Here is a 141,786-nt window from a genome sequence, read left to right on the forward strand (position 1 = left end):
TCCAGGATTTGGTATGCAGGACACTGTCATAAATTAGGTTACTGCTGCTCCATAATTTAGTTTTTAACCATATTGTTATATGTTGACAAAGTTGAAATGTTCACCGTACATAAATTTGAGAGGATGCTAACTGTTTGCCTTTATAATTTTTGAAATTGAATTAAAGTGGCAATAAATTTCTTGCATCTGTTTTTTTATACAGTTTTGTCAACTCATCTGTGTAATTTATTACTGAATTTTAATACAATTATTTTATCATAATGCAGAATTTTAAAAAATGTACAGAGTAATTTAGTTTGACACTTTTTTGGACACAAAAGAAAGTGACATACAAACTTGCAAGATGCTCAAAAGTTTGAAATTTTTATTTATGAATCAGGGTTTAACCTACCAAAATTATATTGTATGAAAGCAAAAAAAAAATGTACCGAGTAATTTAGTTTGACACTTTTTTTGGACAAAAAAGAAAATGACATACAAACTTGCAAGATGCTCAAAAGTTTGAATTTTTTATTTCTGAGTCAGGGTTTAACCTATCTAAATTATATTGTATGAAAGCAAAAAAAAAAAGGAGCTGACAACAATGATTTTATCAAAATTAAATTATCAAAAAAAAAAAAAATCCATTTTTTAAATTGTTTTTTGGCTTATTTTTTGTTACTTAACAAAACGCAGAATATTTTATCTGTATCAATTTAAAATAACAAAAAGGAATTTGATTAAATAAAATAATGATAACGTATTATAATCGTTAGGTAAATAAGCAAAAAGTATTAATTTAATCTTTTTGGAATTACTGATTCCTACCAATTTTCACAGAACTTACAAAATCAAATTGTGTACCAAGTTGTGTGTGTATCTTGACTTCTGCCAAACTCCAGAGACTGACTGACCAAACCCATGGCTATTTCCCTTTTACCATACTTTTTTTTTTTGTGACCTTTAGAAAACTATAGATTAAAATTTTTTATGGTTATATCCAGTTGATCAACAAACATGTATGAATTAATAAAAGTATTTGTATTGGATTTTTAAAAAAAAATTAAAGAAAGCAATATTAAATTGGGTAAAATTGCAAAAGCATTGCGAAAAGCATTAACTAAGGGTGAATTTTTCAAATGACAAAAAAAAAAAGGCGCTTAACTCTTTCAAAGCTAGAAAATACATTAATTTAACGGTTACTTCCCTTAGACCGCAAAGTTATTTTCTTCGAAATAAAAATTTACTTTTCTAAAAGGGTGCTTAACTCTGTCTAAACTAAAGAGTAAATATTTTATCCCTTTGACCATCAAATTTGATATAAATTTAACTGTTACTTTCTACAATGTTGCTTAACTCTGTCAAAACTATACAGAAAATATTTTCTCACGGTTTTATCCCTTTGACCACTTCAACATGTATTTTAAAAGTAATTTTTTTTATTAACTAAAGGATGACAAACCCTTTCATAACTTATAAAATAATATTTTGTTTGTATGTATCACATCTCATTTAAAAATAATTATAACATTTAAAGATACTGATGGTGAAAAAACTGCTGCTGTTTAGTTTATTCTTGATTGGACAAAGGCTATGGAAGCAAATTCATAAAGAAAACCAGACTGAAATCGGTTGACACGTATACTTAATTGTGTTGGAGGGAATCCGCTCCAACATTAAAATTAAGAAAGAATGAAGAAGAAGAAAATGATTTTAAAATTGTAAGTATTACATTTTAGAGAATTTTCAGAAGAAAAAAAAAAAGAGGTTTTTATTAAGGGTAAAAAATCATGGAATAAAATTATTTTACGTAAATTTCCTTTACATGGCAAACATTTTTTGATGTCCTACTACAGTGTACTGTCCATGTCCTACTACAGTGTACTGTTCATGTCCTACTACAGTATACTGTTCATGTCCTACTACAGTAGACTGGCTATGCTGTTAAACACCCGACGTCTATTGATACCACCTCATGTCCCTGGCAGCCTTTTACTGGATCACAAGCACAGCCTTTGCCTGTACGTATAACGCATACAGGGGACACTAATCGGGGTAACTTGGTCTCCAGGCCAAAGCTCAGAAAACAATCAATAATCAATCTTCGGCAAAATACAGATCTTTATAAACAGCTGCCTCCGACAAAATACAGATCTTTATAAACAGCTGTATCCGACAAAATACAGATCTTTATAAACAGCTGCCTCCGACAAAATACAGATTTTTATAAACAGCTGTATCCGACAAAATACAGATCTTTATAAACAGCTGCCTCCGACAAAATACAGATCTTTATAAACAGCTGTATCCGACAAAATACAGATCTTTATAAACAGCTGTATCCGACAAAATACAGATCTTTATAAACAGCTGCCTCCGACAAATACAGATCTTTATAAACAGCTGCCTCCGACGAAATACAGATCTTTAAGAACAGCTGCCTCCGACAAAATACAGATCTTTATATACAGCTGCCTCCGACAAAATACAGATCTTTATAAACAGCTCTATCCGACAAAATACAGATCTTTATAAACAGCTGCCTCCGACAAATACAGATCTTTATAAACAGCTGCCTCCGACAAAATACAGATCTTTATAAACAGCTGCCTCCGACAATATACAGATCTTTATAAACAGCTGCCTCTGACAAAATACAGATCTTTATAAACAGCTCTATCCGACAAAATACAGATCTTTATAAACAGCTGCCTCCGACAAAATACAGATCTTTATAAACAGCTGCCTCCGACAAAATACAGATCTTTATAAACAGCTGCCTCCGACAATATACAGATCTTTATAAACAGCTGCCTCTGACAAAATACAGATCTTTATATACAGCTGCCTCCGACAAAATACAGATCTTTATAAACAGCTCTATCCGACAAAATACAGATCTTTATAAACAGCTGCCTCCGACAAATACAGATCTTTATAAACAGCTGCCTCCGACAAAATACAGATCTTTAAGAACAGCTGCCTCCGACAAAATACAGATCTTTATAAACAGCTGTATCAGACAAAATACAGATCTTTATAAACAGCTGCCTCCGACAAAATACAGATCTTTATAAACAGCTGCCTCCGACAAAATACAGATCTTTATAAACAGCTGCCTCCGACAAAATACAGATCTTTATAAACAGCTGCCTCCGACAATATACAGATCTTTATAAACAGCTGTATCCGACAAAATACAGATCTTTATAAACAGCTGTATCAGTCAAAATACAGATCTTTTATAAGCAGCTGCCTCCGACAAATACAGATCTTTATAAACAGCTGCCTCCGACGAAATACAGATCTTTAAGAACAGCTGCCTCCGACAAAATACAGATCTTTATAAACAGCTGTATCAGACAAAATACAGATCTTTATAAGCAGCTGCCTCCGACAAATACAGATCTTTATAAACAGCTGCCTCCGACAAAATAAAGATCTTTATAAACAGCTGCCTCTGACAAAATACAGATCTTTATATACAGCTGCCTCCGACAAAATACAGATCTTTATAAACAGCTCTATCCGACAAAATACAGATCTTTATAAACAGCTGCCTCCGACAAATACAGATCTTTATAAACAGCTGCCTCCGACAAAATACAGATCTTTAAGAACAGCTGCCTCCGACAAAATACAGATCTTTATAAACAGCTGTATCAGACAAAATACAGATCTTTATAAGCAGCTGCCTCCGACAAATACAGATCTTTATAAACAGCTGCCTCCGACAAAATAAAGATCTTTATAAACAGCTGCCTCTGACAAAATACAGATCTTTATATACAGCTGCCTCCGACAAAATACAGATCTTTATAAACAGCTCTATCCGACAAAATACAGATCTTTATAAACAGCTGCCTCCGACAAATACAGATCTTTATAAACAGCTGCCTCCGACAAAATACAGATCTTTATAAACAGCTGTATCCGACAAAATACAGATCTTTATAAACAGCTGCCTCCGACAAAATACAGATCTTTATAAACAGCTGTATCCGACAAAATACAGATCTTTATAAACAGCTGCCTCCGACAAAATGCAGATCTTTATAAACAGCTGCATCCGACAAAATACAGATCTTTATAAACAGCTGCCTCCGACAAAATACAGATCTTTATAAACAGCTGCCTCCGACAAAATACAGATCTTTATAAACAGCTGCCTCCGACAAAATACAGATCTTTATAAACAGCTGCCTCCGACAAAATACAGATCTTTATAAACAGCTGCCTCCGACAAAATACAGATCTTTATAAACAGCTGCCTCCGACAAAATACAGATCTTTATAAACAGCTGCCTCCGACAAAATGCAGATCTTTATAAACAGCTGCATCCGACAAAATACAGATCTTTATAAACAGCTGCCTCCGACAAAATACAGATCTTTATAAACAGCTGCCTCCGACAAAATACAGATCTTTATAAACAGCTGCCTCCGACAAAATACAGATATTCATTAGAAAAAGGACTAAGTAAGCTAATTGTCCTATTTCTATCACACCCCTACACACAGGAAAGCAAGCGCGCGCGCACACACACACAGACACACACACGCATACACATATAACCTAGCGAATAAGAGGTAAAGTTATTTACGACATGTAATAACATTCACTAAACCATTAAACAATTAAACCATTAAACTTAACATTAACTTTTGGATGTCTTTCGGATCCAAATATTTCAAGTGCATTTTGCAAGTTGGGTTCAAGCGTTGTGCTTATGTGCAATAACGAAACTCAGATTCGTAACTTTGTTTTAGTAACGTGTTCACGGTTATCTCCCATATAGTTAGATGTTTTATAAATCTTTTTTGTGTGCTGTACCACTATCTATGCATTTTACATTATCGAACAAATACAGTAATTATATTTTCACATCAGATTAAAGTAACGATATTGAGCTTTACGTAGACCCATCTCAGTACATCATATACGGAATAATTGGGACTTATTTTAATCGGGCAAAAGTTATAAATCCAAATTTATCAAAATATTGGCGTCTTACGCGTCATCGAGTCGGAAAAACTGAGTTATGTAATTATGTCCGGATGTCAGTGAGTGTGGATGTATACATGATAACTTGAGTACAGTTACAGCTAGGTTGATGACAGTTCATATATAAGTATAATGTGAAATTTGTTGTTCTGTATCAATTTTTCAGCGATTACCGTTAACCGGAAGTGGAACTTTATTTTAGGGTTTTCAAAAGCCATAAAATTGAGTACTGTTTCAAATATACGAAATTTCACATAAAGTAACAGATCGAATTCTCTGAACTTCTGTCAAATTTTGAGTTATTTCCGTTGACCGGAACTAGTACTTTACGCCAGTTTCTTCAAGGTATCGGTTTGGGGAAAGGGGGGGGGGCAGAGCCTCCTAGATGAAAGTCAACCGCCCCCGACCGAAATGGAATTTATATAGAAAATATATACTTTTAACAGTGTCTGCGCCCGCCCCTCCCCCCGGAAATTTTACTCCCCCCACTCCCCCCCCCCCCCGAAAATTTCAAGTGTCCCCACGTCCCGGAGAAAAAAGTGTGAAAGAAACACTGCTTTACGCTATTTCCGATTTCTAAAAACAAACAAAAACAAAAAAAAAGGCATATGATTTATTAAGTACTAAAATTCTGTACACATTGATTGCTCTTCACTTGATGCGCAATTCTGTTCTTCTACGCGATTCTATTCTATTTTTAAAAGTTTAAGTAATTAAAAATTAGTTAAAAATCTGGTCCATATTCCGAGTTGCCACCCCCCCCCCTCCCGGCAATTTTAGGGGAGATCACTGTCGCTTTATTAACTCTTGTTTGCTCACAAAACTATGCCATCGGTCGTTTTTAAACATATTTTTTTCTTTCTAGCTCTCTTCGCCCAACATAATTGTAAATTTGGAAAAATTCTTCAACATTAAACTGATTTTTATAATAGAATAATTATTCTTATTTTTAAATTAGCAGTTCTTATAAGTGACAGGAATACGTGAAGCGCCATACATTCGTACCTGCACTTAGAACCGGTGAAATTATTTTTCTACCAGGTTTGGCACGTAAACATTTCTGGATCTAAAAAAAATACTGTAATATATTTGTATAGCTGTATGTGACTCCCCATCTGTTGCCCAATCGATGATCGGGCAAATCAATTGTATGTAGTCTACTCATAGAAACGTTTGTATGATGTCGGCTGGTTTATATATATATATATATATATATATATATATATATATATATATATATATATATATATATATATATATATATATATATATATATATATATATATATATATATAGCGACCCTTCCCGGCGTCCAGGGACAAACTTTCGATTTGCACCCCCCACTTAAACTTTCGATTTCCACCACCTCTCAACCTATCAATTTTTTTCCAACCCATTTTGCCCCCCCCCCCTCGCTACGCCTCTTTATATATATATATAAACCTATATATATATATATATATATATATATATATATATATATATATATATATATATACATACATACATACATTTAAACGAACAATCATAAAAACACAGAGGTAAATCACTCGACTAATTAATTAACAACCATGCTGGGCATGTGTCGATGTTGCCGCGTGTCATTGTCGCTTGTTGTTAATTACTCTGTCGTGGCTGTGCTAACTACCATCACTAATTGATCGCAAACTGTAGCGTTAAATCCTACTGGTGCACATAAACTTGAATAGGGAAAAATCTAAAACAGCAGGGGAGTGTGGGGGGGGGGGGGCGAGAAAGGATGTGTGTAGGCTACCACATGACGCGAGCAGAACTATTTATAGCAGCTGTTCTTCGTGAGACTCATCAAGGGGAGTTATTCGCTTATAGAGGTAAAACTATTTTGTTGTTTATTGTTGAAGTCGGGCTCCTAATATAACCATAGTACTACTATATTGTTGTAGGGAAAATTAAAGTTTAGCCAAACGAACATTTCCATAATAGTGCCGTCCAGGCAAAAATAACAACAACATAAAAAATGTAAAGCTATAATAAAAAAATTACAGTGACGTCATCGATCCATGTAAGGCCATAATTACAGTGACGTCATAAATATATATGTAAGGCTATATTTACTGTGACGTCATATATCAATTTAAGGCTATAGATACAGTGATGTCATAGATAAATGTAAGGCTATAGTTACAGTGACGTCATAAATATATATGTAAGGCTATAGTTACAGTGACGTCATAAAAATATATGTAAGGCTAAATTTACTGTGACGTCATATATCAATTTAAGGCTATAGTTACAGTGACGTCATTGCTAAATGTAAGGCTATAGTTACAGTAACGTCATAGATAAATATATTTCTATGTTAATAATGACATCTAAGCTAAATGTATGTATGGCTACCATAAAAGCGACGTTTTAGAAAAATGTAGGTCTACATGAATATTGACACCTTATTTCCATTTATGACTACATAAACAGTGGAGGAATGTAGATAAAATAAGGCCCACATTAACATTGATGTTGTCATTGTATAGACTTTATGGTTTATCGAAAGGGCAGACTAGAATAAAGGGTCCAAAGTTTAAAAAACACAAACAAAAGTTCTCCAGGGAAACATTTTGTAACTTTATAGGTCCACATCAATCCAGTGTTTCTTCCAGGCTTTTTTTCTCCGGGGGGGGGGGGGGGGGGGGCTCGGGGGGGGGGCGGTCAACATTTTCGGAGAGGCGGTCAACATTTTCGGTGGGGGGGGGCGGACACTGGTAAAGTATGTATTTTCTATATCAATTCCATATCGTTCGGGAGGCGGTAGACTTTCTTCGGGGGGGGGGGGGGGGGGGGGACCCGAAGAGATGCCTGAAGAAACTCTGCATCAATCGCTTCGGTCTAATTGTTTCTCTTTGGCTCCGAGCCTTTTTATTCTACTCTCACTTGTTTTTTTATTCAAGTATCCCTTTATCATTATTGTCCTTCCTCCCAAATTATTCTTGAACTTTTCTGTTCCTCAACATCCTTCTTAATTATTCTTGTTTTATTTATTTCCTCCCATTCCTTCTTAATTATTCTAATATAGTTCTATTCTTCCATCTCCTCTCTAATTATTTGATTTTAGATAAATTTGAATGTTTTCACCAGTGTCCGCCGCCCCCCTCCCCCTCCCCGTCGCAAAATTTAGTTCATCCCCCCCCACCCCCCGAAAATTTAAAGTACCCCTCCTCCCCCCACTGCGGAGAAAATGTCTGAAAGAAACACTGGTCGCATTTGTAATAGTACATATTAAAGGTAGACCCCTACTTCTATAACCTAGACGTGTTTCCTAATTTTGGGACCTAAACCTCGACCATTCAGATTGTGTTTCTTTCAGACTTTTTATCTCCGGGAGGGAGGGGGGGGGGGGGGGAATCATATAAAAAATTTTTTGGGGGAGGGCGGACTAAATTCTCCGGGAAAGGGGGGCGGTGTTTCTTCCAGACTTTTTTTCTCCACTGGGGCATTTGAAATCTTCGGGGGGGGGGGGGGGGCGGACACTGTTAAAAGTATATATTTTCTATATAAATTTCATTTCGTTCGGGGGGGGGGGGGGGGGCTCCCGCAAGAGATGCCTGGAAGGAAACTCTGAAGGGTGGGGGGGGGGGGTAGTCTGACCCTGGTAAAAGTATATATTTTCTATATAAATTGTATTTCGTTAGGCAGACTTTATTCGGCGGCGGGGGGCTCTGTTCCCCCCCCCCCCCCCATAGAGATGTCACAAGAGATGCCGAAAAGATTAGACAAATAAATTAGGCTGTAATGTTAGTGTCTGTGTTATCTAGTACCGATGACGTCATTGTGTATTTTTTTTTCGGCATTGGATTTTTAATTCTGTTTACTCTAGAATCACTGGCGTCATTTTATCGTGTGTGCTTTTTCGGCTATAGAATTGCTCATATTTTGTTTCGTTTTGAAAATTTCTTATAGGCCTATGTTCCATGTGACGTCACGTTTTTCGTTTGACTGTGAAAGTTTCCCGACAGACAGACTGACTGACAGAATAACGTAACTATTATAGTTTTGTTCCTCTACTTCCTCCCTACTTATTTTTACATTGTTCATTGTACATTGTTCATTTCACCCATTTCCTCCCTATTATTCTTATATTGTTATATTCTTCCCATTCATCCCTCACATTGTTCTGCACACCCCCCCCCCCCTCCTTCTCCATGTGCCAGTCCGTTCTTGTTTTGGTTTGTTTACTTTTAATGCTCTTTTGTTTTATCGGTTAACTTATTTGGAGGCTTTTATAAAACCATGTGAACTAAATAAATATTGTAACAGCATCGCCCCAAACATTTGCCTCCCACCCCTCCCCATCTCCATACAATAAATATTTTTATTACGACACTTCAAATGACATTTGAACAGATTGTTTATGTAGAGAAGTAAACTTTTACTATTTTGAAGCCAGTGATAAAATGCCTTGAAATCCCATTAAAGCTAAAAACATTTTTTACGATCAGACGGTTATATTAGAAACAACACTCCAGTGAACAGAACGGCTTGCGTGTATCTCACCCTCACCCCACCCCCACCCCCACCCCCTTATTTTATCACGTCACTTGATTGATAGGGCACAGATGCAGAGCTACCCGGTTGGTCTACACAGACACATTTTATAGAGCTCATTTGTAACATCATACAAGAAGTTTTTTTTTTATATACGTCATTAATTCAGACATTTATGGCTTAAGTGGAAGGTGCAGTCATTTCTTACCTATACAGAAATTTATTACCACCGTCATATACGCAGACATTTTTTTCAAGTTTTGTACCAAAATAATCTACTCAGAAATGTATTACCAACAGACATTTATTATAAACGCAATCAATGCAGACATTCTTGTTTTAGTTATCCATTTATTATTGTAAATCTACTCGAATAAATAAAGGGCGACAAAATAAGGGAGACAAATACTGGAGTAGAGGTATAAATGTGTTGTTAACAAGTATATAGGAAGTAGATATTGAAAGAGATAACATGAATAGCTACACATATTTTAATTCGTGCCTCACATGAACAGTAAAATGTTTGGCTTCAGGCAACCATCACAATGTGGGCTTCAAACAACCATCACAATGTGGGCTTCAAACAACCAGCAATATGTGGGCTTCACTCAACCTATTATATGTTGGCATCACACAACCATTTATCTGTGAGCTTCACACAACCATCACAATGTGGGATTCATACATCCATTAATATTTGGGCTTCACACAACCAGTGGTATGTGGGCTTCACACGACCATCAATATGTGGGCTTCACACAACCAGAGGTATGTAGGCTTCACACAACCAATCAATTTGTGGGCTTCACACAACCACCACAATGTGGGCTTCACATGACCATTTATATATGGGCTTCACACAGCCATTAATATGTGGGCTTCACATTACCATTACTATGTAGATTTCACACAACCAGTGGTATGTAGGCTTCACACGATCATCAATATGTTGGCTACACAACATTGTAACAAAAGCTTTTATCTTTATTTTGATCATTAATATTCATTCTGTCATTAAAGGTTGTAATTACCTCACAGATGTCGCCTGACTAAAGGATTACTTTGCTGTCGTTGACGTGGGTAGGGAGCGTAGTCCTATATGCTAGTGTGTTGAGAGATTGATATATAGATACCTCTTTGTTATAATGTTTTATGTAACCATTTATAACGGAAAAAATTGTTTATGGAAATTACCCTTCTAAAAGTGTCGTCTACTTGTGCTATACATTGAGCAGTATGCTTTAAAAAATATTCGGCAACATATCATCATTGTAGGATATAGAGTTCTCCACACTGTAAAGCGACATGTTGCGTATGCTGTGCATGATATTTAAAACACTGAAACAGTTTTCTTGTTACCGACAACTCTGTGATTCAGTTTTTTAAATCCCCATTTAATCACTTGTGTTATGTTACCCTCTGGTCAACATATCAGATTATTTTATAAATTACGATCCGTCTAATTAAAGACAACTTTTATATTTAAACTGAGCATGACTTCCGGGGACTCATCAAATGACATTGTGAGCTAAAGCAAATGTCCATGTGGGCAGCAGAAACGGCCCCTAATCTAAGCACAATACACAATACACAATGCAAATTTGTTTAGATAAAACGTAATTTCTTTTTTGATCCCACCCATGACAGATACTATGACTGATGCCACCTATGGCAGATACTATGACTGAGGCCACCTATGGCAGATACTATGACTGATGTCACCTATGGAAGATACTATGACTGAGGCCACCTATGTCAGATACTATGACTGATGCCACCTATGGCAGATACTATGACTGAGGCCACCTATGGCAGATACTATGACTGATGTCACCTATGGCAGATACTATGACTGAGGCCACCTATGGCAGATACTATGACTGATACCACCTATAGCAGATACTATGACTGATGTCACCTATAGCAGATACTATGACTGATGCCACCTATAGCAGATACTATGACTGATGCCACCTATAGCAGATACTATGACTGATGTCACCTATGGCAGATACTATGACTGATGCCACCTATAGCAGATACTATGGCTGATGCCACCTATAGCAGATACTATGACTGATGCCACCTATAGCAGATACTATGACTGATGCCACCTATGGCAGATACTATGACTGATGCCACCTATAGCAGATACTATGACTGATGCCACCTATGGCAGATACTATGACTGATGCCACCTATGGCAGATACTATGACTGAGGCCACCTATAGCAGATACTATGACTGAGGCCACCTATAGCAGATACTATGACTGAGGCCACCTATGTCAGATACTATGACTGAGGCCACCTATAGCAGATACTATGACTGAGGCCACCTATAGCAGATACTATGACTGAGGCCACCTATGGCAGATACTATGACTGATGTCACCTATGGCAGACACTATGACTGATGTCACCTATGGCAGATACTATGACTGAGGCCACCTATGGCAGATACTATGACTGATACCACCTATAGCAGATACTATGACTGATGTCACCTATAGCAGATACTATGACTGATGCCACCTATAGCAGATACTATGACTGATGCCACCTATAGCAGATACTATGACTGATGTCACCTATGGCAGATACTATGACTGATGCCACCTATAGCAGATACTATGGCTGATGCCACCTATAGCAGATACTATGACTGATGCCACCTATAGCAGATACTATGACTGATGCCACCTATGGCAGATACTATGACTGATGCCACCTATAGCAGATACTATGACTGATGCCACCTATGGCAGATACTATGACTGATGCCACCTATGGCAGATACTATGACTGAGGCCACCTATAGCAGATACTATGACTGAGGCCACCTATAGCAGATACTATGACTGAGGCCACCTATGGCAGATACTATGACTGATGTCACCTATGGCAGACACTATGACTGATGCCACCTATGGCAGATACTATGACTGATGCCACCTGTGTCAGATACTATGACTGAGGCCACCTATGTCAGATACTATGACTAATGCCACCTGTGGCAGATAAAATGGCTGATGCCACCTATGGCAGATACTATAAAATGACTGATGCCACGTTTGTATATAATAACGAAACCCATTTGATGTAAAGTTCTGCAGAGATAGTCATGGGACTGTTTAAGCCGCTGACCTAGTTTTACAACACGCTCTGTCACCTTACACTTAACAAACACCCGCCTTGTCTTATTTATATACGATAAATTCTTGATTTTAATTGAACCGGCCCATGGAGGAGCACGTAGACACACAATCCAACTCTCTACGCTATAGAAAAAAGATAGAAAAACAACCTTTTAAGCTTCAAGTGAAAGTCGAAATAAAATGGCAGCTTCTCTTTTAGCCTTGTTGAATGAAAGTTTTTAACGACGTCCACATTATGATAATGACCAAACAGTGCAAACATTCAGTGAAAGGAAAAATTTTATCCAGGGATTCTTGCATTGCTAAAGCTAACAATCACTGGGTAGGTGCGCTGCAGAAGTTGATACTGGTACGGTATCGTACTTTGAATTACTACCCAGATTCTGCGACTATGTGAAAAATACGGGTAGCTCAAACTATGGCAGATTAATGGCTAGTCCGAAATGTCTAATTGTCTATAACTTTTGAAGTCTAATTAGGCCTATATTTTATTAAACGGTAGTCTAATTACAAAGTTCTAAACGAAAAAGTTTTTTTTGTCCGTCTCGTTAGCTGATCTATCAGAGTTTCTTCCAGTTCGCCCCCCCCCCCCCCGAAAAAATTCTACCGCCCCCTCCCCCGAACGAAATGAAATTTATATAATTTTTATAGAAAATATATACTTTTAACAGTGTCCGCCCCCGCGAAAAAAGTCTACCGCCCCCCCCCCCCCCGAAAATTTCAAGTGCCCCCCCCCCGGAGAAAAAAGTCTGGAAGAAACACTGTGATCTATTACGTCCTATTGGCATAAACAGTTCTAACATGTCCGCCAGCATACATAAATCATGATAGGAGCCAATTTAACAGAAACAACTAATTAATGAATTAAACGTATAGGCCTACAATATTTTTCTGTCATTTTAATAAAACATGAATGAAGGTTGTCTGCCCTGTAGATCTGCTGTAGTTCAAACCTTAGACAAACACACTCTCTCTACGTTTTCGACACCAGCCCTCCTTTAAGAGTTAATGACTGGTGAAAGATTCCTAAGATACCGCTAGAGGGTTAGTCGGTCACAAACAACCGGAAGTAACAGTATCAGGCAGCAAAGTGGACAAGACGGTGGGCGTGGCAAAGAAAAGCTGTGCGGCCACAGACTAGTGTGCGATTTTTTTATTGTAACTTCTATTTGGGATTTCAGTTGTTAGATTTGTAAGCAACACGTTTTTATTATTTTACCAAAATATTTATAAACTTAAATAACACACATATGTTTATATATACATATATATATATATATATATATATATATATATATATATATTATATATATATATATATATATATATATATATATATAAATATATGTATATATATATATATATATATATATATATATATATATATATATATATATATATATATATATATATATATATATTTAAATAATATATATATGCATGTATAAATGTACGTATATATATATATATATATATATATATATATATATATATATATATATATATATATATATATATATGTATATATATATATATATATATATATATATATATATATATATATATATATATATATATATATATATATATATATATATTTAAATAATATATATATGCATGTATAAATGTACGTATATATATATATATATATATATATATATATATATATATATATATATATATATATTTATATATATATATATATATATATATATATATATATATATATATATATATATATATATATATATATATATATGTGTGTGTGTGTGTGTGTGTGTGTCTTCATAATATGTATTTATTGTTGAGGCTATATGCGTGTTTATTTTCGTTTTGTTTGCCAAACTAAGCAACACGGTGCTAGTGTGTGGCTGGTTGTACACTGGCTGTACAGGTAACAACAAGGTGTCTACGTGTTTCTGACACATTGAAATAACTACACAACTCCACACAAAACCTACGTACACTCGAGTCTTGTACAGCTGTACCTTCACACCCACGATCAACAGCTTAGCTGCATTAGCACGATAACAAAACAATGGGGACGTGTGCAATTTACTTTGTGGGAAATTAAACTGGGACTCGTGACATGATATTATGTCCAGTTATTTCTTTTTAACTAATTTAATTAAAACATATCTATCATATATCTCATTGTTGCCATCATTATATTGATTTTTTCTTCAGCGTAAATGTAAGTGTGCGTGTACATGTACGCGTACGTGTACGAGTGTATTTGTGGCTATTACTATTCCGTAAGAAACAAGCTCTGCATATTTCCATTTCTTTTACCAAAGTGTCCCAGAAACCTAGAGCACATCTGCCCTATTTTTTATTCATTTACTGTTTACGTAAAAGCAGTATCTCCAGTCAACAAGTTATGGTCTGTTAACTGTCATGCGTGACTGCTGTTCATTTGAAAGCAGTTTGATCAGAGTTGATAGTTACCTTTAGGACTGGTAATATACATAGATTCAGAATTTAAAAAACAAATATAGTAATAGAGATCTTCTTAATAATGTTTAAAAGCACTAGCAATACTTTTTTGTGTTAAGGAAAAGAATATGTCATGTTAAAGTTAAAGAAAAAAGTGTATTTCTAAACACCGTTACTGCTGGGGTTTTAGAATGAAATTTATGGTACATTTAGTGTGCTGGGGTGTTAGTTATAGAATTTGTCTGTAATGAGGAAAGTGGCGGAGTTAGACAGTCAGGTGGGCGTGGCAGATATACTTGTGTGTAAAAGTTGATGGTAGAGTCAGTCATTATGTAGTCTGGAGTTGAATGTGTGAGACATAGACAAACTGAGCTCTTCACAGTAAGTTAAAGCCACATTTTATTTTTAACATCTCGATCATAACACTGACCCAAGTTAAGCTTGTTAATATAAATATTACGATAACCATAATTTTCACACAAGCTTTAATATTAACTTGTTTTAATAACACGTCTTCCAGCTAACGAGTATCTACCGATAAATATTTAACCATTTAATTTTTAACACAGTTGTTAATTATTTATTTCAGGCAGTACAGGTAAAATTGGATGACCGGAATGCTTGTTTTGTTGTTTGTGACGGTTGGCCTCGTTCACTGGGGTCGAGGACAACCCGGCAATACGGATGTGGAGGATTTCCTAACACGGTATAACGACGAAGCTCAAAAAGTGTATTTTGCTGACGTGTCCGCTGAATGGAACTTCAACACCAACATAACAGATTACAATCAAGAGAAGATGGTAAGTCACACGAAACTTCAACACCAACATAACAGATTACAATCAAGAGAAGATGGTAAGTCGCACGAAACTTCAACACCAACATAACAGATTACAATCAAGAGAAGATGGTAAGTCGCACGAAACTTAGTCACCAACATAACAGATTACAATCAAGAGAAGATGATAAGTCGCACGAAACTTCAACACCAACATAACAGATTACAATCAAGAGAAGATGGTAAGTCGCACGAAACTTCAACACCAACATAACAGATTACAATCAAGAGAAGATGATAAGTCACACGAAACTTCAACACCAACATAAAAGTTTATAAGAACTATTTAAAATTAGCGGTAATTCCCCTGTTACAACCACTACGCACACGCAAATCATGCATGTTAGGTTCGCTTTAAAAATAACCAACAGTGTTTCATTCAGATAAGTATAGCTATACAAACACACATAGACCCACACAGACACAGACAAACAGACACACAGACACACACAGACACACACATATATATATAAATAAATAAATAATATATATATATATATATATATATATATATATATATATATATATATATATATGTATATATATGATCATATTTGCTATTTTAGGATCCAAAAGAAACAGAACAGTGATAACAGTTTATACTTAAGAACCGATTGTAATGTTTGTGCTTAATTACATTTTTAATATTCTTGATTTCTTCTAGCTGGAGCAGAAACTTCTAACGGCTAAATTTTCCCAGGAAGCCTATAATAACGCGTCACAGTTTAACCTGACCAACATGACTCCCATTCAAAGACGCCAGTTTATCAAAATTATGGACATTGGTACCTCAGCACAAAGAAATCAGACAAAACTGGCTAGGGTAAGTTTGTGAAATTATGGATTTATAATCATCCTAAAGTTCTCAAACAGCTTATTTTCTTATACTCACAGAACTTTAACAAATAGTTTAATGCGTGCTTATTTTCTTACAGCTACAAAAAGTTTTGAGTGACATGGAATCTATTTATAGTACCGCAACTGTGTGTGTGAAACCTGAAAAATGCGTCCACCTTGATCCAGGTGGGGTTTTAGAATATTTGCTAATAACTGGTACAACATTTACTCCTGCTTCCCTACCCATAGATACATTCGACCAAATCTATAACCTCTCTTCAGTAAATATGTATCTCACACAATAGCGTAGCGAGGGTGGGGGGGGGGGGGGCAGGGGGGGGACATATGTCCCCGGGCGCCGACCTTAGGGGGCGCCAAAATGGGTTGGAAAAATAAATTGAAAGGTTGAGGGGGGTGCAAATAGAAAGTTTGGGGGGGGGGGTGCAAATCGAAATCTCAAGGGGGGTGGGGTGCAAATCGAAAAGTTTGTCCCCGGGCGCCGGGAAGGGTCGCTACACCATACAAGAAACTACCCACTTGCATGTTAAAGTCACCCATCTCTTCACCACATGATACATTACAGATAGCTTACACTGCACATTTACAGCAACACTACACTGCAAGAGGATTACTATGCCGTATATAATAATCCTAAGCAATCTAATAATTCAATTCTATTTGTTGAATTTGACACCCTACAATAAAAAAAGAATTAGCATTCCTAATACTGAAGTAATCCTTATTTCATGTATCCCACATGTATGCGAGTTAAGTGAACAAATGAAAGGCATGTTACACAATGTCTAGGTATTATCAAATTATCGAACTGATAATGCTACTAAATATGAGCTATATATACATATACATATACATATATATATATATATATATATATATATATATATATATATATATATATATATATATATATATATATATATATATGTATATGATTAAGGAAAATTAGTTCTTTACTCATCTCAGTAACAATTAAAATTGTAAAATATTACTTGTTTTAAAATTTCATCTTCTTAGAACTATCTGAGATTTTGGCTTCGTCGAGAGATTACAATGAGCTGTTGATCGCATGGCAGGGATGGAGGGACGTTTCTGGTGCTAAGATGAAAGACTTGTTTTCGGAATACGTGGCACTGAGTAACGAGGCAGTAAAATATCTAGGTAGGATTAAGAATCTAAAAGGAAAATAAATTATTACATTTCTGTACCATAACATTACTGTTCAACGAATGGGATTTCTACTTTAATAAATGTTTCAACAAAAAATTATCTCCTTACAGGTCACGCGGACACTGGCGCCTACTGGAGATCCTGGTATGATGACGCTAGTTTCAAGGACGATGTTCGAGCTTTGTTCGATCAGGTCCGGCCACTGTACGAACACCTGCACGCTTATGCTAGACGTAAACTTAAGGCGATCTACGGGGAGGACAAGTTTCCTGCTTCAGGACACATCCCAGCACATCTGCTAGGTAAGGTCAAGGCACTTTACTATGGTGGCGGCCGGGATATCACAGCAGACACAACTACTAGGTAAGGGCACGACACTTTACTGTGGTGGTGGGAGGGGGGGTGGAAGACAGCAAAATTGCAAAGTTAGGATACGACACTTATCATTTGGGGTAAGGGGATATCACAGTACAACTGCTAGGTAAGTGGACAACACTTAGGGACATGACGCAGCGCATTATACCTAACCTTTGGGGGGTGGGGATATCGCAGCACAAGTGCTAGGTAAGCGCAAGACACTAGGGGCTACGACACAGCACCACTGCTAGGTAAGGGTAAGAAACTTCCGTGAAAGGGGACATCCATACATCTCAGATAGATAGACGTTAGTAACTCGTTAGATGATGAAAAGTTAAGGCTTATCGCAGCATTCCTGTTTGGTATAGGATTGGCGGGATAACACATATGCAACACTTTTTCCATGCCCGTAACATTGAACCCTACTTCCTGCATTAAAGTGGCCTTTAAATTTATTTTGACAGTTTAAATATTATCATGCTGTTTTCGTTAAACTTTTAAAACCTATGTATAACTAACCAGGTAACATGTGGGCTCAGCAGTGGAATAATATCTATGATGTACTGGTACCTTTTAGTGACAAACCTACGTTGGATGTAACGGATGAAATGGTCAGACAGGTAAACGGCAGAGTTTATTGTACAGCTAAACCCACGTTGTTAACATTTTTAGCCAAGTACATTTATTATTTTTTAGTCAATAAATCAGTCAATTAATCACCCCTTAAACCCAGAGTTAGAACGAACACCACATTTAATTGTTTCATAATTTTCCGATAACGTTTTCGCCTTCGCCTTTGTTAATATTTTTATTTATTTTACATCTGGGATGTATTCATCACATGATCTTTTGGCTCTATAGAACTACACAGCTCTGAAGATATTCCAGACCGCTGATGATTTCTTCAGATCACTCGGCATGATTCCAATGCCCGAAGAGTTCTGGAACAAATCCCTCATAGAAAGACCTAAAGATGGCCGTGAGGTCGTATGCCACGCTTCTGCTTGGGATTTTTATAACGCTAAAGATTTTAGGTGAGTTTTAGTATTAACTTCTTATTTCGTTAGCCATTCTGATTTTAAAATATATCTCTGAGTAGGGATTATATAAAATATCATTTCAAATTTTAACGTCCAATTTTACTTCTGCATATATCTTTTTTAATTTCTTTCTTGGCAAACCGTTTTCCGGTGGATTTTTGTTCAAAGTCAGAGTGGTAAAAAAGCGCTGATCGCATAAAATTTCCACACGAAAAAAATGAATATTTTGTTGACACCACGCAAATTGAAAATTCGTGAGATTTGAGAAACATAAGCACGAATTAACACTAAAAGCACATGAACAACATGGACAATGTGATCAATTATTACCCGAACACAATATTTTAGAAAATCCCCCGGGGCGGAGAGGAGGGAGGCTGTAGTGCACTACTTAAAACTTTGGGCTGGGGGAGGGGGAACTTAAATTACCCGGATGTGGGACTGGTTAATTAAAGTAGCCTATACATTTTAAAAATAAATTATATATTTAAATAGGTGGGTGTTAAGGGGGTGGGACGCAATTCCTGAAGAGAAATTCTTGAGTTGAATTTACTTCCATAAGTTTGTAAATTTATTAATGTTTATCATCTAGAATCGCTTTATAAACTTCAATTTGTATTTAAAATCTTTAAGACAATTAGGGGTTTTATCTTCCTCGTAATGCAATAATATTTTTTTTTATCACTGCAAAACTTCCTGAACGATTGAGTAGTATAAAGATGTGCGCGACTGCTAAGCGGAACCATTTATTAACGGCGCACCACGAAATGGGACACAGTGAATACCATCTCCTATACAAACATTTACCCGTACAATTCAGGAGAGGGGCCAACCCCGGTGTGTTATTTGCCTTCGTGCATGTTTTTATTTGCATTACTGCTAATATTTTTTGAAAAGGATGAAACATCATTTCCTATTGCTTTACTGTTTTGTTCATGGTGTAAGGGGCGTGCTTTGATTACTTATTGTAATTACAAAAAAGGTAACTTTTTGTATGTAAATTATTGTTGTTACTGCTGATTAAATAAATATACATCGATGATTTATAACATCAATACACGGAAAGTAACCAATGTAATACCATATTACAGTGGCGTAGCGAGGTTGGGTGTCACCCGGTGCGGCACTTAATGGTGTCACCCCCTAGAGGCGTAGCGACCCTTCCCGGGGACAATTTTCGATTTGCACCGCCCTCAAACTTTCAATTTGCATCCCCCCTGTCAAGTTTTCGATTTGCACCCCCCCCCCTCAAACTTTCGATTTGCACCCCCTCCCTCAAGTTTTTCTCTATATATTTTGCTATTTTTTGCCTTGGTGTCATCCTCCTAAATGTTGTCACCCGGGGCGGTCCGCACTTCCCGCCCCCCCTCTCGCTACGCCTCTGCCATATTAGCTACTTACATTTTAAAGAAATTGTGCGTTCCTCCTTTGCATTTTTAACATTAAAATCCTTTTGTTTAAATCGCGAAGAGCATATAGATAGACGAAAAGTATAATAAACGCCGGCTAAAATTTATAATATGAAATCATATTTTAACCAAGTTTAAAATATTATTCTTGGAAATCGAAACACATCCTTATGGTTTATAAGAGTTAAGCATAATCTAACGGATGAAACGATTTAATGCATGCTTTTTTTGTGTCTAGAATTAAACAGTGTACAGTGATAAATGCCGAAGACTTGGAGGTTACCCATCACGAAATGGGACACATTCAGTACTTTCTACAGTACAAGAATCAGACAGTTGAATTCAGAGATGGTGCAAATCCCGGTGTGTTATTTCATCCTAATTTTGAATTTTGAATCAAAATTCTAACATTTCTGTAAAAAACATTCGTCTCTTATTGCAACCAGTATATCTTACGTATTTCGCAGCTAACATATTAATAGCTATAAAAAGAAAAGCTTATCTTAGATAATCCGCATAGTAAAGGGGATGTTGGCAGAAAATCTGTCAATCTATATCAATGTTAACTTATCCCTTTCTATATACTCAATCTTATTTTGCTAATATATGTCCTTTAGTTATTTTGCTTTATTACACAATTGTTTTTGCTTCATATATATCATTCATGTATTTTTTCATATAAAATCATACATCACTCTTCATTCAATTTGTATATTAATTGTTGTATAAAAATCTTCAACACAATAACTTATCGATTATGCAATACTCAGAATCATAAGAAAAATAGTCCCACCTGCTAAACGTTGGACTAATGATGGCCAAATGTGTGTATAGCCATCTCTAGATCAATCGTTTTTAGAAGTTTCTCTTTAGTCATCAGGCAGTTTGGGACGTTCTCTAATTAGTCCTCCAATCTCGTCTCCTGGTATAGAATCTTACAGTGCACAATGATTTACCAGGAAGATCTCCAAATAGCTCATCACGAGATGGGGCATATACAGTACAACTTGCAGGTGAAAGGGCTGCCTCACAAATTTAGAGAAGGGGCTAACCCCGGTTGGTTGAGCATGTCATTTCAGATCCTTAATAAAGGAATGTCTAAACGAACACAGAGCACCATTTATTTTAAATTTCCAAACTTTCACCATTGCGTTGTGTCTAGTATAAAAATATGTGGAAAAAAAAGATGAACAGTAACTTTAAGCATTTTATTATTATTATTTTTTTCATAATGCTTTTTAAGAGGACAAAGTTTTAAAATCTTTTCTCCTAAAAAAAGCTCATTACGTCTCTAAAAATGCTGTTTTCCATATATTTTTTTTTTGTATTTGAATGTTTTCTCAATAATCTTTACGTGTGCAGGAATTTGTATTCAGTAAGTATAAATACAACTATACTGCCTTTATAGTAGTGATACAACTCACTTAAAGCATCGTAATTGTTTTTAAAAGTAATTTTAAAACGAGTTGTTTGATCATATATTAATGTTAAACACTCACACATATTTTGTAAGACATGTTTGCACTATTCTTTTGCAAAATAATACACTTAACTTATCTAATAAAGATTAAAGTATAGTTATATACTAAAAATATTTAAATCCAATATCTACAGAAGTATTCAACATATTGTTTAAATTTATTTTTTCATAATCCTCAATCTAAAATTAATAAGTATGTTGAGGTTTTTAATTATTCTCTTTAAACATAATTGAAATTAAGTAAAATTTATATAAGTCCCTACATGGCTTTTCATGAAAACTTAAATTTTAAATTTTTGTAACTATTAGATTTTTATTAAATCTTTTCGTGTCCGTGTCGACGTGACTTTGCATGGTTTCAGTGTTTGTCCCCGCAGGTTTCCATGAGGCTGTAGGGGACACAATATCCCTGTCAGTCCAAACACAGGAGCACATGAAATCTATCAACTTGATTAAGGAGGTGGGCAGTGACATCAGTAAGTGGCATCATTAGAGGCGTAAGATTTTGAAAAATTTAGACGCCTCGCATTACTCGTTAGATTTCTTTTACTTTTTACTAAAAGAGCCTTTTCCATAATAATGAAGTAATATTAGAAGCAGGTAAAACCTCACTCTCGGCATTTTTTCACATCCCATGTATTGTTGAGAAAAATTGTCATTATCTTTATTTTGATAGAATGAGAACACAGAAATTTTGTGGCATCGATTCATTCTGTCCCGTCTTTAACGACTAACAATCTCCCTCTACCAGAATCCGACATCAACTTTCTACTGAACATGGCCCTACAAAAGATCGCTTTTCTACCGTTTGGTTATCTTATCGACCAGTGGAGGTGGGAGGTTTTTAGTGGTGACACGACTAAAGATAACTACAACAACCGATGGTGGGAGTACAGGTGAGCAGCGGGCTAAAACCAACGTAACATAAAAAACGTGTTCGTAATAGTTTAATAATAATTCAATAATAATGGATAAACATTATATATATATATATATATATATATATATGTATGTAAAATATGTTTATATTTCTTAAAGGTGTCGATACCAGGGTCTATCTCCACCAGTACCAAGAAACAGCTCACACTTTGACCCTGGTGCTAAATACCATATACCTGCCAGTGTACCCTATATAAGGTTTGTCGATTACGCTCACTATCAGTATAATATATACATATATATATATATATATATATATATATATATATATATATATATATATATATATATATATATATATATATATATATATATATATATATAAGATCAAACATGACAAAAGCCTAATTCAGATTCTCTCAGGTAACTTTTCGGGTGTGTGAGGGAGGGGGTAAGGTGTGCTAAACCTCAAGCATGCAGAATTGTTTCTTTCAGACTTTGTTTCTCCGGGGGTAGGGGGGGGGGGCACTTGAAATCTTCCCGAGGGCGGATTAAATTCTCCGGTGGAGGGGAGACAGGCACTGGTATATATTTTCGAAATGAATTCGTAAACAAATGCTTAAGGCATATACTTAAAATAAGATGGCCGGACAGAATATCAAACAAAGACCTGTGGCGAACTTTAAAGCAACAGCCAATAGAGACAGATATCAAGGCCCGTAAATGGGGATGGATCAGACACATATTAAGAAAAGAAAAAGAAAACATCGCAAAACACACTTTGGACTGGAATCCCCAGGGAAAAAGGAGGGTGGGCCGGCCAAGATAGACATGGAGAAGAACGGTTGAAGAAGAGGCGAAAACAGCTGGGCTCACATGGGCACAGATCAAGGGAGCAGTCCAAAACTGAGTCCGATGGAGATGTGTGGTTGCAGCCATTTGCTCCCCAGGGGCCACAAAGGAATGATGATGATATAAATTCAATTTCGTTCGAACGGTGATAGGATGGGGGGGGGGGGAGGAATCATTACCTGATATCTTTTGTTCGTAAGATCGTTTGTCCTTGAGATCTTTTGTCCTGGGAACGTTTGTCCTGAGATCATTTCTTATGGAACCATATATATAAATATATATATATATATATATATATATATATATATATATATATATATATATATATATATATATATATATATATATATATATATATATATGTATATATATATATATATATATATATGTATATATATAAGGCCCTTTATGATGGTATTCAATATGATTTTTAAAAATTTCTACAGGTATTTTGTTAGTTTCATTATACAGTTCCAGTTCCACAAAGCACTGTGTGACGTTTCTGGGTACACAGGTCCATTACACAGGTGTGATATTTACAACAACACTGATGCAGGTGCAAAACTAAGGTAAGATATTTAATTATTCCCATGTTGCAGAAATAAAAAAAATAGCCCATGGAATTTTCAATTATTTATTACGTTTCAGATTGTAATTGATTATGCTGATTCTTTAATTACACTATCATTGCATTCACAAAAGTATAGAAATTATATTCGATTAACCACTTTTAGTGTACAACTTCTGTTTTTAGTGAAATGTTGAGACTCGGGTCGTCAAAACCTTGGCCAGAAGCCATGCATGTTCTAACTGGCCAATACAAGATGGACGCCCAGCCTCTGATTGACTACTTTAAACCATTAATGGATTATTTGGTTAAAGAAAACGGCAACGACTACGGGTGGGATCCACACTGCCCTACACCAGATTCTTCAGGTCAAAACAATCATCAGATGGGACGCTTTGTTTTGAATTATTTTTTCATTTTGTTTGTGCCTATTATTTCTTTCAGTTTTATTTGGTTGCTTTAGAATGTTCTTTTACGTTATTTTTCTTTCCTCTTTTTTTTTTTTTGGATACGTTCGTTTTATACTTTTTTTTTTACCTTTTTTTTTATCAGAATACATTCTGACTGTACAGCCAATTACATTGTCTAGACATGACTGTACAGTTTTTTTACATATTCTGTCTAGATATAACTGTGAGTTTCTTTAATTTTTTTTTCAAATGACTGTGCAGTTTCTTACATTGACAATCTCGACATGACTTCACAGTTTCTAAAATTACCTTGACATGACTGTACAGTTTCTTACATGGTCTAGACATGACTATAAGAGTTTATTATTTTTCCGGTCTATACATGACTGTCTCGTACGGACTGCAGTAACTGAAATTGATCGTCTCGACTTGATGGTACATTTTCTTACATTGCTGTCTCGACATGACTGTACAGTTGCTTAAACTGTCTTGACATGACTGTGCACTTTCTTACATTGACTGTCTCGACATGACTGTACAGTTGCTTAAACTGTCTTGACATGACTGTACAGTTGATTAAACTGTCTTGACATGACTGTGCACTTTCTTTCATTGACTGTCTCGACATGACTGTGCAGTTACTTAAACTGTCTTGACATGACTGTACAGTTGCTTAAACTGTCTTGACATGACTGTACAGTTATTTACATTGACTGTTTCGAAATGACTGTACAGCTTCTTACATTGTTTAGACATGAAACGATTGTCCAACGTCTTGCAAAAACTGATTAGACACAACCAGTGAAATATTAGTTGGCAATGTTAATTTACATGGCTTCATTATCAGGACTATTATGATTTTATTTTTTGGTATTCTTGTTTGTTACTGAGGATAGGATTGTTCTTCCATTCCTTTTTAGTTTGGGTGCTTTCGGATTTTTGTTACCACCCTAATTCTGTTTTAGAACCAGTATATATATATATATGTATATATATATATATATATATATATATATATATATATATATATATATATATATATATATATATTTATAGCCTATGTAGAGTATGTAGTATGTAGTATATATATATATATATATATATATATATATATATATATATATATATATATATATATATATATATATTGGTGACTGTCTATGAACATGAAGGCAAACTATGCATTAAAATTCATTTAACAGATCTTACATATTATCGTTTAGTCGTACAAATATAAGGTAATTCTATTATTATATTAAAAATAAGTTCAATTAAACACTTTCAGAAGCATTACTGAATTCGCAGCATGTTATTTAGAGTTCTGTACTTAAACGGATAAAATGTAATGTATGATTTATTACTTAAGGTGGCTGTTAACAGTTCAACCAAAGAGAATTAAGGCTGAATACACAGATATTCCAATATTTGAAAATCATGGTCAATAAACCATATATTAAAATAAAATGTGTTGTTTGATTTTTTTAAGAATTGTTGGTATTAAATACATGTTATTTAGACGAAATAAATGAATCTTTTAAAATAATTCTTACTAAATTAATAATGTAACTGACAGCATCATATATATATATATATATATATATATATATATATATATATATATATATATATATATACATATACATATATATATATATGTGCAATTAATTATGATATATATATATCATCAAAATATGCATGCTTGCACTTGTACATGTTCATGTATGTCTGTCATTGTCTATGTTTATGTCTAGACTTTATTTCCATGTCTATGGCTAATTTTGGTGACCATGTTACTTATTGATTGCAGCACTACTAATTAGTTAACGCCAGTAGGGAACAGATGTTTCAGAGTTTACGTGAGACTTCGTCGGTTTGTTGATTACTTGGTCAACACCAGTCTTAATTATTTTACCTTACATTATGCTACTGAAAGATAAAACACAATTACACGAAAAATCACATATGTTGCTTCTGATAGTAAAAAGTACATTGGCAATGTAATCGCTCATTTATTCGAAGCTTTGTAGACTAAGAAGATAAGCGTTATGAAGTATCCATAAAGGGAAATAATACATTAATCATATTTCTATCAAAACATCGTATCATACCGCTGAGAAACAAACAAAAATGTAGTGATTTAAAAAAAAACCACTTGTTCTACTAAGCTACGTAAGTCACACAAGTCATGGTCACGTAAATTAAAGTTTATCTAATGGGGGCGAGGATCTCCTTCAAATAGTTGGAGCATCGCTTTAGAGTTGATTAATGCTGCATTGTCTGAAGCTGGAAGTTGCAAGGATATACCTGATCAAGAATGTAAAGAAGTTAAAACATTTTTTTCTTAAATAATATTTTAGAATTTTGTTTACACATCGCATTAGTTTTTAAAATCAATTAGATAAAGAAGAGTATTTATAAAACTATTATGGTTCGAGTTTGATTAATTATTAATTTGCATTTTTAAATATTGTGCTCAATTTTCAGAAAAAAACATATCAATCCTCTTTGCTTAATATAGCCGTTAAAATTTTCGTTCCTGTAGGGTTTGCCAAATAGCTCTCTAAAACTAGACTATAGTTTGTGGATTTTGTTCTCAAAGCAAAAACTGTATTTGAATTCCTGGCTCCTACACATGTAATCAGAATGCTTTGGCATTTTAAATCTTTACCCAGCCCATTCTATAAACCTCTTATACCGCCTAATTTTTTGCATTACGTTGTACCAACAGTGCACTTAGTATATACATGGTTTTGCTTGCAAATGTTGGGTTGAGGTAACTTGAACATTTTCATTATGAGGCATGACAAATACTGACCCAATAATCAAGATTAATGTAATAGTAGTTTAACCAAAACTTGGGCTTGATCGTAACTTTGTCGGCGACACCATTTATATAGTAGTTATATATATCTCCACTTCTTTACAGTTTACACTGGGTAAACATCATGATGGTGGTATTGATTCTGTCGATTGGCCTCATTCGCTGGGGCCAAGTGCAAACCAGCAATGTGGATGTAGAGGATTTTCTAAAGATCTTTAACGAAGAAGCTCAGAAAGTGTATTTTGCCGATGTGTCCGTGGAATGGAACTTTATTACCAACATAACAGTTTACAACCAGAATGCGATGGTATGTTAGGAAGAAATAAAATGGTAGAGAAATGGAAATATAAAGTTGATACTAAGGAGCCTCTGAGTTTGAGTTTGTTTCCAATTTCATTCCAGCGATTGTATCTTTTTATACTTACCTTAAACATTTTTGGGAGCAATCTAAAAACGAAGAATGAATATTGATTATATTAAATTTTGAATTTGCATTTTGTTCCATCTAGCTTGACCAGAAACTGAAAACCGCCAAATTCGCACAAGAGGCCTACAATAACGCGTCACAGTTTAACCTGACCAACACGACTCCCATTCAAAGACGCCAGCTTATCAAAATAATGGACATTGGTACATCAGCACAAAGAAATCAAACAAAACTGGCTAGGGTGAGTTTGTGAAAGACCATACAATTTCGCAACAAATGAAGAATTCAATACAATTGGTTAAATTTGTGTTACTATTATTACAGCTACAAAAAGTGATAAGCGATATGGAATCTATTTACAGCACCGCCACCTTGTGTTTGAAACCTGACAAATGTGTTCATCTTGACCCAGGTGGGATTAGAGTCAATTTTGCACTATAAAATAATGATGGTAGTTTTGAAATGTTCAACATTACTTAACACAAACTTAACTTGTTGTATAATGTTATTTAGGAAATTGATAGCGTTAAATACAAGCAATGATAGTTCAATGTGTAGGTAAAAATTAAAATATGATCTTTATTTCTTGTCTTGTGTTTCTCGGTTTGTTTTGTTCACAAATTCACAGCTAATACAATACACAATTAATGCATTTAAAATACTATTTTAACTTTAAATATTCGTAGGATAAATTCGTAGGATTCACTACGCTCTTAAAATAATTCCCATCAGGTTTCAAGCTAATATAAAACTTCAATAACATTTTTTGATTCTGTTATCAGATTTGATAATTTTTTCGAGTTAATTTTATTCTAATATAGATATAGAATATAAATTAGACTGTTTAAAGTAACATACTATTCATCTCTCTGTGGCCAAGATCGATGTTTGAAAATCGGGCTTTTTCGAAAAGTTACTCTTATAAATATTAAATTGTACAAGGGTACATTTCTATAATAAATGCTTACTAATATTAGCGGTTCGTTTCTTTAAAAAAATTCTTTTCAGAGCTTACAGAAATCATGGCTATGTCGACAAATTACAATGAACTTTTAAAAGCCTGGCAGGGATGGAGGGATGCTTCTGGTGCTAAGATGAAAGACCTGTTTTCGGAATACGTTGCACTTAGTAATGACGCCATAAAAAGTCTAGGTATGGAGTGCTAATATACTTATATTATAATATACTTATATACTATATTATGTTTTATTTGTATGGTATAATCTTCTTTAAATATGGCGTGGGTTTGGGCGTAGGCATAAGCTTACGATAATATGTTTACGGATACTTATGCTTACGCATTCACATTGTGGACGTGACATTACGTATTTATGGCTTGTACACAAAATGAAGAGCTTTTTACAAGCTTTTATTTAACTTGCTTCCTCTGTCGACAGTCTGTCCTCAGTCTGTCTAGATCGAAACGCCCTAGCGAAATTACACAAACTTCAAACTGACAGATACGGTTCATAGTTGGAACGTGGGTGAAGACATGAAGACAATGCATCGTGACATTAAATTTAACTTAATTATATGCCTAAATAATTTTTTATGACCAAATTAGTAGGCAGTTCTATCCACACGCGTCATCACGGCAAAAGCGCGTCATCACGTACAATATGCGCGCAATGGTTTTTAGTCATGTAACTCTATTGTCGGGTCAGCAGTCTAGTTCTTTACCACTAGACTACTCCATCCCCTAATACTTTATGTAATAAAAAGCTTGTAAAAAATTCTGTAAATATATATATCACTTTAAATAAAAACGTCGGCCGCCATAATAATAAGTATTTAAACAAGCGACCCACGCTTTTCTTTATAGTGATATAAATAGTAGTATTTAAAGAAAGTAATTTTTTTCATATTTAAAGTAACCGCAGATTTATTATATTTTATAAATGATTTTATATTTAATAAAAATTGTATTATTTTCTTCTTTTTAGTGCATTTATAAAAGCTTGTAATTATAAACGTTTTTATGTATTTATTATTCCGTTTATAATTTTTATAAAAGGTCACGCGGACACTGGCGCCTACTGGAGATCTTGGTATGATGACGCTAGTTTCAAGGACGATGTTCGAGCTTTGTTCGATCAGGTCCGGCCACTGTACGAACACCTGCACGCTTATGCTAGACGTAAACTTAAGGCGATCTACGGGGAGGACAAGTTTCCTGCTTCAGGACACATCCCAGCACATCTTCTAGGTAAGGGCACGGCACTTTACTATGGTGGGGGCCGGGATATCACAGCAGACACAACTACTAGGTAAGGGCACGGCACTTAACTTTGGATGTTGGGCATATCCCAGCTCCCTAGTATCGGCTAGTTATTTCTCGGAATGTATGGATGACATTACTAAAAGTAAATTAAGTTAATTAAAACGATTCTTTTGAATAATTATTTTAAATAAAAACAGAATACTGTGCTTTAACAAAATTCATTAGCATAAAGCTTTATATTAGAGGGCTGTCGTTTATATTTGTAGAGATTTTGTATCTATATATTTCCTGTTGCAGGTAATATGTGGGCACAGAAGTGGAATAATATTTATAATATACTTGTACCATTCCGTGACAAACCTACCATGGATGTAACCGATGAAATGATAAGGCAGGTGGGCATCATTGCTTACACAGCTAAGCAAAAACAATACATTGCACAGTTTAAACTATTTCAAAAAGATATTTCTGAGATGTAAACATGATATGTTTCGGACCAACAGAACTACACAGCTCTGAAGATATTCCAGACCGCTGACGATTTCTTCAGATCACTCGGCATGATTCCAGTGCCCGCAACGTTCTGGAACGAATCCCTCATAGAAAAACCTAAAGACGGCCGTGACGTTGTTTGCCATCCGTCTGCTTGGGATTTTTTCAACACTCAAGATTTTCGGTGAGTTTTTGTATTTGTATAGTCTATTTTGTATTATGGTAATGGCATCTGCACAAAAAAAGGCTCAAAATGAAGTATAATATTTTAAAATATGTTGCAGTGTTATTTTAGTTTGTAAATTTTGATTATTGTTTGTTTCTTTAGGAAAATAATACATATAATTACAGCAATTTATATATAATACATTGCAGATCAACACTGACATTTGAGATGCGGTATAACAAGCATTTAATTAGAATAAACATGTACAGCACAAAAAATAAAACTGTATTAAAGTATTATCAGTACTGGAGCTATATATTATTACTTTTGCGTTCTAACCGTGTTAGAATTAAAGCACGGCGATTAATTGAGGTTAATATTTTTAAGTGTGTTCTAAATTGATGAAATGCAGACCTGTTGTTGAGAAGAGTTAATATAGGGGTCATCCATAAATGACGTCACGCTTTTTTGACGATTTTTACCTCCCCCCCCCCTCCCCTCCGTCACACGTCGTCACAAAAAGCCAGAACCCCCCCCCCCCCCGCCTAAAATGACGTCACACCTCAACCTACAACCCCCTCCTCAAAATTGCAGTTGAATTTTTTTTAAACATCGATATTTTTCTAAAATCTTGTCTAAACTATTAAAATTTATTAAAACAGTTATCTAAAACGCGAAATAACTTCTAAAATTCGTTTTCTAACATTGCTTTTTTATAATGCAAAAGTGTGACGTCGCAACATCTGAACCCCCCCCCCCCCCCTCCACTCATCACACATCGTCACAAAATTACGGACCCCCCTCCCCCTTACGAGTGTGACGTCATTTATGGATGACCCCATAGGGAAATGTAACAAACACATCTAAAATTGAAATAGTTTGTTTAATTGGAGAAATCTTTTTAGAACTGTTTACCTATTAACCTGATTTTATGCCTAGAATCAAGCAGTGTACAGTGGTAAACCACGAAGACCTGGATGTTGCCCATCACGAAATGGGACACATTCAATACTATATGCAGTACAAGAATCAGCCCCATAAATTCAGAGCTGGCGCTAATCCAGGTAAGTGTTTCTTCAATCATTTTACTTAATTTGCAGTTGTAAATTCTATGTAATACCGCAAAGGCACAATTTAATGTGTTTACTTTTTAAAAGTAGATTTACGTATGACAGACAAAAATCAATTCTTCTTTAAAGTAGCAACATACAACATTGCAGGTTTTCATGAGGCGATTGGCGACACTATATCGTTGTCTGTTCAGACACAGGAACATATGAAGTCTATCAGTCTGATCACCAATTTAAGTAACGAAAATAGTAAGTAGGGAAATATCTGTTTCAGGAAACTCCTTTTTTTGCATAGAAGCAAGTAAAAAGTAATATATTCCCTCTACCAGAGTCCGACATCAACTTTCTACTGAACATGGCACTGCAGAAGATCGCTTTTCTACCGTTTGGTTATCTTATTGACCAGTGGAGGTGGGAGGTTTTTAGTGGGGAGACGACTAAAGACAACTACAACACCCGATGGTGGGAATACAGGTAACTTAGATTAGCTCATCAACAGATATGTGATGCGAGGCAAAGTTTCTTGGCTACATATCTGTCACATAAAGATATGCAGATCATGGTATAAGCATACATATTTTCATATGCATATATATATAAATATATATATATATAAATAAATAAATAAATAAATAAATAAATATATATATATATATATATATATATATATATATATATATATAAGGTGTCGATACCAGGGTGTGTCTCCACCAGTTCCAAGAAACAGCTCACACTTTGACCCTGGAGCCAAATATCATATACCTACCAATATTCCCTATATGCGGTATGTCGATTATTCTGAATTTTCGGCTAAACAATAAATAAATTTAATAATTAAACAAACAAACAAACAAAAAACAAACAAACAAATAAACAAACAAACAAACAAATATATTTACAGGTGTGTGTATGTATGTATATTATTATACATAAATAAATTAAAATTAAAATTTTCCTAGGTATTTTATTAGCTACGTTATACAGTTCCAGTTCCACAAAGCACTCTGTGACACTTCTGGTTACACAGGTCCATTACACAGGTGTGATATTTACAACAACACTGATGCAGGTGCAAAACTAAGGTAAAAACTCAAATAGTTATTCAAGTGCTAGGGTTCGGCGTGATCGAGTCGATAAAGCCTAGGGTCGCTAAACCGAAAAGTCTTGAGTTCAAACCCTCGGGCAGAAGAGGCTCGTTAGCTGTAGAGACAACTTCAAAATTAAATAACTGCTGCCTTGTAGTTTGTTCTTGTTTGGACAAAGGCTAATTCAAAAAGAAAAGCAGGATGAAATCTGAGCCAATGGCCTCAATGGCGCATAACCAGTTGAAACGTATACTTAATTGTATTGTAGAGGATCCCTTTGAACCCTAAATTTAAGAACGAAGTAAAAAAAAGAAGAATCAAGTGTGAATTGTAATAAAATAATGGCGTGGTACTGGTAGTCATTTGATGTAAACAATACAAACTAGAACTGAGCCTGGTGTCAGGTTTTAGCCATAATGTTTCCCCCCCCCCCCCCCCTTTACAAACACCTTTACAACCCCTCTCCCCCTCCTTTTTTTTTTTTTACTAAAGTGAAATGTTGAGTCTCGGGTCGTCAAAACCTTGGCCAGAAGCCATGCATGTTCTAACTGGCCAATACAAGATGGACGCCCAGCCTCTGATTGACTACTTTAAACCATTAATGGATTATTTGGTTAAAGAAAACGGAAACGACTATGGATGGGATCCACACTGCCCTACTTTATCAAAAGATTCAACGCCACCACAGTTTTCAGGTCAAATAAGTAATCAAATGGGGAGCTATGTTTTGAATTTGATGCTTTCTTTTATTTGTTTTAGTTTTAATACGTTTTATTTTGCAAATTAGACGCTGCCCTATTTGTTTTATTTTGTGCTAAACCAGGTCTGATCAGAATTATGATCACGCAATCTATGATGCATTTATTTATCGATTTTTATTTCAGTCGGTTTAATCGATTACAAAGGAATAATTATGCATAATTATATAGTTTTAATATACTCATTATATTATGATATATGATATGAGATATGATAAAAAAAACAAATAATTATTCAGATATAAATTTTATTTAACTTATTGCATTTTTAAACCAAAAATAAAGATTGCTGTTTTTTTTTAATTTGCATTTCTAAATATGTAGCGTTTTCAGTTGGATGTATGTTTTATTTTTGTAATAAAAGTATCGTTTATTAAAAAGTATGTTCTACAAATATAAATGCTATATTAAAATAGTGGCTTCAAAATTGATTAAATATTTAGGTTGCTGCTTATTGTTACTTAAATTATATAAATTCAAAAATTATCCTATAACAAACTGTTCTATGGATTTCCACGGACAAGTGTAAAAATAATATATATATATATATATATATATATATATATATATATATATATATATATATATATATATATATATATATATGTACACAAAAACCATGCTCGTAACTGCTGCGACAACGCTGCACATAACTGTTGCAACAGTCCTGCACGTAACTGCTACCACAAATCATTCACGTAACTACTGCCACACTTCATGCACTTATCTGACTCCCCCTCTCCTGTACTAAACTACTGCAACCAATGGACTGAATTGCTAAACTTCTCACAATCATGATACTATTACCATCTTTCCACTTAGGATTCTTTAAATAACACAAAAATCAGTAGTTAATTTAAAAATGTAAAGATCTAAAATGCAAGACAAATAATTTAGTCAAGAGAATTTTTTTACTGTAGGCTATTATTCAGAGTGTTCGATCTATTAGATGAAAAGCGCGCTTTTACACCAACTTCGCTTTCATTAACTTTCTTTATACTGGATGTTTTAACATTAATTTGTGTTTAAAACCATATTTAATTCTGATAGCAGACATTATTTTTGCACGTAACTCCTGCAACACCCCTGCACGTAACTGCTTCCACACATCATGCACTTATCTGACCCCTCACTTAACTACTGCAACCCATGTACTAAATTGCTTCTCACCATCATTATCCTATTACCATTTTACCCACTTAGGATTCGAACCTGTAGCAGTTAGAAATACAAGCCGATATGTAGTCACCTCTGCTATTCCGTTTCGTTCAAGCTTAAAATATTTAAATATGATAAGTTATTATCTCGGACACATCAACATTTGAACTTTTTGTTTATTGTGTATGCATTGTGTTAAATATAAAATTAATTGAACTGTAGCAAAATATTTATTCTAAAATGCACAATAAATGAGATAAATAATATTACATCAATTGCACACATAGTAAACATATTCAAACGGCTATAGATCTTAAATAGTAACAAATATAAATAAACTTAGCACATCATATAATGTGTCAACATGTGTTAGTGCTTTCTTATAATATACTATTGCGTATTACGACTGTCATATACTGTGTTAACATATGTTACGGCTGTCATGTAATGTGTTAACATGACTGTGTTAGAGCTGTCATATAATATGTCGACATGTGTTAGGACTGTCATATGATGTGTTAACATATGTTAGGACTGTCATATACTGTGTTAACATCTATTAACACTGTCAAATGATGTATTAACATCTGTTAGTGCTGTCATTTAATGTACTGTTACGTGTTACGACTACGACGGTCATATACTGTTAACATGTGTTTCGGCTGTCATGTAATGTTTACATGTCAAATCGAGTGCAAAAAAATTGAAATTGTTAAGACAGTCATAGCGTGGTTTAATATGTGATAATACATTCATAAAATGTGTTAACATGTGTTAGAGGTTTCATATAATCTGTAAACATGTGTTTAGGCTGTCGTTAGGGCTGTCATATAATGTCTTTTATGGTGTGGTATATTGCTGATATGGTTGTGATTGAAACTATTATAATCGGGTACTGATGATGTGGTATTAAGCTGATGTGGTTGTGATTCCATGATTATGATAATGTGGTTCCGTTCTTATGATGATATGGTGCAATATGTAATAGTGAAAACTCAGTGCGTGTCCAAAATCGAGGATAAATTCAGTGACATCTCAGGTCATTTGTCAAATTGACCCAATAATCTGGGAACAGTGACACGTTGAAGTTATGAAGACAAGGTAATCTGTAGGTCAGGTTCCAGTGGTAAAATATAGACGAGTGAAGCTGGTCTTAGGATGATGTGGTACCCGATGGTATTTTGAGGCTTACAATGATGTGATACATTTCTTATGATGATGTGGTATATGGCTGATGTGGTTGTGATTCAATATGATGATGCTTATGATGATGAGGTGCAATTCTTAAGTTGATGCGATACAATGTTGGTGATGATGTTTACAATTGTTGGTGATGATGTGGCACAGATTCTGATGATTATGTGTTACAATTCTTATGATAACGTTGTACAATAATTATGATGTTGTACAATGTTTATAATAATGTGGTACGATTCTAATGGTGGCGTGGTATACTGTTTTTGATGATGTAATTAAGGGCTTACAATAATAAAATGATACGATGCTTATGATTAATGCTCCATATCAAACTCGTGTTGATGGGACTTGAGGCAACTATTTTGGGAAGAGTCTATTATCGGTGGAAGGTAGAAAGATTATTTGAAGTGTGGACAGAACAGGTCAAACCATTGTCATGAAAAGGGATGACAGGGCTAAAATATGGCTGTATCAGAAACACAACTCACAAACACATCACAACCTAATCTGTTACGTAACACTTTCGCCTGTCATAACCCGATTATGTAACTTGTGGTCATATTACATCATTCAAATCCCCAACATATGGCTGTATTAGAAACACAACTCACAAACACATCACAACCTAATCTGTTACATAACACTTTCGCCTGTCATAGCCTGGTTACGTAGCTTGCTGTCATATTACATCATTCAAATCCCCGATGGTTGAGTTAAGTTTAAACGTTAACCCCAGAATCCTCTACCTAGTTGCGTAATAGTGAAATTTCAGTGCGTGTCCGAATTCGAGGTAATTCAGTGACATCTCAGGTCAAATGTCAGATTGACCCAATAGTCCAGGTACAGAGACAAGTTAAATTTGTGGCGACAAGGTCATCTGGAGGTCAGGTTCCAGTGGTAGAAATGTGCATGAGTGAAGCTGGTCTTATGATGATGTTGTGGTCAATACGTATGTTGAAGTGCAATTCTTAGTAGATGTGGTACGATTCTTATAATGATGTGTTACCATTCGGATGTTGTGTGGTATGTAACAGTATGTGATGTGGTTCAGAGTTGCTAATTAGGTAATGATGTTGTAATTCTTAAAATGGTGTGGTAAAGTACGGGTGTGGATGTGGTAAAGGACTGATGTGGTTCAGAGCTATTGAGCAGTGTTTACAAAACTTTACATGGAATGTTCAAGGGCCATCCATGATGTACTGTAAAGTTATAACATAATTAGAGGCTTTCAATATTGGTCTCATTACAACTATGTCACGTTACAACTATGTCACGTTACAACTCTGTCACGTTTCAGCTCTGTCACACAACAACTTTCTATAACAGGTGCACGTGTGTTGATCAGCGTGAATTGAGGATCATCCGACACAATTCTATACGGTTGTTGACGTATTGAACAATTCCAAACAAACAAGTGGAAGACAACGGAGTATCTTAAGTTGTGAGTGTAGGCACAGGTCACCTTAGAATCTTGTGACGTCAGAATAATGATCCATTTCAAGGTCGTGTTGTTGTGGCTTGGGGCAACGAGTTTTGGAAGAGTCTATTATCGGACAATGGTAGGAAGTTTATTTGAAGAGTAGACAAAGCAGGTCAAACCATTGTCATGAAAAGGGATGACAGGTCTAAAATATGGCTGTATTAGAAACACAACTCACAAAGTAAGCTGTTACGTAATTGGTTTGACTGTCATAACCCGATTATGTAACTTGTGGTCATATTACATCATTCAAATCTCCAACATATGGCTGTATTAGAAACACAACTCACAAACTCATCACAGACTAAGATGTTACGTAACACCTTCACCTGTCATAGCCTGGTTACGTAACTTACGGTCATCATTCAAATCCCCGATAGTTGAGTTAAGTTCAAACGTTCACCCCAGAATTATCTACCTAATTGCGTAATAGTGAAAACTCAGTGCGTGTCCGAAATTGGGGTTTAATTAAGTGACATCTCAGGTCAAATGTCAGACTGACCCAATAGTCCTGGCACAGTGACAAGTTAAAGTTGTGGCGACAAGGTCATTTGAAGCTCAAGTATTAGTGAAAGAACTGTGCTTGAGGTCACATGATGATGTGGTACAACACATATGGTGATGTGGTACAACACATATGGTGATGTGGTACAATGAATATGATGATGTGGTGCATAAATATAATCTGTAGGTCGTGTCACTGATAGGGCCATACATGTCGGATACAGGGCTGTATGTGATGTGGGTACAGGGTTGTATATGATGTGGTACAGGGCTGTATATGATGTGATACGAGATGATGTGGTACAGGGCTATATATGATGTGATACGAGATGATGTGGTACAGGGATGTATGATGTGGTACAGGGTTGTGCGTGGTACAGAGCTGTATATGATGTGGTACAGTGATGTATAATGTTATACAGAGCTGTATCTAATGTGGTACAGGACCGTATATGATGTGGTGCAGGGCTGTAAATGATGTGATACATGTCTGTATATTATGTTTCACATGGCTGTATATGATGTGGTACAGGGCTGTATGATGTGGTATAAGGTTGCATGTGGTACAGGGCTGTATATGATGTAGTACAGGGCTTTATGATGTGGTACAGGGCTGTATGTAATGTAATACAGGGCTGTATATATTGTTGTAAATGGTCTTATGACATGTTCTGGGGCTGTACATGACTTATTACAGGTTGAATAGGATAAAACATCGACAGCGGTGAACAAACCATTACAAAATAAGGGGGTGGCAGGCAGAGGCGTAGCGAGGGGGGTGCGGACCGCACCGGGTGACACCATTTAGGGGGGTGACACCAAGGCAAAAAATAGCAAGTTGAAAGTTTAAAGGGGGGGGGGTGCAAATCGAAAGTTTGAGGGGGGGGTGAAAATCGAAAATTTGAAAGTTTGTCCCCGGGAAGAGTCGCTACGCCTCTGGGTGGTGACACCATTAAGGCCCGCACCGGGTGACACCCGACCTCGCTACGCCACTGGTGGCAGGTCAAATCATTGTAATGAAAAGGGATGACAGGACTTAAATATGGCTATATAATGTGTAACATGTTTAAAGACTTATATAATATCTAAACATGTGTTAAGGCCGTCATATAATCTATATATATAATTCTCTTCTTCTCCCTACCTCCCACCCCTACATGGTTTTAGTGAGCTGTGTTCACTCTAAATGTTTACAAGCAGAGCCAACGATTTTAAACGTAGGGGGGGGGGGGAGGGGGGGGGGGAAGGAAGGGGGGGGGGGGTTATGGTCCTTAACGAGCTACTTATAGTGTTTTAAAGAAATATTTTCAGTGTCAGCGTTGGTACTGTCGAATTCACAAATTATGAATTATTGAAAATTAGAAACAACTAAATAGCGGCGTATGTTATGCCGCGGGCCGGCTCGTGTCATATAATTCCTATGTTAGGAATGTTGTATAATGTGCTATTATGCTCTAGGGCTGTCATATAATGTGTTATCATTAACTAAATTTAAACAGGTTGCCCGATGTTTGTCTGGGTATGAGTGTATGTTAGTGTTGGTGTTCGTGTGAGGATGAATGTAAGCAGTGGCGTCGCTAGGTCGGGCGCCACCCGGTGGGGCACTTGATGGTGTCGACCCCCTCCCCCCCCCCTTAAATTTATCTGTAAATTTTGCAGTTGGTGTCACCCCCCCCCTTTCCTATCGGTAAAAGCTTTGAAGTATTCACATTAAATACATTTAACACTAATGATGTTTATCTATAGTCGGTTGTAAATACAGCTGGGTGTAGCATTGTTTTTTCTATAATTTGCATGTTTACGTCATGGTGTTACATCCCCCCTCCCTTGTTGGGATCGTAGAGTTGTATTTACAATACTTTTTAACTCTAATAAACCATTTATTGAACTGGTAAAAAAAAATTATTCTATAAATCTTGAAATTTTGTGTTTTGGTCCGCACCCCCCGCCCCCGCCTCGCGACGCCCCCGAGTATAAGTGTGAGTGAAAATGTAGGTTTGAGTTCGTTAGTTTGAGTTTGAGAGTAAGCGTAAGTGTAAGTGCTAGTGAACGTTTTTCGTTTAGTGTTTAAGCTAAAGCAATACAAGGTCAAGTTATGCTTTTGGTTTTATGTCAGGTTTTAAAAACTACTCATCGAGGTCAAAACTGCGAAAACTTGGGTCTAAACGTATGTATTTAATCCTAGAAAGTTCACGGCGCTCCGAGATGGCTGTTTTCATGTCATGTCAAGAGTGTGGAGAACTTGGGTCAAATCATATTCATCTAAGCCAAGACAGGTCACCGTGGTCCGAGATTGTTGTTGTTTGTTTTGAAAACTACTCATCTGGGTCAAGACTGTGGTTAACTTGGGTCAAATCATATTCATCTAAGCCAAGACAGGTCACCGTGGTCCGAGATTGTTGTTGTTTGTTTTGAAAACTACTCATCTGGGTCAAGACTGTGGTTAACATGGGTCAAATCCTATTCATTTAAGCCAAGACAGGTCACCGTGGTCCGAGATTGTTGTTGGTTTCATGTCATGTATTAAAACAACTCACCGGGGTCAAAACTGTGGTAAACTGGGGTCAAATCCTGGCCATTTAAGCTACGATAGGTCAAAGTGGCCGAAGATTGTTACAATTTGTCATCGTGTTCTTACATAATACAATTTCACTTGGAATAAACCGTACCAAAAGAGAACATATGGCTGGTTGTTAAGAATGTATTTTCTCAAAGTTTAATCAAAGTTTGAAGGGTGTGGAAGGGCCAAATTTGAGGTTTTGGAGAGTGTGCAATGGTGATTAGTCAAACTGTGGAAGTACGAGATGAGGGGAGCACTGAGGTGACACCTGTTGAAGGAAAGTGTGGAGAGGTGGTATAGTCAAGTGTGAGCTGGCTAAATAAAAGGTGTGACTGAGTGAGGGAAGAGTGTGGAAGGAAAACTTGGCACGAATTGTATCAAATGATAGTGTTAGCGTAAATGTTTGTTATCGTGTTAGTTTTAGTTTCAGTGCGAGTCTGAGTGCGAGTAAGAGTGCCAGTGTGTTAGTGTTTATGTAAGCGTTAGTAAGAGCATTATAATGGCATTTATAATGTTAATAAAAATGTGAGTGTGAGTCTGAGCATGTGAGTGTCAGTGTCAGTGTCAGTGTCAAGGTCGGTGTCGATGCCAGTTTTAGTGTTAGTGTCAATTTCAATGTTAGTGTGAGTTTTTCAGTGTGAGTGAAAATGGTAGTGTAAGTGAGAGTGTGAAGTGTTATTTTTTTAAATACTATTTTGAGTGTAAGTGGTTGTGTATGAAGGATATGGTGTGGGTAATGAATGAGTTTGAATGTTAGTGTTCGCGTGCGAATGTAAATGCGAATGTGAAAGTGGATGTTAGTGTGAGCATGGTAGTGTTGGTGTGAGTGTGAGTATGGTCGTAAGTTTCAGCGTAAGAGTAGGTGTTAGTGCTAGTGTTAGTTTTAATGTGTTTGAGTGTGAGTGTAATTTTTAAATATGAGTGTAAAGTTTAGTTTGAGTTTGAGTGTGAGTGTGAGTTTGAATGTGAATGCTAGTGTGAGTGTTAGTGTTGGTGTTAGTCATAGCTTTAGTGTTACTGTAAGTTCTAGTGTTAGTGTTTTGTTTTGATGTATTAATCCCTCTAATCCGCTTATTAGCAATTTGCATATGGATGCCAGATTAATTTTAATTTGTTTTTTTTCGTTTTAACCCAACATGAACGGATTAAAAGTTATTTTCCCTTATTTCCAATAGGTTTACGTGCACTTAATGCAAGGTCAAGTAATGTTGTTGGTTTGATGTCAGGTTTTGAAAACTACTCATCGAGTTCAAGACTGCGGAGAACTTGGTTCAAATCTTATTTATTGAATCCGAGAAAGGTCACAGCGGTCCAAGATTGTTGTCGTTGGTTTCACGGTCATTTATTCAAAACTACTCATTTGGGTCAAGACTGTGGTGAACTTGGGTCCAATCCTATTCAGTTAAGCCGAGATAGGTCACCGCGTTCCAAGCTTGTTGTTGTCGGTTTCATGTCATGAATTAAAACAACTCACCGGGGTCAAAACTGTGGTAAACTAGGGTCAAATCCTGGTCATTTAAGCTACGATAGGTCAAAGTGGCCAAAGATTGTTACAATTTGTCATCGTGCTCTTACATAAATCAATTCACTTGGGCAAAGACTATTGTCAAAAAGTTGATTAGGTAAACTAAATCGTACAAAAAGACCACATATGGATGGTTGGTAAGAATGTATTTTCTCAAAGTTTTGAAGAGTGACGTGTATGCAAAATGTTAAAGTACAAAGTGAAGTATTAGGGAGCACTGAGTTGTTGGAGGAAAGTGTGTTAATGTTAGTGTTTGCCAGTGTTAGTTTTCTTGTTGGCGTGGTATTGGTATTTGTAATGTTTATGTAAGTGTAAGTGAGAGTGGTAATGTTAGTGTAATGGTGAGGGTGAGGGATAGGGTGAGGGTAAAATGAATATGAGCAAGAGTTTGTTTCTGAAGGTTGAGATTGAGATTCGGGGTGAGTGTGATCAATAACGCCCCCATATCTTTATTCTCTAATAACAATAAACAACTGTTATTTGGCATGATTTAAACAATCATGATTTTATATAATTCTATTATTTGATTTAAGTTGTCTAATTTAAAAATAAGTAAATCAAAAATAAATAGTCATTCGATATATCTTTCTTTGAGCTACCTTAAAATATAATTTTAGCAGGTTTTACTTCGCCCAACGATAAAAACATTTGTGGTAACTTATCGATTGAAAAAAAAAATATATTACATTTGCAATTAAAGGGAAATAACTGTTAAAATATTTTATTCACTAGTTTTAAAAGAGTTAAGCCGCTTTCTTCCGAAGATTGACTGGAAAGACAGACAGCTGAATAATTTTAGTTATATTATATATATATATAGGTATATACATACATATTTAAAAAAAGCTTATTTAATAAATAAATTAGCTTTTTAAAGATATTTAAAAAATAACCAATCGACAAACTTTCTCCATCTTTGTAAAGTTATGTCCACTCTTAAACATCTGAATTGTTTTTCTCTTCCAAAAATAAAACTCGTCAGATGATTGAGATGAAATTTTAAAAATGACTTTCTTTTTTAGTTTTTTTTTTAGGTCCGCACCCCTCCTCCCCTTACGCCCCTGATTCGATATACCTTTCAAAAACAAATTTAAAAATAGAATCCCTTTGTGCAACTTCTCAATTTAAAAAAAAAAAATTGCATTTGAGATTGAAAGGGAAATAACTGTTAAAATATTTTATTCACTGGCTTTAAAAGAGTTAAGCAGCTTTCTTTTGAAGATTGACTGGAAAGACAGACAGTTGAATTATTTTAGTTAAGGATATATATATATTTATATATTTAGTGATATACATATTGATCAGAAATAAAAGTTTATTTAAATAAATAAATTAGCTTTTTATAATTTTAAAGATATTTAAAAAATAACCAATCGACAAACTTGCTCCATAATGGTCATAGGGAAATAACAATTAAATCACTTTATTCCACAGCTTTTGTAAAGTTATATCCCCTATTAAAAATCTGAATTTATTTTGTCTTCCAAAAATAAAATAGGCCTAATATATTATTCAGATGATTGAGATGAAATTTTAAAAAGACTTTCTTAAAATAAATCAATAGTAATTTTATAAACATTTGTGGTTAAAAATAAAGGTAAATAAATGGATATCGCCTTAAAAATAATTAGTTATAAAGTTTCGTTATGTTAAAATTTACTGTGTTAATTAGCTAATTATGATCGATAACATCACATTCGAGTATTCTAGTGAGTGTGTGTTTTTTTTTTACAGTTCACTCAAATTAATTGCAGCTTGACTAACTTATTTCTGCCACACTGTAAAGGGGATGAAGAAAAGAACCTACTTAGCATTTAGCTAAACTAGTGACAAAATGAATGTAGTAGAGCTCCTACTCTTATCCTCTCTACCCCCCATTGTTGCAATCTTCAGTGAGCTCAAAAAATATAAAATGTCAACTGACTAAATTCTCAGAATGGCTTCATATTATAGAATGGATTAATAGCATTTTAAATAATTTTACTGGAGAAAATTGATTTGAGATATGAACAATTTAAAATTTTAGCAATGTAACTGAAGAAATTATATTGAATTAAGGTTGCTTTTTATGGTTTTTCTTCACTTTCATTTGATTTCACAAGGCTGAACCTCTCCTAACATTGAACAAAAATATACAAAATTAGTATACATTTTAACAAAACTTATAAAAGAATAAAAAGCAATAGAATGTTTTTTTCTTTTATTACATTTCAAAACAATTATTAACAATTATAAACTAAAAGAAGGAACAGCAGTGTCTTAAGGCCAATACATTCTGTATTTAAAAGACTGGATGTTAGAGACAATATGACTAAAGTGAAACTAGTGGAAATATTACCTAAGTAAAGAAGCAATTGCTGAACAGTAATTTTTATAAGGTCAGACATACATTCTTAACAAACTTAATAGAGCAGCTGTGTTTAAGCTAGATGCATAAATTACATTTTAAATCAGACTTATATTAAGCTAGTATATAACTAAATGAGCACAAATATTGTGAGTGAATTTTATGACACATTAACAATATTAATCATCAACATTAATGGAATTGGCCGTGTCCTAATGGTTGGCAATTGTCATAAACAATGACTAGGTAGACATCAACACACTAGAAGGGTAATCACAATGTACTCAAAGTGGACTGGTTCATCAGTAGATCACACTCTTTTCTAAAATACAAATGACATAAATGTTAAGCATAAAATGTGAAAATTTTAGATATTGTCTTCAACACATTAATGTGCACACTAAAATTATTTTATCCATTGAACAATAGAAATTTAAAATTACTCATCAATAGCAAAAATATCAGACACTACAAATTAAACATTATGTACCTGTACAATGCTTTGAACTCTAGACGGGCAGGTGGTGAAGGTGTTTGGGGTAAAGGCCATCAACAGCATTTTTCCAGAGAAATTATTTCTTCTTTTAACTGTAATAAATTTGCAAACAAATTACTCTGGAAAAATGCATTAAAGGATTTTCTGACAGTGATGAAAAACTCTTTACCATTAGAAACTGATTTTTTCTCTTTGAGTCTTCAAAAGGCTTTTAAAATGTAAATATGTAGAAACAACAAATACATTAGATTGTAAAGAAAAAATAAAAAAAACCTACTTGAATACAGTATAATGTTCCTATAACAAAGTGGTCAGGACAAAGAAGAGTTCCTACACAGCAACTCCTTATTGGTTCAGCTTTACGGGATTGCATGGTCAGGTAAGATCTCAAGTACGGTTTCCTGGTTCATAACTGTAGTCCAACCCCTGCGATAAAAAAAAAGTCACAGAGAATAAGATTGCAAGACATTGTGCTGGCCACAAAATCTTTTCATATGCCAAGGTTATAGAAACAGATGAACTCTACTTCAACATGGACTCTACTTCCTTGCACTATGGCCATCAACAGCATTTCTCCAGAGAAATTATTTCTTCTTTTAACTGTAATAAATTTGCAAACAAATTACTCAGGAAAAATGCATTTAAGGATTTTCTGATAGTGATGAAAAACTCTTTACCATTAGAAACTGATTTTTTCTCTTTAAGTCTTCAAAAGGCTTTTAAAATGTAAATATGTAGAAACAACAAATACATTAGATTGTAAAGAAAAAATAAAGGAAACCTACTTGAATACAGTATAATGTTCCTATAACAAAGTGGTCAGGACAAAGAAGAGTTCTTACACAGCAACTCCTTATTGGTTCAGCTTTACGGGATTGCATGGTCAGGTATGGTCTCAAGTACGGTTTCCTGGCTCATAACTGTAGTCCAACCCCTGCGATAAAAAAAAAGTCACAGAGAATAAGATTGCAAGAAATTGTGCTGGCCACACAATCTTTTCATATGCCAAGGTTATAAAAACAGATGAACTCTACTTCAACATGGACTCTACTTGCTTGCACTATGGAGTTCTTGAGGTAACAATATATAAATTTACTGAAAATAAAAACAATAAAATTGTCTAGAACATATAAATAAAATTTAAGAATTGACAATAAAAGACCATAAAATGTCTTAAAATGACCTAAGCTAAACTAAAGCTAGAAAATAAGCAGCCTTGAGCTTTGCAAGGCTTTAAACAATAGCCTACATATTATTTTGGGTTAATATATTCTGTCCCTTTCAGCATTGAGAGGGAAGAAAAATGCTCTCTGCACCAAATTTAATAATAGGGTAGATGGAGAAAAAAAATGTCTAAATGTTATTTAGTGAATTCTTTTATATGAGTAAGCATTCTAGTAGAAAGCCTATTATGCAGTTCTTTTTGTTATGTTTAATCATTTAGGGGAGTTGTCTTTTTATAAGTAAATTGTCAGCTATTTTAGACATTGTTCTTAGTTGTATGGCCATGCTATTTTATGCTTTTTAACCTCAATGGGGTCGATAGGGAATTTATATTATTAAATCCATGGAGCAGCCACCAGACCCATATAAATAACTTCTACAAAACCAGAGTTTGTGATGGAATTTAATTTGCAGCAGAAGATTTTAAAAAATAATTTATTACTTTGAAACAGCTGTGATACTATAATCAAGAAAGCCTCCACACTAAATATTAATAAGTCTCTGAGCAAAGTCGCCTCCTGATATTTCATCATTTTTCGCTGTAAATATTCTTATTTGACAAGTGGAGAGATTTTTTGTTCAAACAAAAATTTTTGAACTATCAACTTTTATTACTAATGCATACATTTTTAAAAGCCATAAAACAAATATTAAATTTAAACAATATGTCAGTGTTTGTATAAGTACTTTATTATGCCTTATTATGAAATAATTTTCAAAGTTTATCCTCACAAGCAATTTAAGACTAGAAAAAGGAAAAGCTCATGGTATTTAACTCAATGGGCCACAGTGTATTGGAGGAAACCAATTCAAATATTACATTTAAGAATGAAGAAAGAAAGCAGTGTTTGACTGGCCACAATATGATGAATGTGCGATGAATTCAAAACAAAACTTTCTAAATTGAGCAAGTATTTTAAAAAGATAACTGAAGAATTAGTTAGGGAGGTGGACTGAAATTCCATCAAACAGAACAAATTGTTGCCCGTTACAGTTTTATGAAAGAATTGTGCATTTCGTGGTTCTTGAAATGTAATTTACACAAGAAGTTAAAACAATTAGATTCAAATTTGAGACCACTTAATGGCTAGAAAAATAAATTTTAATTACTATCTGTCATGTGAATATATGCAGCATTAGTTACATTTTCTTAACCCTTTATAGATCTATAGACTAGCCTGATCATTGTATATCAGAATGTAGTCTATGATTGTCATACTAGACTGACCACTGCAAGTTAATGTTTTCTCTAGGGTTCACCAATCAGCCTGTACACTTGAAACAGAAAGGCAGCATTTGATTAATTCATTGTAAAATTAAAAACCTAAAACTGTTATCTGCTCTATCATTATCATAAGACATAATAAAACTTTCTTAATCATTTAATAAATGTTTTAGACTAGCCTGACCATTGCAAGTCAGAGTGTAGTCTTCAACTTAGTTTTCAGCTAATCCCTCTCAAACACACCTGTTACCTGTAGATACATACCTCAATAAAACACTTAAATTAATAAAACTTTCTTAACCATTTATGAACATGTTTAAGACTAGCCTGACCATTGCAAGTCAGAGTGTAGTCTTCAACTAATCCCTCTCAAACACACCTGTGACCTGTAGATACATTCCTCAATAAAACACTTAAATTAATACAAAATTCTTAACCATTTATGAACATGTTTAAGACTAGCCTGACCATTGCAAGTCAGAGTGTAGTCTTCCACTACAGAGACAGATCATTTGATTGCAGAAACTAATCCCTCTCAGACACACTCTACAGGTATAATACTTTACAGACTTTCTTAATAATAGACTGTAGTAGTTGCCTAAACTGGGTACAGAATGTGACAGTGACCCTACTGGTGAGAAAGGTTTTGACAATATCTTTTCTATTTACTTGCACATTCAAAATAGGATTAAGGAAAATATAACTCATTCAAAAATGCAGTTTCATGAGGAAACAGATGTTATTTTTTAAATGGCAACTGAAACTTATATTCAATATTCTTCACCATGGGCTGTGGTCCACCAACTAATAGTTTTAAAGATGGAATTTCTAGAAAAGGAATTATTTTAAACACCATGTAGGCCTATGAAGCTCTGAAGTTGATTGAGATCTCAAAGGCATCAAATAGGAGGAAGAGAATAATAAATTGACATAAAAAGGATTTGCAGCTTACTGATTCACACGCTGGAGAACCTTTTAATTGTGGATTGAGAGTGAATGCACTGAGCCAATCATATCCTCTTCATAGGAGGCCAATATGCAAATACATATTGTGAAAGGCAAAACATTAAAGACAACTGGGTATTTAAGTACTAAAAGACACCACAAAAAGCTTTAAAAGGAAGTATTTGACTAGTAAGAAAATGGTTTGATTTACACCAAATGACAATAATTTATGCTTAACTGATAGAAAGTCAACTAATTATAGCTGGATTAATGGCAATGCACACTAATATAAGTTGAAATCATGAAAGACAAAATATATTTTTTCCCATGGATTTTGTCAAATGTGAAACTGGTGAAATCTTTTATTACCTGCCTTCAAACATAAAATCTAAATTATTTTATCTGTAGTGAATTTAGTCAGTGCAAACCTGTTTTTAATGTCTATATTATTTTTGGCTTTTAAAAATATATTTACTTATCACCATTATTTTGCCCTTGCCTATTACAATACATCTTTACATTTTTGACAATTTTAGAAATGAAAACCTTAGATAGGCCTACATTTCAGAACCATTTTCAAAAAATTAAGGTTAAAAAAATCCAAACAAGAAATTCAAATTGGTCAATGTGTATATTTTTGTCCATGTTTTATTAAAGTCTGTTAAAATTCTCACATGATTTAATTAATTAATGGAAGAAAACCATGGGCCTAGCAGCTGTGTACATGGATCTAAGAAATACTACATTTTTTGATATGTTGTTACATAATAATAAATTATGTAGGACTGGAGGAAATCCCATCCAACAATACAATGTCATGTTTCAATGGGAAGATTTAACTTGGAATATATCAACAAAGGCAGTGCAATTTTAATTTTAAAATAATAAACTATAGGCTGTTTTATATCATTTGTGTAGGCAAATAAGGAAATGTAGGCACCAAAGATGACATGCCAAATGAGATCTGTATGCACAACGATTTAAAACATATTATTGGTAACAGCCGAACAATTTCATTTTGAATACAATGGACTATAAGCTGATGTTCTTTTTAAACAGTGTATGAGAGAGACATAATATCAAATGAAGTCCACTTAGTCACCAACCATTTTTAACCAGTTCTGCATACAATTTAGGGAGGAAGTATGCACAATAAGTTAAAACATTGGCAACAGCCGAGCAATTTCATTCTCAATATAATGGACTATAAGCTGATGTTCTTTTTAAACAGTGTATGAGAGAGACATAATATCAAATGAAGTCCACTTAGTCACCAACCATTTTTAACCAGTTCTGCATACAACTTAGGGAGGAAGTATGCACAATGAATTAAAACATATTGGCAACTGCCGGGCAATTTCATTTTCAATACCATTGACTGATGTTCTTTTTAAACAGTGTATGAGAGAGACATAATATCAAATGAAGTCCACTTAGTCACCAACCATTTTTAACCAGTTCTGCATACAATTTAGGGAGGAAGTATGCACAATAAGTTAAAACATTGGCAACAGCCGAGCAATTTCATTTTCAATATAATGGACTATAAGCTGATGTTCTTTTTAAACAGTGTATGAGAGAGACATAATATCAAATGAAGTCCACTTAGTCACCAACCATTTTTAACCAGTTCTGCATACAACTTAGGGAGGAAGTATGCACAACGAGTTAAAACATATTGGCAACTGCCGGGCAATTTCATTTTCAATACCATTGACTGGTGTTCTTTTTAAACAGTGTATGAGAGAGACATAATATCAAATGAAGTCCACTTAGTCACCAACCATTTTTAACCAGTTCTGCATACAACTTAGGGAGGAAGTATGCACAACGAGTTAAAACATATTGGCAACTGCCGGGCAATTTCATTTTCAATACCATTGACTGATGTTCTTTTTAAACAGTGTATGAGAGAGACATAATATCAAATGAAGTCCACTTAGTCACCAACCATTTTTACCCAGTTCTGCATACAACTTAGGGAGGAAGTATACACAATGAGTTAAAACATATTGGCAACAGCCGAGCAATTTCATTTTCAATATAATGGACTATAAGCTGATGTTCTTTTTAAACAGTGTATGAGAGAGACATAGTATCAAATGAAGTCCACTTAGTCACCAACCATTTTTAACCAGTTCTGCATACAACTTAGGGAGGAAGTATGCACAATGAGTTAAAACATATTGGCAACAGCTGGACAATTTCATTTTCAATACCATGGACTGATGTTCTTTTTAAACAATGTATGAGAGACATAATATCAAATGAAGTCCACTTAGTCACCAACCATTTTTAACCAGTTCTGCATACAACTTAGGGAGGAGTATGCACAATAAGTTAAAACATATTGGCAACAGCCGAGCAATTTCATTTTCAATATAATGGAGTATAAACTGATGTTCTTTTTAAACAGTGTATGAGAGAGACAAAATATCAAATGAAGTCCACTTAGTCACCAACCATTTTTAACCAGTTCTGCATACAACTTAGGGAGGAGTATGCACAATAAGTTAAAACATATTGGCAACAGCCGAGCAATTTCATTTTCAATATAATGGAGTATAAACTGATGTTCTTTTTACACAGAGAATGAGAGAGACATAATATCAAATGAAATCCACTTAGTCACCAGCCATTTTTAACCAGTTCTGCATACAACTTAGGGAGGAAGTATGCACAACGAGTTAAAAATATTGACACGGCAGAGCAATTTCAATATAAGAGCTTATAGACTGTTGATAAAGAGAAGACATTTTTAAATAAAGTCCATTTGGACAACAATAATTTTTAACCAGTTACATGTGCAACATGGGAGGAAATTTAGGAAGCATGCACAGAAAGTTAAAATCATATTGGCAATGCACAACAATTAAAATATAATAGCCTAAAGACTCTCTAAAAGGGAGGCTATAATAAAGAGAAATTTTCAGATGTCCATTGGACAGAAATAATTATTAACAAGTTCTGCATACAACTTAGGGAGGGAGTATGCACAACATGTTAAATAACTTAAGGCACAGCAACTTTAATATACTAGAGATCTAATGGCCCATAGTGTAGGCTTATAGGATGTTTTTTTTTTCAACATTTATCAATGGAGGCATATGCTATTATTAAAGAAGTTCAAAATGAGATATGTTAAGACACCAGAAGGCCTAATTTTTAACCAGATCTAGATCTACATACAACTTGGGGCAGGAAGTATGCACAACTAGTTAAAATTAAAAACATATTGGCAAGGCAGAGCAATTTCATTAGGCCTTAAGCCCTATAGGTCTACTATAATAATTAGGCCTATACAATAGTCAATAGCATTATCTTGGGCCTATATAACATTCAATCTAGACTGTTTTATTTTAAATTAAAAATCTAATTATTAGGCTAAAGAATACATATTATGGAGGAAGTGTACACAACATTAACAAGTCAATTATGCCTGGTACGTCTAATTGTTATAAAAAAAAAAGTAGTCTAAGATCACAGACTAGATCCTGACTAGACTACTTACCGAATTTTTGCATTGCAATTTCGTCAAGCTTATGATATGAAGTTCTGGGTCAGCTATTATGTGTGTAGGTTGGATTGTATCTAGACCATGTAGTTTCATTATGACTTCAAGTGTGCGCCAACTATGATTGAAGGAACACTGGGATACTCTAACCGTTTGACCAATAGATCTAGGCTTTAGCTGTCAAAAATTGAACACATTCACACAGCCGGCACCTACCCTGCTGAGCTATCTGTTTGTTTACATCACGTGACAGACTAAAACACATTAGCTTAGGCTAATGTTGATGTGTGAATGATTAAATACTCAGTGTTGGCGCCCGATTTTTAGATATCTTTAACAGCTGCTTGGCTTCAGTGGTATCAATATCAAGATGAAGGTAAACTTATACAACGTATATTAGGCTAGAATCTAGTTACTTAATATTAACTAAGTTAGTTAAGGTAAACTTTGTAAAAATATTATAGTGTCATATGACATATAAGAGGCCTTGGCCTGTCATATAAGCGTACTAGATCTGTGTAAATTTAAAAATAAACGGTCTATCTATAGACATTTAGTATTATTAGGCATAACATTGTATTAACTTTTAACATTTAGGCTCGTCTTATCGTACAAGAAGAGACCTCCCTGGTCCTTATACCTTCTTTAAGCCTACAATATTACAGTAGGGCCTAATCTATCCTATAGTCTATAGGCATAGGCCTACATAATACTACATATTTAGGCCTATATTTATATCTCAATTTAATTACTGAAAATAAAATAGACCGATTTTATAATTTATACAATGTTTATTTTAAAACGTTATAGGTTTTACTTAAATAGACCTACAGATGCCGCTTAGTTTAATAAAATGCAGTAGGCCTAATTTAAGTAGGTTTAATGTTACACTCTACACTTTGTTAAAATTGTTATCTTGTAGGCTAACAAGTTGCTTTCTTTGCTTCGTTGGTTTTTTTAGTCGCATTCCTTCCTGCATATGTTTCAGGCAAGATGTTACAGTTCATCGTTAGATAATGATGTTTGTGAAAAGGAATGGGTATTTGTAGGGCAAGCATTTTGTGCATCTACTGACTTTGTGACCCACTTATGTGAAAAACTCAAGGGCTTCGACAACTCTTTTGTGATAACATTTTGTGGTTGACACATTGTTCAGTGGAGCACTTTAAGCTTGGCACTAACTTGGTCACTTACTTAAGTGGAAAAGCTTAAAGACATGGACAACCTATCCGCAATTCTACTGAGTTGGTGGCTGACAGTTAGTGTAAACTTGGGTAGCATTTTATGGGCATAGATTAAGTGTGGGGGGGGGGGGGGTGGCACTTCTGGCAAACATCAGCAGCAAAGTCCAACAGCAGTTTCTTTTCCACACCTTTTGAGATGCCCATGATTTTTAGGTAGGCCTATGCAAACATTTAAATACATTTTTTTCAAGCATTAATTTTTCAGTTGCTGTCTATATTTTAAAATTATTTGTAAAAGTTTAGTCTTAAAGCTAAAGTTATATTCTGATGTGTTTCATTTATTTAATTTTTAAAAAGTATGTTTATAATTAACAACATGTATCCTTTTGTCTTGCACATCAACCAGAAGTAATTCATTAAGCCAACAAGCACACGAGTCCAACAGTCTTCAACGAAGTTCAACAGTACATTTATGTTCAAACCTCGAGAAACCCATATTTCAGTAGGCCTTTTTTTTCAAAATCAATTTTATTAGAACAGTCTTAAAGTTTTCTTTGATATGACATTTCTACAGATTGTTGTTAATTTTTTTTTTACATTTCAATCCTCAGCAATGAGCGGTAACAAGTTCACAATAAAGACATTGTCAAACATCAGCCAGATCCTTCTGGTTAGGTTTTAGTTACCTTATGTATTTTTCTAATCATGTATGAGTTTTTTCCCCTGCAGACATAAAATTACATCCTAGCAGGTCACTGAAGTCCATCAGTAGATTGATTTATTTCCAAATTCCACGATGTGTATTAATTTTTAGGTATGTTAAAAGGTTTTTATTTTCTAAAATATGAGGTCAATTTTAAACTGTATCTATTTTTTTTACAAAAAAAATGCACCAGATTTCACATTAGTAAAGGACAATTAAAAATAAAATACCAGCTGGATGTTGAGAATTGATGTAAAAAAAGATTGTAAAACAAATTATTACTTTAAATTACAGTCTACAAGAACACATGTGTGAAATCTTCAAGAAAAGACATTTTCAACCCTCTTCTGGATGTTCAAGTTTTAAAAATTGTGTCCATAAACAGAATGTCAGCAATCATCCAGACGATTATGAAATAACATTCTTAACTTTCCTCAACCCAATGGGCTCTTTAATCAAGGTATGCTTTATTACTTTTTTTTTTAGAACTAGCTCTGAGTTTTAGTTTTAAACTAGCTACCTTTTAAAAGATATTGAACATCTGTTATTTTAAATTACAGTCTATTAAACACATTCTGCAAGAAAAGACAATTTCAAGATGAAGCCAGGATTTCAACCCTCTTCTGGATGTTCAAGTTTTAAAAATTGTGAAATGTCATAACATTCTTAACCTTCCTCCGGAGGCTCTTTAATCAAGGTATGTTTTACTACTTTTTTTGTTTGAGAATTAGCTTTGAACTTTAGTTTTAAACTAGCTAGCTTGAAAAAAGATAATATTGATTATCTGTTACTTAAAATTACAGTCAACAACAGCACCTGTGTGAAATCTTCAAGAAAAGACATTTTCAAGCAGAAGCCAGGATCTCAACAAACTTCTGGATGTTCAAGCTTAATATTTGGAAAATGTAATAGTATTTATTTATTTATTTTTGTAAAGGGAGGGAATTTTTTGAGAACTAGCTCTGAGTTTTAGTTTTAAACTAGCAACCTTTAAAAAGATATTAAACATCTGTTATTTCAAATTACAGTCTATAAAACATGTGTGAAATCTTCAAGAAAAGACAATTTCAAGATGAAGCCAGGATTTCAACCCTCTTCTGGATGTTCAAAGTTTTAAAAATTGTGAAATGTCATAACATTCTTAACCTTCCTCAAGAGGCTCTTTAATCAAGGTATGTTTAATACTTTTTTTGTTTGAGAATTAGCTTTGAACTTCAGTTTTAAACTAGCTAGCTTGAAAAAAGATAATATTGAACATCTGTTACTTAAAATTACAGTCAACAACAGCAACTGTGTGAAATCTTCAAGAAAAGACATTTTCAAGCAGAAGCCAGGATCTCAACAAACTTCTGGATGTTCAAGATTAATATTTGGAAAATGTAATAGTATTTATTTATTTATTTTTGTAAAGGGAGGGAATTCAAGTAAAATTTAGTTATGTTTTAAAGGGGGAGGATCTGGTGGGTGATATACAATTAACTTATTACACCTTTTGTTTTTCTTTTGTTTCACTGTCATTGTTCTTTCTATTAGATGGATGGTGGGGATGCAGGGTATGGTTTTTGTGGGTCAGGGGAGGGTTATCCTGACGGAAGGTGGGTGTGGAAGAGGGGGCAGCTGGTAATGGTGGCACACCAGGGAGATGAACAGTTGGAGAGGTCTGCTCAATAGAGCAGGCCGCCTGCCAACCTCCGCTGCGAGTGTGTTGACATCTGTGGCCTGCTCGGCTGGCCCATTGTTGATTACCAGATAATGCCTGAACCCTAGCCTTGTCAGTCTGGATAATGTGTCATACGTTTGTGAATATTGCAGTTTCCTTGTCTATGTAAGCAGAGTGCCTGATTGTAAACAGGTCGTTTCATTAGTAATGTGCAAGCTGTTTCACTTTTTTTTTTCCTGTTACAATGCACAAATAGAAACATAGTCTCTTTTAGGAAAGGGAAAGGAACCAGGGGCTTGTTGTGGTGTTAATGTTGCTAACATCATCAAAGTATTTAGTTAACTAAATGTAAAACTTTTAACAAGTAATATTCTTGACTTGCAGACATGATGTAATATTTAAATCCTGTGAGAACTGGACATAAACTAAAGAAAAAAACCTTTGTCCTTTATGGCCTTTTTCAATATAAAGAGTAGTTTATTCTCTTTGGCAATGTGGTAGCAATTGTTCCATTTACACTGTATTTGTTAGTAAAAGAATAGTGACCAGTGGCTCTCTAGCTTGTTTTAATAGAAAGAAAAATAGTCAACCTGTAAAATTGATAAGAAATCATAATTTTTAAGAAAAGAAATATATAAATATAATAGTAATGGTACTAAATAGTATAGACTGTCCACAACCTGACTTTTGATATTTCTGGCATTAGGGGAGGAATGCTAGAAACGTCTAAAGTTAAGTTTAATCAGCTGTTTTCATGGCCTTTAGTTGTGAAGGCATTTAGGGATGCTGAAGACAACTATATTTTTCAGGCCGCACTGACACTAAACAGTCTATATTATCAAACCCATTTAAAAAAAGAAAAATCCTTAAAATGTTATTATTTATTATCGAGTTGTCCATAACCTGACTTAAGATATGACCGCATTAGGGCATGAATGTTGGATAAATCTTAAGTTTAACCTCTCTCACATTTTTTCATGGCCTCTAGTTGTGAAGGCACTGACCACTCTATATTATCATACCAATTTTTAGAAAAAAGAAAATTCCTTAAAATATAAAAAAATTCCTCTACAATTATTTATAACTGAGTTATTACCTGATTCGAGGTGCATCTACATTAGGGCATGAATGTTAGATACATCTAAAATTAAGATTAATCTCTGTCAGCCGTTTTCATAATTCAGGCCACACTTGCACAGAATTTAGTAAAAAGAAAATTCCTTAATATAAAAAAAAAACTCTACAATTATTTATAACTGAGTTATTACCTGATTCTAGGTGTATCTACATTAGGGCATGAATGTTAGATACATCTAAAATTAAGTTTAATCTCTGTCAGCCGTTTTCATTATTCAGGCCACGCTTGCACAGAATTTCTATATTTTTTAAAAAAGGAAATTCCTAAAGATGTACAGTAAGACTTATAATTATCAATAGGTTATAGTGAATGTATTTTCTACCATTTCTCAGAAATGACAATCTGAGACAGCCCCAAATGATTTAGGAAAATATACATTTATTTTTTTTCCAAGTCAAGAATTGTTTCTAACAAGCTGGGCTAAAAAAATAGTGTTTTATAATTTCCTATTTTCTTGTTAAGATATTTTAGTGTTCTTGTCAAGCAGCTATAACTAAAAAGTTTATGGGGCACCTTTAGTAGAAGCAAATGCTGATTAGTCTCTGAACTAATGAAGCGACCTTTCATAATTATGCACTTTCATCAAAGATTTAGGAAATATATGGCAATATTCACAACTTTATGTGATGCATTATCGACACTGACCTGTGCTAGGAATTAGGGCTAACGTCTGGTATGATACAATGGGTACAGCCGACAGGTCCACAGCTCTGTCAACACCAAGTCAGCGGAGGGGCAGGTTCCAACACATCTACTGGTAAAGCCTATACCATATAGAAACCAGCATGCCCATGTCGGGATTGGTGGGGGTGTTAAGGGTGGGATTGGGGAGGTGAGAGAGTTGTGTATATATGTAGTCCTCTCTTTATGTTATGTGTAATAAGTTAATTGTTTTTACTGGTTGTAAATAATTAGGTAGTTTTACTTGAAATCCTTCCCTATTTTTTATGCTATATTTTGTTAGAGGAGTCATTTTGCAAATCTGTCTATGCAACTTTAGGGAAAGGAATGTTTCATATAAAAAACACAATTCTTTAAATATTATCTCTAAAAGCAGTTCATGTATTTCATATAATTTGTTTTCTACTGTAAGAGAGAAAGTGTAAGTTGAATTTATCATCAAAAGATTGATATGAGTGTAGTTTTATTTGAACTCACTGTAATGTGTTAGGAGTGCCAGGGATGCAATGTTTATTTGAATTATTGTAATGTTAGAGAATGGCAGGAATGAAAGTTACATCTATGCTATTGTAATACTAGGAGTGTCAGGATTTCATTTTCAATTCAAATTATTGTAATGTAAGAGAATGACATGAATGAAAGTTTAATTTATTGTAAACTTTATAGTTTCATTGTCATTTCATTTTTCTCTTTATCAAATTATATATATATATATATATATATATATATATATATATATATATATATATATATATATATATATATATATATTACACTAAATTTATGTTAAACCATAGTGAAATGACAATGATGATATTTAATAGTTTTTTATACTAGATAATATTTTCATATGGATTGAATTGTTTTAAATATGAAGCATTCCTTACAGGCCAATGATGCAACACGTCAACATTACTTGTAATGATAAGCAACATGATAAGCAAAGAATATTCTTACATCATTAATGACAACAACTGAGGCCAGTTAGTTAAAAATGTATTTATAATTGAAGATAGTCCTATATCATCTCAGAATTGACTGCCAGTCTTTATTTTGTATTTATAGCATGCTTCTTAAAACATTAAACATTGCTGAAAGTGCTCATTGTTTGCGTTCTTATATGTGTATGTGTGCCTAGCATAGGTTCAAAGGCATGGCATGTAAAGTTACGGTTTTACAGCCTTTCTTACAGTGTCACAACATCATTGTTATCTGGCAATCATAAATTGTACTGGTAATTTGTTACCATGTATCAACTCTAAGATACATTATAAATGTTAGGTTCTCCGCCAACTCTGGCCCTGATTAGAACCACTTCTACTTATATGGGCATGATATCACAGTAAATTATGCAAGCCATTTATTGACTTTGAATCATTACAGTGGCAATACTAATTTCAGAGAAAATTATATTAATTATAGTCATTGCTGATAAGGGAAATAACTCAGTTAATAGTTTTAGAATATAAAAGACGTTGTTGTATTTCGTTTTAGAGGAGTCATACACTCACACAATTACACACAAACAACAATTACACATTAAGGCACTTAAACTCTTAAACTAACATCATTACAAATTTACTCAATTACACACTCACTTACACAATACCTACTTGCACACTTTCACACCTACAAACTAACATACAACATACTGAGACACACACACTTACACACGAATACATTAACACTAGTACACACTGACACACTCACCCTTTTCGTACTCGTGTTCAAACGTATACACTATTACACATTTACACTCTCATGAAATTACATACTTTCACACACTCACATATTGACACAGTCACAAACTTACACACTTATACACTTACACACTTACGTACACACCTACACACTTATTTTATTATACATTTTTACACTTACACATTTACACCTTTACACACTTACAGAACATATTCACATTTACACACATACTAACTAAAATACTTACACACTTACACATTTACACACTTATACAATTGCACATTTGTACACTTAGACGTTTACACACTTACTTTCTTATACACGTTAATACTTTTACACACTTACACACCATACTTACACATTTACACACTTACTAAAACACTTACACACTTATAGACTTACACATTCACACAGTTATACACTTGCACACTTAAACTTTTACACATTTACACACTCATTGATTTTAAATGTGGATTTGCTGCCGAAAAAAAACAATAAAATTTATCTCGATATAAAAATAACTTGTTATAAAATTATTTACCTTTTCAGATTTTAGATTTTTTGCTACAACTCATATCAACTGCACATAAAGGCGAAATGTTGATGTCCCAGATAATAACTTATGATAGTCAATTTTGATGTAATTGTGTGAAGCGAATTAGCCGAGGCTACTAGATGTTGGCTTGTTAGGTCTGGTATTTCTTACTGGTGTTGGTTCGAATCCTAAGTGGGAAGCGGGTCATATGATAATATGTTAAGGATATCTAATTAATGATACCAGTTAAGTGGTGATGATTGTGATGGGAATTAAATTTAATAACTAGCACAGTTCAATGCAGTGGTAGGGGGTTGCATTAGTGCAGTGGTAGGGATTGCAGCAGTGCAGTGATGCGGGGGGGGGGGGGGTCGCAGCAAGTGAAGTGGTGGTGGAAAGTGTTGTTGCAGCAGCAGTGTAGTAGGGGGGGGGAGGTGTTGCAAAAGTGCATTGGTGAGTTGGAGGTTGCACCAATGTAGTGGGCTTGCAGAAGTTTAGTTTAGGAGGAATGAAGCAAATCAGTTTAGGGTTGGGGGTTGCAGCATTTAGGTAGAATGACGTAAGAAAATTTATTTAATAATAATTATATGCATATTTTTGCATAAATATTTTTAAAATAATATGTGCTACGCCTTTCACATGATGTGTTAACATGTGTTACGGCTGTCACATCAAGTGTTAACATGTGTTAAGGCTTTAATATAATGTGTTAACATGTGTTACGGCTGTCATATCATGTGTTAACATGTGTTACGGCTGTCATATGATAATTATATGCTTATTTTTGCATATTTTTGCATAAATATTTTACAAATAATACGTGCTACGCCTTTCACATGTGTTACGGCTGTCAAAAAATGGGTTAACATGTGTTACGGCTGTCATATCAAGTGTTAACATGTGTTAAGGCTTTAATATAATGTGTTAACATTTGTTACGACTTTCATAAAATGTGTCAACATGTGTAACGGCTGTCATGTCATGTGTTAACATGTGTTACGACTATCAAATCATGTGTTAACATGTGTTACGACTTTCATAAAATGTGTTAACATGTGTTTCGGCTGTTAAATCATTACTAAACATGTATTACGGTTGTCATTACAAGTGTTAACGTGTGTTACGGCTGTCAAATAATGTATTAACATGTGTTACGACTGACAGATGATTTGTTCACATGTGTTACATCTGTCATATGATGTGTTAACATGTGTTAAGACTGTAATATCATGTGTTAACATGTGCTAGGACTTTCATATCATGTGTTAACATGTGTTTCGACTTTTATATCTTGTGTTAACATATGCTAGTACTTTCATATCATGTGTTACGGCTGTCATATGATGTGTTAACATGTTTTAAGACTGTCATATCATGTGTTAACATGTGCTAAGACTGTCATATCATGTGTTAACATTTGTTACGACTGTCATAATATGTGTTAACATGTGCTTGGACTTTCATATCATGTGTTAACATGTGTTACGACCTTCATATCATGTGTTAACATGTGTTAAGTCTCTCATATAATGTGTTAACATGTGTTACGGCTGTCATATGATGTGTTATCATGTGATTAGACTGTCAGACAATGTGTTAACATGTGTTACGACTTTCATATCATGTGTTAACATGTTTTAAGACAGTCATATGATGTGTTAACATGTTTTAAGACTGTCATATATTGTGTTAACATGTGTTACGGCTGTTATATCATGTGTTCACATGTGTTACGGCTGTCATATGATGTGTTAACATGTGCTAGAACTTTCATATCATGTATTAACATGTGTTACGAATGTCATAATTTTTGTTAACATGTGTTAAGTCTCTCACATAATGTGTTAACATGTGTTACGACCGTAATATCATGTGTTAACATGTGTTGAGAGTGGCATTTGATGTGTTAACATGTGTTATGACTGTCATATAATGTGTTAACATGTGTTACGACTGTCATATCATGTGTTAACATGTGTTACGGCTGTCATATCATGTGTTAACATGTGTTACGACTGTCATAATATGTGTTAACATGTGCTAGGACTTTCATATCATGTGTTAACATGTGTTACGACTTTTATATCATGTGTTAACTTGTGTTACAACTGTCATATGATGTTTTAACATGTGCTACAATTTTATATCAAGTGTTAACATGTGTTACGGCTGTCATATGATGTGTTGACATGTGCTAGAACTTTCATATCATTTGTTAATATGTTACGACTGTCATAATATTTGTTAACATGTGTTAAGTCTCTCATATAATGTGTTAACATGTGTTACGACTGTCATGTCATGTGTTAACATTTGTTACGGCTGTCATATCATATGTTAACATGTATTACGGCTGTCATATGTTGTGTTAACATGTGTTACGGCTGTTATATCATGTGTTAACATGAGTTGCGGCTGTCGTATCATGTGTTAACATGAGTAACGGCTTTCATATCATGTGGTAAGATGTGTTGCGACTGTCATATCATGTGTTAACATTTGTTACGACTGTCATAATATGTGTTAACATGTGCTAGGACTTTCATATCATGTGTTAACATGTGTTAAGACCTTCATATCATGTGTTAACATGTGTTAAGTCTCTCATATAATGTGTTAACATGTGTTACGGCTGTCATATGATGTGTTATAATGTGATTAGACTGTCATACAATGTGTTAACATGTGTTACGGCTGTCATATGATGTGTTAACATGTTTTAAGACTGTCATATCATGTGTTAACATGTGTTACGACTGTCATAATATGTGTTAACATGTGCTAGGACTTTCATATCATGTGTTAACATGTGTTACGACCTTCATATCATGTGTTAACATGTGTTAAGTCTCTCATATAATGTGTTAACATGTGTTACGGCTGTCATATTATGTGTTATCATGTGATTAGACTGTAATACAATGTGTTAACATGTGTTACGACTTTCATATCATGTGTTAACATGTGTTACGGCTGTCATATGATGTGTTAACATGTGTTACGACTTTCATAAAATGTGTTAACATGTGTTTCGGCTGTTAAATCATTACTAAACATGTATTACGGTTGTCATTACAAGTGTTAACATGTGTTACGGCTTTCATATCGTGTGTTAACATGTGTTACGTCTGTTGTATCATGTGTTAACATTTGTTACTGCTTTCATATTATGTGTTAACATGTAATACGGCTTTCTTATAAAGTGTTAACGTGTGTTACGGCTGTCATATAATGTATTAACATGTGTTACGACTGTCAGATGATTTGTTCACATGTGTTACATCTGTCATATTATGTGTTAACATGTGTTAAGATTGTAATATCATGTGTTAACATGTGCTAGGACTTTCATATCATGTGTTAACATGTGTTGCGACTTTTATATCTTGTGTTAACATATGCTAGTACTTTCATATCATGTGTTACGGCTGTCATATGATGTGTTAACATGTTTTAAGACTGTCATATCATGTGTTAACATGTGCTAAGACTGTCATATCATGTGTTAACATTTGTTACGACTGTCATAATATGTGTTAACATGTGCTAGGACTTTCATATCATGTGTTAACATGTGTTACGACCTTCATATCATGTGTTAACATGTGTTAAGTCTCTCATATAATGTGTTAACATGTGTTACGGCTGTCATATGATGTGTTATCATGTGATTAGACTGTCATACAATGTGTTAACATGTGTTACGACTTTCATATCATGTGTTAACATGTTTTAAGACAGTCATATCATGTGTTAACATGTGTTGCGACTGTCATAATATGTGTTAACATGTGCTAGGACTTTCATATCATGTGTTAACATGTGTTACGACCTTCATATCATGTGTTAACATGTGTTAAGTCTCTCATATAATGTGTTAACATGTGTTACGGCTGTCATATGATGTGTTATCATGTGATTAGACTGTCATACAATGTGTTAACATGTGTTACGACTTTCATATCATGTGTTAACATGTGTTACGGCTGTCATATGATGTGTTAACATGTTTTAAGACTGTCATATCATGTTTTAACATTTGTTACGACTGTCATAATATGTGTTAACATATGTTACAGCTGTCATATCGTGTGTTAACATGTGTTAAGACTGTCATATGATGTACTAACATGTGATAAGAATGTCATGTCATGTGTTAACATGTGTTACGACTATCATATCATGTTTTAACATATGTTACGTCTGTCACACAATGTATTAAAATGTGTTTCGACTTTCATATCATGTGTTAACATGTGTTATGGCTGTCATATCATGTGTTAACATGTGTTACGTCTGTCATATAGTGTTAACATATGTTCCGGCTGTCATACAATGTGGTAACATGTGTTTAGGCTTTCATATCATGTGTTAACATGTGTTACGGCTTTCATATCATGTGCTAACATGTGTTTCGACTGTTGTATGATGTGTTAACATGTGTTACGGCTTTCATATCATGTGTTAACATGTGTTTCGACTGTAATATGATGTGTTTACATTTGTTACGGTTGTCATAGAATGTGTTAACATGTGTTATGGCTTTCATATCATGTGTTAACATGTGTTCCGGCTGTCATATCATGTGTGAACATGAGTAACGGCTTTCATATCATGTGTTAACATGTGTTGCGTCTGTCATATGATGTGGTAACATGTGTTTCGACTGCCATATGATGTGTTAACATGTGTTACGGCTGTCATATCATGTGTTAACATGTGTTACGACTTTCATATGATGTGTTAACATGTGTTACGGCTGTCATAGAATGTGTTAACATATGTTACGGCTGTCATATCATGTGTTAACATGAGTAACGGCTTTCATATAGTGTTAACATATGTTCCGGCTGTCATACAATGTGTTAACATGTGTTTAGGCTTTCATATCATGTGTTAACATGTGTTACGACTATCATATGATGTTTTAACATGTGTTACGACTTTTATTTCATGTGTTAACATGTGTTACGGCTGTCATATCATGTGTTAACATGTAAAACAGCTGTCGAATCATGTGTTAACATGTGTTTCGATTTTCATATCATGTGTTAACATGTGTTACGGCTTTAATATCAAGTGTTAACATGTGTTCCGGCTGTCATATCATGTGTTAACATGTGTAACGGGTTTCATGTCATGTGTTAACATGTGTTGCGTCTGTTATATGATGTGTTAACATGAGTTTCGGCTGTCATATCATGTGTTAACATGTGTTGCGGCTCTCATATCATGTGTTAACATGTGTTTCGACTGTCATATAATGTGTTAACATGTGTTACGGCTGTTATAGAATGTGTTAAAATTTGTTACGTCTTTTATATCATGTGTTAACTTGTGTTACGACTGTCATACAATGTGTTAACATGTGTTACTGCTTTCATATCATGTGTTTACATTTGTTACGGTTGTCATAGAATGTGTTTACATGTGTTATGGCTTTCATATCATGTGTTAACATGTGTTCCGGCTGTCATATCATGTGTTAAGATGTGTTACGACTTTCATATGATGTGTTAACATGTGTTACGGCTGTCATAGAATATGTTAACATGTGTTACGGCTGTCATATGATGTGTTAACATGTGTTAGGACTATCATATGATGTGTTAACATGTGTTACGACTTTCATATCATGTGTTATCATGTTGTACGACTGTCATATGATGTGTTATCATGTGATTAGACTGTCATACAATGTGTTAACATGTGTTACGACTTTCATATCATGTGTTAACATGTTTTAAGACAGTCATATCATGTGTTAACATGTGTTGCGACTGTCATAATATGTGTTAACATGTGCTAGGACTTTCATATCATGTGTTAACATGTGTTACGACCTTCATATCATGTGTTAACATGTGTTAAGTCTCTCATATAATGTGTTAACATGTGTTACGGCTGTCATATGATGTGTTATCATGTGATTAGACTGTCATACAATGTGTTAACATGTGTTACGACTTTCATATCATGTGTTAACATGTGTTACGGCTGTCATATGATGTGTTAACATGTTTTAAGACTGTCATATCATGTTTTAACATTTGTTACGACTGTCATAATATGTGTTAACATATGTTACAGCTGTCATATCGTGTGTTAACATGTGTTAAGACTGTCATATGATGTACTAACATGTGATAAGAATGTCATGTCATGTGTTAACATGTGTTACGACTATCATATCATGTTTTAACATATGTTACGTCTGTCACACAATGTATTAAAATGTGTTTCGACTTTCATATCATGTGTTAACATGTGTTATGGCTGTCATATCATGTGTTAACATGTGTTACGTCTGTCATATGATGTGTTAACGTGTGTTACGGCTGTCATAGAATGTGTTAACATGTGTTACGGCTGTCATATCATGTGTTAACATGAGTAACGGCTTTCATATAGTGTTAACATATGTTCCGGCTGTCATACAATGTGTTAACATGTGTTTAGGCTTTCATATCATGTGTTAACATGTGTTACGGCTTTCATATCATGTGCTAACATGTGTTTCGACTGTTGTATGATGTGTTAACATGTGTTACGGCTTTCATATCATGTGTTAACATGTGTTTCGACTGTAATATGATGTGTTTACATTTGTTACGGTTGTCATAGAATGTGTTAACATGTGTTATGGCTTTCATATCATGTGTTAACATGTGTTCCGGCTGTCATATCATGTGTGAACATGAGTAACGGCTTTCATATCATGTGTTAACATGTGTTGCGTCTGTCATATGATGTGTTAACATGTGTTTCGACTGCCATATGATGTGTTAACATGTGTTACGGCTGTCATATCATGTGTTAACATGTGTTACGACTTTCATATGATGTGTTAACATGTGTTACGGCTGTCATAGAATGTGTTAACATATGTTACGGCTGTCATATCATGTGTTAACATGAGTAACGGCTTTCATATAGTGTTAACATATGTTCCGGCTGTCATACAATGTGTTAACATGTGTTTAGGCTTTCATATCATGTGTTAACATGTGTTACGACTATCATATGATGTTTTAACATGTGTTACGACTTTTATTTCATGTGTTAACATGTGTTACGGCTGTCATATCATGTGTTAACATGTAAAACAGCTGTCGAATCATGTGTTAACATGTGTTTCGATTTTCATATCATGTGTTAACATGTGTTACGGCTTTAATATCAAGTGTTAACATGTGTTCCGGCTGTCATATCATGTAATAACATGTGTAACGGGTTTCATGTCATGTGTTAACATGTGTTGCGTCTGTTATATGATGTGTTAACATGAGTTTCGGCTGTCATATCATGTGTTAACATGTGTTGCGGCTCTCATATCATGTGTTAACATGTGTTTCGACTGTCATATAATGTGTTAACATGTGTTACGGCTGTTATAGAATGTGTTAAAATTTGTTACGTCTTTTATATCATGTGTTAACTTGTGTTACGACTGTCATACAATGTGTTAACATGTGTTACTGCTTTCATATCATGTGTTTACATTTGTTACGGTTGTCATAGAATGTGTTTACATGTGTTATGGCTTTCATATCATGTGTTAACATGTGTTCCGGCTGTCATATCATGTGTTAAGATGTGTTACGACTTTCATATGATGTGTTAACATGTGTTACGGCTGTCATAGAATATGTTAACATGTGTTACGGCTGTCATATGATGTGTTAACATGTGTTAGGACTATCATATGATGTGTTAACATGTGTTACGACTTTCATATCATGTGTTATCATGTTGTACGACTGTCATATGATGTGTTAACATGTGTTTCGACTGTCATATGATGTGTTAACATGTGTTACGGCTTTCATATCATGTGTTAACATGTGTTACGGCTGTCATATCATGGGTTAATATGTGTAACGGCTGTCGAATCATGTGTTAACATGTGTTTCGACTTTAATATGATGTGTTAACATGTGTTACGTCTGTCATATCATGTGTTAACATGTGTTACGGCTTTCATATCATGTGGTAACATCTGTTTCGACTGTCATATAATGTGTTAACATGTGTTACTGCTGTTATAGAATGTGTTAACATTTGTTACATCTTATATATCATGTGTTAACTTGTGTTACGACTGTCATACAATGTGTTAACATGTGTTACGGCTTTCATATCATGTGTTAACATGTGTTACGCCTCTCATATCATATGTTAACATGTGTTACGACTTTCACATCATGTGTTATCATGTGTTACGATTGTCATATGATGTGCTAACATGTGTTTCGACTGTCATATGATGTGTTAACGGCTTTCATATCATGTGTTAACATGTGTTCCGGCTGTCATATCATGTGTTAACATGAGTAACGGCTTTCATATCATGTGTTAACATGTGTTGCGTCTGTCATATGATGTGTTAACATGTGTTTCGACTGTCATATGATGTGTTAACATGTGTTACGGCTGTCATAGAATGTGTTAACATGTGTTTTGGCTTTCATATCATGTGTTAACATGTGTTCCGACTGTCACATCATGTGTTAACATGTGTTACGACTTTCATATGATGTGTTAACATGTGTTACGGCTGTCATAGAATGTGTTAACATGTGTTACGGCTGTCATATCATGTGTTAACATGAGTAACGGCTTTCATATAGTGTTAACATATGTTCCGGCTGTCATACAATGTGTTAACATGTGTTTAGGCTTTCATATCATGTGTTAACATGTGTTAGGACTATCATATGATGTGTTAACATGTGTTACGACTTTCATATCATGTGTTATCATGTTGTACGACTGTCATATGATGTGTTAACATGTGTTTCGACTGTCATATGATGTGTTAACATGTGTTACGGCTTTTATATCATGTGTTAACATGTGTTACGGCTGTCATATCATGGGTTAACATTTGTTACGGCTTTCATATCATGTGGTAACATGTGTTTCGACTGTCATATAATGTGTTAACATGTGTTACTGCTGTTATAGAATGTGTTAACATTTGTTACGTCTTATATATCATGTGTTAACTTGTGTTACGACTGTCATACAATGTGTTAACATGTGTTACGGCTTTCATATCATGTGTTAACATGTGTTACGCCTCTCATATCATATGTTAACATGTGTTACGACTTTCACATCATGTGTTATCATGTGTTACGATTGTCATATGATGTGCTAACATGTGTTTCGACTGTCATATGATGTGTTAACATGTGTTACGGCTTTCATATCATGTGTTAACATGTGTTCCGGCTGTCATATCATGTGTTAACATGAGTAACGGCTTTCATATCATGTGTTAACATGTGTTGCGTCTGTCATATGATGTGTTAACATGTGTTTCGACTGTCATATGATGTGTTAACATGTGTTACGGCTGTCATAGAATGTGTTAACATGTGTTTTGGCTTTCATATCATGTGTTAACATGTGTTCCGACTGTCACATCATGTGTTAACATGTGTTACGACTTTCATATGATGCGTTAACATGTGTTACGGCTGTCATAGAATGTGTTAACATGTGTTACGGCTGTCATATCATGTGTTAACATGAGTAACGGCTTTCATATAGTGTTAACATATGTTCCGGCTGTCATACAATGTGTTAACATGTGTTTAGGCTTTCATATCGTGTGTTAATATGTGTTACGGCTTTCATATCATGTGCTAACATGTGTTTCGACTGTTGTATGATGTGTTAACATGTGCTACGGCTTTCATATCATGTGTTAACATGTGTTTCGACTGTCATATGATGTGTTTACATTTGTTACGGTTGTCATAGAATGTGTTATCATGTGTTACTGCTTTCACATCATGTGTTTACATGTGTTATGCCTCTCATATCATATGTTAACATGTGTTACGACTTTCATATCATGTGTTATCATGTGTTACGATTTTCATATGATGTGCTAACATGTGTTTCGACTGTCATATGATGTGTTAACATGTGTTACGGCTTTCATATCATGTGTTAACATGTGTTGCATCTGTCATATGATGTGTTAACATGTGTTTCGACTGTCATATGATGTGTTTACATTTGTTACGGTTGTCATAGAATGTGTTAACATGTGTTCCGGCTGTCATATCATGTGTTAAGATGTGGTACGACTTTCATATGATGTGTTAACATCTGTTACGGCTGTCATAGAATATGTTAACATGTGTTACGGCTGTCATATCATGTGTTAACATGTGTAACGGCTTTCATATCATGTGTTAACATATGTTCCGGCTGTCAAACAATGTGTTAACATGTGTTTAGGCTTTCATATCATGTGTTAACATGTGTTAGGACTATCATATGATGTGTTAACATGTGTAACGACTTTCATATCATGTGTTATCATGTTGTACGACTGTCATATGATGTGTTAACTTGTGTTTTGACTGTCATTTGATGTGTTAACATGTGTTACAGCTGTCATAGAATGTGTTAACATGTGTTACGGCTTTCATATCATGTGTTAACATGTGTTACGGCTGTCATATCATGTGTTAACATGTGTAACGGCTGTCGAATCATGTGTTAACATGTGTTACTGCTGTTATAGAATGTGTTAACATGTGTTACGTCTTATATATCATGTGTTAACTTGTGTTACGCCTCTCATATCATATGTTAACATGTGTTACGACTTTCATATCATGTGTTATCATGTGTTCCATTGTCATATGATGTGCTAACTTGTGTTTCTACTGTCATATGATGTGTTAACATGTGTTACGGCTTTCATATCATGTGTTAACATGTGTTCCGGCTGTCATATCATGTGTTAACATGAGTAACGGCTTTCATATCATGTGTTAACATGTGTTGCGTCTGTCATATGATGTGTTAACATGTGTTTCGACTGTCATATGATGTGTTAACATGTGTTACGGCTGTCATAGAATGTGTTAACATGTGTTTTGGCTTTCATAGCATGTGTTAACATGTTGTACGGCTGTCATAGAATGTGTTAACATGTGTTACGGCTGTCATATGATGTGTTAACATGAGTAACGGCTTTCATATAGTGTCAACATATGTTCCGGCTGTCATACAATGTGTTAACATGTGTTTAGGCTTTCATATCATGTGTTAACATGTGTTACGACTATCATATGATGTTTTAACATGTGTTACGACTTTCATTTCATGTGTTAACATGTGTTACGGCTGTCATATCATGTGTTAACATGTAAAATAGCTGTCGAATCATGTGTTAACATGTGTTTCGATTTTCATATCATGTGTTAACATGTGTTACGGCTTTCATATCAAGTGTTAACATGTGTAACGGCTTTCATATCATGTGTTAACATGTGTTGCGTCTGTTATATGATTTGTTAACATGAGTTTCGGCTGTCATATCATGTGTTAACATGTGTTGCGGCTCTCATATCATGTGTTAACATGTGTTTCGACTGTCATATAATGTGTTAACATGTGTTACGGCTGACATATAATGTGTTAACATGTGTTACTGCTGTTATAGAATGTGTTAACATGTGTTACGTCTTATTTATCATGTGTTAACTTGTGTTACGACTGTCATACAATGTGTTAACATGTGTTACGGCTTTCATATCATGTGTTAACATGTGTTACGCCTCTCATATCATGTGTTAACATGTAAACAGCTGTCGAATCATGTGTTAACATGTGTTTCGATTTTCATATGATGTGTCAACATGTGTTTCGACTGTTGTATGATGTGTTAACATGTGTTACGGCTTTCATATTATGTGTTAACATGTGTTGCGTCTGTCATATGATGTGTTAACATGTGTTTCGACTGTCATATGATGTGTTTACATTTGTTACGGTTGTCATAGAATGTGTTAACATGTGTTATGGCTTTCATATCATGTGTTAACATGTGTTCCGGCTGTCATATCATGTGTTAACATGTGTTACGACTTTCATATGATGTGTTAACATGTGTTACGGCTGTTATAGAATGTGTTAAAATGTGTTACGTCTTTTATATCATGTGTTAACTTGTGTTGCGACTGTCATACAATGTGTTAACATGTGTTACTGCTTTCATATCATGTGTTTACATGTTTTATGCCTCTCATATCACATGTTAAAATGTGTTACGACTTTCATATCATGTGTTATCATGTGTTACGATTTTCATATGATGTGCTAACATGTGTTTCGACTGTCATATGATGTGTTAACATGTGTTACGGCTTTCATATCATGTGTTAACATGTGTTGCGTCTGTCATATGATGTGTTAACATGTGTTTCGACTGTCATATGATGTGTTTACATTTGTTACGGTTGTCATAGAATGTGTTAACATGTGTTCCGGCTTTCATATCATGTGTTAAGATGTGTTACGACTTTCATATGATGTGTTAACATGTGTTACGGCTGTCATAGAATATGTTAACATGTGTTACGGCTGTCATATCATGTGTTAACATGTGTAACGGCTTTCATATCATGTGTTAACATATGTTCCGGCTGTCATACAATGTGTTAACATGTGTTTAGGATTCATATCATGTGTTAACATGTGTTAGGACTATCATATGATGTGTTAACATGTGTTACGACTTTCATATCATGTGTTATCATGTTGTACGACTGTCATATGATGTGTTAACATGTGTTTTGACTGTCATATGATGTGTTAACATGTGTTACAGCTGTCATAGAATGTGTTAACATGTGTTACGGCTTTCATATCATGTGTTAACATGTGTAATTGCTGTCGAATCATGTGTTAACATGTGTTTCGACTTTCATATGATGTGTTAACATGTGTTACGGCTGTCATATCATGTGTTAACATGTGTTACGGCTTTCATATCATGTGTTAACATGTGTTTCGACTGTCATATAATGTGTTAACATGTGTTACTGCTGTTATAGAATGTGTTAACATGTGTTACGTCTTATATATCATGTGTTAACTTGTGTTACGCCTCTCATATCATATGTTAACATGTGTTACGACTTTCATATCATGTGTTATCATGTGTTACGATTGTCATATGATGTGCTAACATGTGTTTCGACTGTCATATGATGTGTTAACATGTGTTACGGCTTTCATATCATGTGTTAACATGTGTTCCGGCTGTCATATCATGTGTTAACATGAGTAACGGCTTTCATATCATGTGTTAACATGTGTTGCGTCTGTCATATGATGTGTTAACATGTGTTACAGCTGGCATAGAATGTGTTAACATTTGTTTTGGCTTTCATATCATGTGTTAACATGTGTTCCGACTGTCATATCATGTGTTAATATGTGTTACGACTTTCATATGATGTTTTAACATGTGTTACGGCTGTCATAGAATGTGTTAACATATGTTACGGCTGTCATATCATGTGTTAACATGAGTAACGGCTTTCATATAGTGTTAACATATGTTCCGGTTGTCATACAATGTGTTACCATGTGTTTAGGCTTTCATATCATGTGTTAACATGTGTTACGACTATCATATGATGTTTTAACATGTGTTACGACTTTCATTTCATGTGTTAACATGTGTTACAACTCACATATCATGTGTTAACATGTGAAACAGCTGTCGAATCATGTGTTAACATGTGTTTCGATTTTCATATGATGTGTCAACATGTGTTCCGGCTGTCATATCATGTGTTAACATGTGTTACGGCTTTCATATCAAGTGTTAACATGTGTTCTGGCTGTCATATCATGTGTTAACATGTGTAACGGCTTTCATATCATGTGTTAACATGTGTTGCGTCTGTTATATGATGTGTTAACATGAGTTTCGGCTGTCATATCATGCGTTAACATGTGTTTCGGCTCTCATATCATGTGTTAACATGTGTTTCGACTGTCATATAATGTGTTAACATGTGTTACGGCTGTTATAGAATGTGTTAAAATGTGTTACGTCTTTTATATCATGTGTTAACTTGTGTTATGACTGTCATACAATGTGTTTACATTTGTTACGGTTGTCATAGAATGTGTTAACATGTGTTATGGCTTTCATATCATGTGTTAACATGTGTTCCGGCTGTCATATCATGTGTTAACATGTGTTACGACTTTCATATGATGTGTTAACATGTGTTACGGCTGTCGTAGAATATGTTAACATGTGTTACGGCTGTCATATCATGTGTTAACATGTGTAACGGCTTTCATATCATGTGTTAACATATGTTCCGCCTGTCATACAATGTGTTAACATGTGTTTAGGCTTTCATATCATGTGTTAACATGTGTTAGGACTATCATATGATGTGTTAACATGTGTTACGGTTGTCATAGAATGTGTTAACATTTGTTACGGTTGTCATAGAATGTGTTAACATTTGTTATGGCTTTCATATCATGTGTTAACATGTGTTCCTGCTGTCATATCTTGTGTTAAGATGTGTTACGACTTTCATATGATGTGTTAACATGTGTTACGGCTGTCATATCATGTGTTAACATGTGTAACGGCTGTCGAATCATGTGTTAACATGTGTTTCGACTTTCATATGATGTGTTAACATGTGTTACGGCTGTCATATCATGTGTTATTATGTGTTACGGCTTTCAAATGATGTGCTAACATGTTTTATGACTGTCTTACAATGTGTTGAGATGTGTTACGACTTTCATATCATGTGTTTGCATGTGTTACGACTGTCATATGATGTGTTAACATGTGTTCCGGCTGTCATATCTTGTGTTAACATGTGTTACGGCTCTCATATCATGTGTTAACATGTGTTTTGACTTTCATATCATGTTTTAAAATATGTTACGGCTTTCATATCATATGTGTTAAGATGTGTTACGGCTGTCATAGAATGTATTAACATGTGTAATGGCTTTCATATCCTGCGTCAACATGTGTTACAGCTGTCATATCATGTGTTAACATGTGTAACGGCTGTCGAATCATGTGTTGTCATGTGTTTCGACTTTCATATGATGTGTTAACATGTGTTCCGGCTGTCATATCATGTGTTAACATGTGTTACGGCTTTCATATCATGTGTTAACATGTGTTCCGGCTTTAATATCATGTGTTAACATGTGTTACGCCTCTCATATCATGTGTTAACATGTGTTTTGACTTTCAGATCATGTTTTAACATGTGTTACGGCTTTCATATCATATGTGTTAAGATGTGTTACGGCTGTCATAGAATGTATTAACATGTGTAATGGCTTTCATATCCTGCGAAAACATGTGTTACGGCTGTCATATCAAGTGTTAACATGTGTAACGGCTGTCGAATCACGTGTTAACATGTGTTTCGACTGTCATATGATGTGTTAACATGTGTTCCGGCTGTCATATCATGTGTTAACATGTGTTACGGCTTTCATATCATGTGTTAACATGTGTTCCGGCTGTAATATCATGTGTTAACACGTCTAACGGCTTTCATATCATGCGTTAACATGTGTTGCGTCTGTTATATGATGTGTTAACATGTGTTTCGGCTTTCATATCATGTGGTTAACTTGTGTTGCGGCTTTCATATCATGTGTTAACAAGTGTTACGTCTTACATATAATGTGTTAACATGTGTTACGGCTCTCATATCTTGTGTTAACATGTGTTACAGCTTTCATATCATGTGTTAACATGTGTTCCGGCTGTCATATCATGTGTTAACATGTGTAACGGCTTTAATATCATGTGTTATCATGTGTTACGGCTGTTATAGAATGTGTTAACATTTCATATCATGTGTTAACTTGTGTTATGGCTGTTAAATAATGTCTAAACATGTATAATGTGTGTCATATCAAGTGTTAACATGTGTTATGACTTTCATATCATGTGTTAACATGTTTTACTACTGCCATATAATGTATTAACATCTTTTACGGCTGTCATATCATGTGTTATTATGTGTTAAATCTTTCAATTGATGTGCTAACATGTTTTATGACTGTCTTACAATATGTTTAGATGTGTTACGACTTTTATATCATGTGTTTACATGTGTTACGGCTGTCATATGATGTGTTAACATGTGTTACGGCTGTCTTATAATGTGTTAACATGTGTTACGGCTGTCATATCATGTATAAACATGTGTCGCGGCTGTCATATCATGTGTTAACATGTGTTACGACTGTCATATCATATGTTATTATGTGGTACGGCTGTCAAATGTAATGTGTTAACATGTGTTACGGCTGTCATATAATGTGTTAACATGTGTTACATCTGTTATATCATGTGTTAACATGTGTTTCGACTGTCATATGATTTGTTCATATGTGTTAAATCTGTCATATGATGTGTTAACATGTGTTAAGACTTTTATATCGTGTGTTAACATGTGTTACGATTGTCATATGATTTATTACCATGTGTTACCACTTTCATATGATGTGTTAACAATAGTTACGTCTGTTATATCATGTGTTAACATTTGTTACTGCTGTCATATGATGTGTTAACGTGTGTTATGGCTGTCATATAAAGTGTTAACATGTGTTACGGCTGTCATATAATGTGTTAACATATGTTATTTCTTTCAAATAATGTGTTAACATGTGTTAGGACTGTCATATGATTTGTTCACATGTGTTACGGCTGTCATATAATGTGTTAACATTTGTTACGACTGTCATATTATGTGTTAACATGTGCTAGGACTTTCATATCAAATTTCTTTTTTTTTTGTCATGATGGCTTTCTTGCACTTTTGGATACTTTGTCAATTTTTGTAGTAAGAAAATAATAACTTTGAAGACCGTTTACACTTTTTATGACCCTATTAATTAAAAAATAATCAATTTTTCCATGATAACTAAAATTGTTTTTAACTTTTATTTTGCTGTTTAATATTACTTTCATATGCCAAACATGATAAAAGTATTCAAAAGACTTTAGATATTAAATTGTAAAAAAATAGGGAAAAAAATTGCGCATATCCCCTTAAATACATTTAACACTAATGATGTTAATAATGTCGGTTGTAAATACAGCTGGGTGTAGCATTGTTTTTTTTTTAGTTTGCATGGTAACGTCCAGAGTTTCTTCCAGGCGAAGCCCCCCCGAAAAATTTTTACCGCCCCCCCCCCCCCGAACGAAATGAAATTTATATAATTTATATAGAAAATATATACTTTTAACAGTGTCCGTCCCCCCGAAGAAAGTTTACCGCCCCCCCCCCCCCAAAGATTTCAAGTGCCCCCCCCACCCCGGAGAAAAAAGTCTGGAAGAAACACTGGTAACGTCCTGGTGTCACATCCCCCCTCCCTTGTCGGGATCGTAGTTGTGTACTTAAAATACTTTTTAATTCTAATTAATTCTAATTAACTGGCAAATAAAAACATATTTATTCTATAAATCTTGAAATTTTGTGTTTTGGTATTAATGGTGTCACTCGGTGAGGTCCGCAACCCCCATCCCCGCCTCGCGACGCCCCTGCGTGTAAGTGTGAGTGAAAATATAGGTTTGAGTTCGTTAGTCTGAGTTTGAGAGTAAACGTAAGCGTAAGTGCTAGTGAACGTTTTTCGTTTAGTGTTTAAGCTAAAGCAATACAAGGTCAAGTTATGCTTTTGGTTTTATGTCAGGTTTTAAAAACTACTCATCGAGGTCAAAACTGCGAAAACTTGGGTCTAAACGTATGTATTTAATCCTAGAAAGTTCACGGCGCTCCGAGATGGCTGTTTTCATATCATGTCAAGACAGTGGAGAACTTGGGTCAAATCATATTCATCTAAGCCAAGACAGGTCACCGTGGTCCTAGATTGTTGTTGTTTGTTTTGAAAACTACTCATCTGGGTCAAGACTGTGGTTAACTTGGGTCAAATCATATTCATTTAAGCCAAGATAGGTCACCGTGGTCCGAGATTGTTGTTACTTGTTTTGAAAACTACTCATCTGGGTCAAGACTGTGGTTAACTTGGGTCAAATCCTATTCATTTAAGCCAAGATAGGTCACCGTGGTCCGAGATTGTTGTTACTTGTTTTGAAAACTACTCATCTGGGTCAAGACTGTGGTTAACTTGGGTCAAATCCTATTAATTTAAGCCAAGATAGGTCACCGCGTTCCGAGCTTGTTGTTGTCGGTTTCATGTCATGAATTAAAACAACTCACCGGGGTTAAAACAGTGGTAAACTGGGGTCAAATCCTGGTCATTTAAGCTACGATAGGTCAAAGTGGCCGAAGATTGTTACAATTTGTCATCGTTTTCTTACATAATACAATTTCACTTGGAATAAACCGTACCAAAAGAGAACATATGGCTGGTTGTTAAGAATGTATTTTCTCAAAGTTTAATCAAAGTTTGAAGGGTGTGGAAGGGCCAAATTTGAGGTTTTGGAGAGTGTGCAATGGTGATTAGTCAAACTGTGGAAGTACGAGATGAGGGGAGCACTGAGGTGTCACGTGTTGAAGGAAAGTGTGGAGAGGTGGTATAGTCAAGTGTGAGCTGGCTAAATAAAAGGTGTGACTGAGTGAGGGAAGAGTGTGGAAGGAAAACTTGGCACGAATTGTATCAAATGATAGTGTTAGCGTAAATGTTTGTTATCGTGTTAGTTTTAGTTTCAGTGCGAGTCTGAGTGCGAGTAAGAGTGCCAGTGTGTTAGTGTTTATGTTAATATTAGTGTCAGTAAATGTCAGTGTTAGTGTTCGTGTAAGCGTTAGTAAGAGCATTATAATGGCATTTATAATGTTAATGAAAATGTGAGTGTGAGTGTGAGCATGTGAGTGTCAGTGTCAGTGTCAAGGACGGTGTCGATGCCAGTTTTAGTATTAGTGTCAATTTCAATGTTAGTGTGAGTTTTTCAGTGTGAGTGAAAATGGTAGTGTAAGTGAGAGTGTGAAGTGTTATTTTTTTAAATACTATTTTGAGTGTAAGTGGTTGTGTATGAAGGATATGGTGTGGGTAATGAATGAGTTTGAATGTTAGTGTTCGCGTGCGAATGTAAATGCGAATGTGAAAGTGTGAGCATGTTAGTGTTGGTGTGAGTGTGAGTATGGTCGTAAGTTTCAGCGTAAGAGTAGGTGTTAGTGCTAGTGTTAGTTTTAATGTGTTTGAGTGTGAGTGTAATTTTTAAATATGAGTGTAAAGTTTAGTTTGAGTGTGAGTGTGAGTTTGAATGTGAATGCTAGTGTGAGTGTTGGTGTTAGTCATAGCTTTAGTGTTACTGTAAGTTCTAGTGTTAGTGTTTTGTTTTGATGTATTAATCCCTCTAATCCGCTTATCAGCAATTTGCATATGGATGCCATATTAATTTTTAATTATTTTTTTTCGTTTTAACCCAACATGAACGGATTAAAAGTTATTTTCCCTTATTTCCAATAGGTTTACGTGCACTTAATGCAAGGTCAAGTAATGTTGTTGGTTTGATGTCAGGTTTTGAAAACTACTCATCGAGGTCAAGACTGCGGAGAACATGGGTCAAATCTTATTTATTGAATCCGAGAAAGGTCACAGCGGTCCAAGATTGTTGTCGTTGGTTTCACGGTCATTTATTCAAAACTACTCATTTGGGTCAAGACTGTGGTGAACTTGGGTCAAATCCTATTCATTTAAGCCGAGATAGGTCACCGCGTTCCGAGCTTGTTGTTGTCGGTTTCATGTCATGAATTAAAACAACTCACCGGGGTCAAAACTGTGGTAAACTGGGGTCAAATCCTGGTCATTTAAGCTACGATAGGTCAAAGTGGCCGAAGATTGTTACAATTTGTCAATTCACTTGGGCAAAGACTATTGTCAAAAAGTTGATTAGGTAAACTAAATCGTACAAAAAGACCACATATGGATGGTTGGTAAGAATGTATTTTCTCAAAGTTTTGAAGAGTGACGTGTATGCAAAATGTTAAAGTACAAAGTGAGGTATTGGGGAGCACTGAGTTGACATGTGTTTGAGGAAAGTGTGTTAATGTTAGTGTTTGCCAGTGTTAGTTTTCTTGTTGGCGTGGTATTGGTATTTGTAATGTTTATGTACGTGTAAGTGAGAGTGGTAATGTTAGTGTAATGGTGAAGGTGAGGGTTAGGGTGAGGGTAAAATGAATATGAGCATGAGTTTGTTTCTGAAGGTTGAGATTGAGATTCGGGGTGAGTGTGATCAATAACGCCCCCATATCTTTATTCTCTAATAACAATAAACAATTATTATTTGGCATGATTTAAACAATCATGATTTTATAATATATAATTCTATTTTTTGATTGAAGTTGTCTAATTTAAAAATAAGTAAATCAAAAATAAATAGTCATTCGATATATCTTTCTTTGAGCTACCTTAAAATATAATTTTAGCAGGTTTTACTTCGCCCAACGATAAAAACATTTTTGGTAACTTATCGATTGAAAAAAAAAATTACATTTGCAATTAAAGGGAAATAACTGTTAAAATATTTTATTCACTAGTTTTAAAAGAGTTAAGCCGCTTTCTTCCGAAGATTGACTGGAAAGACAGACAGCTGAATAATTTTAGTTATATATTATATATATATATATATATATATATATATATATATATATATATATATATATATATATATATATATATATATATATATATATATATATAGCTTATTTAAATAAATAAATTAGCTTTTTAAAGATATTTAAAAAATAACCAATCGCCAAACTTACTCCGTATTGTAAATTGAAACAATGGTCAAAGGGAAATAACAATTAAAACACTTTATTCCAAAGCTTTTGTAAAGTTATATCCCCTATTAAAAATCTGAATTTATTTTGTCTTCCAAAAATAAAATAGGCCTAATATATTATTCAGATGATTGAGATGAAATTTTAAAAATGACTTTCTTTTTTAGTTTTTTTTTTAGGTCCGAACCCCTTCTCCCCTTACGCCCCTGATTCGATATACCTTTCAAAAACAAATTTAAAAATAGAATCCCTTTGTGCAACTTCTCAATTTAAAAAAAAAAAATTACATTTGTGATTGAAAGGGAAATAACCGTTCAAATATTTTATTCACTGGCTTTAAAAGAGTTAAGCAGCTTTCTTTTGAAGATTGACTGGAAAGACAGACAGTTGAATAATTTTAGTTAAGGATATATATATTTATATATTTAGTGATATACATATTGATCAGAAATAAAAGCTTATTTAAATAAATAAATTAGCTTTTTAAAGATATTTAAAAAATAACCAATCGACAAACTTACTCCATATTGTAAATGGTCATAGGGAAATAATTAAAACACTTTATTCCATGGCTTTTGTAAAGTTATATCCCCTATTAAAAATCTGAATTTATTTTGTCTTCCAAAAATAAAACAGGCCTAATATATTATTCAGATGATTGAGATGAAATTTTAAAAAAACTTTCTTAAAATAAATCAATAGTAATTTTATAAACATTGTAAGTACATTTGTGGTTAAAAATAAAGGTAAATAAATGGATATCACCTTAAAAATAATTAGTTATAAAGTTTCGTTATGTTAAAATTTACTGTGCTAATTAGCTAATTATGATCAATAATTCTAGTGAGTGTGTGGTTTTTTTTTTACAGTTCACTCAAATTAATTGCAGCTTGACTAACTTATTTCTGCCACACTGTAAAGGGGATGAAGAAAAGAACCTACTTAGCATTTAGCTAAACTAGTGACAAAATGAATATAGTAGAGCTCCTACTCTTATCCTCTCTACCCCCCATTGTTGCAATCTTCAGTGAGCTCAAAAAATATAAAATGTTAACTGACTAAATTCTCAGAATGGCTTCATATTATAGAATGGATTAATAGCATTTTAAATAATTTTACTGGAGAAAATTGATTTGAGATATGAACAATTTAAAATTTTAGCAATGTAACTGAAGAAATTATATGGAATTAAGGTTGCTTTTTATGGTTTTTCTTCACTTTCATTTGATTTCACAAGGCTGAACCTCTCCTAACATTAAAAAAAAATATACAAAATTAGTATACATTTTAACAAAACTTATAAAAGAATAAAAAGCAATAGAATGTTTTTTTCTTTTATTACATTTCAAAACAATTATTAACAATTATAAACTAAAAGGAGGAACAGCAGTGTCTTATACATTATGTATTTAAAAGACTGTATGTTAGAGACAATATGACTAAAGTGAACCTAGTGGAAATATTACCTAAGTAAAGAAGCAATTGCTGAACAGTAATTTTTATAAGGTCAGACATACATTCTTAACAAACTCAATAGAGCAGCTGTGCTTAAGCTAGATGCATAAATTACATTTTAAATCAGACTTATATTAACTAAATGAGCACAAATATTGTGAGTGAATTTTATTACACATTAACAATATTAATCATCAACATTAATGAAATTGACCGTGTCCTAATGGTTGGCAATTGTCATAAACAATGACTAGGTAGACATCAACACACTAGAAGGGTAATCACAATGTACTCAATGTGGACTGGTTCATCAGTAGATCACACTCTTTTCTAAAATACAAATGACATAAATGTTAAGCATAAAATGTGAAAATTTTAGATATTGTCTTCAACACATTAATGTGCACACTAAAATTATTTTATCCATTGAACAATAGAAATTTAAAATTACTCATCAATAGCAAAAATATCAGACACTACAAATTAAACATTATGTACCTGTACAATGCTTTGAACTCTAGACGGGCAGGTGGTGAAGGTGTTTGGGGTAGAGGCCATCAACAGCATTTCTCCAGAGAAATTATTTCTCCTTTTAACTGTAATAAATTTGCAAACAAATTACTCTGGAAAAATGCATTAAAGGATTTTCTGACAGTGATGAAAAACTCTTTACCATTAGAAACTGATTTTTTTCTCTTTGAGTCTTCAAAAGGCTTTTAAAATGTAAATATGTAGAAACAACAAATACATTAGATTGTAAAGAAAAAATAAAGGAAACCTACTTGAATACAGTATAATGTTCCTATAACAAAGTGGTCAGGACAAAGAAGAGTTCCTACACAGCAACTCCTTATTGGTTCAGCTTTACAGGATTGCATGATCAGGTATGGTCTCAAGTACGGTTTCCTGGCTCATAACTGTAGTCCAACCCCTGCGATAAACAAAAAAGTCACAGAAAATAAGATTGCAAGAAATTGTGCTGGCCACACAATCTTTTCATATGCCAAGGTTATAGAAACAGATGAACTCTACTTCAACATGGACTCTACTTCCTTGCACTATGGCCATCAACAGCATTTCTCCAGAGAAATTATTTCTCCTTTTAACTGTAATAAATTTGCAAACAAATTACTCTGGAAAAATGCATTAAAGGATTTTCTGACAGTGATGAAAAACTCTTTACCATTAGAAACTGATTTTTTTCTCTTTGAGTCTTCAAAAGGCTTTTAAAATGTAAATATGTAGAAACAACAAATACATTAGATTGTAGTACAGAAAAAATAAAGGAAACCTACTTGAATACAGTATAATGTTCCTATAACAAAGTGGTCAGGACAAAGAAGAGTTCCTACACAGCAACTCCTTATTGGTTCAGCTTTACAGGATTGCATGGTCAGGTATGGTCTCAAGTACGGTTTCCTGGCTCATAACTGTAGTCCAACCCCTGCGATGAAAAAAAAGTCACAGAGAATAAGATTGCAAGAAATTGTGCTGGCCACACAATCTTTTCATCTGCCAAGGTTATAGAAACAGATGAACTCTACTTCAACATGGACTCTACTTCCTTGCACTATGGAGTTCTTGAGGTAACAATATATAAATTTACTGAAAATAAAAACAATAAAATTGTCTAGAACATATAAATAAAATTTAAGAATTGACAATAAAAGACCATAAAATGTCTTAAATTAAAATAAGCCAAAACTAAAGCTAGAAAATAAGCAGCCTTAAGCTTTGCAAGGCTTTAGACAATAGCCTACATATTATTTTGGGTCAATATATTCTGTCCCTTTCAGCATTGAGAGGTAAGAGAAATGCTCTCTGCACCAAATTTAATAAAATGAAATAAAAATAAATGTAAGAGAAATTTTCACATTAAAAGCTCTATCAAATAGAACTATGTGACCCTGTAGACCAGGTGTCTTTTTATAAGTAAATTGTCAGCTATTTTAGGCATTGTTCTTAGTTGTATGGCCATGCTATTTTATGCTTTTTAACCTCAATGGGGTCGATAGGGAATTTATATTATTAAATTCATGGAGCAGCCACCAGACCTATATAAATAACTTCTACAAAACCAGAGTTTGTGATGGAATTTAATTTGCAGCAGAAGATTTTTAAAAATAATTTATTACTTTGAAACAGCTGTGATACTATAATCAAGAAAGCCTCCACACTAAATATTAATAAGTCTCTGAGCAAAGTCGCCTCCTGATATTTCATCATTCTTCGCTGTAAATATTCTTATTTGACAAGTTGAGAGATTTTTTATTCAAACAAAATTTTTTGAACTATCAACTTTTATTACTAATGCATACATTTTTAAAAGCCATAAAACAAATACTAAATTTAAACAATATTTCAGTGTTTGTACAAGTACTTTATTATGCCTTATTATGAAATAATTTTCAAAGTTTATCCTCACAAGCAATTTAAGACTAGAAAAAGGAAAAGCTCATGGTATTTAACTCAATGGGCCACAATGTATTGGAGGAAACCAATTCAAATATTACATTTAAGAATGAAGAAAGGAAGCAGTGTTTGACTGGCCACAATATGATGAATGAGCGATGAATTCAAAACAAAACTTTCTAAATTGAGCAAGTATTTTAAAAAGATAACTGAAGAATTAGTTAGGGAGGTGGACTGAAATTCCATCAAACAGAACAAATTGTTGCCCGTTACAGTTTTATGAAAGAATTGTGCATTTCGTGGTTCTTGAAATGTAATTTACACAAGAAGTTAAAAGAATTAGATTCAAATTTGAGACCACTTAATGGCTAGAAAAATAAATTTTAATTACTATCTGTCATGTGAATATATGCAGCATTAGTTACATTTTCTTAACCCTTTATATAGACTAGCCTGATCATTGTATATCAGAATGTAGTCTATGGTTGTCATACTAGACTGACCACTGCAAGTTAATGTTTTCTCTAGGGTTCACCAATCAGCCTGTACACTAGAAACAGAAAGGCAGCATTTGATTAATTCATTGTAAAATTAAAAACCTAAAACTGTTATCTGCTCTATCATACTCATAAGACATAATAAAACTTTCTTAATCATTTAATAAATGTTTTAGACTGGCCTGACTATTGCAAGTCAGAGTGTAGTCTTCAACTTAGTTTTCAGCTAATCCCTCTCAAACACACCTGTTACCTGTAGATACATACCTCAATAAAACACTTAAATTAATACAACTTTCTTAACCATTTATGAACATGTTTAAGACTAGCCTGACCATTGCAAGTCAGAGTGTAGTCTTCAACTAATCCCTCTCAAACACACCTGTTACCTGTACATACATTCCTCAATAAAACACTTAAATTAATACAAATTTCTTAACCATTTATGAACATGTTTAAGACTAGCCTGACCATTGCAAGTCAGAGTGTAGTCTTCCACTACAGAGATGGATCATTTGATTGCAGAAACTAATCCCTCTAAGACACACTCTACAGGTATAATACTTTACTGACTTTCTTAATAATTAATACTGTATTTCATACTAGCCTAGCTAGTAGACTGTAGTAGTTGCCTAAACTGGGTACAGAATGTGACAGTGACCCTACTGGTGAGAAAATGTTTTGACAATATCTTATCTATTTACTTGCACATTCAAAATAGGATTAAGGAAAATATAACTCATTCAAAAATGCAGTGAATGAAAGATATATAATTAATACTATTGTCTGCTAGATTCATGAGGAAACAGATGTTATTTTTAAATGGCAACTGAAACTTATATTCAATATTCTTCACCATGGGCTGTGGTCCACCAACTAATAGTTTTAAAGATGGAATTTCTAGAAAAGGAATTATATTAAACCCCATGTAGGCCTATGAAGCTCTGAAGTTGATTGAGATCTCAAAGGCATCAAATAGGAGGAAGAGAATAAAAAATTGACATGAAAAGGATTTGCAGCTTACTGATTCACAAGCTGGAGAACCTTTTAATTGTGGATTGAGAGTGAATGCACTGAGCCAATCATATCCTCTTCATAGGAGGCCAATATGCAAATACATATTGTGAAAGGCAAAACATTAAAGACAACTGGGTATTTAAGTACTAAAAGACACCACAAAAAGCTTTAAAAGAAAGTATTTGACTGGTAAGAAAATGGTTTGATTTACACCAAATGACAATAATTTATGCATAACTGATAGAAAGTCAACTAATTATAGCTGGATTAATGGCAATGCACACTAATTGCCAAAAAAATAAGTTGAAATCATGAAAGACAAAATATATTTTTTCCAATGGATTTTGTCAAATGTGAAACTGGTGAAATCTTTTATTATTTTATCTGTAGTGAATTTAGTCAGTGCAAACCTGTTTTTAATGTCTATATTATTTTTGGCTTTTAAAAATATATTTACTTATCACCATTATTTTGCCCTTGCCTATTACAATACATCTTTACATTTTTGACAATTTTAGAAATGAAAACCTTAGATAGGCCTACATTTCAGAACCATTTTCAAAAAATTAAGGTTAAAAAAATCCAAACGAGAAATTCAAATTGGTCAATGTGTATATTTTTGTCCATGTTTTATTAAAGTCTGTTAAAATTCTCACATGATTTAATTAATTAATGGAAGAAAACCATGGGCCTAGCAGCTGTGTACATGGATCTAAGAAATACTACATTTTTTGATATGTTGTTACATAATAATAAATTACGTAGGACTGGAGGAAATCCCATCCAACAATACAATGTCATGTTTCAATGGGAAGATTTAACTTGGAATATATCAACAAAGGCAGTGCAATTTTAATTTTAAAATAATAAACTATAGGCTGTTTTATATCATCTGTGTAGGCAAATAAGGAAATGTAGGCACCAAAGATGACATGCCAAATGAGATCTCTATGCACAATGAGTTAAAACATATTGGCAACAGCTGAGCAATTTCATTTTCAATATAATGGACTATAAGCTGATGTTCTTTTTAAACAATGTATGAGAGACATATCAAATGAAGTCCACTTAGTCACCAACCATTTTTAACCAGTTCTGCATACAACTTAGGGAGGAAGTATGCACAATGAGTTAAAACATATTGGCAACAGAAGAGCAATTTCATTTTCAAAATAATGGACTATAATCTGATGTTCTTTTTAAACAATGTATGAGAGAGACATATTATCAAATGAAGTCCACTTAGTCACCAACCATTTTTAACCAGTTCTGCATACAACTTAGGGAGGAAGTATGCACAATAAGTTAAAACATATTGGCAACAGCAGAGCAATTTCATTTTCAAAATAATGGACTATAATCTGATGTTCTTTTTAAACAGTGTATGAGAAAGACATAGTATCAAATGAAGTCCACTTAGTCACCAACCATTTTTAACCAGTTCTGCATACAACTTAGGGAGGAAGTATGCACAATGAGTTAAAACATATTGGCAACAGCCGGACAATTTCATTTTCAATACCATTGACTGATGTTCTTTTTAAACAGTGTATGAGAGAGACATATCAAATGAAGTCCACTTAGTCACCAACCATTTTTAACCAGTTCTGCATACAACTTAGGGAGGAAGTATGCACAATGAGTTAAAACATATTGGCAACAGCCGAGCAATTTCATTTTTAATACAATGGACTATAATTTGATGTTCTTTTTAAACAGTGTATGAGAGAGAGATAATATCAAATGAAGTCCACTTAGTCACCAACCATTTTTAACCAGTTCTGCATACAACTTAGGGAGGAAGTATGCACAACCAGTTAAAACATATTGGCAACAGCCCATGCAATTTCATTTTTAATACAATGGACTATAATTAGATGTTCTTTTTAAACAGTGTATGAGAGAGACATAATATCAAATGAAGTCCACTTAGTCACCAACCATTTTTAACCAGTTCTGCATACAACTTAGGGAGGAAGTATGCACAACCAGTTAAAACATATTGGCAACAGCCCATGCAATTTCATTTTTAATACAATGGACTATAATTAGATGTTCTTTTTAAACAGTGTATGAGAGAGACATAATATCAAATGAAGTCCACTTAGTCACCAACCATTTTTAACCAGTTCTGCATACAACTTAGGGAGGAAGTATGCACAACCAGTTAAAACATATTGGCAACAGCCCATGCAATTTCATTTTTAATACAATGGACTATATGTTGATGTTCTTTTTAAACAGTGTATGAGAGAGACATAATATCAAATGAAGTCCACTTAGTCACCAACCATTTTTAACCAGTTCTGCATACAACTTCGGGAGGAAGTATGCACAATGAGTTAAAACATATTGGCAACATCCGAGCAATTTCATTGTCAATATAATGGACTATAAGCTGATGTTCTTTTTAAACAGTGTAATAGAGAGACATAGTATCAAATGAAGTCCACTTAGTCACCAACCATTTTTAACCAGTTCTGCATACAACTTAGGGAGGAAGTATGCACAATGAGTTAAAAATATTGACACGGCAGAGCAATTTCAATATAAGAGCCTATAGACTGTTGATAAAGAAGACATTGTTAAATAAAGTCCATTTGGACAACAGTAATTTTTAACCAGTTACATGTGCAACATAGGAGGAAATTTAGGAAGCATGCACAATAAGTAAAAATCATATTGGCAATGCACAACAAATAAAATATTATAGCCTACAGATTCTCTAAAAGGGAGGCTATAATAAAGAGAAATTTTCAGATGTCCATTGGACAGAAATAATTATTAACAAGTTCTGCATACAACTTAGGGAGGAAGTATGCACAACATGTTAAATAACTTAAGGCACAGCTACTTTAATATACTAGAGATCTAATGGCCTATAGTGTAGGCTTATAGGATGTTTTTTTTTTTTCAACATTTATCAATGGAGGCGTATGCTATTAATAAAGAAGTTCAAAATGAGATATGTTAAGACACCAGTAATTTTTAACCAGGTCTACATACAACTTGGGGCAGGAAGTATGCACAACTAGTTAAAATTAAAAACATATTGGCAAGGCAGAACAATTTCATTAGGCCCTATGTCCTATAGGTCTACTAAAATTAGGCCTATACAATAGTCAATAGCATTATCTTGGGCCTATATAACATTCAATCTAGACTGTTTTATTTTAATTTAAAAATCTAATTATTAGGCTAAAGAATAACTAGACTACTTACCGAATTTTGGCATTGCAATTTCGTCAAGCTTATGATATGAAGTTCTGGGTCAGCTATTATGTGTGTAGGTTGGATTGTATCTAGACCATGTAGTTTCATTATGACTTCAAGTTTGCGCCAACTATGACTGAAGGAACACTTGGATACTCTAACTGTTTGACCAATAGATCTAGGCTTTAGCTGTCAAAAAATGAACACATTCACACAGCCGGCACCTACCCTGCTGAGTTATCTGTTTGTTTACATCACGTGACAGACTAAAACACATTAGCTTAGGCTAATGTTGATGTGTGAATGATTAAATACTCAGTGTTGGCGCCCGATTTTTAGATATCTTTAACAGCTGCTTGGCTTCAGTGGTATCAATATCAAGATGAAGGTAAACTTATACAACGTATATTAGGCTAGTTACTTAATATTAACTAAGTTAGTTAAGGTAAACTTAGTAAAAATATTATAGTGTCATATGACATATAAGAGGCCTTGGCCTGTCATATAAGCGTACTAGATCTGTGTAAATTTAAAAATAAACGGTCTATCTATAGACATTTAGTATTATTAGGCATAACATTGTATTAACTTTTAACATTTAGGCTCGTCTTATCGTACAAGAAGAGACCTCCCTGGTCCATATACCTACTTTAAGCCTACAATATTACAGTAGGGCCTAATCTATCCTATAGGCATAGGCCTACATAATACTACATATTTAGGCCTATATTTATATCTCAATTTAATTACTGAAAATAAAATAGACCAATTTTATAATTTATACAATGTTTATTTTAAAAAGTTATAGGTTTTACTTAAATAGACCTACAGGTGCCGCTTAGTTTAATAAAATGCAGTAGGCCTAATTTAAGTAGGTTTAATGTTACACTCTACACTTTGTTAAAATTGTTATCTTGTAGGCTAACAAGTTGCTTTCTTTGCTTCGTTGGTTTTTTTTAGTCGCATTCCTGCTTATGTTTCAGGCAAGATGTTACAGTTCATCGTTAGATAATGATGTTTGTGAAAAGGAATGGGTATTTTTAGGGCAAGCATTTTGTGCATCTACTGACTTTGTGACCCACTTATGTGAAAAACTCAAGGGCTTCGACAACTCTTTTGTGATAACATTTTGTGGTTGACACATTGTTCAGTGGAGAAACTTAAAGCTTGGCACTAACTTGGTCACTTACTTAAGTGGAAAAGCTTAAAGACATGGACAACCTATCCGCAATTCTACTGAGTTGGTGGCTGACAGTTAGTGTAAACTTGGGTAGCATTTTATGGGCATAGATTAAGTTTGGGGTGGGGGGGGGGGGTGGCACTTCTGGCAAACATCAGCAGCAAAGTCCAACAGCAGTTTCTTTTCCACACCTTTTGAGATGCCCATGATTTTTAGGTAGGCCTATGCAAACATTTAAATACATTTTTTTCAAGCATTAATTTTTCAGTTACTGTCTTAAAGCTAAATTTATATTCTGATGTGTTTCATTTATTTATTTTTTAAAAAGTATGTTTACAATTAACAACATGTATCCTTTTGTCTTGCACATCAACCAGAAGTAATACATTAAGCCAACAAGCACACGAGTCCAACAGTCTTCAACGAAGTTCGACAGTACATTTATGTTCAAACCTCGAGAGACCCATAATATTTCAGTAGGCCTTTTTTTTCAAAATCAATTTTATTAGAACAGTCTTAAACTTTTCTTTGTTATGACATTTCTACAGATTGTTGTTAATTTTTTTTTTTACATTTCAATCCTCAGCAATGAGCGGTAACAAGTTCACGATAAAGACATTGTCAAACATCAGCCAGATCCTTCTGGTTAGGTTTTAGTTACCTTATGTATTTTTCTAATCATGTATGAGTTTTTTCCCCTGCAGACATAAAATTACATCCTAGCAGGTCACTGAAGTCCATCAGTAGATTGATTTATTTCCAAATTCCACGATGTGTATTAATTTTTAGGTATGATAATAAAAGGTTTTTATTTTCTAAAATATGAGGTCAATTTTAAACTGTATCTGTTTTGTTTTTTTTTACAAAAAATGCACCAGATTTCACATTAGTAAAGGACATTTACAAATAAAATACCAGCTGGATGTTGAGAATTCATGTAAAAAAAGATTGTAAAACAAATTATTACTTTAAATTACAGTCTACAAAAAACACATGTGTGAAATCTTCAAGAAAAGACATTTTCAACCCTCTTCTGGATGTTCAAGTTTTAAAAATTGTGTCCATAAACAGAATGTCAGCAATCATCCAGACGATTATGAAATAACATTCTTAACCCTCCTCAACCCAAGGGGCTCTTTAATCAAGGTATGTTTTATTACTTTTTTTTTTGAGAACTAGCTCTGAGTTTTAGTTTTAAACTAGCTACCTTTAAAAAGATATTGAACATCTGTTATTTTAAATTACAGTCTAAAAAACATGTGTGAAATCTTCAAGAAAAGACAATTTCAAGATGAAGCCAGGATTTCAACCCTCTTCTGGATGTTCAAGTTTTACAAATTGTGAAATGTCATAACATTCTTAACCTTCCTCAAGAGGCTCTTTAATCAAGGTATGTTTAATACTTTTTTTGTTTGAGAATTAGCTTTGAACTTTAGTTTTAAACTAGCTAGCTTGAAAAAAGATAATATTGAACATCTGTTAATTAAAATTACAGTCAACAACAGCACCTGAGTGAAATCTTCAAGAAAAGACATTTTCAAGCAGAAGCCAGGATCTCAACAAACTTCTGGATGTTCAAGATTAATATTTGGAAAATGTAATAGTATTTATTTATTTATTTTTGTAAAGGGAGGGAATTCAAGTAAAATTTAGTTATGTTTTAAAGGGGGAGGATCTGGTGGGTGATATACAATTAACTTATTACACCTTTTGTTTTTCTTTTGTTTCACTGTCATTGTTCTTTCTATTGGATGGATGGTGGGGATGCAGGGTATGGTTTTTGTGGGTAAGGGAAGGGTTATCCTGACGGAAGGTGGGTGTGGAAGAGGGGGCAGCTGGTAATGGTGGCACACCAGGGAGATGAACAGTTGGAGAGGTCTGCTCAATAGAGCAGGCCGCCTGCCAACCTCCGCTGCGAGTGTGTTGACATCTGTGGCCTGCTCGGCTGGCCCATTGTTGATTACCAGATAATGCCTGAACCCTAGCCTTGTCAGTCTGGATACTGTGTCATACGTTTGTGAATATTGCAGTTTCCTTGTCTATGTAAGCAGAGTGCCTGATTGTAAACAGGTCGTTTCATTAGTAATGTGCAAGCTGTTTCACTTATTTTTTTTTTCCTGTTACAATGCACAAATAGAAACATAGGCTCTTTTAGGAAAGGGAAAGGAACCAGGGGCTTGTTGTGGTGTTAATGTTGCTAACATCATCAAAGTATTTAGTTAACTAAATGTAAAACTTTTAACAAGTAATATTCTTGACTTGCAGACATGATGTAATATTTAAATCCGGTGAGAACTGGACATAAACTAAAGAAAAAAAACCTTTGTCCTTTAAGGCCTTTTTCAATATAAAGAGTAGTTTATTCTCTTTGGCAATGTGGTAGAAATTGTTCCATTTACACTGTATTTGTTAGTAAAAGAATAGTGACCAGTGGCTCTCTAGCTTGTTTTAATAGAAAGAAAAATAGTCAACCTGTAAAATTTATAAGAAATCATAATTTTTAAGAAAAGAAATATATATATATAATAGTAATGGTACTAAATAGTATAGACTGTCCACAACCTGACTTTTGATATTTCTGGCATTAGGGGAGGAATGCTAGAAACGTCTAAAGTTAAGTTTAATCAGCTGTTTTCATGGCCTTTAGTTGTGAAGGCATTTAGGGATGCTGAAGACAACTATATTTTTCAGGCCACACTGACACTAAACAGTCTATATTACCAAACCCATTTAAAAAAGAATAATCCTTAAAATGTTATTATTTATTATCGAGTTGTCCATAACCTGACTTAAGATATGACCGCATTAGGGCATGAATGTTGGATAAATCTTAAGTTTAACCTCTCTCACATTTTTTCATGGCCTCTAGTTGTGAAGGCATTTATGGATGCTGAAGACAACTACATATTTGAGGCCGTACTGACACTGACCACTCTATATTATCATACCAATTTTTAGAAAAAAGAAAATTCCTTAAAATAAAAAAAAAAACCTCTACAATTATTTATAACTGAGTTATTACCTGATTCAAGGTGTATCTACATTAGGGCATGAATGTTAGATACATCTTAAATTAAGTTTAATCTCTGTCAGCCGTTTTCATTATTCAGGCCACACTTGCACAGAATTTAGAAAAAAGAAAATTCCTTAAAATATAAAAAAAAACCTCTACAATTATTTATAACTGAGTTATTACCTGATTCAAGGTGTATCTACATTAGGGCATGAATGTTAGATACATCTAAAATTAACTTTAATCTCTGTCAGCCGTTTTCATTATTCAGGCCACACTTGCACAGAATTTCTATATTTAAAAAAAAGGAAATTCCTAAAGATGTACAGTAAGACTTATAATTATCAATAGGTTATAGTGAATGTATTTTCTACCATTTCTCAGAAATGACAATCTGAGACAGCCCCATATGATTTAGGAAAATATACATTTATTTTTTTTCCAAGTCAAGAATTGTTTCTAACAAGCTGTGCTAAAAAAAATAGTGTTTTATAATTTCCTATTTCCTTGTTAAGATATTTTAGTGTTCTTAATTTGTCAAGCAGCTATAACTAAAAAGTTTATGGGGCACCTTTAGTAGAAGCAAATGCTGATTAGTCTCTGAACTAATGAAGCGACCTTTCATAATTATGCACTTTCATCAAAGATTTAGGAAAGATATGGCAATATTCACAACTTTATGTGATGCATTATCGACACTGACCTGTGCTAGGAATTAGGGCTAACGTCTGGTATGATACAATGGGTACAGCCGACAGGTCCACAGCTCTGTCAACACCAAGTCAGCGGAGGGGCAGGTTCCAACACATCTACTGGTAAAGCCTATACCATATAGAAACCAGCATGCCCATGTCGGGATTGGTGGGGGTGTTAAGGGTGGGATTGGGGAGGTGAGAGAGTTGTGTATATATGTAGTCCTCTCTTTATGTTATGTGTAATAAGTTAATTGTTTTTAATGGTCGTAAATAATTAGGTAGTTTTACTTGAAATCCTTCCCTATTTTTTATGCTATATTTTGTTAGAGGAGTCATTTTGCAAATCTGTCTATGCAACTTTAGGGAAAGGAATGTTTCATATAAAAAACACAATTTTTAAAATATTATCTCTAAAAGCAGTTCATGTATTTCATATAATTTGTTTTCTACTGTAAGAGAGAAAGTGTAAGTTGAATTTATCATCAAAAGATTGATATGAGTGTAGTTTTATTTGAACTCACTGTAATGTGTTAGGATTGCCAGGGATGCAATGTTTATTTGAATTATTGTAATGTTAGAGAATGGCAGGAATGAAAGTTACATCTATGCTATTGTAATACTAGGAGTGTCAGGATTTCATTTTCAATTCAAATTATTGTAATGTAAGAGAATGACATGAATGAAAGTTTAATTTATTGTAAACTTTATAGTTTCATTGTCATTTCATTTTTCTCTTTATCAAATTATATATATATATATATATATATATATATATATATATATATATATATATATATATATATATATATATATATATATATTACACTAAATTTATGTCGAACCATAGTGAAATGACTATGATGATATCTAATAGTTTTTTATACTAGATAATATTTTCATATGGATTGAATTGTTTTAAATATGAAGCATTCCTTACAGGCCAATGATGCAACACGTCAACATTACTTTTAATGATAAGCAACATGATAAGCAAAGAATATTCTTACATCATTAATGACAACAACTGAGGCCAGTTAGTTAAAAATGTATTTATAATTGAAGATAGTCCTATATCATCTCAGACTTGACTGCCAGTCTTTATTTTGTATTTATAGCATGTTTCTTAAAACATTAAACATTGCTGAAAGTGCTCATTGTTTGCGTTCTTATATGTGTATGTGTGCCTAGCATAGGTTCAAAGGCATGGCATGTAAAGTTACGGTTTTACAGCCTTTCTTACAGTGTCACAACATCATTGTTATCTGGCAATCATAAATTGTACTGGTAATTTGTTACCATGTATCAACTCTAAGATACATTATAAATGTTAGGTTCTCCACCAACTCTGGCCCTGATTAGAACCACTTCTACTTATATGGGCATGATATCACAGTAAATTATGCAAGCCATTTAATGACTTTGAATCATTACAGTGGCAATACTAATTTCAGAGAAAATTATATAGATTATAGTCATTGCTGATAAGGGAAATAACTCAGTTAATAGTTTTAGAATATAAAAGACGTTGTTGTATTTCGTTTTAGAGGAGTCATACACTCACACACTTACACACTTACAAACAACAATTACACATTAAGGCACTTAAACTCTTAAACTAACACCATTACAAATTTACTCAATTACACACTTACTTACACAATACCTACTTGCACACTTTCACACCTACAAACTTACATACAACATACTGAGACACACACACTTACACACATTTACATTAACACTAGTACACACTGACACACTCACCCTTTTCGTACTCGTGCTCAAACGTATACACTATTACACATTTACACACTCATGAAATTACATACTTTCACACTCACACACTCACATATTGACACAGTCACAAACCTACACACTTATACACTTACACACTTACGTACACACCTACACACTTATTTTATTATACATTTTTACACTTACACATTTACACCTTTACACACTTACAGAACATATTCACATTTACACACATACTAACTAAAATACTTACACACTTACACATTTACACACTTATACAATTGCACATTTATACACTTAGACGTTTACACACTTACTTTCTTATACACGTTAATACTTTTACACACTTACACACCATACTTACACATTTACACACTTACTAAAACACTTACACACTTATACACTTACACATTCACACAGTTATACACTTGCACACTTAAACTTTTACACATTTACACACTCATTGATTTTAAATGTGGATTTGATATGACTGTGTATGATTGTTAAATTTTAATATTTAAACTTACATGTCTTATTTTGCTGCCGAAAAAAAAACAATAAAATTTATCTCGATATAAAAATAACTTGTTATAAAATTATTTACCTTTTTTAATGAGCTTATTAGAATAGATTTTTAGCTACAACTCATATCAACTGCACATAAAGGCGAAATGTTGATGTCCCAGATAATAACTTATGATAGTCAATTTTGATGTAATTGTGTGAAGCGAATTAGCTGAGGCTACTAGATGTTGGCTTGTTAGGTCTGGTATTTCTTACTGGTGTTGGTTCGAATCCTAAGTAGGAAGCGGGTCATATGATACTATGTTAAGGATATCTAATTAATGATACCAGTTAAGTGGTGATGATGGTGATGGGAATTAAATTTAATAACTAGCACAGTTCAATGCAGTGGTAGGGGGTTGCATTAGTGCAGTGGTGGGGATTGTAGCAGTGCAGTGGTTGGGTGAAGAGGAGAGGTCTTAGTAGTGCAGTGGTGGTGGTGGGTGGGTTGCAGCAGTGCAGTGGTGGTTGGAGGGGTTGCAGCAGTGCAGTGATGCGGGTGGGGGGAGGTCGCAGCAAGTGAAGTGGTGGTGGAAAGTGTTGTTGCAGCAGCAGTGTAGTAGGGGGGGGGAGGTGTTGCAAAAGTGCATTGGTGAGGTGGAGGTTGCACCAATGTAGTGGGCTTGCAGAAGTTTAGTTTAGGAGGAATGAAGCAAATCAGTTTAGGGTTGGGGGTTGCAGCATTTAGGTAGAATGACGTAAGAAAATGTATTTAATAATAATTATTTGCATATTTTTGCATAAAGGTTTTAAAAATCATATGTGCTACGCCTTTCACATGATGTGTTAACATGTGTTACGGCTGTCAAATAATGGGTTAACATGTGTTACGGCTGTCATATCAAGTGTTAACATATGTTAAGGCTTTAATATAATGTGTTAACATGTGTTACGACTTTCATAATATGTGTCAACATGTGTAACAGCTGTCATGTCATGTGTTAACGTGTGTTACGACTATCATATCATGTGTTAACATGTGTTACGTCTGTCATAAAATGTGTTAACCTGTGTTTCGACTTTCATATCATGTGTTAACATGTGTTACAGCTGTCGTATCATGTGTTAACATGTGTTACGGCTGTCATATGATGTGTTAACATGTGTAACGGCTGTTTTATCATGTGTTAACATGTGTTACGGCTGTCATATGATGTGTTAACATGTGATAATACTGTCATACAATGTGTTAACATGTGTTACGACTTTTATATCATGTGCTAACGTGTGTTACGGCTGTCAAATAATGCCTAAACATGTGTTACGGCTGTTATGTAATGTGTTAACAAGTGTTAAGGCTGTCATAAAATGTGTAAACATGTGTTACGGCTGTCATATCATGTGTTAACATGTGTTATGTCTTTCATATCGTGTGATAACCTGTGTTAAGATTGTCATATGATGTGTTAACATGTGTTACCACTTTCATATGATGTGCTACATGTGTTACGTCTGTTATATCATGTGTTAACATTTGTTACTGCTGTCATTTGATGTGTTAACATGTGTTACGGCTGTCATATAAAGTGTTAACATGTGTTACGGCTGTCATATAATGTGTTAACATGTGTTACTTCTTTCTTGTAATGTGTTATTATGTGTTACGACTGTCATATGATTTGTTCACATGTGTTAAATCTATCATTTGATGTGTTAACATGTGTTACGTCTGTTATATCATGTGTTAACATGTGTTACGACTGTCATATGATTTGTTCACATGTATTAAATATGTTATATGATGTGTTAACATGTGTTAAGACTTTCATATCGTGTGTTAACCTGTGTTACGATTGTCATATGATGTGTTAACATTTGTTACGACTGTCATATTATGTGTTAACATATGCTAGTACTTTCATATCATGTGTTAACATGTGTTAAGACTGTCATATGATGTACTTACATGTGATATGACTGTCATGTCATGTGTTAACATGTGTGACAACTATCATATCATTTTTTAACATGTGTTACGTCTGTCATACAAAGTGTTAACCTGTATTTCGACTTTCATATCATGTGTTAACATGTGTTAAAGCTGTCATATCCTGTGTAAACATGTGTAACGGCTGTCTTATGATTTGTTCTCATGTGTCAAATCTGTCATATGATGTGTTAACATGTGTTAAGACTGTCAATTCATGTGTTAACATGTGTTACGACTGTTATGTAATGTGTTAACATGTGTTACGGCTGTCATATCATGTATTAACATGTGTTGCGGCTGTTATATCATGTGTTAACATGTGTTGCGACTGTCGTATCATATGTTAACATGTGTTACGGCTATCATGTAATGTGTTTCTATGTGTTACGGTTGTCATATAATGTGTTAACATATGTTACGTCTGTTATATCATGTGTTAACATGTGATACGACTGTCATATGATTTGTTAACCTGTGTTAACACTTTCATATGATGTGTTAACATGTGTTACGTCTTTTATATCATGTGTTAACATTTGTTACTGCTGTCATATCATGTGTTAACATGTGTTACGACTGTTATATCATGTGTTAACATTTGTTACGACTGTCATATTATGTGTTAACATATGCTAGTACTTTCATATCATGTGTTAACTTGTGTTACGGCTGTTAAATAATGTCTAAACATGTATTGCGGGTGTCATATCAAGTGTTAACATGTGTTACGACTTTCATATCATGTGTTAACATGTGTTACTTCCGCCATATAATGTGCTAACATCTTTTACTGCTGTCATATCATGTGTTATTATGTGTTACGGCTTTCAAATGATGTGCTAACATGTTTTATGACTGTCTTACAATGTGTTAACATGTGTTACGACTTTCATATCATGTGTTTACATTTGTTATGGCTGTCATACAATGTGTTAACAAGTGTTACATCTGTTATATGATGTGTTAACATGTGTTTTGGCTTTCATATCATGTGTTAACTTGTCTTACGGCTGCCATATAATGTGTTAACATGTGTTACGGCTGTCATATCATGTGTTAACATGTGTAACGGCCTTCATATCATGTGTTAACATGTGTTGCGTCTGTTAAATGATGTGTTAACATGAGTTCCGGCTGTCATATCATGTGTTAACATGTGTTACGGCTTACATATCGTGTGTTAACATGTGTTACGGCTCTCATATCATGTGTTAACATGTGTTACGACTTTCATATCATGTGTTATCATGTTGTACGACTGTCATATGATGTGTTAACATGGGTTTAGGCTTTCATATCATGTGTTAACATGTGTTACGACTGTCGTACAATGTGTTAACATGTGTTTAAGCTTTCATATCATGTGTTAACATGTGTTCCGGCTGTCATATCATGTGTTAACATGTGTTACGGTTCTCATATCATGTGTTAACATGTGTTTTGACTTTCATTTCATGTGTTAACATGTGTTTTGACTTTCATATGATGTGTTAACATGTATTCCGGCTGTCATATCATGTGTTAACATGTGTTACGGCTTTCATATCATGTGTTAACATGTGTTCCGGCTGTAATATCATGTGTTAACATGTGTAACGGCTTTCATATCATGTATTAACAAGTGTTACGTCTTACATATAATGTGTTAACATGTGTTACGGCTCTCATATATTGTGTTAACATGTGATACGGCTCTCATATCATATGTTATCATGTTGTACGACTGTCATATGATGTGTAAACATGTGTTTCGACTGTCATAAGATGTGTTAACATGTGTTACGGCTTTCATATCATGTGTTAACATGTGTTCCGGCTGTCATATCATGTGTTAACATGTGTAACGGCCTTCATATCATGTGTTAACATGTGTTGCGTCTGTTAAATGATGTGTTAACATGAGTTCCGGCTGTCATATCATGTGTTAACATGTGTTACGGCTTACATATCATGTGTTAACATGTGTTACGGCTCTCATATCATGTGTTAACATGTGTTACGACTTTCATATCATGTGTTATCATGTTGTACGACTGTCATATGATGTGTTAACATGGGTTTAGGCTTTCATATCATGTGTTAACATGTGTTACGACTGTCGTACAATGTGTTAACATGTGTTTAGGCTTTCATATCATGTGTTAACATGTGTTCCGGCTGTCATATCTTGTGTTAACATGTGTTACGGTTCTCATATCATGTGTTAACATGTGTTTTGACTTTCATTTCATGTGTTAACATGTGTTTTGACTTTCATATGATGTGTTAACATGTATTCCGGCTGTCATATCATGTGTTAACATGTGTTACGGCTTTCATATCATGTGTTAACATGTGTTCCGGCTGTAATATCATGTGTTAACATGTGTAACGGCTTTCATATCATGTGTTAACAAGTGTTACGTCTTACATATAATGTGTTAACATGTGTTACGGCTCTCATATATTGTGTTAACATGTGATACGGCTCTCATATCATATGTTATCATGTTGTACGACTGTCATATGATGTGTAAACATGTGTTTCGACTGTCATAAGATGTGTTAACATGTGTTACGGCTTTCATATCATGTGTTAACATGTGTTCCGGCTGTCATATCATGTGTTAACATGTGTAACGGCCTTCATATCATGTGTTAACATGTGTTGCGTCTGTTAAATGATGTGTTAACATGAGTTTCGGCTGTCATATCATGTGTTAACATGTGTTACGGCTTACATATCATGTGTTAACATGTTTTACGGCTCTCATATCATGTGTTTACATGTGTTACGACTTTCATATCATGTGTTATCATGTTGTACGACTGTCATATGATGTGTTAACATGTGTTTAGGCTTTCATATCATGTGTTAACATGTGTTACGACTGTCGTACAATGTGTTAACATGTGTTTAGGCTTTCATATCATGTGTTAACATGTGTTCCGGCTGTCATATCTTGTGTTAACATGTGATTTGACTTTCATATCATGTGTTAACATGTGTTACGGCTCTCATATCATGTGTTAACATGTGTTTCGACTTTCATATGATGTGTTAACATGTGTTCCGGCTGTCATATCATGTGTTAACATGTGTAACGGCTTTCATATCATGTGTTAACATGTGTTCCGGCTGTAATATCATGTGTTAACACGTGTAACGGTTGTTCCATGTGTTAACATGTGTTATGGCTGTCATACAATGTGTTAACATGTGACACGGCTTTCATATCATGTGTTATCATGTGTTACGACTCTCATATGATGTGTTAACATGTGTTTCGACTGTCATGTGATGTGTAAACATATGTTACGGCTGTCATACATTGTGTTGACATGTGTACAGAATGTCATATAATGTGTTAACATGTGTTTCGACTTTCATATCATGTGTTAACATGTGTTACGGCTGTCATATCTTGTGTTAACATGTGTTACGGCTTTCGTATCATGTGTTATCATGTGTTACGACTGTCATATGATGTGTTAACATGTGTTACGGCTGTTATAGAATGTGTTAACATGTGTTACGTCTTTCATATCATGGGTTAACATGTGTTACGGCTTTCATACAATGTGTTAACATGTGTTACGGCTTTCATACAATGTGTTAACATGTGATACGTCTATCATATCATGTGTTTACATGTGTGTAGGCTTTCATATCATGTGTTAACATGTGTTACGACTGTCGTACAATGTGTTAACATGTGTTTAGGCTTTCATATCATGTGTTAACATGTGTTACGGCTTTCATATCAGGTGTTAACATGTGTTCCGGCTGTAATATCATGTGTTAACACGTGTAACGGCTTTCATATCATGTGTTAACAAGTGTTACGTCTTACATATAATGTGTTAACATGTGTTACGGCTCTCATATCTTGTGTTAACATGTGATACGGCTTTTATATCATGTGTTATCATGTTGTACGACTGTCATATGATGTGTAAACATGTGTTTCGACTGTCATAAGATGTGTTAACATGTGTTACGGCTTTCATATCATGTGTTAACATGTGTTCCGGCTGTCATATCATGTGTTAACATGTGTAACGGCCTTCATATCATGTGTTAACATGTGTTGCGTCTGTTATATGATGTGTTAACATGAGTTCCGGCTGTCATATCATGTGTTAACATGTGTTACGGCTTACATATCATGTGTTAACATGTGATTTGACTTTCATATCATGTGTTAACATGTGTTACGGCTCTCATATCATGTGTTAACATGTGTTTTGACTTTCATATGATGTGTTAACATGTGTTCCGGCTGTCATATCATGTGTTAACATGTGTTACGGCTTTCATATCATGTGTTAACATGTGTTCCGGCTGTAATATCATGTGTTAACACGTGTAACGACTTTCATATCATGTGTTAACATGTGTTGCGTCTGTTATATGATGTGTTAACATGTGTTTCGGCTGTCATATCATGTGTTAACAAGTGTTACGTCTTACATATAATGTGTTAACATGTGTTACGGCTCCAATATCTTGTGTTAACATGTGTTACGGCTCTCATATCATGTGTTATCATGTTGTACGACTGTCATATGATGTGTTAACATGTGTTTCGACTGTCATATGATGTGTTAACATGTGTTCCGGCTGTCATACAATGTGTTAACATGTGTTTAGGCTTTCATATCATGTGTTAAAATGTGTTACGGCTGTCATATTATGTGTTAACATGTGTAACGGCTGTCGAATCATGTGTTATTATGTGTTTCGACTTTCATATGATGTGTTAACATGTGTTCAGGCTGTCATATCATATGTTAACATGTGTTCCGGCTGTACTACAATGTGTTAACATGTGTTTAGGCTTCATATCATGTGTGAACATGTGTTACGAATATCATATGATGTGTTAACATGTGTTACACTTTCATATCATGTGTTATCATGTTGTACGGCTTTCATATCATGTGTTAACATTCATATCATGTGTTAACATGTGTTACGGCTGTCATATCATGTGTTAACATGTGTTTCGACTTTAATATGATGTGTTAACATGTGTTCCGGCTGTCCTATCATGTAATAACATGTGTAACAGCTTTCATATCATGTGTTAACATGTGTTGCGTCTATTATATGATGTGTTAACATGAGTTCCGGTTGTTCCATGTGTTAACATGTGTTATGGCTGTCATACAATGTGTTAACATGTGACACGGCTTTCAAATCATGTGTTATCATGTGTTACGACTCTCATATGATGTGTTAACATGTGTTTCGACTGTCATGTGATGTGTAAACATATGTTACGGCTGTCATACATTGTGTTGACATGTGTACAGAATGTCATATAATGTGTTAACATGTGTTACGTCTTTCATATCATGGGTTAACATGTGTTACGGCTTTCATACAATGTGTTAACATGTGTTACGCCTCTCATATCATATGTTAACATGTGTTACGACTTTCATATCATGTGTTATCATGTGTTACGATTGTCATATGATGTGCTAACATGTGTTTCGACTGTCATATGATGTGTTAACATGTGTTACGGCTTTCATACAATGTGTTAACATGTTGTGACCTACTTAGGTCGAGTCAGGTTCTATTTTTATTTTGACATTGTATAATACCTTATATGGAGTGATTGTGCAACAACCGGAAAATTTCCACTGACTTATTAAGGGGTCTAAGACATAGAAATTTTCCATTAAGATCTGATTGAATGATTCTGGTCAGATGACTATCCCAACCAATGGCTACATGAGTTGAGGATAATCTCCCCTGTGGCAGAAGTCTTTAATTGCACCGCACACTCGCCACACGAGGCAGTTTTACCTTGATCAGGCAGCCGTCCATATTGTCCGGCTATATATTCTGACCATTTGAACGTGAGAGAACTTAAGTCCTGTGTGTGCCTTGCTTTCTTAAGTTGATTTAGTCTTCTAGTTTAATATTACTTGTCGCCAAGTAATTCTTGAAGCTATAGCAGTGTTGTGTGGCCTGTGGCTATTATTAGGCAGTGTTGAAATCTGTGATAGTGTTTTTTCCTACATTTTGTAAGTTGGGTTTTGATATTTTATATATTAAATATTTTATCTAGTTTAAACTTGTGTTCTGCCACAACTGTGTTCGCTGATTAAAGGTTGTATGTAGATTGGATGAGTGTTAATTACAATAGTATCACTAGTTATCCCTAGACATAGAATTCGAGCCCTAGTGTGTCGTTGTGTTAGTGTTCATCCACTTAGGCCGTAAGGCATTTGCATATGACCCCAAAAAAAGAATCCGGGGACGTTCACCGTCTATTTGGCTGATAGATAGGTAAGCGTTACAATGTGATACGTCTTTCATATCATGTGTTAACAGGTGTTACGGCTGTCATACAATGTGTTAACATGTGTTACGGCTTTCATATCATGTGTTAATATGTGTTACGCCTCTCATATCATATGTTAACATGTGTTACGACTTTCATATCATGTGTTATCATGTGTTACGATTGTCATATGATGTGCTAACATGTGTTTCGACTGTCATATGATGCGTTAACATGTGTTACGGCTGTCATACAATGTGTTAACATGTGATACGGCTTTCATATCATGTGTTAACATGTGTTACGACTATCATGTGATGTGTTAACATGTGTTACGACTTTCATATCATGTGTTATCATGTTGTACGACTGTCATATGATGTGTTAACATGTGTTTCGACTGTCATATGATGTGTTAACATGTGTTCCGGCTGTCATACAATGTGTTAACATGTGTTTAGGCTTTCATATCATGTGTTAAAATGTGTTACGGCTGTCATATTATGTGTTAACATGTGTAACGGCTGTCAAATCATGTGTTATTATGTGTTTCGACTTTCATATGATGTGTTAACATGTGTTCAGGCTGTCATATCATATGTTAACATGTGTTCCGGCTGTAATACAATGTGTTAACATGTGTTTAGGCTTTATGTCATGTGTGAACATGTGTTACGACTATCATATGAAGTGTTAACATGTGTTACGACTTTCATATCATGTGTTATCATGTTGTACGGCTTTCATATCATGTGTTAACATGTGTTACGGCTGTCATATCATGTGTTAACATGTGTAACGGCTGTCGAATCATGTGTTAACATGTGTTTCGACTTTCATATAATGTGTTAACATGTGTTACGGCTGTCCTATCATGTGTTAACATGTGTAACGGCTTTCATATCATGTGTTAACATGTGTTGCGTCTATTATATGATGTGTTAACATGAGTTCCGGTTGTTCCATGTGTTAACATGTGTTATGGCTGTCATACAATGTGTTAACATGTGACACGGCTTTCATATCATGTGTTATCATGTGTTACGACTCTCATATGATGTGTTAAAATGTGTTTCGATTGTCATTTGATGTGTAAACATATGTTACGGCTGTCATACATTGTGTTGACATGTGTACAGAATGTCATATAATGTGTTAACATGTGTTTCGACTTTCATATCATGTGTTAACATGTGTTACGGCTGTCATACAATATGTTAACAAGTGTTACGGCTTTCGTATCATGTGTTATCATGTGTTACGACTGTCATATGATGTGTTAACATGTGTTACGGCTGTTATAGAATGTGTTAACATGTGTTACGTCTTTCATATCATGGGTTAACATGTGTTACGGCTTTCATACAATGTGTTAACATGTGTTACGCCTCTCATATCATATGTTAACATGTGTTACGACTTTCATATCATGTGTTATCATGTGTTACGATTGTCATATGATGTGCTAACATGTGTTTCGACTGTCATATGATGTGTTAACATGTGTTACGGCTTTCATACAATGTGTTAACAAGTGATACGTCTTTCATATCATGTGTTAACAGGTGTTACGGCTGTCATACAATGTGTTAACATGTGTTACGGCTTTCATATCATGTGTTAACATGTGTTACGCCTCTTATATCATATGTTAACATGTGTTACGACTTTCATATCATGTGTTATCATGTGTTACGATTGTCATATGATGTGCTAACATGTGTTTCGACTGTCATATGATGCGTTAACATGTGTTACGGATGTCATACAATGTGTTAACATGTGATACGGCTTTCATATCATGTGTTAACATGTGTTACGACTATCATGTGCTGTGTTAACATGTGTTACGACTTTCATATCATGTGTTATCATGTTGTACAACTGTCTTTGATGTGTTAACATGTGTTTCGATTTCATATGATGTGTCAACATGTGTTACTGCTGTCATAGAATGTGTTAACATGTGTTACGGCTTTCATATCATTTGTTAACATGTGTAACGGCTGTCGAATCATGTGTTATTATGTGTTTCGACTTTCATATGATCTGTTAAAATGTGTTACGGCTGTCATACAATGTGTTAACATGTGTTACGGCTTTCATATCATGTGTTAACATGTGTTACGCCTCTTATATCATATGTTAACATGTGTTACGACTTTCATATCATGTGTTATCATGTGTTACGATTGTCATATGATGTGCTAACATGTGTTTCGACTGTCATATGATGCGTTAACATGTGTTACGGATGTCATACAATGTGTTAACATGTGATACGGCTTTCATATCATGTGTTAACATGTGTTACGACTATCATGTGCTGTGTTAACATGTGTTACGACTTTCATATCATGTGTTATCATGTTGTACAACTGTCTTTGATGTGTTAACATGTGTTTCGACTTCATATGATGTGTCAACATGTGTTACTGCTGTCATAGAATGTGTTAACATGTGTTACGGCTTTCATATCATTTGTTAACATGTGTAACGGCTGTCGAATCATGTGTTATTATGTGTTTCGACTTTCATATGATCTGTTAAAATGTGTTCCGGCTGTCATATCATATGTTAACATGTGTTCCGGCTGTAATACAATTTGTTAACATGTGTTCAGGCTTTCATATCATGTGTTAACATGTGTTACGACTATCATATGATGTGATAACATGTGTTACGACTTTCATATCATGTGTTATCATGTTGTACGGCTTTCATATCATGTGTTAACATGTGTTACGGCTGTCATATCATGTGTTAACATGTGTAACGGCTGTCGAATCATGTGTTAACATGTGTTTCGACTTTCATATGATGTGTTAACATGTGTTCCGGCTGTCATATCATGTGTTAACATGTGTAACGGCTTTCATATCATGTGTTAACATGTGACACGGCTTTCATATCATGTGTTATCATGTGTTACGACTCTCATATGATGTGTTAACATATGTTACGGCTGTCATACAGTGTGTTGACATGTGTACAGAATGTCATATAATGTGTTAACATGTGTTTCGACTTTCATATCATGTGTTAACATGTGTTACGGCTGTCATACAATATGTTAACAAGTGTTACGGCTTTTGTATCATGTGTTATCATGTGTTACGACTGTCATATGATGTGTTAACATGTGTTACGTCTTTCATATGATGTGTTAATATGTGTTACGGCTTTCATACAATGTGTTAACATGTGTTACGCCTCTCATATCATATGTTAACATGTGTTACGACTTTCATATCATGTGTTATCATGTGTTACGATTGTCATATGATGTGCTAACATGTGTTTCGACTGTCATATGATGTGTTAACATGTGTTACGGCTGTCATACAATGTGTTAACATGTGATACGGCTTTCATATCATGTGTTAACATGTGTTGCGTCTATTATATGATGTGTTAACATGAGTTCCGGTTGTCATATGATGTGTTAACATGTGTTATGGCTGTCATACAATGTGTTAACATGTGACACGGCTTTTATATCATGTGTTATCATGTGTTACGACTCTCATATGATGTGTTAACATGTGTTTCGACTGTCATGCGATGTGTAAACATATGTTACGGCTGTCATACAGTGTGTTGACATGTGTACAGAATGTCATATAATGTGTTAACATGTGTTTCGACTTTCATATCATGTGTTAACATGTGGTACGGCTGTCATACAATATGTTAACAAGTGTTACGGCTTTCGTATCATGTGTTATCATGTGTTACGACTGTCATATGGTGTGTTAACACGTAATACGTCTTTCATATCATGTGTTAACATGTGTTACGGCTTTCATACAATGTGTTAACATGTGTTACGCCTCTCATATCATATGTTAACATGTGTTACGACTTTCATATCATGTGTTATCATGTTGTACGGCTTTCATATCATGTGTTAACATGTGTTACGGCTGTCATATCATGTGTTAACATGTGTAACGGCTGTCGAATCATGTGTTAACATGTGTTTCGACTTTCATATGATGTGTTAACATGTGTTCCGGCTGTCATATCATATGTTAACATGTGTAACGGCTTTCATATTATGTGTTAACATGTGTTGCGTCTATTATATGATGTGTTAACATGAGTTCCGGTTGTTCCATGTGTTAACATGTGTTATGGCTGTCATACAATGTGTTAACATGTGACACGGCTTTCATATCATGTTTTATCATGTGTTACGACTCTCATATGATGTGTTAACATGTGTTTCGACTGTCATGTGATGTGTAAACATATGTTACGGCTGTCATACATTGTGTTGACATGTGTACAGAATGTCATATAATGTGTTAACATGTGTTTCGACTTTCATATCATGTGTTAACATGTGTTACGGCTGTCATATCATGTGTTAACATGTGTAACGGCTGTCGAATCATGTGTTAACATGTGTTTCGACTTTCATATGATGTGTTAACATGTGTAACGGCTTTCATATTATGTGTTAACATGTGTTACGACTGTCATATGATGTGTTAACATGTGTTCCGGTTGTCATATGATGTGTTAACATGTGTTATGGCTGTCATACAATGTGTTAACATGTGACACGGCTTTCATATCATGTGTTATCATGTGTTACGACTCTCATATAATGTGTTAACATGTGTTTCGACTTTCATATCATGTGTTAACATGTGTTCCGGCTGTCATATCATGTGTTAACATGTGTTACGGCTTTCATATCATGTGTTAACATGTGTTGCGTCTGTTATATGATGTGTTAACATGTGTTTCGGCTGTCATATCATGTGTTAACAAGTGTTACGTCTTACATATAATGTGTTAACATGTGTTACGGCTCTCATATCTTGTGTTAACATGTGTTACGGCTCTCATATCATGTGTTATCATGTTGTACGACTGTCATATGATGTGTTAACATGTGTTTCGACTGTCATATGATGTGTTAACATGTGTTCCGGCTGTCATACAATGTGTTAACATGTGTTTAGGCTTTCATATCATGTGTTAAAATGTGTTACGGCTGTCATATTATGTGTTAACATGTGTAACGGCTATCGTCTCATGTGTTATTATGTGTTTCGACTTTCATATGATGTGTTAACATGTGTTCCGGCTGTCATATCATATGTTAACATGTGTTCCGGCTGTAATACAATGTGTTAACATGTGTTTAGGCTTTTATATCATGTGTTAACATGTGTTACGACTATCATATGATGTGTTAACATGTGTTACGACTTTCATATCATGTGTTATCATGTTGTACGGCTTTTATATCATGTGTTAACATGTGTTACGGCTGTCATATCATGTGTTAACATGTGTAACGGCTTTCATATCATGTGTTAACATGTGTTGCGTCTATTATATGATGTGTTAACATGAGTTCCGGTTGTTCCATGTGTTAACATGTGTTATGGCTGTCATACAATGTGTTAACATGTGACACGCCTTTCATATCATGTGTTATCATGTGTTACGACTCTCATATGATGTGTTAACATGTGTTTCGACTGTCATGTGATGTGTAAACATATGTTACGGCTGTCATACATTGTGTTGACATGTGTACAGAATGTCATATAATGTGTTAACATGTGTTTCGACTTTCATATCATGTGTTATCATGTGTTACGATTGTCATATGATGTGCTAAAATGTGTTTCGACTGTCATATGATGTGTTAACATGTGTTACGGCTGTCATACAATGTGTTAACATGTGATACGGCTTTCATATCATGTGTTAACATGTGTTACGACTGTCATATGATGTGTTAACATGTGTTCCGGCTGTCATACAATGTGTTAATATGTGTTTAGGCTTTCATATCATGTGTTAACATGTGTTACGACTGTCATATGATGTGTTAACATGTGTTCCTTCTGTCATATCTTGTGTTAACACGTGTTCCGGCTGTCATATTATGTATTAACATGTGTTACGGCTGTCATATCATGTGTTAACATGTGTAACGGCTGTCGAATCATGTGTTAACATGTGTTTCGACTTTCATATGATGTGTTAACATGTGTTCCGGCTGTCCTATCATGTGTTAACATGTGTAACAGCTTTCATATCATGTGTTAACATGTGTTGCGTCTATTATATGATGTGTTAACATGAGTTCCGGTTGTTCCATGTGCTAACATGTGTTATGGCTGTCATACAATGTGTTAACATGTGACACGGCTTTCATATCATGTGTTATCATGTGTTACGACTCTCATATGATGTGTTAACATGTGTTTCGACTGTCATGTGATGTGTAAACATATGTTACGGCTGTCATACATTGTTTTGACATGTGTACAGAATGTCATATAATGTGTTAACATGTGTTACGTCTTTCATATCATGGGTTAACATGTGTTACGGCTTTCATACAATGTGTTAACATGTGTTACGCCTCTCATATCATATGTTAACATGTGTTACGACTTTCATATCATGTGTTATCATGTGTTACGATTGTCATATGATGTGCTAACATGTGTTTCGACTGTCATATGATGTGTTAACATGTGTTACGGCTTTCATTCAATGTGTTAACATGTGATACGTCTTTCATATCATGTGTTAACAGGTGTTACGGCTGTCATACAATGTGTTAACATGTGTTACGGCTTTCATATCATGTGTTAATATGTGTTACGCCTCTCATATCATATGTTAACATGTGTTACGACTTTCATATCATGTGTTATCATGTTGTACGACTGTCATATGATGTGTTAACATGTGTTTCGACTGTCATATGATGTGTTAACATGTGTTCCGGCTGTCATACAATGTGTTAACATGTGTTTAGGCTTTCATATCATGTGTTAAAATGTGTTACGGCTGTCATATTATGTGTTAACATGTGTAACGGCTGTCAAATCATGTGTTATTATGTGTTTCGACTTTCATATGATGTGTTAACATGTGTTCAGGCTGTCATATCATATGTTAACATGTGTTCCGGCTGTAATACAATGTGTTAACATGTGTTTAGGCTTTATGTCATGTGTGAACATGTGTTACGACTATCATATGATGTGTTAACATGTGTTACGACTTTCATATCATGTGTTATCATGTTGTACGGCTTTCATATCATGTGTTAACATGTGTTACGGCTGTCATATCATGTGTTAACATGTGTAACGGCTGTCGAATCATGTGTTAACATGTGTTTCGACTTTCATATGATGTGTTAACATGTGTTCCGGCTGTCCTATCATGTGTTAACATGTGTAACGGCTTTCATATCATGTGTTATCATGTGTTGCGTCTATTATATGATGTGTTAACATGAGTTCCGGTTGTTCCATGTGTTAACATGTGTTATGGCTGTCATACAATGTGTTAACATGTGACACGGCTTTCATATCATGTGTTATCATGTGTTACGACTCTCATATGATGTGTTAACATGTGTTTCGACTGTCATTTGATGTGTAAACATATGTTACGGCTGTCATACAGTGTGTTGACATGTGTACAGAATGTCATATAATGTGTTAACATGTGTTTCGACTTTCATATCATGTGTTAACATGTGTTACGGCTGTCATACAATATGTTAACAAGTGTTACGGCTTTTGTATCATGTGTTATCATGTGTTACGACTGTCATATGATGTGTTAACATGTGTTACGTCTTTCATATGATGTGTTAACATGTGTTACGGCTTTCATACAATGTGTTAACATGTGTTACGCCTCTCATATCATATGTTAACATGTGTTACGACTTTCATATCATGTGTTATCTAGTGTTACGATTGTTATATGATGTGCTAACATGTGTTTCGACTGTCATATGATGTGTTAACATGTGTTACGGCTGTCATACAATGTGTTAACATGTGATACGGCTTTCATATCATGTGTTAACATGTGTTGCGTCTATTATATGATGTGTTAACATGAGTTCCGGTTGTCATATGATGTGTTAACATGTGTTATGGCTGTCATACAATGTGTTAACATGTGACACGGCTTTCATATCATGTGTTATCATGTGTTACGACTCTCATATGATGTGTTTACATGTGTTTCGACTGTCATGTGATGTGTAAACATATGTTACGGCTGTCATACAGTGTGTTGACATGTGTACAGAATGTCATATAATGTGTTAACATGTGTTTCGACTTTCATATCACGTGTTAACATGTGGTACGGCTGTCATACAATATGTTAACAAGTGTTACGGCTTTCGTATCATGTGTTATCATGTGTTACGACTGTCATATGGTGTGTTAACACGTAATACGTCTTTCATATCATGTGTTAACATGTGTTACGGCTTTCATACAATGTGTTAACATGTGTTACGCCTCTCATATCATATGTTAACATGTGTTACGACTTTCATATCATGTGTTATCATGTTGTACGGCTTTCATATCATGTGTTAACATGTGTTACGGCTGTCATATCATGTGTTAACATGTGTAACGGCTGTCGAATCATGTGTTAACATGTGTTTCGACTTTCATATGATGTGTTAACATGTGTTCCGGCTGTCATATCATGTGTTAACATGTGTAACGGCTTTCATATTATGTGTTAACATGTGTTGCGTCTATTATATGATGTGTTAACATGCGTTCCGGTTGTTCCATGTGTTAACATGTGTTATGGCTGTCATACAATGTGTTAACATGTGACACGGCTTTCATATCATGTTTTATCATGTGTTACGACTCTCATATGATGTGTTAACATGTGTTTCGACTGTCATGTGATGTGTAAACATATGTTACGGCTGTCATACATTGTGTTGACATGTGTACAGAATGTCATATAATGTGTTAACATGTGTTTCGACTTTCATATCATGTGTTAACATGTGTTACGGCTGTCATATCATGTGTTAACATGTGTAACGGCTGTCGAATCATGTGTTAACATGTGTTTCGACTTTCATATGATGTGTTAACATGTGTAACGGCTTTCATATCATGTGTTAACATGTGTTGCGTCTATTATATGATGTGTTAACATGAGTTCCGGTTGTCATATGATGTGTTAACATGTGTTATGGCTGTCATACAATGTGTTAACATGTGACACGGCTTTCATATCATGTGTTATCATGTGTTACGACTCTCATATAATGTGTTAACATGTGTTTCGACTTTCATATCATGTGTTAACATGTGTTCCGGCTGTCATATCATGTGTTAACATGTGTTACGGCTTTCATATCATGTGTTAACATGTGTTCCGGCTGTAATATCATGTGTTAACACGTGTAACGGCTTTCATATCATGTGTTAACATGTGTTGCGTCTGTTATATGATGTGTCAACATGTGTTTCGGCTGTCATATCATGTGTTAACAAGTGTTACGTCTTACATATAATGTGTTAACATGTGTTACGGCTCTCATATCTTGTGTTAACATGTGTTACGGCTCTCATATCATGTGTTATCATGTTGTACGACTGTCATATGATGTGTTAACATGTGTTTCGACTGTCATATGATGTGTTAACATGTGTTCCGGCTGTCATACAATGTGTTAACATGTGTTTAGGCTTTCATATCATGTGTTAAAATGTGTTACGGCTGTCATATTATGTGTTAACATGTGTAACGGCTGTCGTCTCATGTGTTATTATGTGTTTCGACTTTCATATGATGTGTTAACATGTGTTCCGGCTGTCATATCATATGTTAACATGTGTTCCGGCTGTAATACAATGTGTTAACATGTGTTTAGGCTTTCATATCATGTGTTAACATGTGTTACGACTATCATATGATGTGTTAACATGTGTTACGACTTTCATATCATGTGTTATCATGTTGTACGGCTTTTATATCATGTGTTAACATGTGTTGCGTCTATTATATGATGTGTTAACATGAGTTCCGGTTGTTCCATGTGTTAACATGTGTTATGGCTGTCATACAATGTGTTAACATTTGACACGCCTTTCATATCATGTTTTATCATGTGTTACGACTCTCATATGATGTGTTAACATGTGTTTCGACTGTCATGTGATGTGTAAACATATGTTACGGCTGTCATACATTGTGTTGACATGTGTACAGAATGTCATATAATGTGTTAACATGTGTTTCGACTTTCATATCATGTGTTAACATGTGTTACGGCTGTCATATCATGTGTTAACATGTGTAACGGCTGTCGAATCATGTGTTAACATGTGTTTCGACTTTCATATGATGTGTTAACATGTGTAACGGCTTTCATATCATGTGTTAACATGTGTTGCGTCTATTATATGATGTGTTAACATGAGTTCCGGTTGTCATATGATGTGTTAACATGTGTTATGGCTGTCATACAATGTGTTAACATGTGACACGGCTTTCATATCATGTGTTATCATGTGTTACGACTCTCATATAATGTGTTAACATGTGTTTCGACTTTCATATCATGTGTTAACATGTGTTCCGGCTGTCATATCATGTGTTAACATGTGTTACGGCTTTCATATCATGTGTTAACATGTGTTCCGGCTGTAATATCATGTGTTAACACGTGTAACGGCTTTCATATCATGTGTTAACATGTGTTGCGTCTGTTATATGATGTGTTAACATGTGTTTCGGCTGTCATATCATGTGTTAACAAGTGTTACGTCTTACATATAATGTGTTAACATGTGTTACGGCTCTCATATCTTGTGTTAACATGTGTTACGGCTCTCATATCATGTGTTATCATGTTGTACGACTGTCATATGATGTGTTAACATGTGTTTCGACTGTCATATGATGTGTTAACATGTGTTCCGGCTGTCATACAATGTGTTAACATGTGTTTAGGCTTTCATATCATGTGTTAAAATGTGTTACGGCTGTCATATTATGTGTTAACATGTGTAACGGCTGTCGTCTCATGTGTTATTATGTGTTTCGACTTTCATATGATGTGTTAACATGTGTTCCGGCTGTCATATCATATGTTAACATGTGTTCCGGCTGTAATACAATGTGTTAACATGTGTTTAGGCTTTCATATCATGTGTTAACATGTGTTACGACTATCATATGATGTGTTAACATGTGTTACGACTTTCGTATCATGTGTTATCATGTTGTACGGCTTTTATATCATGTGTTAACATGTGTTGCGTCTATTATATGATGTGTTAACATGAGTTCCGGTTGTTCCAGTGTTAACATGTGTTATGGCTGTCATACAATGTGTTAACATGTGACACGCCTTTCATATCATGTGTTATCATGTGTTACGACTCTCATATGATGTGTTAACATGTGTTTCGACTGTCATGTGATGTGTAAACATATGTTACGGCTGTCATACATTGTGTTGACATGTGTACAGAATGTCATATAATGTGTTAACATGTGTTTCGACTTTCATATCATGTGTTATCATGTGTTACGATTGTCATATGATGTGCTAAAATGTGTTTCGACTGTCATATGATGTGTTAACATGTGTTACGGCTGTCATACAATGTGTTAACATGTGATACGGCTTTCATATCATGTGTTAACACGTGTTACGACTGTCATATGATGTGTTAACATGTGTTCCGGCTGTCATACAATGTGTTAATATGTGTTTAGGCTTTCATATCATGTGTTAACATGTGTTACGACTGTCATATGATGTGTTAACATGTGTTCCTTCTGTCATATCTTGTGTTAACATGTGTTCCGGCTGTCATATCATGTGTTAACATGTGTTACGGCTGTCATATCATGTGTTAACATGTGTAACGGCTGTCGAATCATGTGTTAACATGTGTTTCGACTTTCATATGATGTGTTAACATGTGTTCCGGCTGTCCTATCATGTGTTAACATGTGTAACAGCTTTCATATCATGTGTTAACATGTGTTGCGTCTATTATATGATGTGTTAACATGAGTTCCGGTTGTTCCATGTGTTAACATGTGTTATGGCTGTCATACAATGTGTTAACATGTGACACGGCTTTCATATCATGTGTTATTATGTGTTACGACTCTCATATGATGTGTTAACATGTGTTTCGACTGTCATGTGATGTGTAAACATATGTTACGGCTGTCATACATTGTGTTGACATGTGTACAGAATGTCATATAATGTGTTAACATGTGTTACGTCTTTCATATCATGGGTTAACATGTGTTACGGCTTTCATACAATGTGTTAACATGTGTTACGCCTCTCATATCATATGTTAACATGTGTTACGACTTTCATATCATGTGTTATCATGTGTTACGATCGTCATATGATGTGCTAACATGTGTTTCGACTGTCATATGATGTGTTAACATGTGTTACGGCTTTCATACAATGTGTTAACATGTGATACGTCTTTCATATCATGTGTTAACAGGTGTTACGGCTGTCATACAATGTGTTAACATGTGTTACGGCTTTCATATCATGTGTTAATATGTGTTACGCCTCTCATGTCATATGTTAACATGTGTTACGACTTTCATATCATGTGTTATCATGTGTTACGATTGTCATATGATGTGCTAACATGTGTTTCGACTGTCATATGATGCGTTAACATGCTTTACGGCTGTCATACAATGTGTTAACATGTGATACGGCTTTCATATTGTGACCTACTTAGGTCGAGTCAGGTTCCAATTTTACTTTGATATTGTGTAATGCCTTATATGGAGTGATTGTGCAACACCTGGGGTTTTTCCACTGACTTATTAAGGTGTCTAGGGCCCAGAAATTTTCCATTAAGATCTGATTGAATGATTCTAATCAGATGACCATCCCAACCAATGGCTACATGAGTTGAGGATAATCTCCCCTGTTGCAGAAGTCTTTAATTGCCCCGCACACTCGCAACACGTGGCAGTCTAAGAGGCCGTCTACCTTGATCAACAGTCTATTAAGACCATTGCCGTCCATATTGTCCGGCAATAGATTCTGACCATTTGAACGTGAGAGAACTTAAGTCCTGTGTGTGCCTTGCTTTCTTAAGTTGATTTAGTCTTCGAGTATAATATTACTTGTCGCCAAGTAATTCTTGAAGCTTTAGCAGTGTTGTGTGGCCTGTGGCTATTTTTAGACAGTGTAGAAATCTGTGATAGTGTTTTTCCTACATTTTGTAAGTTGTGTTTTGATATTTTATACATTAAATATTTTAACTAGTTTAACCTTGTGTTCGGCCACAGCTGTGTTCGCTGATTAAAGGTTGTATGTAGATTGGATGAGTGTTAATTACAATAGTATCACTAGTTTTTCCTAGACATCTATTCGAGCCCTAGTGTGCCGTTGTGTTAGTGTTCATCCACTTAGGCCGTAAGGCATTTGCATATGACCCCGAAAAAAGAATCCGGGGACGTTCACCGTCTATTTGGCTGATAGATAGGTAAACGTTACAATATCATGTGTTAACATGTGTTACGACTATCATGTGATGTGTTAACATGTGTTACGACTTTCATATTATGTGTTATCATGTTGTACGACTGTCATATGATGTGTTAACATGTGTTTCGACTGTCATATGATGTGTTAACATGTGTTCCGGCTGTCATACAATGTGTTAACATGTGTTTAGGCTTTCATATCATGTGTTAAAATGTGTTACGGCTGTCATATTATGTGTTAACATGTGTAACGGCTGTCAAATCATGTGTTATTATGTGTTTCGACTTTCATATGATGTGTTAACATGTGTTCAGGCTGTCATATCATATGTTAACATGTGTTCCGGCTGTAATACAATGTGTTAACATGTGTTTAGGCTTTATGTCATGTGTGAACATGTGTTACGACTATCATATGATGTGTTAACATGTGTTACGACCAGGGGCGGAACTACAGTGCCGCCAGACCCCGCAATGCGGGGGGGCCCAAACCAATTGGGGGCCCAAAAATCCTGGCTAAATTATTTTTTAAAAAAAAAAAAAAAAATTAGGCGGAGGTCGAGTTATCTTTCTTCTACAGTTACAAACAAACACGATAGTCGGCAAACGTCTTTGAGAAAAATGCACTGACTATAGCTCGAGAGACCGCCAGACATATAGACAACTTCAAAGACGAAGCATCTGAAATTTGACTATGCCGGTACGCTTTGAAATCGGGCTGGGGAAATGTTGCGGCGAGGCGACTATCCTGGTCTTCTAGACGATCGGAAAAAGTCGGCACTATTGATGTAGATGTTTATCGGCGCTTTCTTGTCCCCTTCCCTTCCCAACTCTCTCCCCCCCCTCCCCCCTACCCCTCACTTCTACCCCTCACCACACCCTTACTCTTACAATAAGATGTAATGCATAGATTAACGAACCGTCTATGAACTGTAAACTGACCACTTCTGCACATTTTGTTAAAGACACTAGTCAGTAGTTGTTCATTTACCTGATGAACAGGGGCGGAACTACAGTCCCGCCAGGCCCCGCAATGCGCGGGGGGGGGGGGGGGGCGGATGCCGTTTAGGGGCCCACGGCTGACCAAAATTTTTTTTTTTTTAAATTTTGAATTTAATTTTTGACTTAATATTTGGTTTGTAAAAGAAAAACACTGTAGCTGCGGTACGATTATCTTTATTTTACAGTCACCATACCACGCTCTTCCGCAAAAGATAAAATCCATTACACAAACTACAGTGTAAAATATAGGCAACTCTTCAAATTTTGAATGACTTCTTTGACTCGTTGCCCCCCCCCCTCCCTTTGATAGCTAAATAGAGGACACGTAACTGTTTGACCGATCCTCCAAAGTATACTGTGGCGGATGGGGCAGGGGATGGGGACCAAAAAGGGGGTTAAAAAATTGTCGACAAATTCTTTACATATTTAAAACAGTTATTTATAGTTGTATTTTTTAACCATCGTCAAGGCCGAGTTCTATTTCCCTACAATCAAACACACGCTGTCGCCGGCAAAATTCTTTTTAAAAAAACAACAAAGTCCATAGCACGAAAAGCCGCTACATATGAAGTGGGCTTGCAATACTTTCATGATGCGCGGTTCTTATTTGCGGCATTGGTAGGGGACCCGAAATCCATTGTACATTTTTCAATGTTAATATGTGTTTGTGATAGTGGTTGAATTTGTATCCTGTACTATCTTGTATCGTACAAATAATTTAAAAAAAATAATATAATACTAGAAACTTCAGTTTTATATACGTTTACTTGTTTTTGATTTTACAAGAAATATAGTAAACTTTTAAGGCCTATACTTCAAATTATCTCCCCTGAGTAAGTTTTACCATGGGCGATGCTGACATACATAGATCAAGGCGTTTTGTTGTCCCTTTCAAGTTTTTTCCCGAGCCGACCCCTATCCCATCCCTCTTTCTCAACCTCACAAGTATCGAGGAGATAAATGTATCGTTTATGAACTACTTCCTAACCGTACGATTCACCACTTCAGCACATTTTGTCAGACACTAGACAGCACTAGATCTAGTCAACACATATTAATTTACTTTCATAGTATTAGGCACATCTAATTCACAAAACAGGGCAGGTAAGATTATTTTTTATATAATTATTTAGAAATTAATTAGAACGTTTAGAATTAATTGAACATTATTAATAGTCATTGAGGTGGGGGTGTGTGAGGGTCAGGCTTTTTGTTAATCCCCCCTCCCCTAAATCAGAAGGTTATCCAACGCGTGACCTGGCCACATACAGTTGTACATGTGAAAAACATTTTTCTCTCTATTATTATTATGCATTACTGCATCATTCACCCAATCGCCATGAAAACTTGGGAAGCTGTTGAGTACAGCCCCGCAAAGGTTTCTGTCATAGGCCTAACATTTGTACATATTTGAGTGGGGACTCCTAACGGAAATATGTGATTTAGCGCCCCGTGATCCTGCATAAGCGGATGAGGTTACTACTTGAATACAACTGGCGTCAGTGTCATCCTGAGCGCATCACATATGAGCAAGTTGGCCCCCACAGACAGTCGTTTAAAAGTTCCCACAACACTAGGAATAAGTCTCGCTACTACACTCGATGACTAAATCTAATTAGGTGTCGCACCAATGTTTCTTCCAGGGTAGACTGTTTTCGGGGGAGGGGAGGGGGGGGGGGAGCTCTGCCGGAAGAAACAATGTGTCACACCCATCACCCGTGCAGTAATGTAACCGGTAGCTCCAAGAGCCCCGTGACTCCCCTGACACCTGGGCCGTCGCCAAGGGATTTACAGCATGCCTAGGCGTGTCTAGTTGGTAGTGTGGACAAACCCGCGCCCTAAGATCCAAGAAATGAACTGCCGACATTGTTAACATTTAATTCAACTTCTGGAAAACAGGGCACACGGTTAGTAACGTTTTGATGAAAGCCTCAGTTTAGTGTGTTGGACTAGATTTAGAAAGGGGCCAGCTCGTGTGTTGGAAAACCTCTGATTTATTCGTGTACCAGATGGAATTTTTTTTTAAATTGAGAGCGAACCTTGTTTTATATATATATATATATATATATAGATATATATATATATATATATATATATATATATATATATATATATATATATATATATATATATATAGGGGCCCAAAAAAATTCTTCGGGGGGGGGGGGGGGCTTTTTTTCTAGTTCCGCCACTGATACACATGACATGTTGTTGTGATTAGATTTAATTGAATTTTTTTTTTCAAAACCCGATCAGGCCAGAAATAAGTATCCTATGTTCGTATTGTGTGTTTGTATATATATATATATATATATATATATATATATATATATATATATATATATATATATATATATATATATATATATATATATATATATATATATATATATATATATATATATATATATATATATATATATATATATATATATATATACATATATGGGGGGCCCAAAAAAAATTTTTGCGGGGTGGCCCATTTTTTCTAGTTCCGCCACTGGTTACGACTTTCATATCATGTGTTATCATGTTGTACGACTTTCATATCATGTGTTAACATGTGTTACGGCTGTCATATCATGTGTTAACATGTGTAACGGCTGTCGAATCTTGTGTTAACATGTGTTTCGACTTTCATATGATGTGTTAACATGTGTTCCGGCTGTCCTATCATGTGTTAACATGTGTAACGGCTTTCATATCATGTGTTAACATGTGTTGCGTCTATTATATGATGTGTTAACATGAGTTCCGGTTGTTCCATGTGTTAACATGTGTTATGGCTGTCATACAATGTGTTAACATGTGACACGGCTTTCATATCATGTGTTATCATGTGTTACGACTCTCATATGATGTGTTAACATGTGTTTCGACTGTCATTTGATGTGTAAACATATGTTACGGCTGTCATACATTGTGTTGACATGTGTACAGAATGTCATATAATGTGTTAACATGTGTTTCGACTTTCATATCATGTGTTAACATGTGTTACGGCTGTCATATCATGTGTTAACATGTGTAACGGCTGTCGAATCATGTGTTAACATGTGTTTCGACTTTCATATGATGTGTTAACATGTGTAACGGCTTTCATATCATGTGTTAACATGTGTTGCGTCTATTATATGATGTGTTAACATGAGTTCCGGTTGTCATATGATGTGTTAACATGTGTTATGGCTGTCATACAATGTGTTAACATGTGACTCGGCTTTCATATCATGTGTTATCATGTGTTACGACTCTCATATAATGTGTTAACATGTGTTTCGACTTTCATATCATGTGTTAACATGTGTTCCGGCTGTCATATCATGTGTTAACATGTGTTACGGCTTTCATATCATGTGTTAACATGTGTTCCGGCAGTAATATCATGTGTTAACACGTGTAACGGCTTTCATATCATGTGTTAACATGTGTTGCGTCTGTTATATGATGTGTTAACATGTGTTTCGGCTGTCATATCATGTGTTAACAAGTGTTACGTCTTACATATATCGTGTTAACATGTGTTACGGCTCTCATATCTTGTGTTAACATGTGTTACGGCTCTCATATCATGTGTTATCATGTTGTACGACTGTCATATGATGTGTTAACATGTGTTTCGACTGTCATATGATGTGTTAACATGTGTTCCGGCTGTCATACAATGTGTTAACATGTGTTTAGGCTTTCATATCATGTGTTAAAATGTGTTACGGCTGTCATATTATGTGTTAACATGTGTAACGGCTGTCGTCTCATGTGTTATTATGTGTTTCGACTTTCATATGATGTGTTAACATGTGTTCCGGCTGTCATATCATATGTTAACATGTGTTCCTTCTGTCATATCTTGTGTTAACATGTGTTCCGGCTGTCATATCATGTGTTAACATGTGTTACGGCTTTCATATCAGGTGTTAACATGTGTTCCGGCTGTAATATCATGTGTTAACACGTGTAACGGCTTTCATATCATGTGTTAACAAGTGTTACGTCTTACATATAATGTGTTAACATGTGTTACGGCTCTCATATCTTGTGTTAACATGTGATACGGCTCTTATATCATGTGTTATCATGTTGTACGACTGTCATATGATGTGTAAACATGTGTTTCGACTGTCATAAGATGTGTTAACATGTGTTACGGCTTTCATATCATGTGTTAACATGTGTTCCGGCTGTCATAACATGTGTTAACATGTGTAACGGCCTTCATATCATGTGTTAACTTGTGTTACGGCTTACATATCATGTGTTAACATGTGTTACGGCTCTCATATCATGTGTTAACATGTGTTACGACTTTCATATCATGTGTTATCATGTTGTACGACTGTCATATGATGTGTTAACGTGTGTTTAGGCTTTCATATCATGTGTTAACATGTGTTACGACTGTCGTACAATGTGTTAACATGTGTTTAGGCTTTTATATCATGTGTTAACATGTGTTCCGGCTGTCATATCTTGTGTTAACATGTGTTACGGTTCTCATATCATGTGTTAACATGTGTTTTGACTTTCATATCATGTGTTAACATGTGTTACGGCTCTCATATCATGTGTTTACATGTGTTTTGACTTTCATATGATGTGTTAACATGTGTTCCGGCTGTCATATCATGTGTTAACATGTGTTACGGCTTTCATATCATGTGTTAACATGTGTTCCGGCTGTAATATCATGTGTTAACATGTGTAACGGCTTTCATATCATGTGTTAACAAGTGTTACGTCTTAAATATAATGTGTTAACATGTGTTACGGCTCTCATATCTTGTGTTAACATGTGATACGGCTCTCATATCATGTGTTATCATGTTGTACGACTGTCATATGATGTGTAAACATGTGTTTCGACTTTCATATCATGTGTTATCATGTGTTACGATTGTCATATGATGTGCTAACATGTGTTTCGACTGTCATATGATGTGTTAACATGTGTTACGGCTGTCATACAATGTGTTAACATGTGATACGGCTTTCATATCATGTGTTAACATGTGTTACGACTGTCATATGATGTGTTAACATGTGTTCCGGCTGTCATACAATGTGTTAATATGTGTTTAGGCTTTCATATCATGTGTTAACATGTGTTACGACTGTCATATGATGTGTTAACATGTGTTCCTTCTGTCATATCTTGTGTTAACGTGTGTTCCGGCTGTCATATCATGTGTTAACATGTGTTACGGCTTTCATATCATGTGTTAACATGTGTTCCGGCTGTAATATCATGTGTTAACACGTGTAACGGCTTTCATATCATGTGTTAACATGTGTTGCGTCTGTTATATGATGTGTTAACATGTGTTTCGGCTGTCATATCATGTGTTAACAAGTGTTACGTCTTACATATAATGTGTTAACATGTGTTACGGCTCTCATATCTTGTGTTAACATGTGTTACGGCTCTCATATCATGTGTTATCATGTTGTACGACTGTCATATGATGTGTTAACATGTGTTTCGACTGTCATATGATGTGTTAACATGTGTTTAGGCTTTCATATCATGTGTTAAAATGTGTTACGGCTGTCATATTATGTGTTAACATGTGTAACGGCTGTCGTCTCATGTGTTATTATGTGTTTCGACTTTCATATGATGTGTTAACATGTGTTCCGGCTGTCATATCATATGTTAACATGTGTTCCGGCTGTAATACAATGTGTTAACATGTGTTTAGGCTTTCATATCATGTGTTAACATGTGTTACGACTATCATATGATGTGTTAACATGTGTTACGACTTTCATATCATGTGTTATCATGTTGTACGGCTTTTATATCATGTGTTAACATGTGTTGCGTCTATTATATGATGTGTTAACATGAGTTCCGGTTGTTCCATGTGTTAACATGTGTTATGGCTGTCATACAATGTGTTAACATGTGACACGCCTTTCATATCATGTGTTATCATGTGTTACGACTCTCATATGATGTGTTAACATGTGTTTCGACTGTCATGTGATGTGTAAACATATGTTACGGCTGTCATACATTGTGTTGACATGTGTACAGAATGTCATATAATGTGTTAACATGTGTTTCGACTTTCATATCATGTGTTATCATGTGTTACGATTGTCATATGATGTGCTAAAATGTGTTTCGACTGTCATATGATGTGTTAACATGTGTTACGGCTGTCATACAATGTGTTAACATGTGATACGGCTTTCATATCATGTGTTAACATGTGTTACGACTGTCATATGATGTGTTAACATGTGTTCCGGCTCTCATATCATGTGTTATCATGTTGTACGACTGTCATATGATGTGTTAACATGTGTTTCGACTGTCATATGATGTGTTAACATGTGTTTCGACTGTCATTTGATGTGTAAACATATGTTACGGCTGTCATACATTGTGTTGACATGTGTACAGAATGTCATATAATGTGTTAACATGTGTTTCGACTTTCATATCATGTGTTAACATGTGTTACGGCTGTCATATCATGTGTTAACATGTGTAACGGCTGTCGAATCATGTGTTAACATGTGTTTCGACTTTCATATGATGTGTTAACATGTGTAACGGCTTTCATATCATGTGTTAACATGTGTTGCGTCTATTATATGATGTGTTAACATGAGTTCCGGTTGTCATATGATGTGTTAACATGTGTTATGGCTGTCATACAATGTGTTAACATGTGACACGGCTTTCATATCATGTGTTATCATGTGTTACGACTCTCATATAATGTGTTAACATGTGTTTCGACTTTCATATCATGTGTTAACATGTGTTCCGGCTGTCATATCATGTGTTAACATGTGTTACGGCTTTCATATCATGTGTTAACATGGGTTCCGGCAGTAATATCATGTGTTAACACGTGTAACGGCTTTCATATCATGTGTTAACATGTGTTGCGTCTGTTATATGATGTGTTAACATGTGTTTCGGCTGTCATATCATGTGTTAACAAGTGTTACGTCTTACATATAATGTGTTAACATGTGTTACGGCTCTCATATCTTGTGTTAACATGTGTTACGGCTCTCATATCATGTGTTATCATGTTGTACGACTGTCATATGATGTGTTAACATGTGTTTCGACTGTCATATGATGTGTTAACATGTGTTCCGGCTGTCATACAATGTGTTAACATGTGTTTAGGCTTTCATATCATGTGTTAAAATGTGTTACGGCTGTCATATTATGTGTTAACATGTGTAACGGCTGTCGTCTCATGTGTTATTATGTGTTTCGACTTTCATATGATGTGTTAACATGTGTTCCGGCTGTCATATCATATGTTAACATGTGTTCCTTCTGTCATATCCTGTGTTAACATGTGTTCCGGCTGTCATATCATGTGTTAACATGTGTTACGGCTTTCATATCAGGTGTTAACATGTGTTCCGGCTGTAATATCATGTGTTAACACGTGTAACGGCTTTCATATCATGTGTTAACAAGTGTTACGTCTTACATATAATGTGTTAACATGTGTTACGGCTCTCATATCTTGTGTTAACATGTGATACGGCTCTTATATCATGTGTTATCATGTTGTACGACTGTCATATGATGTGTAAACATGTGTTTCGACTGTCATAAGATGTGTTAACATGTGTTACGGCTTTCATATCATGTGTTAACATGTGTTCCGGCTGTCATATCATGTGTTAACATGTGTAACGGCCTTCATATCATGTGTTAACTTGTGTTACGGATTACATATCATGTGTTAACATGTGTTACGGCTCTCATATCATGTGTTAACATGTGTTACGACTTTCATAACATGTGTTATCATGTTGTACGACTGTCATATGATGTGTTAACGTGTGTTTAGGCTTTCATATCATGTGTTAACATGTGTTACGACTGTCGTACAATGTGTTAACATGTGTTTAGGCTTTCATATCATGTGTTAACATGTGTTCCGGCTGTCATATCTTGTGTTAACATGTGTTACGGTTCTCATATCATGTGTTAACATGTGTTTTGACTTTCATATCATGTGTTAACATGTGTTACGGCTCTCATATCATGTGTTAACATGTGTTTTGACTTTCATATGATGTGTTAACATGTGTTCCGGCTGTCATAAGATGTGTTAACATGTGTTACGGCTTTCATATCATGTGTTAACATGTGTTCCGGCTTTAATATCATGTGTTAACATGTGTAACGGCTTTCATATCATGTGTTAACAAGTGTTACGTCTTAAATATAATGTGTTAACATGTGTTACGGCTCTCATATCTTGTGTTAACATGTGATACGGCTCTCATATCATGTGTTATCATGTTGTACGACTGTCATATGATGTGTAAACATGTGTTTCGACTTTCATATCATGTGTTATCATGTGTTACGATTGTCATATGATGTGCTAACATGTGTTTCGACTGTCATATGATGTGTTAACATGTGTTACGGCTGTCATACAATGTGTTAACATGTGATACGGCTTTCATATCATGTGTTAACATGTGTTACGACTGTCATATGATGTGTTAACATGTGTTCCGGCTGTCATACAATGTGTTAATATGTGTTTAGGCTTTCATATCATGTGTTAACATGTGTTACTACTGTCATATGATGTGTTAACATGTGTTCCTTCTGTCATATCTTGTGTTAACATGTGTTCCGGCTGTCATATCATGTGTTAACATGTGTTACGGCTTTCATATCATGTGTTAACATGTGTTCCGGCTGTAATATCATGTGTTAACACGTGTAACGGCTTTCATATCATGTGTTAACATGTGTTGCGTCTGTTATATGATGTGTTAACATGTGTTTCGGCTGTCATATCATGTGTTAACAAGTGTTACGTCTTACATATAATGTATTAACATGTGTTACGGCTCTCATATCTTGTGTCAACATGTGTTCGGCTCTCATATCATGTGTTATCATGTTGTACGACTGTCATATGATGTGTTAACATGTGTTTCGACTGTCATATGATGTGTTAACATGTGTTTAGGCTTTCATATCATGTGTTAAAATGTGTTACGGCTGTCATCTTATGTGTTAACATGTGTAACGGCTGTCGTCTCATGTGTTATTATGTGTTTCGACTTTCATATGATGTGTTAACATGTGTTCCGGCTGTCATATCATATGTTAACATGTGTTCCGGCTGTAATACAATGTGTTAACATGTGTTTAGGCTTTCATATCATGTGTTAACATGTGTTACGACTATCATATGATGTGTTAACATGTGTTACGACTTTCATGTGTTATCATGTTGTACGGCTTTTATATCATGTGTTAACATGTGTTGCGTCTATTATATGATGTGTTAACATGAGTTCCGGTTGTTCCATATGTTAACATGTGTTATGGCTGTCATACAATGTGTTAACATGTGACACGCCTTTCATATCATGTGTTATCATGTGTTACGACTCTCATATGATGTGTTAACATGTGTTTCGACTGTCATGTGATGTGTAAACATATGTTACGGCTGTCATACATTGTGTTGACATGTGTACAGAATGTCATATAATGTGTTAACATGTGTTTCGACTTTCATATCATGTGTTATCATGTGTTACGATTGTCATATGATGTGCTAAAATGTGTTTCGACTGTCATATGATGTGTTAACATGTGTTACGGCTGTCATACAATGTGTTAACATGTGATACGGCTTTCATATCATGTGTTAACATGTGTTACGACTGTCATATGATGTGTTAACATGTGTTCCGGCTGTCATACAATGTGTTAATATGTGTTTAGGCTTTCATATCATGTGTTAACATGTGTTACGACTGTCATATGATGTGTTAACATGTGTTCCTTCTGTCATATCTTGTGTTAAAATGTGTTCCGGCTGTCATATCATGTGTTAACATGTGTTCCGGCTGTAATATCATGTGTTAACACGTGTAACGGCTTTCATATCATGTGTTAACAAGTGTTACGTCTTACATATAATGTGTTAACATGTGTTACGGCTCTCATATCTTGTGTTAACATGTGATACGGCTCTTATATCATGTGTTATCATGTTGTACGACTGTCATATGATGTGTAAACATGTGTTTCGACTGTCATAAGATGTGTTAACATGTGTTACGGCTTTCATATCATGTGTTAACATGTGTTCCGCTTGTCATATCATGTGTTAACATGTGTTACGGCCTTCATATCATGTGTTAACATGTGTTGCGTCTGTTAAATGATGTGTTAACATGAGTTCCGGCTGTCATATTATGTGTTAACATGTGTTACGGCTTACATATCATGTGTTAACATGTGTTACGGCTCTCATATCATGTGTTAACATGTGTTACGACTTTCATATCATGTGTTATCATGTTGTACGACTGTCATATGATGTGTTAACTTGTGTTTAGGCTTTCATATCATGTGTTAACATGTGTTACGACTGTCGTACAATGTGTTAACATGTGTTTAGGCTTTCATATCATGTGTTAACATGTGTTCCGGCTGTCATATCTTGTGTTAACATGTGTTACGGTTCTCATATCATGTGTTAACATGTTTTTTGACTTTCATATCATGTGTTAACATGTGTTACGGCTCTCATATTATGTGTTAACATGTGTTTTGACTTTCATATGATGTGTTAACATGTGTTCCGGCTGTCATATCATGTGTTAACATGTGTTACGGCTTTCATATCATGTGTTAACATGTGTTCCGGCTGTACTATCATGTGTTAACATGTGTAACGGCTTTCATATCATGTGTTAACAAGTGTTACGTCTTACATATAATGTGTTAACATGTGTTACGGCTCTCATATCTTGTGTTAACATGTGATACGGCTCTCATATCATGTGTTATCATGTTGTACGACTGTCATATGATGTGTACACATGTGTTTCGACTTTCATATCATGTGTTATCATGTGTTACGATTGTCATATGATGTGCTAACATGTGTTTCGACTGTCATATGATGTGTTAACATGTGTTACGGCTGTCATACAATGTGTTAACATGTGATATGGCTTTCATATCATGTGTTAACATGTGTTACGACTGTCATATGATGTGTTAACATGTGTTCCGGCTGTCATACAATGTGTAAATATGTGTTTAGGCTTTCATATCATGTGTTAACATGTGTTCCGGCTGTCATATCATGTGTTAACATGTGTTACGGCTTTCATATCAGGTGTTAACATGTGTTCCGGCTGTAATATCATGTGTTAACACGTGTAACGGCTTTCATATCATGTGTTAACAAGTGTTACGTCTTACATATAATGTGTTAACATGTGTTACGGCTGTCATATCTTGTGTTAACATGTGATACGGCTCTTATATCATGTGTTATCTTGTTGTACGACTGTCATATGATGTGTAAACATGTGTTTTGACTGTCATAAGATGTGTTAACATGTGTTACGGCTTTCATATCATGTGTTAACATGTGTTCCGGCTGTCATATCATGTGTTAACATGTGTAACGGCCTTCATATCATGTGTTAACATGTGGTGCGTCTGTTAAATGATGTGTTAACATGAGTTCCGGCTGTCATATCATGTGTTAACATGTGTTACGGCTTACATATCATGTGTTAACATGTGTTACGGCTCTCATATCATGTGTTAACATGTGTTACGACTTTCATATCATGTGTTATCATGTTGTACGACTGTCATATGATGTGTTAACATGGGTTTAGGCTTTCATATCATGTGTTAACATGTGTTACGACTGTCGTACAATGTGTTAACATGGGTTTAGGCTTTCATATCATGTGTTATCATGTTGTACGACTGTCATATGATGTGTAAACATGTGTTTCGACTTTCATATCATGTGTTATCATGTGTTACGATTGTCATATGATGTGCTAACATGTGTTTCGACTGTCATATGATGTGTTAACATGTGTTACGGCTGTCATACAATGTGTTAACATGTGATACGGCTTTCATATCATGTGTTAACATGTGTTACGACTGTCATATGATGTGTTAACATGTGTTCCGGCTGTCATACAATGTGTTAATATGTGTTTAGGCTTTCATATCATGTGTTAACATGTGTTACGACTGTCATATGATGTGTTAACATGTGTTCCTTCAGTCATATCTTGTGTTAACATGTGTTCCGGCTCTCATATCTTGTGTTAACATGTGATACGGCTCTCATATCATGTGTTATCATGTTGTACGACTGTCATATGATGTGTTAACTTGTGTTTAGGCTTTCATATCATGTGTTAACATGTGTTACGACTGTCGTACAATGTGTTAACATGTGTTTAGGCTTTCATATCATGTGTTAACATGTGTTCCGGCTGTCATATCTTGTGTTAACATGTGTTACGGTTCTCATATCATGTGTTAACATGTGTTTTGACTTTCATATTATGTGTTAACATGTGTTACGGCTCTCATATCATGTGTTAACATGTGTTTTGACTTTCATATGATGTGTTAACATGTGTTCCGGCTGTCATATCATGTGTTAACATGTGTTACGGCTTTCATATCATGTGTTAACATGTGTTCCGGCTGTAATATCATGTGTTAACATGTGTAACGGCTTTCATATCATGTGTTAACAAGTGTTACGTCTTACATATAATGTATTAACATGTGTTACGGCTCTCATATCTTGTGTTAACATGTGATACGGCTCTCATATCATGTGTTATCATGTTGTACGACTGTCATATGATGTGTAAACATGTGTTTCGACTTTCATATCATGTGTTATCATGTGTTACGATTGTCATATGATGTGCTAACATGTGTTTCGTCTGTCATATGATGTGTTAACATGTGTTACGGCTGTCATACAATGTGTTAACATGTGATACGGCTTTCATATCATGTGTTAACATGTGTTACGACTGTCATATGATGTGTTAACATGTGTTCCGGCTGTCATACAATGTGTTAATATGTGTTTAGGCTTTCATATCATGTGTTAACATGTGTTACGACTGTCATATGATGTGTTAACATGTGTTCCTTCTGTCATATCTTGTGTTAACATGTGTTCCGGCTGTCATATCATGTGTTAACATGTGTTCCGGCTGTAATATCATGTGTTAACACGTGTAACGGCTTTCATATCATGTGTTAACAAGTGTTACGTCTTACATATAATGTGTTAACATGTGTTACGGCTGTCATATCTTGTGTTAACATGTGATACGGCTCTTATATCATGTGTTGTCATGTTGTACGACTGTCATATGATGTGTAAACATGTGTTTCGACTGTCATAAGATGTGTTAACATGTGTTACGGCTTTCATATCATGTGTTAACATGTGTTCCGGCTGTCATATCATGTGTTAACATGTGTAACGGCCTTCATATCATGTGTTAACATGTGTTGCGTCTGTTAAATGATGTGTTAACATGAGTTCCGGCTGTCATATCATGTGTTAACATGTGTTACGGCTTACATATCATGTGTTAACATGTGTTACGGCTCTCATATCATGTGTTAACATGTGTTACGACTTTCATATCATGTGTTATCATGTTGTACGACTGTCATATGATGTGTTAACATGGGTTTAGGCTTTCATATCATGTGTTAACATGTGTTACGACTGTCGTACAATGTGTTAACATGTGTTTAGGCTTTCATATCATGTGTTAACATGTGTTCCGGCTGTCATATCTTGTGTTAACATGTGTTACGGTTCTCATATCATGTGTTAACATATGTTTTGACTTTCATTTCATGTGTTAACATGTGTTACGGCTCTCATATCATGTGTTAACATGTGTTTTGACTTTCATATGATTTTTTAACATGTGTTCCGGCTGTCATATCATGTGTTAACATGTGTTACGGCTTTCATATCATGTGTTAACATGTGTTACGACTGTCGTACAATGTGTTAACATGTGTTTAGGCTTTCATATCATGTGTTAACATGTGTTCCGGCTGTCATATCTTGTGTTAACATGTGTTACGGTTCTCATATCATGTGTTAACATATGTTTTGACTTTCATTTCATGTGTTAACATGTGTTACGGCTCTCATATCATGTGTTAACATGTGTTTTGACTTTCATATGATTTTTTAACATGTGTTCCGGCTGTCATATCATGTGTTAACATGTGTTACGGCTTTCATATCATGTGTTAACATGTGTTCCGGCTGTAATATCATGTGTTAACATGTGTAACGGCTTTCATATCATGTGTTAACAAGTGTTACGTCTTACATATAATGTGTTAACATGTGTTACGGCTCTCATATATTGTGTTAACATGTGATACGGCTCTCATATCATGTGTTATCATGTTGTACGACTGTCATATGATGTGTAAACATGTGTTTCGACTGTCAGAAGATGTGTTAACATGTGTTACGGCTTTCGTATCATGTGTTATCATGTGTTACGACTGTCATATGATGTGTTAACATGTGTTACGGCTGTTATAGAATGTGTTAACATGTGTTACGTCTTTCATATCATGGGTTAACATGTGTTACGGCTTTCATACAATGTGTTAACATGTGTTACGCCTCTCATATGATATGTTAACATGTGTTACGACTTTCATATCATGTGTTATCATGTGTTACGATTGTCATATGATGTGCTAACATGTGTTTCGACTGTCATATGATGTGTTAACATGTGTTACGGCTTTCATACAATGTGTTAACATGTGATACGACTTTCATATCATGTGTTAACAGGTGTTTAGGCTTTCATATCATGTGTTAACATGTGTTACGACTGTCGTACAATGTGTTAACATGTGTTTAGGCTTTCATATCATGTGTTAACATGTGTTACGGCTTTCATATCAGGTGTTAACATGTGTTCCGGCTGTAATATCATGTGTTAACACGTGTAACGGCTTTCATATCATGTGTTAACAAGTGTTACGTCTTACATATAATGTGTTAACATATGTTACGGCTCTCATATCTTGTGTTAACATGTGATACGGCTCTTATATCATGTGTTATCATGTTGTACGACTGTCATATGATGTGTAAACATGTGTTTCGACTGTCATAAGATGTGTTAACATGTGTTACGGCTTTCATATCATGTGTTAACATGTGTTCCGGCTGTCATATCATGTGTTAACATGTGTAACGGCCTTCATATCATGTGTTAACTTGTGTTGCGTCTGTTAAATGATGTGTTAACATGAGTTCCGGCTGTCATATCATGTGTTAATATGTGTTACGGCTTACATATCATGTGTTAACATGTGTTACGGCTCTCATATCATGTGTTAACATGTGTTACGACTTTCATATCATGTGTTATCATGTTGTACGACTGTCATATGATGTGTTAACATGTGTTTAGGCTTTCATATCATGTGTTAACATGTGTTACGACTGTCGTACAATGTGTTAACATGTGTTTAGGCTTTCATATCATGTGTTAACATGTGTTCCGGCTGTCATATCTTGTGTTAACATGTGTTACGGTTCTCATATCATGTGTTAACATGTGTTTTGACTTTAATATGATGTGTTAACATGTGTTACGGCTCTCATATCATGTGTTAACATGTGTTTTGACTTTCATATGATGTGTTAACATGTGTTCCGGCTGTCATATCATGTGTTAACATGTGTTACGGCTTTCATATCATGTGTTAACATGTGTTCCGGCTGTAATATCATGTGTTACCATGTGTAACGGCTTTCATATCATGTGTTAACAAGTGTTACGTCTTACATGTAATGTGTTAACATGTGTTACGGCTCTCATATCTTGTGTTAACATGTGATACGGCTCTCATATCATGTGTTATCATGTTTACGACTATCATATGATGTGTAAACATGTGTTTCGACTGTCATAAGATGTGTTAACATGTGTTACGGCTTTCATATCATGTGTTAACATGTGTTCCGGCTGTCATATCATGTGTTAACATGTGTAACGGCCTTCATATCATGTGTTAACATGTGTTGCGTCTGTTAAATGATGTGTTAACATGAGTTCCGGCTGTCATATCATGTGTTAACATGTGTTACGGCTTACATATCATGTGTTAACATGTGTTACGGCTCTCATATCATGTGTTAACATGTGTTACGACTTTCATATCATGTGTTATCATGTTGTACGACTGTCATATGATGTGTTAACATGTGTTTAGGCTTTCATATCATGTGTTAACATGTGTTACGACTGTCGTACAATGTGTTAACATGTGTTACGGCTTTCATATCATGTGTTAAATGTGTTACGGCTTTCATATCACGTTTTGGTATTAATGGTGTCACTCGGTGAGGTCCGCAACCCCCATCCCCGCCTCGCGACGCCCCTGCGTGTAAGTGTGAGTGAAAATATAGGTTTGAGTTCGTTACTCTGAGAGTAAACGTAAGCGTAAGTGTAAGTGCTAGTGAACGTTTTTCGTTTAGTGTTTAAGCTAAAGCAATACAAGGTCAAGTAATGCTTTTGGTTTTATGTCAGGTTTTAAAAACTACTCATCGAGGTCAAAACTGCGAAAACTTGGTTCTAAACGTATGTATTTAATCCTAAAAAGTTCACGGCGCTCCGAGATGGCTGTTTTCATGTCATGTCAAGAGTGTGGAAAACTTGGGTCAAATCATATTCATCTAAGCCAAGACAGGTCACCGTGGTCCGAGATTGTTGTTGTTTGTTTTGAAAACTACTCATCTGGGTCAAGACTGTGGTTAACTTGGGTCAAATCCTATTCATTTAAGCCGAGACAGGTCACCGTGGTCCGAGATTGTTGTTGTTTGTTTTGACAACTACTCATCTGGGTCAAGACTGTGGTTAACTTGGGTCAAATCCTATTCATTTAAGCCAAGATAGGTCACCGCGTTCCGAGCTTGTTGTTGTCGGTTTCATGTCATGAATTAAAACAACTCACCGGGGTTAAAACAGTGGTAAACTGGGGTCAAATCCTGGCCATTTAAGCTACGATAGGTCAAAGTGGCCGAAGATTGTTACAATTTGTCATCGTGTTCTTACATAATACAATTTCACTTGGAATAAACCGTACCAAAAGAGAACATATGGCTGGTTGTTAAGAATGTATTTTCTCAAAGTTTAATCAAAGTTTGAAGCGTGTGGAAGGGCCAAATTTGAGGTTTTGGAGAGTGTGCAATGGTGATTAGTCAAACTGTGGAAGTACGAGATGAGGGGAGCACTGAGGTGACACGTGTTGAAGGAAAGTGTGGAGAGGTGGTATAGTCAAGTGTGAGCTGGCTAAATAAAAGGTGTGACTGAGTGAGGGAAGAGTGTGGAAGGAAAACTGGGCACGAATTGTATCAAATGATAGTGTTAGCGTAAATGTTTGTTATCGTGTTAGTTTTAGTTTCAGTGCGAGTCTGAGTGCGAGTAAGAGTGCCAGTGTGTTAGTGTTTATGTTAATATTAGTGTCAGTAAATGTCAGTGTTAGTGTTCGTGTAAGCGTTAGTAAGAGCATTATAATGGCATTTATAATGTTAATGAAAATGTGAGTGTGAGTGTGAGCATGTGAGTGTCAGTGTCAGTGTCAAGGTCGGTGTCGATGCCAGTTTTAGTATTAGTGTCAATTTCAATGTTAGTGTGAGTTTTTCAGTGTGAGTGAAAATGGTAGTGTAAGTGAGAGTGTGAAGTGTTATTTTTTTAAAATACTATTTTGAGTGCAAGTGGTTGTGTATGAAGGATATGGTGTGGGTAATGAATGAGTTTGAATGTTAGTGTTCGCGTGCGAATGTAAATGCGAATGTGAAAGTGGATGTTAGTGTGAGCATGTTAGTGTTGGTGTGAGTGTGAGTATGGTCGTAAGTTTCAGCGTAAGAGTAGGTGTTAGTGCTAGTCATTGTTTTAATGTGTTTGAGTGTGAGTGTAATTTTTAAATATGAGTGTAAACTTTAGTTTGAGTGTGAGTGTGAGTTTGAATGTGAATGCTAGTGTGAGTGTTGGTGTTAGTCATAGCTTTAGTGTTCAATGTTAGTGTGAGTTTTTCAGTGTGAGTGAAAATGGTAGTGTAAGTGAGAGTGTGAAGTGTTATTTTTTTTAAATACTATTTTGAGTGTAAGTGGTTGTGTATGAAGGATATGGTGTGGGTAATGAATGAGTTTGAATGTTAGTGTTCGCGTGCGAATGTAAATGCGAATGTGAAAGTGGATGTTAGTGTGAGCATGTTAGTGTTGGTGTGAGTGTGAGTATGGTCGTAAGTTTAAGCGTAAGAGTAAGTGTTAGTAATAGTGTTAGTTTTAATGTGTTTGAGTGTGAGTGTAATTTTTAAATATGAGTGTAAAGTTTAAGCCGTAGCACATGTTAACACATGATATGAAAGCCGTAACACATGTTAACACATATGATATGAAAGCCGTAACAGATGTTAACACATGATAAGAAAGTCAAAACACATGTTAACACATGATATGAGAGCCGTAACACATGTTAACACAAGATATGACAGCCGTTACACATGTTAACACATGATATGACAGTCGTAACACATGTTAACACATGATATAAAAGCCTAAACACATATTAACACATTGTACGACAGTCGTAACACATGTTAGCACATGATATGAAAGTCGAAACAAATGTTAACATATTATATGACAGTCTGTACACATGTCAACACAATGTATGACAGCCGTAACATATGTTTACACATCACATGACAGTCGAAACACATGTTAACACATCATATGAGAGTCGTAACACATGATAACACATGATATGAAAGCCGTGTCACTTGTTAACACATGATATGACAGCCGGAACACATGTTAACACATCATATGAAAGTCGAAACACATGTTAACACATGATTCGACAGCCGTTACACATGTTAACACATCATATGATAGTCGTAACACATGTTAACACATGACATGAAAGCCGAAACACATTGTATGACAGCCGGAAGACATGTTAACACATGATATGAAAGCCGTTACACATGTTAACACATGATATGACAGCCGCAACACATGTTAACACATTCTATGACAGCCGTAACACATGTTAACACATGATATGAAAGCCATAACACATGTTAACACATTCTATGACAGCCGTAACACATGTTAACACATCATATGACAGTCGAAACACATGTTTACACATGATATGTACGCCGTAACTCTTGGTAACACATGATATGAAAGCCGCAACACATGTTAACACATGATATGACAGCCGGAACTCATGTTAACACATCATATAACAGACGCAACACATGTTAACACATGATATGAAAGCTTTACACATGTTAACACATGATATGAAAGCCGGAACTCATGTTAACACATCATATAATAGAAGCAACACATGTTAACACATGATATGAAAGTCAAAACACATGTTAACACAAGATATGACAGTCGTAACACATGTTAACACATGATATGAAAGCCTAAACACATGTTAACACATTGTACGATAGTCGTAACACATGTTAACACATGATATGAAAGTCGAAACACATGTTAACACATTATAAGACAGTCTGTACACATGTCAACACATTGTATGACAGCCGTAACATATGTTTACACATCAGATGACAGTCGTAACTCATGATAACACATGATATGAAAGGCGTAACACATGTTAACACATGATATGAGAGCCGTAACACATGTTAACACATTGTATGACAGCCGTAACACATGTTAACACATCATATGACAACCGGAACTCACGTTTACACGTCATATAATAGAAGCAACACATGTTAACACATGATATGAAAGCCGTTACACATGTTAACACATGATATGACAGCCGGAACACATGTTAACACATCATATGAAAGTCGAAACACATGTTAACACATGATCCGACAGCCGTTACACATGTTAACACATGATATGACAGCCTTAACACATGTTAACACATGATATGAAAGCCGTACAACATGATAACACATGATATGAAAGTCGTAACACATGTTAACACATCTAATGATAGTCGAAACACATGTTAACACATGATATGAAAGCCGTAACACATGTTAACACATGATATGACAGCCGGAACACATGTTAACAAATGATATGAAAGCCTTAACACATGTTAACAAACTCTATGACAGCCGTAACACATGTTACCACATCATATGACAGTCGAAACACATGTTAACACATCATATGACAGACGCAACACATGTTAACACATGATATGAAAGAAGTTACACATGTTAACACATGATATGATAGCCGTAACACATGATAACATCAGATATGAAAGCAGTAACACATGTTAACACATCATTTGACAGTCGAAACACATGTTACAACATCATATGACAGTCGTAACACATGATAACACATGATATGAAAGTCGTAACACATGTTGACACAGGATATGAGAGCCGTAACACATGTTAACACATGATTTGAAAGCCGTAACACATGTTAACACATATGATATGAAAGCCGTAACAAATGTTAACACATGATATGAAAGTCAAAACACATGTTAACACATGATATGAGAGCCGTAACACATGTTAACACAAGATATGACAGCCGTTACACATGTTAACACATGATATGACAGTCGTAACACATGTTAACACATGATATAAAGGCCTAAACACATATTAACACATTGTACGACAGTCGTAACACATGTTAGCACATGATATGAAAGTCGAAACACATGTTAACATATTATATGACAGTCTGTACACATGTCAACACAATGTATGACAGCCGTAACATATGTTTACACATCACATGACAGTCGAAACACATGTTAACACATCATATGCGAGTCGTAACACATGATAACACATGATATGAAAGCCGTGTCACTTGTTAACACATAGTATGACAGCCGTAACACATGTTAACACATGATATGACAGCCGGAACACATGTTAACACATCATATGAAAGTCGAAACACATGTTAACACATGATTCGACAGCCGTTACACATGTTAACACATCATATGATAGTCGTAACATATGTTAACACATGACATGAAAGCCGAAACACATTGTATGACAGCCGGAAGACATGTTAACACATGATATGAACGCCGTTACACATGTTAACACATGATATGACAGCCGTAACACATGTTAACACATTCTATGACAGCCGTAACACATGTTAACACATGATATGAAAGCCATAACACATGTTAACACATTCTATGACAGCCGTAACACATGTTAACACATCATATGACAGTCGAAACACATGTTTACACATGATATGTACGCCGTAACACTTGTTAACACATGATATGAAAGCCGCAACACATGTTAACACATGATATGACAGCCGGAACTCATGTTAACACATCATATAACAGACGCAACACATGTTAACACATGATATGAAAGCTTTACACATGTTAAGACATGATATGAAAGCCGGAACTCATGTTAACACATCATATAATAGAAGCAACACATGTTAACACATGATATGAAAGTCAAAACACATGTTAACACAAGATATGACAGTCGGAACACATGTTAACACATGATATGAAAGCCTAAACACATGTTAACACATTGTACGACAGTCGTAACACATGTTAACACATGATATGAAAGTCGAAACACATGTTAACACATTATAAGACAGTCTGTACACATGTCAACACATTGTATGACAGCCGTAACATATGTTTACACATCAGATGACAGTCGTAACTCATGATAACACATGATATGAAAGGCGTAACACATGTTAACACATGATATGAGAGCCGTAACACATGTTAACACATAATATGAAAACCGAAACACATGTTAACACATGATCCGACAGCCGTTACACATGTTAACACATGATATGACAGCCTTAACACATGTTAACACATGATATGAAAGCCGTACAACATGATAACACATGATATGAAAGTCGTAACACATGTTAACACATCATATGATAGTCGTAACACATGTTAACACATGATATGAAATCCGTAACACATGTTAACACATGATATGACAGCCGGAACTGATATGAAAGCCTTAACACATGTTAACAAACTCTATGACAGCCGTAACACATGTTACCACATCATATGACAGTCGAAACACATGTTAACACATCATATGACAGACGCAACACATGTTAACACATGATATGAAAGAAGTTACACATGTTAACACATGATATGATAGCCGTAACACATGTTAACATCAGATATGAAAGCCGTAACACATGTTAACACATCATTTGACAGTCGAAACACATGTTACCACATCATATGACAGTCGTAACACATGATAACACATGATATGAAAGTCGTAACACATGTTGACACAGGATATGAGAGCCGTAACACATGTTAACACATGATATGAAAGCCGTAACACATGTTAACACATATGATATGAAAGCCGTAACAGATGTTAACACATGATATGAAAGTCAAAACACATGTTAACACATGATATGAGAGCCGTAACACATGTTAACACAAGATATGACAGCCGTTACACATGTTAACACATGATATGACAGTCGTAACACATGTTAACACATGATATAAAAGCCTAAACACATATTAACACATTGTACGACAGTCGAAACACATGTTAGCACATGATATGAAAGTCGAAACACATGTTAACATATTATATGACAGTCTGTACACATGTCAAAACAATGTATGACAGCCGTAACATATGTTTACACATCACATGACAGTCGAAACACATGTTAACACATCATATGAGAGTCGTAACACATGATAACACATGATATGAAAGCCGTGTCACTTGTTAACACATAGTATGACAGCCGTAACACATGTTAACACATGATATGACAGCCGGAACACATGTTAACACATGACATGAAAGCCGAAACACATTGTATGACAGCCGGAAGACATGTTAACACATGATATGAAAGCCGTTACACATGTTAACACAAGATATGACAGCCGTAACACATGTTAACACATTCTATGACAGCCGTAACACAGGTTAACACATGATATGAAAGCCATAACACATGTTAACACATTCTATGACAGCCGTAACACATGTTAACACATCATATGACAGTCGAAACACATGTTTACACATGATATGTACGCCGTAACACTTGTTAACACATGATATGAAAGCCGCAACGCATGTTAACACATGATATGACAGCCGGAACTCATGTTAACACATCATATAACAGACGCAAC

At 34.8% G+C, this 141,786-nt stretch overlaps 2 protein-coding genes and 3 long non-coding RNA genes across 5 annotated transcripts in view; 3 read left to right on the top strand and 2 right to left on the bottom strand.

Moving 5' to 3' along the window:
* The window catches only part of LOC131930908 (uncharacterized), a 7,185-nt gene extending 7,047 nt beyond the window's left edge, over positions 1–138 (top strand). The window contains exon 3 of the long non-coding RNA XR_009384200.1: positions 1–138. This exon is cut by the window's left edge and continues 548 nt beyond it. This is a non-coding gene — a long non-coding RNA (uncharacterized LOC131930908).
* A 13,476-nt stretch (positions 139–13,614) lies between these two features.
* LOC131930914 (angiotensin-converting enzyme) lies at positions 13,615–34,091 on the top strand. The gene is made up of 27 exons (XM_059287575.1): positions 13,615–13,851; positions 15,685–15,895; positions 16,598–16,756; positions 16,869–16,956; positions 17,806–17,949; positions 18,069–18,260; positions 18,838–18,935; positions 19,177–19,349; positions 21,003–21,127; positions 22,622–22,720; positions 22,996–23,140; positions 23,283–23,381; positions 24,422–24,544; positions 24,730–25,005; positions 27,880–28,081; positions 28,284–28,442; positions 28,526–28,613; positions 29,210–29,353; positions 30,216–30,407; positions 30,720–30,817; positions 30,926–31,098; positions 32,020–32,144; positions 32,301–32,399; positions 32,480–32,624; positions 32,836–32,934; positions 33,110–33,232; positions 33,728–34,091. Exons 2-27 carry the CDS (start codon positions 15,704–15,706, stop codon positions 34,020–34,022), a joined length of 3,855 nt encoding a protein of 1,284 aa, XP_059143558.1. The 5' UTR covers positions 13,615–13,851; positions 15,685–15,703; the 3' UTR covers positions 34,023–34,091.
* Positions 34,092–44,621: 10,530 nt separating this feature from the next.
* LOC131930920 (uncharacterized) lies at positions 44,622–52,341 on the bottom strand. The gene is made up of 5 exons (XR_009384204.1): positions 52,166–52,341; positions 46,046–46,194; positions 45,538–45,686; positions 45,255–45,352; positions 44,622–45,086 (listed from the first exon to the last, which is right to left on the bottom strand). It is a non-coding gene; the product is annotated as an uncharacterized LOC131930920 (long non-coding RNA).
* Positions 52,342–54,497: 2,156 nt separating this feature from the next.
* LOC131930909 (uncharacterized) lies at positions 54,498–91,633 on the top strand. Its single transcript, XM_059287565.1, has 8 exons — positions 54,498–54,515; positions 54,616–54,632; positions 54,739–54,752; positions 54,859–54,960; positions 55,084–55,165; positions 91,170–91,269; positions 91,371–91,513; positions 91,619–91,633. The coding sequence occupies exons 1-7, from the start codon at positions 54,498–54,500 to the stop codon at positions 91,386–91,388; spliced, it is 351 nt and encodes a 116-aa protein (XP_059143548.1). The 3' UTR covers positions 91,389–91,513; positions 91,619–91,633.
* LOC131930919 (uncharacterized) lies at positions 82,021–89,228 on the bottom strand. The gene is made up of 5 exons (XR_009384203.1): positions 88,953–89,228; positions 83,100–83,248; positions 82,587–82,735; positions 82,303–82,400; positions 82,021–82,134 (listed from the first exon to the last, which is right to left on the bottom strand). It is a non-coding gene; the product is annotated as an uncharacterized LOC131930919 (long non-coding RNA).
* Positions 91,634–141,786: the final 50,153 nt, after the last annotated feature.

This window comes from Physella acuta, unplaced genomic scaffold, assembly GCF_028476545.2.
Source record: "Physella acuta isolate Inbredline_101_S28 unplaced genomic scaffold, ASM2847654v3 ptg001865l, whole genome shotgun sequence".
In the NCBI taxonomy this organism is placed as follows: domain Eukaryota; kingdom Metazoa; phylum Mollusca; class Gastropoda; family Physidae; genus Physella; species Physella acuta.

What these genes read in the sequence shown, in the direction of transcription:
- LOC131930914 (XM_059287575.1), top strand. Translation starts at nt 15,704, where the DNA reads ATGACCGGAATGCTTGTTTTGTTGTTTGTGACGGTTGGCCTCGTTCAC. An exon ending in TATAACGCTAAAGATTTTAG is followed by an intron (nt 19,350 to 21,002) that starts GTGAGTTTTAGT and finishes TTTTGTGTCTAG; the next exon opens with AATTAAACAGTGTACAGTGA. An exon ending in TTTACAACCAGAATGCGATG is followed by an intron (nt 28,082 to 28,283) that starts GTATGTTAGGAA and finishes TGTTCCATCTAG; the next exon opens with CTTGACCAGAAACTGAAAAC.
- LOC131930909 (XM_059287565.1), top strand. An exon ending in AAGCTTAATATTTGGAAAAT is followed by an intron (nt 54,961 to 55,083) that starts GTAATAGTATTT and finishes TTCAAATTACAG; the next exon opens with TCTATAAAACATGTGTGAAA. An exon ending in CCCTCTTCTGGATGTTCAAA is followed by an intron (nt 55,166 to 91,169) that starts GTTTTAAAAATT and finishes TGGATGTTCAAG; the next exon opens with TTTTAAAAATTGTGTCCATA.